This window comes from Dicentrarchus labrax, unplaced genomic scaffold (genome assembly GCF_905237075.1).
Source record: "Dicentrarchus labrax unplaced genomic scaffold, dlabrax2021, whole genome shotgun sequence".
Classification (NCBI taxonomy): domain Eukaryota; kingdom Metazoa; phylum Chordata; class Actinopteri; family Moronidae; genus Dicentrarchus; species Dicentrarchus labrax.
This window is the reverse complement of record NW_026136706.1, coordinates 27,832,492-27,976,670: the sequence shown is the minus strand read 5'-3', so window position 1 is coordinate 27,976,670 and position 144,179 is coordinate 27,832,492. Positions and strand designations below refer to the sequence as shown.

At 40.6% G+C, this 144,179-nt stretch overlaps 1 protein-coding gene, 1 long non-coding RNA gene and 1 pseudogene across 2 annotated transcripts; 2 read left to right on the top strand and 1 right to left on the bottom strand.

Annotated features, from left to right (window-relative positions):
- The first annotated feature begins 48,577 nt into the window (after positions 1-48,577).
- On the top strand, positions 48,578-134,663 carry LOC127365393 (uncharacterized). The gene is made up of 2 exons (XR_007885195.1): positions 48,578-49,021; positions 134,523-134,663. It is a non-coding gene; the product is annotated as an uncharacterized LOC127365393 (long non-coding RNA).
- LOC127365332 (putative nuclease HARBI1) lies at positions 49,669-56,301 on the bottom strand (annotated as a pseudogene).
- On the top strand, positions 57,263-120,757 carry LOC127365284 (SH3 domain-binding protein 4). The gene is made up of 5 exons (XM_051403206.1): positions 57,263-57,428; positions 81,065-81,282; positions 82,539-84,901; positions 113,898-114,086; positions 115,400-120,757. The coding sequence occupies exons 2-5, from the start codon at positions 81,159-81,161 to the stop codon at positions 115,622-115,624; spliced, it is 2,901 nt and encodes a 966-aa protein (XP_051259166.1). The 5' UTR covers positions 57,263-57,428; positions 81,065-81,158; the 3' UTR covers positions 115,625-120,757.
- Positions 134,664-144,179: the final 9,516 nt, after the last annotated feature.

Here is a 144,179-nt window from a genome sequence, read left to right as displayed (position 1 = left end):
TAACTTCACTTCTTCCCCGGAGTTCTTGTGCTTTTTCGTCTCGCAGGTTCTCATAGATCCTGGTGGAGCCTCCTGCTATGGACCTGCTAGATTGCCAAATACACAAGTAAACAACATCAGTCAGGCAACATGGGCTAAAGATTCTTCGCTTCTGAAATGCTCTCTTGGTATTTGATGACATGCGGATCACGGAGCCAAAGTGCCTGTGCCTGGTGGAATTTCGGGGTTGAGCCGTTTTTATCAGCAGAGGGAGCAGGTCCTCTTCTACAGAGTCCTCCACATTGAATCACCATGTTTGTTTGGGACAAACTGGAGCCAGACCGTATCACCCAACATCAGAATTGGACCTCACTGAGGCTCATGGACTGAATGGGAGTAAATCTCTGCAGCCAGGCTGAACAGGCAGTAAATCTTATCTTTTTGAAGTTTGTAATGTTCAGTCTTTGATAAGACCGTGTCAGCGAGGAGTTCATTAATTTGGAGGAGGTGTTGTATTGGACTGAGTTGTGTCTGCTGTCTCTACTCTCTCTCTCCCCGCAAACAATAATCTAAACCCTCAGTCATAAACCAAATGTTCTACCATTGACATCAAGCCACAGATGCATTTGTTAACCTCCTTCATTACTGTGCTGCTGCAGCCTGGAGAAAAGAGAGAGTGAACTCATTTGGTGCTGGAAGAAATTTAAATACCTCCTGGTACGATACCATAGAGTAGAGTTTTATTGAAAAACAAACGCTAAAGAACCATCAATGGCCCTCAGAGAGCTGGCCACTTGCTGGTCATTTGTCTGTCTCCTCAGATGTGAATGAAGGGTCTGTCTCATTGTTGACACTCCGTGTGCCTGTTCTTTATTGGGGTTGATGGCGTGACAAATGCCATCAAACTGAGAGGGAGGAAGAGGCCTCACCACACTGAGGATCATAATAATTGGATTGTGAATACAGTCATTTAGTTTGCTGCTGAATGGGAATGTTATTAACTGAGTTTGTTTCATCACCCAAACTTATTCCCCAATGGTGATGAACAAGTGCTGAAGCTGCATAGAAATTACACCCATCAGGGTGAAATAGGATGCAGACAATGCGAGTGTTCAACCTGATCTCATGTTTTTGTCACCATTGGTAGGAAACCTTATCTAAATCAAAATACCTTAATCTTTCATTCAATACTACTAAAGTCTCAATTAGATTAAATTCTGTTTTTGAAGAAAGTCAAGAAGGCAACTTAAAAATATTGTCCAACTGTCCAACACGGCACAAAAGAGCATCCAGAATCTGTCAACAACCCCAAAAGGACACCATCTTTAGTGTCATTGATTGATGGCACACGTTTCTCATGGGTGTCATTCAGAGACATTTGTGTGGATTTCAATTCCAAGTCTGCAATAGACATGCCGCTCCACTAGAGGATACCATCTAAGTGTCAAATTTTTTCTCATCTAGATGTGAAAAATACACGTGTATCATTGGCAGTATATGGTAAATGGTAAATGAACCTGTACTTGTATAGCGCCTTTCTAGTCTTTTGACCGCGCAAAGCACTTTTACACTACGTGCCACATTCACACACATTCACACACATTCACAGTGATAGCAAAGCCAGACAGGAACAGACAGAAACTAACTCATTATTCATTCACATTCACATTCACACACCGATGACGCAGCATCCGGAGCAATTGGGGGTTCAGTATCTTGCCCAAAGATACTTTGACATGCAGTGGGACCAGGGGTGGACTGGGACAATAATTCAGACCGGGAATTTGATACCATCCCAGGCCACCACCACCCGAAATTTGTTGCTGGAGTTAATACGTAGATTGCATTAACTAGTACTTTCACCAGAATAGAAATAGTGTCTGTCTCTCTGGCTGCAACACATACACACTTATTAATATATTACAGATTGCCAAGTTTGACAAGATAGCTGTCCTGAGTTAAATACATTTTTGTGGGAAACGGTTTGGGGGGGAGTTTACAAATGGTTTTACCTCTTCTGTGCTTTCTGTTTCATCAGCTGTCTTCCTTGCAGCTCTGGGGAAAAAGGAAATCATCTGTAAATGTGATTGATGTAAAACATCACCTGCTTATTCACTATATGCCACAACAAGCATAATGCATTCAGTGATGTTTCATATCGACATGCACACCAACATTGGAAAGAACGTCCTGTAGCCTACCCTTTCTTTTCCTTTGAAGGTGTGGTGGTTAGAAGCATAGATTCCGCTTGGTAACAACACATGTTGCTGTTGTCTTGCAACCACTGAATCAACACCCAGAAGAAATACAATTATTTTTAATAATAAGCATGTCAGAAATGATCAGCTTCAGTCCCATTAAAGTATTTAGTCTTGTATACTGTACATTTATGTTCTCACTAAAATTGATAGTCATACCTAAGTACTTCAGTTTCGATTTTAACAACTAGTAGTAGAAAGTCATGATTCTATTTTGCTAGTTGTGGTATGTATTCTGCAAATTACATTCTCCAAATTTTCCAAAGTCCAGTGACACTTGTCCTATGGCATTACTTACTCAGTAATTAGTTTTCCTGTAAATGTAGTTATATTATTTGTTAACATTACATATCCTCATTAGTTTACCTCTGGCAAAATTACCTCTGTTATGAATAGCTGCTTCTCAGCTACAGTTCCAGGTACTGTCAGGATTTTTTCCAGTCTCTGGATAATCTCATCTGTCTGTGGTAATAAGTAAGTAAGAAGCATGGAAACACTTTGACAGGGGATATTAAGAAGGGTTAACAAAGAAAATTGTTAAATTGTGCACAGTAAAGGCAACATTTTAATTATACATTACTCCGTTTCCCCCTCCTCTGCCTAAAAGTACTGTAATGAATTTTATAAGTAATGTCAATCCTTCCCTGTCAACCAGCATTCATCTGTCTAAAAAGGTTTCCTCCCAAAAAATGACAGGATATTAGTTTCAAAATCAAAATAGTTCATGTGCTCTGTTACTATAGCTTTCTTTGTCATGATTCAATTTCAATTCAATTTTATTTGTATAGCGCCAATTCATAACAGAAGTTATCTCAGGACACTTTTCAAATAGAGCAGGTCTAGACCGAACTCTTTAACATTAATTACAGAGACCCAACAGTACCACCATGAGCAAGCACTTGGCGACAAGGGCAAGGAAAAACTGCCTGTTAAAAGGCAGAAACCTAGGACAGATCCTCCGGCTCTAGGTGGGTGGTCGTCCGTCTCGACAAGTTGGGGTGAGAGAGAGAGAGAGAGAGAGAGAGAGAGAGGAGAGAGAGAGAGAGAGAGAGAGAGGCAGAGAGAGAGAGAGAGACAGACAGACAGACAGGTGCACAGCAACAACAGTATTGGCAATGGCAGTCAAGCAGGACCATGGCAGGAGGCTCCACCAGGATCCATGAGAACCTGCGAGACGAGAAAGCACAAGAACTCCGGGGAAGAAGTGGAGTTAGTAACATGCATTAATGGGACATGAATGAGTGCAGAAAGAGAGAGGAAGGGAGGAGCTCAGTGCACCATGGGAAATCCCCCGATAGTCTAGGCCTATAGCAGCATAACTAAGGGATGGTTCAGGACTCACCTGATCCAGCCCTAACTATAAGCAGTATCAAAGAGGAATGTCTTAAGCCTACTCTTGAATGCGGTGAGGGTGTCTGCCTCCCGAACCACAACTGGAAGCTGGTTCCACAGGAGAGGAGCTTGGTAACTGAAGGCTCTGGCTCCTGTTCTACTTTTAGAGACTATAGGAACCACAAGTAGCCCAGCATTCAGAGAACGTAGTGTTCTAGTGGGGTAATAGGGTACTATGAGCTCTTTAAGATATGAAGGGGCCTGACCATGAAGAGCTTTATAGGTGAGGAGGAGGATTTTAAATTCAATTCTACATTTTACAGGGAGCCAATGCAGAGAAGCTAGTACAGGAGAGATGTGATCTCTTTTTCTAGTTCCTGTCAGTACTCGTGCTGCAGCGTTTTGAATTAATTGGAGCGTTTTAATGGACTTATTGGGGCAACCTGATAATAAAGAGTTGCAGTAATCCAGCCTTGAAGTATCAAATGCATGGATTAGTTTTTCTGCATCTGTCTGTGGTAGGATGTGTCTAATTTTTCTAATATTACGTAAATGAAAGAAGGCGGTCCTAGAGGTCTGCTTTATGTGGGAGTTAAATGACAAATCCTGATCAAAGACAACTCCAAGATTCCTGACAGTGGTGCTAGAGGCCAAGTTAATGCCATCTAGAGTGACTATATCTTTAGACAATGAGTCTCTAAGGTTTTTGGGGCCAAGAACAAGAATTTCGTTTTTTTCTGAGTTTAACATCAGAAAATTGCAGGTCATCCAGGATTTTATGTCCGTAAGACATGTTTGTAATTTAGATAATTGATTAATTTCATTGGGTTTGATTGATAGATATAACTGCGTATCATCTGCATAACAGTGAAAGTTAATGGAGTGATTCCTAATAATGTTGCCTAAAGGGAGCATATATAAAGTAAATAGTATTGGTCCAAGTACAGAACCTTGTGGAACTCCATGACTAACTGTAGTATTTATTGAAGATTCATCGTTAACATGTACAAACTGCGAGCGATCTGATAAATATGACTTAAACCAGCTTAGTGCGGTTCCTTTAATGCCAATTTGATGCTCAAGTCTCCCCAAAAGAATATTATGGTCAATGGTGTCAAATGCAGCACTAAGATCTAATAATACAAGTACAGAGACAAGTCCATTGTCAGAAGCAGTCAGAAGGTCATTATTAACTTTAACCAGAGCTGTCTCTGTGCTATGATGAACTCTAAATCCTGACTGAAAATCCTCAAATAAACTATTGTTATGTAGAAAGTCACACAACTCTTTGGCGACTACTTTCTCCAGAATCTTAGAGAGGAAGGGGAGGTTATAGTTGGCTAAAACCCCTGGGTCAAGAGTGGACTTTTTAAGAAGGGGTTTAATTACAGCTACTTTAAAGGACTGTGGTACATATCCTGATAATAAAGAAAGATTTTGATGATTAATTTTTTCTCTAATAGTAATAATTTTATTATAGAAGAAGCTCATGAAGTCATTGCTACTTAAGTTTATGGGGATATGTGGCTCAATAGAGCTGTGACTCTCTGTCAGCCTGGCTACAGTGCTGAAGAGGAACCTAGGGTTATTCTTATTTTCTTCTATTAGTGCTGAGTAATAGGCTCCTCTGGCATTACGGAGGGCCTTTCTATAAATTTTAAGATTATCTTGCCAATGTGAGCGATATTCTGATAATTTGGAAGAGCGCCATTTCCTTTCAGATTTCCTAGCTATTTGCTTTAACTGGCGGGTTTGGTGGTTATACCAAGGTGCTAGTCTCCTATGTTTTAATAATTTCCTTTTTATAGGAGCGATAGAGTCTAATGTTGATCGTAGTGAGCCTGTAGCACTATCGACAAGATTATCAATTTCAGAGGGACTAAAGTCGTTATAAGACTCTGTTAAATTCAGACATGGCATTGAATTAAACACTGAAGGAATCTCCTCCTTAAATTTAGCTACAGCACTGTCAGATAGACATCTGCTGTAGGAGGTTTTGCCTAATGGCTTGTAATCTAATAGTATGAATTCAAAAGTTATTAAATAATGGTCAGATAGGAAAGGATTATGTGGGAAGACTATTAAATGTTCAATATCAATGCCATATGATAAAACAAGGTCAAGAGTGTGATTAAAACAATGAGTTGGTTTATTTACACTCTGACAGAAGCCAATTGAGTCTATTAATGATATAAATGCATTACTAAGGCTGTCATTGTCAACATGAATATTAAAATCACCTACAATAATTACTTTATCTGATTTAAGGACTAAACTTGATAGAAACTCTGAAAATTCTGATATAAAATCAGAGTACGGTCCAGGAGCGCGGTACACTATAACAAATAGAACTGGCTGCAGTGTTTTCCAGTTTGGGTGAGAAAGACTAAGAACAAGGCTTTCAAATGAATTATAATTTAGTTTAGGTTTAGGGTCCATTAAAACGCTTGAATCATATATGGCTGCCACTCCACCTCCTCAGCCTGTGCCTCGAGGAATGTGAGTATTAATATGACTGGGGGGGGTGGATTCATTTAGGCTAACATACTCCTCGTGGGACAACCAGGTCTCAGTAAGACAAAGTAAATCAATATCATAATCTGATATAAATTCATTCACTAAAACAGCTTTAGAGGACAGAGACCTGATATTTAACAGCCCACATTTCATTCTCTTATTTTGTGCTTCTGAGGAGTTAGTTTTAATTTTTATTAGATTTTTATGTTGAACTCCTCTTGTTTTTATTTCTTTAAATAATTTAGGTGGTCGGGGGACAGACACAGTCTCTATGGGGTTTTGGGTGGGTGACTGTTCTAAAGAAAGAGCAGAGAAGTGTGTAAGACAGCAGCTCTGCTTCCTGGTCCTAACTCTGGACTGTCAGGTTTTAGAAATAAACTTCGCCATATTTCTAGATAAGAGAGCCGCTCCATCCAAAGTGGGATGGATGCCGTCTCTCCTAATCAGACCAGGTTTTCCCCAAAAAGGCTTCCAGTTATCAATGAAGCCCACATCGTTTTCTGGACACCACCTCGACAGCCAGCGGTGGAATGACGACATGCGGCTATACATGTCATCACTGGTCACATTGGGCAGGGGTCCAGAGAAAACTACGGAGTCCGACATTGTATTAGCATAATTACACACTGACTCCACATTAATCTTAGTGACCTCCGATTGGCGTAAACGGGTGTCATTACCGCCGACGTGGATAACAATCTTACTGTATTTACGTTTATCTTTAGCCAGCAGTTTTAAATTTGATTCAATGTCGCCCGCTCTGGCCCCAGGGATGCATTTAACTATGGCCGCTGGCTTCACTAACTTCACGTTTCTGACTATGGAGCTGCCAATAACCAGAGTTGGTTCCTCAGCGGGTGTGTCACTGAGTGGGGAAAATGTATTAGAAACGTGAAGGGGTTGGTGGTGACCTGTGGGCTTCGCCGTTCTAGTCTTCCTTCGCTCAGTCACCCAGCCTCCCTGTCTTCCCGGCTGCTCGGGAACTACCGGGGGATCTACAGAGCTAACAGAAGCTACCTTCGGTCGGACCGCACCGGCTACTGGGGGCTGGCTAACTATAGCGGCTAAAGATATCTCTGTGGTGCGGTGCCGTTCCTCTAACTCACTAAGCCTCGCCTCCAGCGCAGTAAATAAACTACATTTAATACAGGTACCATTATCATTAAAGGAGGCAGAGGAATAACTGAACATCTGACACACTGAGCAGGACAGAGGAGAGGGAGAGGGAGAAGCCATAGCTAACTGCTAATGCTAATGAAACTAACGTGTATGAAAAAAAACTTTGAAAGTAGTGAAAAAGTCGCTAAAAGAAGGAGAAACTCCGAGTGTTTAAGTAGAACTAGTCTACGTTTAAATGTTAAGCGGGTAAATAACCGCTGTAACGAGTAAAACAAATTTAGATTTAGCGTTCACTGACAGAGCTACAGCACCAAACAGTGTACACAGAGCAGGAAGTAAACCGGAAATGAGTCAGTACGCTTACCGTAGCACATGGTAACATAGCATGATGTCCTTATATAAGTTTATTATAGGCTGTCTAAATTTGGGCTTTCAAATACATTTTTTTAATATGCTAAACATGTGCATTGGGATATGGAATATATGTCTAAACATCCGTGACTTCAATATATTTTTCAGTCACATCCTATTGTGATTGCGATTGAAGACCAGGAGCTGTGTCCACAAATAAGACCAAAAGAGAACAGTCTACATAACTTCATGTCATTAAATAAAGTGACATCTTCGCTGTAATGTTTTCTAAGGGCAGGATCAAATTCTCTGAGTTTCAACAGATACATTCTGTTGGACAGAACATGCCCACTGTGCAGGTTTTTCTCCAGATCCTATAATAGTATAATATAATAAAGTATTTTTAGATGTTGATTCAGTTTTTACCAGCCTTGTCAAAGTTGTGAATGCCACTTCATAGTAAAAACTTTGTACATGTCACTTGAGAGCAATGTATGTTTTTACTGTAATCTCTTCATCTGTCAGAAAGTCTTCTGCTTTAACAGCCTCCAGGATGTCGTCTCTGTTTAAGACAAAAGCATTGCAGAAATTGGCTCAGTGTTTTTACATCTTTTCATTTCGAAACATTGACCTTAGGTTAGCAAATAGATAAAAATGTTACACTGGATTTAATGGACATGTAACTAGCAAACTGGCTGCTTTTCTTCCATTTTTAATCTGTCTTCTGCAGTAAGTTGGAAGTCCTGTGTAACAAAAAACTTTGCTCTAACCAGAGCCCTTTTCTTTTTAACAGTATACTGTATATTGTCACATAATAAAATATCAATTACTCCTACCTCAGCATTGACATTTTTGATCATTTGGGTAGCATGATGCAGCCCCAGAGTCCTGCACTGGTTGAGAGTCAGAGCCTCTGTACTGACGGCAACATGTTGCACTTCATTTTCAGCTGCCTAGTTGGGAACAAAACAATTTACTTTGATGAACCCACAGATGTCACTTGCAGTGGACAGGAAGACAAGCAGCACACAGAACAGGCAACTCACAGAACACGTGGAAACTCCACAATTAACCGAGTCCTGCTGCTTCCACTGTGGGAGATATGTCACACTCCATCCTTGAAGACCGCCAGAAAATCTGAAGACATTTCTACCAAAAAAGCAGCAATATTTTTTTAGCATATTGTCACATTACCTTTCCTATACCTGAAAAAAAATGTATTTTATGTTACTCTCCCTTTACCTGAGGAGGTCCATGTCATTGTCACTTACTTACTTAACCCAAGTGAATCGTAGACCCGAATGTCTTTGGCTCTGGAGTCAAACACCTACAAGGACACATAAGTTTATACAACCTTCCAACATATATGACAAAGTTATAACACAAATGTTTAAATAAATATAGGTCATGATCTACGTATGTTTCAGCATCTCTTAATGTAGGCTGCTGCACAAGATCACTTCTGTACAGAAAGTCTTACAGACATATCCAGTTCTATAAAAGCCAAATCATAGAATAAAACCTTGCATTTATGGTGGCTCACCCAAAGAATAAAATGGTTCCCTGTCTCTGGAGAGGAATGACCCACAATCCTGGGCAGGAAGATTTTGTCAGAGACCTGTAGCACAAAAAAATGCCTCAGGTAGTACAACAAAGTCCATATGAAAAACAGATGTGTTTTGTTAATATATACATTGTATTAGGAAAAAAGTCACAAAAAGGACCTACTTAGATCAGGGATGTGTTTCACAAAGCTGTCTCCGACAGCTCCAGTGTTGGTCCATTCCCGGTGCCACAAAATAAAATCAAAGTGACCCAAAGAACCACACTACAACAAAAAATGTAGCATTAGTTTTTAGTTTAGGCATTAGAAAATCAGAAAGTCAGAAAGTCAAAACATATTACCATGTTTTCTTGAGCCAGCTGTGCTATGTGATAGTTGACAGCCTGGAATTGATTAAATAAGTTGAAATACAAGTCCTTTTGGTTTTTTTAAGTACATGATAAACACTGCACTTCATTTCAGATGTTACTTCCAAACTAAATTATCTATCTACACTTACATCATCTGTCAGCCATGGCATAGCCAGTGAAGACTCTGCCAACAACTCGAGTGGGCAAACACTGCGCATGTCCTTAATTGACACAGGATATCTTCTTGTGGAATGAGTCAGGGCTTGATTTTCATCATGAAATCCACATAATAACTGCTTGAGTTTTTCCTAAATACAAACATAATGACAAAGTAATAACTGTTACTACCATTGATTCATAAACAGATGTAAGAGTAAAGGAAAATGGCACAGACATTTATTACTTACCTTGTCCTTATCGTCGACATCATACGATTGTGCCAAGAAGGAAGACTTCACAACGCTGTCAGGTTGTATGTTGACATTTCCAACCTTCCCCTCTATAAAACAACAGACAAGAACGAATTAGGAATTTCAGAAAAAATGGGCAACTTTGTTACACCATTTATGTTTCACCAGTTTGTGCCACAGCAAAAAGAACATGTTACAAGTCGTAGTTTACAGCACTATCTGTGTTATTTTAACATTTCTACAACTTCAAACTTCTTGTCAATTTTAATATCTTAAATATCTTAGCATGTACTAACAAAACTTACCAGCAGACTGCAGTACCAGCATCCCATGCAGGCCAATGGACAACTCCATGTTGCACAAGGCCTCCATTTCTGCCTTAGAACTAATTTTTTCATTGTGAAGATCAATTAACACCCTTATTGTCTGCTTAAAATGTGGCTCATTCATTTGGCACAATGAATACCTCACAGAAGCAAGTTCACGATTGAACTGCTCTGCATCAGACAAGTTCCCTTCTGTTCTTAGGGTGGGGCAGATGTTGAGGCTTCGCAACTTCTCTTCTGGGCGTTTTTTATTTTTTTGGTGGAATCTGTCATACAAGGAGTACCTTTCACATGTCCCAGTGATTGGATGTCTTGCTTCCAGTCTGTCGTTATCAGGGTTTTCTTGTGATGGGAATGGGTACCTTAGGTTCTTTACCTACTGCATGTCTATTTGCCAGTTTCAGGTTATCAGAGGTCGGGGCACAGAGTCTTCCATCATGTGGTTGGAAAAAAAGTTGTTTCGTGTGATTGTTTGTATGGCGGGCAACCTGTCCAGCTACATCAGAGATGAAACAGGTGGGAAAGTGCTTATAATTCAGTAGACCGTCAGTGTGGTCTCTTGCTGACTCAGTCCAGAACAGAAAGTTCAGGTAGTATACCACCCCATGTACGCAAGAAAAATGAAGGACTCCACCTAAGAATAGACTTAAAAATTATACAGCACAATGATGTTATTGGTAGATAAAAATAAATAAATCACATACCAAGGTATTTTCTGTAACTTTAGGAAAAGCTTGGGGTAGATATCCTTGAAGTTTAGCAGTTCCTCAAGCCTGTTCATCATGTCTGCAATGGACCCCTCTGAAGACACACCAAGGGCATTACAAGCATCCTGGAGTTCCTTTTTTTTCAGCTCGAAATTGAAAGGACCCATTCAAATTACATGATACACACACTATATCATGTAACATCTTGTATCAAACCAACACTCATAAATATAGGACGAACAACAAGATTATGTGGACTGCCATGCATGTGTAGTCACAGTTTACTGACAAACCAGCAACATATAAGCACAACGTATATCTTCTTTGACTCAATGATTTCGAGTATTATGTCTTCATTTATCTTTTTTGCCGAATGCTTGATGTCGTCTGGTTTTCTTTTGAGTGCCTTTTTCACCTCAGTTTTTGGGAGGATATTTCCAACCCTGGTGTTCTCTCCCATCCATGGTGCCAAAGTGGTGTGGCCAGGAGTGGTGGAGTATGGGTTTGCCACAGATGTTCCTTTTAGTAAACCAAGTAACATCGTAAATGCCTTTGGTCAAGGATGTTGTTAGTGTAGCATATGTTTTCCTCTGAGTGTAAGGTTTATACCATTGTGGTTGAATTTTTAACAATTTTAAAAAGTTTTGGTAATATATAGCAGTGTCACTATGTTTTACAAACCTGATATGAGGCCTTCTGCTATTAATGACTGATCCAGATCTGCCCAGGCCTTTACAATATCCACTTCTAAGTGTTTGTCAGAAATAGTATCTGGAACAGGGCTTTTAAATGTCTCAACTGCAAATGGAGTTTTTCAACACAATCAGCTATCAGAATCTTTATCATTCATTTAATGTTACAATGTATGAATTACAGGCATCAAAACAATTCTTACGTGGGACATCAAAGGCCAGTTTCCAGTTAGCATCTGCTACTACCACAGCTGGATGGTGTCCACACTGGTAGCAGGAGAAGTCAAACTGAAAATCAGTCAATGACATGAAGTGGTGGAAAGCTCGCCGCACTATTTGGTGGTGGTACCGATTGTCATTAAAGAACGATATAGTGTCCAGCATGCAACCAGTAGTTGTCTTGTTTTTTAATCAAACAACATAGTAAAGTGAAGTTCTTGGTAAAGTTATTGATTTACAAAGGTGGATATGCTAAAAGGTTTCATGATACATAATTGCTTGTGTATCATGCCAAGCATTTATTGCTGCCTTACCACCAGACCAGATAGCGGAAGCTCACATAATGGCAGTGTTAAAAGGACACGGTTGTTGAAGTTATGGAACCCAGAATGATATTCCTGAAACCTCACAACGTTGCCACATGTTGGGCAGTCTTTTACAGCAACAGGGACACCTGATAATGAAAACATTGGTTCAAAATTTGTTCAATCTGAATTAGGACTATGTGAACACAAATCCAATTTTTCACTCTTAAAGCTGTCATAGAAAACACATATGAATGTGATATCATGATGTACAGCATAGTTTGAGTCGTAACAACTTTGGCGACATTAAGTGCTGGAGGGGTGGGCCCTGGACGGGTGGGCCCTGGACAGTAGGGGCAGTTTTTTTCAGAGGTGACAAAACATGGTGGTGGTTGTTTCTCCTGAATCCTGAGCTCCACAGGTAACCCTTGGAGGCATGGGATGCGCTTTTGCCTAAAAAGAAATTCCGCCATTGCCCAAATTCTTTGATTGTTCACATTGTGTGGTTCACAAGCGATGCTGCTTTCAACAATGTGACTTTCCAAGTCATCTATGTCATGTACGTTGATATCTGAAGTGGCCAGCAATGTACCTGGGGACTCCTGGTAAATCCACAAATCCATTGATACATTTTCACTTTTTTGGCTTGTATTTGAACGAAGTCCTCCTAGGGAATTTATCGGATCTGCTTCAAAATTGGTCAGTACAGTCAAAAAATTTTGCTGAATGAACGCCATGCTTTTTGTGACTGTACGTTGAAGGGCGTGTCCGTGGCGTGCCGTCAAATTTGGCCATTTTGAATTCCGTGCTCATTTTCGGTAAATTTTTCGCCTTGTATTTGAACGAACTCCTCCTAAGGAGTTTATCGGATCTACTTCAAAATCGGTCAGTACAGTCAAAAAATGGTGCTGATTAAAAGTTGTGCTATTTGTGCACGTACATTAAAGGACTTGTCCATGGTGTGCCGTCAAAGTTGGCCAGGTTGAAATTCGCAGAAAATTTTTTGCGTTGTATTTGAACAAACTCCTCCTAGGGAGTTCATCGGATCTACTTCAAAATTGGTCAGTACAGATAGGAAATGTTGCTGATTAAAAGTTGTGCTATTTGTGCATGTTTGTCAAAGGGCGTGTCCGTGGCGTGGCATTAAAATCAGCCATTTTGTCATTTTCTGTGATTTTTCGTGTTGTATTTAAACTCCTCCTCCTAGGGAATTTATCTGATCTGCTTCAAAATTGGTCATTACAGTCAAAGTATGTTGCTGATTAAAAGTTGTGCCATTTGTGCACGTACATTAAAGGGCGTGTCTGTGGCGTGCTGTCAAATTTGTCCAGGTTGAATCATATGTCAAGCAATGATGTAATTTCGCAGTGATTTTCAAAGTTTTTTTGCGTTGTAGTTCAACAAACTCCTACTAGGGAATTTATCGGATTGACGTCAAAATTGGTCAGTACAGTTAAAAAACATTGCTGATCAAAAGTTGTGCTACTTGTGACTGTACGTTTCACCGCGTGCTCGTGACGACGTGTCGAATTCCACCGATTGGCCATCAAACAAATAGTACTCATATCTTCAGTGTACAGTCTCACCCTGAACACGTCCTCATAACTTCAGCGTACAAGGTCCAATCTCAATATACATATACGAAAACTAAATTTTATTTGACAAATTTGTCAGGCCTGGTGAAAATGAGGATATTCGATGCGTTGCTTTCGGGTTGGCCACTAGGTCACACTACTATCATAAAAAATGCGTTTAGGCTAATTACTTCGCATCGTTTGTCGCACATTCAAAAACCTTATATCTATGCATTGGGTGAATGGAGCTGAATCTCCCTATATAGGCCACGCCCACTTTCGCCTGTAATTTTTTTTTCGCTAGAGCGTGAAATGTCCATAAAGTACTTTTTCGTGTTCCTCCTATGCACTTTGTCTGATTTGCACAAAACTTTTCATGTAGCATCTGGGGACCGTTCTTATTAAAATGTAATGTCAAAAAATAAGCACGCTATTAAATTAACACTTCCTGTGGATTTTTCGTCAAAAAAGGAAGTGGAGCATTTCTCCACATTGGTATGTCCGATTGACACCAAGCTTGGGTCCATAGTTCCCCATGTCTTCCTTAGGCATCATGCACAATTTCAGCCCATCGCCACAAGGTGGCGCTCTTTAAAATGAAGAAGTTTATATCTACGCATCAGCACATGTGATTTAAATGAAACTTTATGCTTGCCCATGGCTCCCTGAGGCTCACTAATAAATGTGTCAACAATCCGCTATTGGGTGGCGCTCTGGTGGCAGGGTACATCACTGTGCGGAGACGGTAATAGTTATGAATATGAAATTCACAGGGCACGTGTAGAGTGGTGCCTGTATCTTACATACCAAAAATCGTGTTTGTTGTGTTTGTACCGCCCCCTACAGGATTTTTAAAAAGCAGCCCCGGCGCCACGTTTCACCGAAATGTATGAAACTTGGTAGGCCTGTGTAACATGCCAAGACGTTCAAAAAAGCCTCTTGGACCCATACCCGAAACCCCACAGGAAGTCGCCCATTTTGATTTTCATTTTCACTTTCGGACAACTTTTCGCGTTGTATTTGAACGAACTCCTCCTAGGGCAGTGGTTCTCAACTGGTGGGGCCCGTTCCCCTGGGGGGGCGCGAGTAGGCAACAGGATGGGAGAAAAAAAAAAAATATGCAAAAAAAAAATATGGAAAATTCCCCCCAATGTCGAAATGCAAGTGGTTGGACTATTATAACACACAAACAAATCAACCACACAGTTTCAGTGCTACTATATACTTTATTGATGTTATTGGAGACTTTTGTGGTGTTTGGAGACTGACTTGAAAGCACATATCCCTCTGCAGTTACTGTGCTCAACGAGCAGCGGGTACTGCCGTGAGCCCCTCCCTGTCCAAAAGCACTCACAGGCGGTAGCCTCGCGCAGCAGTCCCAGCCTGCAGTCAGAGCAGAGAGGAGACACACACCACTCCGTGTCCAGGCTGCAAATGAATCGCGCAGACATTGCGCCAAGAATTGAGGATCTTTGCAAGGCAAAGCAGGCTCAGGTCTCACATTAACATCGCCTACCTGCAAGCTTCTGTAAAAAATGCAGATGATATGCCTAGTAATAATAACAATAATAAAGCATAAATTCATATCAGAGGTCTGGTGCCAATTCCCAATTATAGCAATAGCCTAGTAATGATAATAGACCTACTGATGATAATAATAATAATAATAATAATAATAATAATAATTAATAATAAATAATTAAAGCTGCAAGCAGCATTGAGCGGGAACTCGCACTCCATGCAACTCGGGGCGTTCTGCGGCCGCGTCACATGCTGTTGTTACACGTGAGGACCAAAACATGAAATTTCACGTAAATCAGCTAAAAATTGCCATGTAGCGCTTACTTCCTGTTGCCAGTAGGAGGCCCTAGACTATTAGTGTATAATAGACTGTTACAGAATATATGAAGTTTATTGGAGATTGGACATTGCACACTGAAGTTATGAGTGCTGTTTTATGGCGAATCGGCTGAATTTGACAAGTCATCACCGGCACGGTCATTTCACATAACTCAGCTCAAAATCGCCACGCAGCGCTTACTTCCTGTTGCTAGTAGGTGGCACTATCACTATGTCTGAATGTTGTCATGTAGACATGTTCAAGGCGAGAGTGTTATCAAACACGTGAAGTTTCATTGAGATTGGACCACGTACGCTAAAGTTATGAGTACTATTTTATGGCGAATCTGCTGAAATCGACAAGTTGTCACTGGCACGTGGTTTGATGTACAGTCACAAATAGCTCAACTTTTCAATCAGTTTGTATGACCACAGAATTCAAAGTGGCCAACTTTGACGGCACGCCACGGACACGCCCTTCAACGTACAAGCACAAAGTTAATCAGGACCATTTTTTGACTGGACTGACCAATTTTGAAGCAGATCCAATAAATTTCCTAGGAGGAGTTCGTTCAAATATAACACGAAAAATTCACTGAAAATACGCACGGAATTCACTATGGTCAACTTTGAGGGCACGCCATGAACACGCCCTTCAACTTTTAATCAGATCCATTTTTTGACTGTACTCACAAATTTTGAAGCAGATCCGATCAATTCCCTAGGAGGAGTTCATTAGAATACAACGCGAAAAGTTCGCTGAAAGTGAAAATGAAAATCAAGATGGCCGATTTCCTGTGGGGTTTCGGGTATGGGTCCAAGAGGCTTTTTTGTACGTCCCAGCATGTTACACGTGCCTTCCGAGTTTCGTACATATCGGTGAAACGTGGCGCCGGGGCTGCTGTTTGTTTATCCTGTAGGGGGCGCTACAAACACGACAAACATGATTTTTGGTATGTGAGGTTCAGGCACCACTCTACACGTGCCCTGTGAATTTCATATTCATAACTATTACGGTCTCCGCACAGTGGTTTACCATGCCACCAGAGCGCCACCTAGTGGCAGATTGTTAACACATTTTTCAGCAAGCCTTAGGGAGCCATGGGCAAGCATCGTACCAAGTTTCATTTCAATCACACATGCCGTTATGGAGATATAAACTTCTTCATTTTAAAGAGTGCCACCTAGAGGCGATGGCCTGAAATTGTGCATGATGCCTAAGGAAGACATGGGGAACTAAGGACCCAAGTTTGATATCAATCGGACATACCAATGTGGAGAAATGGTCCACTTCCTTTTTTGACGAAGAATCTACAGTAAGTTAGAATTTTATAGCGTTCTTATTTTTTGAAATTTCAAAAATGTTTAAATTACTCTTTTTGCCAGAGCGGTCCCCAGGTGCTAGGTGAAAACTTTCGTGCAAATCGGACAAAGTGTGTAGGAGTAACACGAAAAAGTAGTTTAAGGACATTTCGCGCTCTAACGGAAAAAAATTATCGGCAGAAGTTATTAGCCTAAACGCATTTTTGTATGAAAGTAGCGCCACCTAGTGGCCAACCTGAAAGCGACGCATAGAATATCCCCATTTTCACCAGGCCTGACAACTTTGCCAAATAAAATTGAGTTTTATGTATATGTTCAGTGGGGCAAAAATGCAGTCAAAGGGGGCTAAAAATAATTAAAGCTGCAAGCAGCGATGGACGGGACCTCGCACTCCACGCAATTTACTTACTTCCTGTTGCCACTAGGTGGCGCGATCACTGTGTGTTCAGGGCGGGACTCTTATCAGACATGTGAAGTTTGGAGCCGATTGGACAATGTACACTCAAGTTATAGCAAATTCGTGTTTTGTGGCGGTACATCAAAATTTCCCGCCACGCTACAGACATGCCCCCTCACCGCAGTCATCACACATAATCAACAATGTGTTTTGCATTTTATAAGTAAATTTCAGCTGGATCTGATCATCCTACGAGGAGTAGAACATGGAAGTATAAAAAAATGACATTTCCTTTCACCACTAGGTAGCGCTCTCACTTTTACTGAATATTATCACATAGCCGTGTTCAGGGTGGGACTCTTATCAAACGTGAAGTTTCACAGAGATCGGATCATGTACTCAGAAGTTATAACGAATCCCTCTTTCATGACGAAGGTTTGAAATTGGATGCCATGGGACGCCAAGCCACGGGATGCCATGTTCCACGAAAAAAACTAACTGCACTGACCAATTTTGAAGCAGATCCGATAAATTCCCTAGGAGGAGTTCGTTCAAATACAAGGCGAAAATTCACCGAAAATGACCAGAGAATTCAAAATGGCCAACTTTGAAGGCACGCCACGGACACGCCCTTCAACGTACAATCAGAAAATGAAAAGCGTTCATTCAGCAAAATTTTTTGACTGTACTGACCAATTCTGAAGCAGATCCCAGAAATTCCCTAGGAGGAGTTCGTTCAAATACAAGACGAAAATTCACCGAAAATGACCACGGACTTCAAAATGGCCAACTTTGACAGCACGCCACGGACACGCCCTTCAATGTAGAGTCACAAATTGAATAGCGTTCATTCAGTACCATTTTATGACTGTACCATCCAATTTTGAAGCAGATCCCAGAAATTCCCTAGGAGGAGTTTGTTCAAATACAAGCCCACAAAGTCAAAATGACCACAAAATGGTGAAAATTAAAATCGAAATTGCAGACTTCCTGTGGGTTTTGGGGCATGGGTCCAAGAGGCTTTTCTGCTTATTTTATCATGATACACATGCGTAGCAATTTTCGCACATGTGGGCCTTACGTGTCTTGGGGGCTGATTCTGGGGGGTGTGGCTTAGCCGTTTCCATGACTTTTTGAGCATGTTGTGGGGGCCAAATATGCAGCCGTAGGGGAAGAAAAATAATAATAATTCCTAGAAGAACAAAAGGGTCCTTGCACTTGTTAGTGCTCGGTCCCTAATAATTAAAGCTGCAAGCAGCGTTGGGCGGGACCTCGCACTCCGCGCAACTCGGGGTGTGATGCGGTCGCATTGCGTGCTGTTGTAACACGTGTTGTGTTAACATGTGCGGACCACAACATTAAAATTTCATGTAAATCAGAACAAAGTTGCCACGCAGCTCTTACTTCCTGTTGCCTGTAGGTGATGCTATTACTGTATTTGAATATTGTCATGTAGATTTGTTTGGGGTGGAAGTCTTATGAAACATGTGAAGTTTTAATTTTGCAGTAGGACCAGAATCGTAAGGGGAGCAGGTTGGGTTGAACCTGAAGGATCGACATGTGCAGCAAGTGTATTTTCAGGAAGATCAGAGCCATCAAGTAAATGCCAGGGTCTAATTATATTTTCTGTATTTAACTAATTTTATATCGTTTTTTTTACAATAAATGTTGTGAGATTGAGGTTGATCCACAGGAAATATTAGTTAATGTGTTTATGTATTTCAGTTAGATTAGTCTATAATATGTGAAGTGTGTAGGAGGAAATAGATGAAAGAGCTTTACAGTAACAGTATGTTTTGGGGATATGTATAAAGTGCTACTGCACAGGTTGATGAGATAAAGTGAACAACAGTATGTTGAGCAGCTGCAATGGGTGTTTCAGTCAATTACTGTCTTTTGTCTGCAATGATGAATGTCAGACAACCATTTACATAGCTAAAGTCCCTTGTTTCAATAATCACATGTGAATAAATTGTAATCTGTGTATGTCTGAGTGCCACACCCTATCACACCTTTTATGAGTCAAGCATACACAGTCTTACAACTGGTCACTCTGGTGCTGCTCTCTTTGTCCCAAGCTCAAATACCAGCAGCTATTGTGTGCATTTCTGTGAAAATAATGTGGTGTTTAGTTGTCATCATAAACATCATAAACAAATTCAACATGTGGGAGTAAGCATTGATCATCTGTTGGTGACCACCAGTTTCACCTATGTTGTTTGTATAATTTGTAAGGCAGGTTAATTTATCTCATGGTCAGTATCATTTATTTCTTAAGTACACCAATGAAGAATAGCATCAATTATATTTTATAACAGTTACATATATTTAGAGATATATAGGAGTACTTCTGATGTGCTGAACAATGCATTATTTTCACTCACTAATGTGCTGCATGTAGGTGAGTTTAAGGAAAGAGAATGTCATGGACTTGAATTGTGTACGCTTGTATATTTATATTATGGAAAATCGTCTTAAGTACAGACTTTAATGAAGTAGCAAAGTAACCTACAGATTTCCATATTATGTTTATGGATAATAGCTTAAGCATCAATGGAGATTATTTAATTTTTTATCTTTTTGGCCTTATTAATAGACAGCTGTAGAGAGACAGGAAAGGTGGGTGGGGAGAGAGGGGATGACACGTAACGAAAGGTCACAGGTGGGATTCGAACCTACACCACTGAAGGAACTGTACATATGGGTCGGGAGTGCTACCGACTGAGCTAACCAGACCAACATATGAACCCAAGAGAGTAGATCACTCAGGACTTGATTGGCAGCGGTTAACGGGTTATGTTTCATATGTCATATCAGCGTTATTTACACATACAAACCCCCGTGACGCACATTTCATTTAAAAAAAATAATTAATTATGGTCTTACCCTTACTTATAAGAAAACGTCCATGCTTCGATCCTACAGGAGAAAAATGTTGGTTAGTTTTTTGTAGAAGTCTTTGTTGTCTTCTTTTAGTTTTAAAAGGCTCAGTGTCACTTACTCTGCAGTTGTGTGCAGAATAGCATTAGAATCTCTGGGCTTGTGAGTGCCCTCCACCATGAGGCAAGAGAACTGCCGTTGCAAGATCGCTGAGCACACGAAACAGGTTACACACACACATATATTATATACATCAGTTAAGCTATGGAAAGTCAGGGGGGTATATTTTAAAACTGTTTGAAACATTTGATTGGCAAAATACGGAGAGACAGTAACACATTCTCATTGCATGGCAGAGCACAGTTTGTGAGGGATTGTGCAATTCAAGGTGAGGCACAGCTTGCTGCTGCCTTACTGTGCGTCTCTTCCCCGCATCTGAACCGGAAATGCGAAAATTCAGCGATTTTTAATTAAAGACAATGAAAATTGTTTGAGGTAAATGGAAAATTTGTGTACAGTTCAAACCATTTGATAAATATAATTATTTAATTTATTTGCTTATTATATATTTTATTTTTTGCATGATGACGTCTGATCGCACGTCACTGATTTTACAGTAGGTTATAGTATTTATGAAGTTGTAAATATTTATTTGGCAATCACGCAGTGATATGTTGCTGTTATACATGATGGTTAATTACAGTGTTTAAATAGGATGTAGTTAAATATGTTTCTATGCCAGTTTTATTTTGACAGTTTTTATGGTAAAGTTGTTGTTTCAAATGTTTTTTAGCAGTCAGTCAGAGAACTGTGCGATGTGATTGTTTGATTCATTGATTTTACTAATTATTGTGCTGACGTTGTTTGTAGATAGTGTGGTTGTGATAGTTTAATAAACACATTTCGACTGTTTGTAATTAATTGGTAACATGTGATTCGTATTTATCATTGTGAGTGGCAATGTTGATTTGCCAGCTATCGCAAGATTTGCGTGCCCACTTTTATTATTTGAACCCCGAAGACACAGGTAAAAGTTAGTTCTTTGTTGTTCTTTCACAGGTAAGACGCATTTCGTGTTTTCTGTGAATTGTATTTCATGTTCGTGTGAGAAAGTGTTTTTTCCACTGTATTCACGTTAATAGTATGCATTGGTAGATTGACCTGTTTACGGTTTTATGTTGTTTTACAGAAAATGGCAAATTATAGTTCACCAACAAAGTTTCCGACAATGAACGCTGATGAGGTCGAGAGCGTCCGAGAGAAGCTCCAGTTGGCTTCTGTAAATATTAAATGTGTTCCTGTTTTATAGGGGTTTTATCAGTATTAAACAATTATTTTGTTCATTTGTAGTTGTTGTTCTCAACTGTAATGTGTGCAGTGATGTTGTTATATTGTGTGTCCGTTATATGGACCTTAAATAGCTGCCCTGATGTAACCATTAGTATAAAAAGGCCTAAATGTAACTCTGTTTATCTTGCTTGTTGCCGTGAACTGTTTTTGATAAATACTGTTTTGTTTCACTTTAACACGCTTTATGTAGAAACAATATGAATGTGTTTGGTAGCATTTAGTTGTTTTTGTTAATAGAAAAGTGTACGAGATGAAGTCAGAGAGAGAGAGAGTGAGAGAGAGAGAGAGAAATCGAATGTGAGTGGGGATGGGGACAGCGAACAGCTGATGGGTGAGCTATGTTTAGCTGTATTATGAGAGAGAGAGGAGAGAGAGAGAGAGAGAGAGAGAGCGCGGCGCTGTCCAGTGCTTATTATAGTCATTTAATATTTACAGTTTTATAGGCAACAATGAGACGATAAAGTCAGACAGGAATATTCAGCTATACCTACCGCACCGTCTGGTTAGGATGTCTTATTTGTGAGTCACTTTGTGTTACATTTTGCATGTATGTTTAGTAATGTTTTGTTTTGTTTGTTTTTTTTTAGTATGTTGTCATAGATAATACTGTGACAAGGGAGGCACTGTATCAAACAGTGCTCAATGCCCATGGATTTGCGATACAAAGCATCATACGTCAAGTGATGCGGAGGAGAGCTGCAAGTCAAAAGAACGCTTCATTGAAATCGCAGATATCTGCACTAAAGTTGCAGGTATCTGCTTTAAATAATAAAGTCGATGGCCTTGTAAAGAAAACAGAGGAGCTTGAAGTGCAGCTGCTGTTTGCTAGGGATGGTATGTTTGTTATGTTTTAATAATGTGTGGTGGGGATTTTTTGAGAGCAAGAAGTTAGAGGGAATAAATTCATTACTGTAATAATTGAGAATTTTATATTTTGTTTGTATGTGTGCAGGTGAATGGGATCCTCAGGGTGAGGTAGGGGATGGCATTAATCAGGAGGTGGAGGACAGTGTGGAGGTGTAGGATGGCGAGGTGGAGGTGGAGGTGTAGGATGCCGTGGAGGTGGAGGACACTGTGAAGATGGAGGATGTTGTTGACGTGGTTGTAGATGTGTAACTTGTAGGTGTAGGTTTCATATGTGTGATAAGTTGTATATAGTTTTATATAATAAAGGTTTTTGACGTGGCTTATGTGTGTTGATGGTGTGGAGGTGGAGGTGTAGGAGGCAGGGAGGTGGAGGACACTGTGAAGATGGAGGATGTTATTAACGTGGTTGTAGATGTGTAACTTGTAGGTGTAGATTTTAATGTGTGATAAGTTGTATATAGTTTTATATAATAAAGGTTTTTGACGTGGCTTATGTGTGTTGTGGTCATTTGCTGTAAATTTGGTGGTCATGTTAAGGTGTATGTGTAGTAATGAAATATGAATTGAAGAGATGAAACATTCATTTGTTATTATTTTATCAGTAATAAAGTAATTTTTTATAATTTGGAAGTTAATTTTAAATCTTCAGAGACATTAGTGTGAGTGCTTTTGTTGTAAGATTGAGGTTGATCAACAGGAAATAGTTTATTTGCTATTGTAACTCAGATTAGTCTATAATATGTGAAGTGTGTAGGAGGAAATAGATGAAAGAGCTTTACAGTAACAGTAAGTTTTGTGGACATTTATAATACAGAAAATTGTCTTAAGCTCAGACTTTCATGAAGATGCAAAGTAACCTACAGATTTCCATAATATATTTATATATAATAGCTTCAGCATCAATGGAGATTATTTTAACTTTTTTCTTTTTGTCCTCTTGTTGGCATTATTGGTCGAGGCAGACAACCACCCACCTAGAGCCAAAGGATCTGTCCTAGGTTTCTGCCTTTTAACAGGCAGTTTTTCCTTGCCCTTGTCGCCTGGTGCTTGCTCATGGTGGTACTGTTTGGTCTCTGTAATTAATGTTATAAAGAGTTCGGTCTAGACCTGCTCTATTTGAAAAGTGTCCTGAGATAACTTCTGTTATGAATTGGCGCTATACAAATAAAATTGAATTGAATTGAATTGAATTGAATATTAATAGACAGCTGTAGAGAGACAGGAAGGGTGGGTGGGGAGAGAGGGAAAGACACGCAACAAAAGGTCACATGTGGGATTCGAACGTGCACCGCTGCAGCCACTGCATATATGGGTTGGGAGCACTACCAACTGAGCGAACCAGATCAATAGAAGATGCCAACAGAGTAGATTATTTACTATTTGATCTGAAGATACAGCTCATGACGACATATTTGTCAGGTTGTGGTTGTGTGTACTTTTTTATTACTGTTCAACACTTTTGTGTTCATGGTAGTAAATAACTTAAAAATCCATTGCATCTCTCTATAACTCTCTATAAAGCAAGAAATCTCTGTCTGTCTCTCTCTCTGTGTGTGTGTGTGTGTGTGTGTGTGTGTGTGCGTCAAATATCTCTGCGGATCAGACTGACCTGAGAGTTTCAAAATGGCTGCTGTGTAGTTTAAGGGTGTGCAAAGTCGGCTTTGTTTGGACTACAAAGATACCGTTAATAAATTATTTCATAAATGATTTCATAAATTATTTACCAATTCTGCTAGCATTGTCAACCATAACCACCATAGCCACGTGCGCACCAGAGCCAATCACTGCAGACCCCGTGTTTAAGGTGTTTCCCAGTTGTCTCCCCCTGTCAATCTAAACCCGCGGACACTTTATAATCATATGGATGCTGTTGTAATGTGTAGTGATTGAGATCCTGACTGTTTTTCGTGCAGAAATGTGACGAAGAGTCGGTAGGACAGGCGGGAGGACAGACAGGAGGGCAGACGCTTCTCCACGTACAGCTGTGGTATTTTTTTCCTCATGTAAGTTGCCAAAGACAGTTACAGTTACTACGTTAATGTTGTTTGAATAATTAAAGCACTTAATACGACATTTATTTTGACATTCTATTTCCGGTTGTTTTTTTTTTATGAGAAATTCCGGTTTTTACAGATTGGTAGGACCGAACCATTTAATGTTTGGGTTGAGGGTTTAGGCTATATCGTTTATTTTAGCTAAAATAAATTAACAGACACATATACATTACTTTTGAAAATTATAAAACATTGTATCAGTAGTCCTTAACATTTTTATCAGATAATTAATTTCCAGTTTTCACGTTATTGTCAACACGGTTCATTGTAATGATCCACCACCCCCCGCCCTTTCTTCTACTGCGTTCTGATTGGTTGAATGTAGTTTTTCAAATTCCGCCAGTATAAAGGCTGTTTGGATGCTAACTTTTGGTCTTGCTAACACGACAACAGAGAGAGAGAGACGGTGCTGTTTTTGTGTACGCAAACCCTGAGAGATACTGAGAGATACTGAGAGATTTGGAGAGAGATTTATATATATACACACACACACACACATTCACCACTTTCATTGACTTTGGAAGCAGAGGATTTGCCTTCTACGGTGAGTTTATTTTTAAATTACAATCTGTATTATTGATACGAATTTATGATTATGTTAATGAATATGAAGCATTACTGAACAAAGCACTAACAGTAAATAAAATACCGTAAAATTCATAATAATTGTCCGGTGTGTGTTTGCTTAAGACACTGAATTGGGGATTTGCGTTTATTTCCTTTAGCACAAACTGTTGCTCAGCATATATGGAAATATTCTGTAACTGTAACGTTACTTCTCTTGAGTTTTCGTTCAGCAAATTTCACAGCTAATAGGTAACTTAGAGCCTGTCCACACAATACGCGTGTAAACATGGCGTTGTTTCCGTCCACACGGATTCACTGAAAGTACCCAAAATGCTGTAGTCCATATGCCAGGCCTGTATGTGGCGCTGTGACGCCGCCACACCAAAACACTAATACACTAAAACCGGAAGAGAAGCCATGGAGCATGCGTATAAAGGTCACACAGTTTACAAACAGTAGTAGACCGCCATTGTTGTTATGGCTGAGGTTAAAGGCTAGAGAGGCGGGGCTAATATGTCATTGTTTCGGAAAGTAGACAGTGAACATTGTACTGCACAATTACCACTTTTACTATTCATATTTAAAGTACATTTAGGTGATTATTTAAAATTTAATTATGTGATCATTGTAGCCTTACAGCAGAGGTGTCAAACTTACGGTTTGGGTTCATTCTGGCCCGCGGGACGTGTGAAAGTTACAGAGTATTGAACATAACACAATGTTTTGTTAAACTTCATTCACCAACAAGTGTAACTCACACTGTACATTTACAGTTAGACCTGATAACTTTCTGCTCTGCTGTGCTGCCGTTCACCGCCGCGATCACGCGCTCGCTTACTCTCTCTGTCTCTCTCTCTTTCTGTCTTTTTCTCTGGGTCTCTCTCTCTCTCTCTCTCTCTCTCTCTCTACCACACACATGTTAGGGCTCTATTCCTCATATAACATTCATTAGTTAAAATGACTCTGTCATGTCAAAATGTATGTAAATTTAAAATAATTTCTAGATGTTGACAAGTTGTTTTTATTATTATTAACTGTAAGAGAAAATTACCCTGACATTATGCATTATTAATTATTATTAATAATTATGCCTTAATTTTACTGGTCTGGCCCACTTAAGGTCAAATTGGGTTGTATGTGGCCCCTGAACCAAAATGAGTTTGACACCCCTGCCTTAAAGTGTCTTGTGAGTGTGATTAAATGTCATTACAGGGCTCCAGACTAACTTTCTGCATTGGTTGCACTGGTGCACCTAACTTTTTTTTTTTAGGTGCACCAGCACAAAATGTAGGTGCACCCATATTTTTCATTGTCTCCATAACTTTCATATAATGTGAATGATTTTTAAAGAAGAATAAGGTGTAGAGAAATGCTTGTCTTTATTTGAAGCACAATTATATATAAAAAGAAAAATAAAGTGTTTAAAGTGCTTCACTGAGCTGAAGTTGAACATTTCAAATTAAAACACCAAGCAAAATAAAACATTTCCAATTAAAAGAAGACCTGATTACTACTACCTGCCGCTGAAATGCAGCTGGGAGAGGGTTTCTTATGTGTATATTAAATATTTTTTTAAAAAAGAAAAGAAAAAAAAAAGCCCCCCCCACCAAAAAAAACCTCACCTCCACACCACCCACAAAAAAAAAAAAATTTATGCTGTCAAGCCTGAAGGAATTTTTTGGGCCGGGGCTCGGCAATTTTTAAACACACATAATTTAGCGCGGTGAACAGGCCCACAGCCAATCAGAGGCAAAGACCCGCCCGAGCTCTGTCTCTTATTGGTTTAGAACACAATGTGATCCTACCCTGAGTGTGTGAGTTCGCTCACAGGAGAACACAGAGAGATGATGCGCTTGCGAAATAAATTAATGTTTTCACCCGGCGGCAGCGTCGGTGCGACCTAGAAAAATTATTAGTCGCACTCTTAAATATTTTGGTCGCATGTGCGACCAAATTGGTCGCACTCTGGAGCCCTGCATTATAATTTATTCTTGCATGCTTTTAGATGCCACATAGCGTCCCATCTGCGCTCCATTGCAGACGGGATCGTGCCGATGCCAGAGGGAATGCTTTCCTTTGGTGTCATGTCCACACTGGGGGCCTGTGCGTCCCAGCTGAGGACCGAGTTACTCAACGCTGACGTACCTCGGACCCCGGATGCAGTCTGCATCATGGACCCCAGCAACAACCTGACAGCCAGCCAGACCCCCCTTGAGGCAGGAGCTGACTTCAAGAAGCTCCTGAGGAGTGCCGACGATCGGTGGCCCAGAAAGGTTATTGGTTATATTGTATTTACTATTACACCTTTTGGTTCTCGGATTAATTTGGTTCCATGAATTATTGTCTTTTATTATATAGTATAATGTACATTTATTTTTACAGTTATGATATTTTGAGAAGTACTTTATTAATAAACAACTATTGTTTGTGCAGGTCTTTGTCTTGGACTTTGTGCCACGTTTGACTGTTGATCCTAAGCTACTGTCACGGCTGGTGTTAGGACCGGACCCAGGAGCAGACACCCAGACAGTATGGAAGGTTAAAAGGGGTTTTATTCCATGCGCGCGCGCACACACACACACAGGGGGTATGAGGGGCGGCCACAGCAGGAACAGGCGGATGAAATGGCGAAAGAGACCGGAGACACAGAGGCACAGGTGAGCAGACACAGGAAGCCAAACTGCACAAAGGGACCCTGGGACACGGGAGAGAAATGGTTAGCTGGGGGACAGGCACAGGGAAAATCACAAGAGAGCTTGAAGTTGCTTAACAAAATACTGAAAGGAGCCACGAGAGTTAGCACCACATAGGCTGAAACAATCTGGCGATGAATGGGAGGAAGACCGGGGTTCTTGAAGACTGAGGCATGATGAATGATTGAGAGCAGGTGAGACAGCAGACAGCAGGTGAGGAGAATGGAGGCCGCACCCTCAGACACACAGGGAAGGAGGAGGAGCAAAGGGAGCAGGAGGGGAGCAGAGCCATGACAGCTACAAGACTTCATGCGTCAAGAGTTCCATCGTGTGGCAGCAAGTATGAGTAAGTTTCCAAAAACTATATATTTTTTAAAACTGTTTGAATTAAAATTATTATTATTTTGTCCATAATAGTCATTATTTTGTCATTAAAGTTAATATATTTAAGTATTTAAATAATTAATCAGGTTCTTGTTGTTTTTTAAGGTATCAAGTACTACTTGTCTTCTGGCCACTTCCCTTTGAACAACTTGGACCTGTGGAGCCCAGATGGTGTAAGTAGAGTATATTGTGACGAAATGGAAATGTTTGATGTACACATGGCAGTACTTCAGTTCATAGCAAATGAAAATTGAGAGTACATTTTATGATCACTAAATATATTACTCTAACTTTTTTTCAGGTTTACTTGAGTGACGGCGAAGGCATGGTGGTCCTTGCTCATTTGCTGTGGGCTGCAGCTCATGAGCATCTGGAGGCGTCTGTACCGAAACCGCAGGTTGCTCCCAGGACATCATTGCCGGTTCGTCATGTCACTCCAAGGGTCGTTGTGAGGGGAGAGGCCATTGTATGGGCTGATAGCTGTGTCAGTAGAACCTGAAGCTGAACTGCCCAACTTGAATAATTGCATTAAAAACCTGAATTTGAATTGCATAATTTGAATTTGTATTGTTAAACTTGAATAACTGTATTGCAAAGCTGAATCTGAATAGCATAATTTGAATTTGAATTTATTAGTTTGAAACTGAATTTGAGCCTCACTAAAAATTCAACTTTTTATGTACTTTCAAATTCAGATCTCTAAATTCAAATTCAGATCTCTAAATTCAGATTCAGCTCTCGAAATTCAAATGTCGTAATCTCAACTCAATTTCAAACCACTAGATTACAGTTTTAAGGTCACAGACGGGTCAAGGTGTTCAGTAAGAGCAATCGAGTGCAGATGCACAGAGCTCCTTTTTGGCTAAGCAGCACATTTGTTTTGAACATTTCCTGGACCTGTAGACATTGGCTAGAGAAAAACATGCTTAAAGGAGACATATAATTCCACTTTGTGTCGGACTGTTTTCACAACCTCGGTCAGTACAACACTGGACCGGCTGAAAGACTGTTCCTGAAAGAGGGATTGTACCAACTGTCTGTGGAGAGACGGCAGAGGAAGGAACTGGAAGTATTTTTAAGAGTTTATGCTGTTTTTCATTGTTCGTGTAATGCTAGCACATGCTAACCACTGTTAGCTGCAGGAGCCTCAGTGATGCTAACGTAGTTATTGTTTGTTAAATGTTAAAAGATGAACATGAAACTTATAAGGTGAGGTTAATTTATTAACCAGCTGGTGCAGATGTCTCCATATCCTTGAAAGATAATGGTGGTATTTTAAGATCTATCTATCTAGTATTCTTCAATGGAGCAATATCTCACAATCTCAGAAATGGCCTATGTCGGTAGTTGGGCCACAGAAGTAGAGATTCAAGCAGCAGCAGATTTTTTGGAGTAAGTATATTCACTTACTGTGACGGTCGCTGGCTTGAATATACTTGTAAGTACAGGCCGTTGTCAAATCAGGGAATTTATTTAGAAAATTGCAATGCTAACCATTATGAGACTGTTGTTTGTGTTCAGCAGCCGAACATGCAGAGTTGCTGATAATGTTTTGAATCTGGCTCCAGCTGAAGGGAATAATCCCGTGAGACTGTTGTCGCATAACACAAATGAAGCCAAATGTTTCCCTGTGTTGTTTCCGCAGGGCACCAATACTTATCATCAACTTAGGGAGCATCGTTTGACATTATCGCGTTACTTTAACAAAATGATTTTACACACTGATGGTAGGTTTGCACAAAATGTTGAATATATCTTTTTTGCTCAGTACATGTCTGAGATTCAACAGGTTGTGTCAAATGTATCGATAGCCTTAAGGAAAGGGAAAGTGGGTTGTACTTCCCAAAAAGTAAATGATTTGTTAACCAATGAGGATTCTTTGAGGAAGTTATTGGAATTTGATTGTGGGTATCGTTTCCTTGGACCCATTAGAGGTACCCCATCATTTTGGCAGGGAGCACAGCGCGACCTGTTGGCCTGTGTCCGTCAACTTGGCATCCCTACGTGGTTTTGTTCATTTTCTTCTGCTGATATGCGTTGGAAAAATCTTCTTTCTACTATTTTGAAACAGGAGGGTAGAACAGAAACCACTGAAGATTTAGAGTGGGCAGATAGGTGTGATTTGTTGCACAATCCTGTAACTGTGGCAAGAATGTTTGATTTTCGCTGGCATTGTTTTCTGAAAGAGGTCCCGATGTCTCCGTCTCATCCAATTGGCAAAATTAAGGACTTCTTCGTGGAATTCCAGCAACGTGGTTCACCACATGTCCATTGCCTCTTTTTGGATTGAAGATGCCCCAATAATAGATAAAAACACTGATGAAGAAGTAGTTCAGTTCATTGATAAGTATGTAACTTGTGAATTACCTTCGGAAGACCAAACGCTATTGGACATTGTGTAACATCTGTGCAACATCATTCAAAGCGACATCAGCTAGGACATTTATATCTCATATTGATGATGAAGAAAAGGAGGAAGTGTGTAAGTGTAAGATAGATAAATCAGATAACATTAAACATTGTACACGTAAAAATCAGGGTGGGGAAAAATCTGACAAAATGAAAATAGAGCATGCAATGAAAATTCTTGTAGACATCAAGATGGCTCTAGCAGATGACAATGTTAGCTTTGACACTGTGGAAGAATTGTTTAGACATGTGCGTGTAAATCAAACACTTTTTGAAATGGCGTATAATCGCGTTGGTAGGAAGACTGAGGTTGTGTTAAAAAGGCAGCCTAATGAAGTTTAAATCAGTATAGCAAACCACTATTAAAGTGCTGGAATGCTAATATTGATATCCAGTACGTTGTTGATGCCTATGCATGTGTAGTTTATATTATTTCCTATATTTATAAAGCAGAAAGAGAGATTGGATTGTTGTTAGGAAATGCACAGAGGGAGGCAGCAAAGGAAGGTAATGTTAGTGCTAAAGATGCACTGAAAAATGTAGGTAGTGTGTATTTACACAATAGAGATGTGTGTGCTCAGGAGGCAGTGTATAGATTAACAGGTATGAGTCTGAAAGAGTTTTCCAGAAAGGTCCAATTTGTGCCTGTAGGGGAAAATGTTGTTAAAATGAGTCTGTGTGTTAAAACAAAAGGCTTTATCATGTGATCTTACAACTGAAGATATGTGGATGACTAGTTATGTTGATAGGTACAAGAATAGGCCAAGAGATGGTACTTTTAATGAAATGTGTTTGGCAACATTTGCTTCAGAGTATCGAATTCTGTATAAAAATCAAAGGTCTGTTAATAGAATTCAATTAAGCAAAAATTGTGGTTTCATTTTGAAAAGAACACGTACCCAACCTGCAGTGGTTCGTCATGTTCGCTTTTCAGAAACAAAAAACCCGGAACTGTTCTGTCAGAGTATTTTGCAGTTGTTTATGCCGAACCGTGAAGATGCTCAGCTCAAACCTGAAGGTTTTGAGACTTATGAGCAGTTTTACAGTCACGGTCATGTCAGCTTAGGTGATGGAACACTACAATTAGTGAAGATGGTAGTTGATTTTAGAGGCAAATTTGAGATTGATGCTAAACTGTTGGATAATATCCAAAAAGAAATTGATAGTGATGGTGTTGTTGAAGATGCCTGGTGCCAGCTTTGCCCTGAGCAAGAATTAGAACGATTAGAGTGCATAGACTTGCTTAGAAATGAAAAACAAACAGTGGATGAGCACATAGAAAATATACCAGATTTAGCTGTTTGTAGGGAGCAAGTTGCACATTTAGAGAAGATAAATAACATTCTGTGCAGAAGTGATGGTCTGGCGTTACTTAGATCTCTAAATGAGACACAGATGTGTATTTTTTATCAGGTTAGAGAGTGGTGTTTAGATAAGGTAATGGGGAAAAAGCCAGACCCATTACATGTGTTTGTTACAGGTGGGGCAGGGACAGGTAAGAGCCATTTGATAAAGGCTGTTCAGTATGAGGCTATGAGGTTGTTGTCGACTGTGTCTCATCATCCTGATGATGTTACTGTTTTGCTAACAGCTCCAACGGGGATAGCTGCACACAATTTACATGCAGCTACTATTCACAGTGCATTTAGCATTGGTAAAGATGTACATCTACCTTACACACCTTTGGGTGAGGAAAAGGTTAATTCTTTACGTGCTAAATACAGTAGTTTGCAGATTGTGATAATTGATGGAATCTCCATGGTGGATCATAAGCTCTTGGCTTACATCCATGGAAGATTACGGCAGATAAAACAATGTGGTGACTATTCTCTGTTTGGAAATGTTAGTGTGATTGCAGTAGGAGATTTTTATCAGTTGTCTCCCGTTAAAGGGAAACCACTGTATGTAGACAAATATAGGTTGTGATTTGTGGACTAACTTACTTAGAATAGTAGAATTAAAAACTATAGTTCGCCAAAAAGATGCTGTGTTTGCGGAGTTGCTGAATAGCGTTAGAACACATTCAAAGGGTGAGCCAATGTTTGAGGGTGATATAAATATATTAAAACATTGCGTAACTGTTGAAATCTGCTCAGATTTACACATTTTTGCTACAAACAAACAGATAAATGAGCACAATATGCAGCATCTAATTAACACATGTCCTGAGTATGTTACAATAGTTGCTCAAGATTTTAATAGCAAGAAAACAGGCAAGCTTGAGCTGATGAAGGGACAGCATAGTAGGACATATAATACATGTTTAGATGAGATACTGCTTTTGGGGAAAGATGCACGCGTCATGTTACTGAAAAATATAGATGTTGATGATGGTTTGGTTAACGGTGTGTGTGGCATTGTAACAGATATAGTTTATCCAGACACTGGTAAGTTTCCTTGCATGGTCTATGTTTAATTTGATGACCCTGAAGTTGGCGCACAGAGGAGGAAACGCTGTGCAAATACTGTTGTGGGTGACATGGGTTCCACAGGCATTGAACCTGAGGAGGAAAGGGTCACAATGGAATGCGTCGGCAGTTTCCTGTTAAACTTGCGTGGGCTTGTACAATACATAAGGTACAAGGTCTTACTGTGGACAAAGCTGTTAGCAATATTTGCACCTGGACAGGCTTACGTGGCTTTAAGTCGGGTAAGGACTTTGTCAGGTTTGATCAAGATTTTGAGGAGAAAGCTATATATTGTAAAGATAGTATTAAGGATGCAATTAAAAACATGCCTCCCTTCTTGGTCAAAAATATGACAAGGCACAAATTCAGTACACAAACATTTAATGTGTTTATCATGAATGTCCAAAATTGAAGTCATCATGTATCAGATTTGGCATTGTGTACACAGCATTTGCAGCTTAATTGTATTGCTGTTACAGAAACATGGCTGTCTGCAGATTCCTCTGTTGAAACTATAAAGATAGATGGTTATACTTTCCATAATCATCCCAGAAGTTTATCTTATCATCAACAACATGGTGGTGTTGGCATGTACAGTGCAGACAACTTCACATATAATGTTCTCCAAACACCAAATGTAAATTTAGAATGTTTGGTTTACAACTGCACTACACATACAATTTTAATAGCAGTTATTTACCAACCACCATCCTATCCCATGACTTGGATCAGCAAAGTAACACAATTGCTGTCATGGGAGATTTTAATGATAATATTTTAAATTCTTCAACAATTTGCAAGTTTATGACAGACAGACGGTTTGTCCAAACTGTAACCCAACCAACAACTGAAAAAGGCACATTAATTGATGATGTGTATGTGAAAACATGACATTATGATGTACAATCACTTGTACTGCCAACATATTTTAGTGATCACGAGGGAATTGTTTGTTCTTTTACATCTAGAACTATGGACACTTTAGGCTTTGAACAGGATTAGGGTTGGGATTTTAGGGTTAGCATTGTATTTAAAAAAAAAGAAGATATTTTCCTCTGTATGTATGTGTTTTAATGTAATATAAAAACAAATAATATATTTCTTCCAATGTACAAACATAATATAGATATGTCCTTTATTTATATAATGTATTTTATGTAACATAAAAACTGATAATATACATTTTCCTATGTGTGTGTGTGTGTGTGTGTGTGTGTGTGGGTGTGTGTCCCTAAAAAAAAAAAAAAAAAAGGTTTCTTTTCTTGCATTACAATAGTATTTATAAGACAAACATATTCTCAAACATTTTATAAAAAATATTGTATAGCGCCAATTCATAACAGAAGTTACCTTAGGAAACTTTTCAGATAGAGCTGGTCTAGGCCAAACTCCTTATAACATTATTTACAGAGACCCAAAAATGCTATTGTAATGCAGGTTTTGCTTCACCTTCCATGTAGTGTCAAAAAGCAAAAGGCTCCAGTAATGGTACTCGTGGTTTACTGGGATAGGGTTCAATTCCCTGCGGTTCCCTGCTAATTGTTTTGACATCTTCATGAAAGCAAATCTGATTTTAACAAAGTTAATTGTTTTCTAAGAATTGTCATGAATAACTTGTTTCAAATCAATAGTTTTCTGCTGTTTACATCCACTGTCTCCACAATCAATGTCTTTGAAATAAATCAACTGTGAAACTTTCCATTTGCTTTCTCTGTGTTCTGTTCTTTGGTTCAGATAATGTTAAACAACTAAATATAAAGTTAACAGCTATGACTAATTTTGATAGCACTGGTTTCTTTACCTGTATTCCAGCAGTAATTACCTAAAGCAAACTGACAAATTGAAACTAGATTATTTAGCACTTATTGAAAACAATCATTAATATGTATACCTGTTACACGGATAAAATCATGACTTGAGAATAAACACACAGACACGCTCCCTCACCACAGTTATCACATATTATTATCAACAATGTGTTTTGCATTTTACAAGTTAATTTCAGGTAGAACTGATCATCCTGCTAGGAGTAGAACATGAAAGTATAAAACGTGATACTTCCTGTTGCCACTAGGTGGCGCTCTCACTATTTCTGAATATTATCACATAGACGTGTTCAGGGCGGGACTCTTATCAAACGTGAAGTTTCGTTGCAGTCGGATCATGTACGCAGAAGTTATGACGAATTATTATTCGCTATAACTTGAGTGTACATTGTCCAATCGGCTCCAAACTTCACTTGTCTGATAAGAGTCCCGCCCTGAACATGCCTAGGTGATAATATTCATTAAAAGTGAGAACGCCACCTAGTGGTGAAAGAAAATGTCATTTTTTTATACTTCCATGTTCTACTCCTAGTAGGATGATCAGATCAAGCTGAAATCTAGTCAGAAAATGGAAAACATGTTATTGATGATATTTCTTGATTGTGGTGAGTTCTTATTAAAGGGCGTGTCCGTGGCGTGGCGTCAAACTTTGATGTACCGCCAGAACACACAAAGTTGCTATAACTTGAGTGTACATAGTCCAATCGGCTCCAAACTTCACTTGCCTGATAAGAGTACTGCCTTGAACACTTCTATGTGATAATATTCAGTAATAGTGAGAGCGCCACCTAGTGGTGAAAGGAAATGTATTTTTCGTACTTTTATTTATATCTTCAAGCATATTGACCAGATCCAGCTGAAATTATGTGAGAAGTTCCTTGGGAGGATGAGGATCACATATTATGAATCTTAAGAATTTGCATGGAACCATGTTGCCATGGCGACGCAGCAAAAAAAAAAAAAAATCACACTTTTGGGGGGACTAAACATGCCTGAAAACTCATGAAACTTTGCACAGCCCTCGGTGGTTCCGAACGCCGAGGTATTGTCTTGGTTCCGTGGATGGGCATCGCAAAATGGCTTAGCCACGCCCCCCATAGTCAGCCCCCAAGACACGTATGACTGACATGTATGAAAATTGAAACGCATGTGTATCATGATAAAAGAAGCAAAAAAGTCTCTTGGACCCATACCTCAAACCCAACAGGAAGTCGGCCATTTTGGATTTTGTGGCCATTTGCACACGTTGTATTTGAACAACTCCTCCTAGGGAATTTATTGGACCGACTTCAGATTTGGACACAGCCATCTAAACACATTCACCATTAAAAGTTGTGCTCTTCAGTTTTTTTTGTCAAACCTCCTGCCCGTGGCGTGGTGTCCCGTGGCATCCAATTTCGATCCTTCGCCATAAAAAGAGGGATTTGTCATAACTTCTGCATACATGATCCGACTGCAACGAAACCTCACATGTCTGATAAGAGTCCCGCCCTGAACACATAGTGATAGCGCCACCTAGTGGCAACAGGAAGTAAGTGCTGCGTGGCGATTTTTAGCTGATTTACGTGACATTTTCATGTTGTGGTCCGCGCTTGTTACGACGGCACATGACATGGCCGCAGCACACCCCGACGGCATGTGACGCGGTCGCAGCATGCCCCGACGCGCGCCGGGTGCGAGATCCCGTTCAACGCTGCTTGCAGCTTTAATTATTATTTTTAGCACTTTTGATTGCGTTTTTGCCCCCCTGAACATATACGAAAAGTCAATTTTATTTGGCAAAGTGGTCAGGCCTGGTGAAAAATTTTATATTCTACTAGGTGGCGCTACTATCATAAAAAATGTCGCACATTAAAAAAACTTGTGGCGCTCTGGTGACATGGTAAATCACTGTGTGGAGACCGTAACAGTTATGAATATGAAATTCACAGGGAACGTGTAGAGTGGTGCCTGAAGCTCACATACCAAAAATCATGTTTGTCGTGTTTGTAGCGCCCCCTACAGGATAAAAAAACAGCAGCCCCAGCGCCATGTTTCACCGATATATACGAAACTCGGTAGGCACGTGTAACATGCCGGGACGTACAAAAAAGCCTCTTGGACCCATACCCGAAACCCCACAGGAAGCCATTTTGATTTTCATTTTCACTTTCGGACAACTTTTCGCGTTGTACTTGAACGAACTCCTCCTAGGGAATTGATCGGATCTGCTTCAAAATTTGTGAGTACAGTCAAACAATGGTTCTCATTAAAAGTTGTGCTATTTGTGACTGTACGTTGAAGGACGTGTCCGTTGCTTTCCCTCAAAGTTGGGCAGGTTGAATCGAATGTCACTGTGATGCTATTTCCGGCATTTAAGGGCTTCTGTTTTAACTAACTCCTCCTACAGATTTTATCAGATTGACTTCAAATTCTATCACTTCAATCTACACACATATCATATCAAAAGTTGTGCTATTTGTGACTGTATGTTTAACCGTGTGCCCATGACGACGTGTCGAATTCCACCGATTGGCCATCAAACAGATAGTACTCATCTTCAGTGTACAGTCCCACCCTGAACACGTCCTCATAACTTCAGCGTACATAATCCAATCTTAATAAAACTTCACGTGTTTGATAACAATCCCACCCTGAACACGTCTATGTGACAATATTCAGACATAGTGATAGCGCCACATACTGGTAACAGGAAGCATCACGTTTTATACTTTTATGTTGTACTCCTCACAGGATGATCAGATCCAGCTGAAATTTACTTATAAAATGCAAAACACATTGTTGATGATATGTGTTGACTGTGGTGAGGGGGCATGTCTTTGGGGTGGCGGGAAATTTTGATGGACCGCCACAAAACACGATTTCGCTATAACTTGAGTGTACATAGTCCAATCGGCTCCACATTTCAAATGCTTGATAACAGTCCTGCCCCCCGAACACGTGTACATGACAATATTCAGACATAGTGATAGCGCCACCTACTGGCAATAGGAAGTAAGCGCTGCGTGGCGATTTTGAGCTGAGTTACGTGAAATGACCGTGCCAGTGACGACTTGTCGAATTCAGCGGATTCGCTATAAAGCAGCACTCATAACTTCAGTGTGCAATGTCCAATCTCCAATAAACTTCATATATTCTGTAACAGTCTCGCCCTGAACACGTCCTCATAACTTCAGTGTACGTGGTCCAATCTCAATGAAACTTCACATGTGTTATAACAGTCCCGCCCTGAACTTGTCTACATGACAGTATTAAGACAGTGATAGCGCCACCTACTGGCAACAGGAAGTAAGCGCTGTGTGGCGATTTTGAACTGATTAACGGGAGATTTTCATGTTGTGGTCCGCACGTGTTACGACGGCATGCAACGCGGCCGCAGCATGCCCTGAGTTGCGCGGAGTGCGAGGTCCCGCCAAACGCTGCTTGCAGCTTTAATTATTATTATTATTATGATGACATCAACAGTTTGCAGCTCCATATGCCTAGTGGTTGGCTTGGAATTTCAGTTTCAATATTTGCGGCTTTTGATTTCTCAGCACAGACTGCCCGTGAAACTGTTAAACACTAACAATGGCGCCTGAGATTATTGGCCATCCCTGGGGCCCTGCTGTTTAGCATTCTCACGCTAAAATCCTACCTGCACCTGAAATTGCATTACTTTTGAAAATATCAGAGTACATATTTTTACATGTAGGCCTACTTTTGTACATTAATATGCAATAGGAAATAAACACACTTAAAAAAGGGGGGTTCCACTAGCTTGTAATATGGGTGGGGTAGGGGTTACCGTTATCGATGTTATTACTATTGATCGATTGATTGTGGTAACAAACCACAATCAATCAAACCTTCAGACACCTTGTTAGTGACAACATACCAGTATTTGGGTACCAGAGCAAAGAAGCTCTTGTGGCCTCTTTTTCAGAAATAATTTACAAAACATGCATATGTTTCCAATACATCGGCATGTGTTATACTGTTCCTAAGCTACATATCATAAGGATTAAAGGATTACTTACAGTCCATAGACTATATTTTCAAATTTGACAACCATCTCATGCCACTTGTGACAATATAGTGTCCTTATCATAACTGTTACCTCAGCACACTTTAAATGGGTAACATGTTAATGGATACATTAAGAGAAAACAAGCCTGCCTACAAACAATATAAAACATTGCAAGTAATTAACCATCAGGGCTGAGTTTTCAATTCTTACAGGATGAACACAAATCTGGCAACCATTTTCCACAACCACACACAAAGATGTCTTGTGTACTATAATGTAATTGTAATATTTTTTTCAATTTAATTTAATTTAACAAAACTGTATTCAGATGATTAATATTATAAGGCAAAGTGAAGTTTATGTAGGCTATGTGGAACCTTTCATACAAATTTTGTGCTCTAGGCCACATAATAAAAACTAACGATTGCATAAAACATTATGCATTTGATGTTGGTGCTCATGTGCTGTGTTTATGTGATTTAGTGCTTATGTGTTCTATGCCTATCTGCTTCAATCTATGCTCCTGTGTTTTTTATGTTTTGCCTTCAAAATGCTGGGGACTGCAGGTGAAAACAATGACAGCATAAACAGTACAGTATATAGGCACATTTTAATATGAATGCTAACAGCAAAGAGCAGGTGAAAGAAAAGGTTATTTTACTTTAGATGTAGCCTATTGGATATAGCAACTTGTAAGAACGCGAAAGACGAAGCCAGAGCTTTCTCAGAGACTCATGCTGTTGCTTCCATTCCCATTTGCTGTTAAATAAGTCACTGGCTGCTAATTGATGAATTTCTTCACTGGTGTTGTACTCTCTGTGAGGATATTTATGTAGAAGTTTAAAACACTTCACAAACTCAGTAGTATTATCCACTAGTACAGCAGATGCATATTGACATCAGCAAACCTCACCAAATGTTTACTCGTTGAAATGCCAAAGCAGTAGCCTCCCGCTGGTAAGTTAGTAATTTACAGTAAAATAAAGTTTATATAACAAAAAGTTTGTGATTATTAATAATGTGACTATCTTTTGTAAAATGTGTACAAAGTTCTCTTACTACAGAAGAATCAGAATCAGCCTTAATGCAAAGTAGGTTCGCACAAAGGCTACAAGAGATTTGCTTTGGTATTTTTGTGCATAATAATAAACAGAGTGAGTAGACTAGAATATAACCTTTAAGAAAAATAAAACAAACTGATTTATCTTTTTATAAATCATGCCCAACTTTACAGAAGAAATAAGATGTTTACAGCCTTATACAAAAAAAGTTTTTGTCTTTATAGTTGATTCCCCCACTAGCCGCAGCAACCAGGCTTCATTCGGCCTCAGCTCCACCGACGGTCCACGTCTTTTATTTGGGAGATAGGCTACTGCCAACATGGCGACAGTCGGAGCTTCATAATCGCTCTTCAGAAAGCTATGGTTGACGTCCTGCTGATCTCTGCTGATCAGGGTCTGAAAAAAAAATAATGTCAAGATTTAAAAAATAAAGGGCACACCTTAGCCTAAATATTGTTCCTCTAATGTAATCATGCTTTAAACTGCAGCCTTTTAATTGAGTGAGTTAAGTATTTTGTCATTTTACATTGCATTTGAAATTTAAAAAAAACATAGGCTACCACCAATTTCTTTCCTCAACACTGCAACATAACAGACTGTAATATAAATCAAATATTGTAATAATCAAAGAAACCTTGAAAAAAATTCACAAATAGGGTCATGAAAATGCTACCAAGTCTAATATTGCCAAGTGTTATCATTTATAAACTATAAATGTCGGTATCTCCGTAGCAGATGGTACAAACACCTGCAGTTGCAGTCGGATATCCTCTTCTCTCTACAGTACGACAGGCTACTGGTTTGGTTGTATATGTGACCAGCCACGAGAAAACCAGCAACAAGTCTCCCGAGAGGCATTTTGAGTTATTTACAGATTCTAAAAGTGTAGTTTCTAAGCTTTTCAATGATGTCTAACACATGGAAATCTGATAACATTTGAAGAAGTTGTGGCCATTTGAATGTATGCACATCTCAAAACCCTTTAGGGAGAAAACAGCCCTAGAACATTTGCAATTCTCACCTCAGGAAATTCTTACCCCCTCCCTAGTCAACACAATGGTGCTCATTTGCATCTCATTAAGATAAGCCCTACCCTCTGCACTCAGTGACATCTGGTATCTGTTAGCCTGCAGGGCAGAAAGTATTGTAGTGGTTTGAACAATGGTTATCAAAAGCAGTTATCATGTAGTTAATGTTGACGTAGTGTTATTTTCCTTAAGCACTTTAGTGGACTGATCAGAATTAGAAGGTACTTTATTGAAATGGAAATGCTTTTATTACAAAAAGCCCCTGAATATCATTCATTAATACACAGGATAAGATGTTACACCAAGAAAGCACATAAGCATACTTCCCAAAATGTCTTAGTCGTCAGTACACAAAAACTGAAAATCATAGCATTGTCATATGAAATACATGCCCGTGAGAACATGTTGGGGAGTTTGCATGTGACTGAATATGTTTATGAGCATGCCAGCATGCATGTGTCAATGTGCACAGCATGTAAGCAGAAATGCATATGTGTGTGCATGCCAATGAGTGTGTGTGTGTTTGTGTGTGTGTGTGTGTGTGTGTGTGTGTGTGTGTGTGTGATCTCTGAGCGTGTCCGTTCTGTTTGGAGGAGCGAAGAGAAGCTCTCTCTGTCTCCAGTGAGAACACTTGAACTACAGTTTCCTCTGGGACGTTCTGCGTTCTTCAGCTCCACCTGTGAGCTGAATTTAAATGCCTGGAACCCCAGACTCCCAGACGTGTTTCATATAACCATTCACCAAGCCTTATAAGAAGAGATTGAAGTGCTTCTGTGGGAATAGTGGGCGGTAATGGGGATGTGATGGATACAGAAGATATGTTGAGGCATTTCATTCTAAAGCACATGATGAGATTATTATATTGTAGCCCTGCTGAAATGTATTTCTGATGGTAACAGATGACAGCATGTCTTTGTGACAGTCTACATACACTGGATTTTCTCATTAATCTCTTTTTGCATCACATATTTATTACCTTTCTTTATATTTTGAAGAGATGGAAAGAAACAGAGTCATAGGCAACGCTGATTGAATTTGTCATTTAGTATCTTGAGTAAATTCAGTAAGCCTGTGCAGTAAGTTGGGGTGCGTAAATGTAATGAAAATGGGAATCAGACCCCCAGAGCGTGTACTCCATCCTTCAAATAGATGATCTGTTTGTTTCCTTTGTACAGGGGAGGAAATCATGACACAGATATGTTGTTTCATACTAAGATGAGATATGCAGTCTTAGTCCACTGCGTTCATACCTATAAAACAAAGAATGCGATACATTTTAGGATTTTATAATTTAAGAAAATTAAAGTATAGTATTTTTCCAGTATTTATATTGCAAAATGAAGAAATATCAGTGGATTGATCCAAAAGAATAAACAGTTACATACATAAGAGCACTGCATAACGGGGAGTGCTGTAGGAAGTCCTAAAACCTGGACGTGAGGTATTTTAGCCCCTCCAGTTTCTCTCTCCTTGAAGTTTTTGGTGAGATGCCTGAAATAAGGTCTGTGGTTAACACAAGAGAATTTCACATTTGTTCTTCAACATAAAATACATCAGTAAATACCCCCCTTAAATTTGGTAAAAGGAATAAAAAAAAAATAAAAAAAAATTTTTAAAAAAAATTTTGAAAAGCCAATGTTTTTGAAGCTCTGTTTTAAACAAACATTGAAAACTCACCCTCCACCCCAAGGGGTTTTCCCCCCCTTATAAAAAACCCAAGTTAATAAAAAAATTTTTTGTCCCCACCCCTCCTTTTTTTTTTAAAACAAAAAAAAAAAAAAAAAAAAAAAATTTTAAAATTATTTTTTATAAAAAATATTAAAAAAAATTATTAAATAAAATTAAATTGATTTTTTATTATATACTTCCCCCCCTTCCTTTATTTTTTATTAAATAATACACTCCCCCCCCAAAGTCTGAACCTTAGTATTTTTCCTAAGGAGTATAAAGTAAAAGTCATGAAATAATTGCCAAACAATAACTACTTTGATAGTTTTATGCATGTCCATAAACCTCTCTAGCAAGTTCAGTTTTTGGCAGTATTTCTAAAAACCCTGCCTACAGTAATGCTGGTAAGGTACTCTTAAAGCCTGTCTAACTGCATGTCAGTGTAAACACAGCTAGCTTAATGCTAAGAAAACAGTACTAAAAATGTCCTTGTTAAAGAAGATAAACACCTAAAGAATAAGGGTTTTGGTTAGGGTAAGGATTATGTTGTGCTGAGTTTAAGTACTGGCACCTTTTTTGGTCCAATTCAGGCACTCTACTGGACAACAGGTGGTGGTGAGTTAGCACTGGCACTAACTCACTCAGGTGCCCTTCTTCAGGTGACCTTTATCCTCATGGTAACAATGATAAACAGTTGGTTAACCTTGTGAAGTGGCTGCAGTTAAAACTACTTGGTTAGTTTAGGAATTGATCATGGCTCGCTTTGTTTGTTCCACGAGCTGAAAATAACGGTCATTACCGACTGTCTGCCTGCCTAAGTGTGCTGCATTTCGGTCCTAAACCGACCCGTTACACACATTGATGGCAATATAAATGTATTATTAATAAGTCAAAATGTCTGATCATACCTTCAGTGAGCTTAAGCCAACAATGACGATTAGTGTTTGTTTGATGAAACCGGATATTCATGATACATGAATGCCTGCTGTTTGGTGAGCTGTGTGAACGATCAGGATTCTCAAAGTGTGTTTACACTTTCTTTTTCCAAAAACAGTGTGACTGATTGCTGAGGGATTGCTTGTTAAATATTTAAAGTTGTTTTCAGCAGATTTCCTTTCATGCAGACACTCCAGCTGCACTCGCTGCCCTGACGAGAAGTTTGCCAGCAGAGTCCTGTGTCAATTAAAGTTTTTTCACTGCCTCCCAACACTGGGTTATTACAGTGGAAGTTTTTCCACACAGGAATCATCACTTTGATCCAGGATATTTACGTGCATTCTTTCTGTCCTGTAGCTGTGGTAGTTTGCCTTTTGCCAAGCTTAGAAACAGACACAGTGTGTGATGTTGAACCTGTGTTCATACCTTATGGACGGAGGCTGTTATTTATTACAAAGTCAAGAAAATAATTTAAAATTGCCATCTATACCATCAGTTCACAGACAGCAGAAATCTGTTGTGTTTATCAGGAGCTGGGACATTGTTAGTATTATCTGTTCACACAGTTGTTTCCTGATTAGCTGCTTGCTTCAGGAGTTTGCTGCTGTTAACAGGTGACTAAGGCACAAATTATATTATATGGTAATTTTCTTATCTTTCTAGGAGTAAATTCAAAATAATTATTGTCTCCTTCATGTTGTACTTTATTTACATTCTTAAGGCCTGCATGGTAACTCACCTATTTTATTAGTATTTTTATTATTATCGGTGTATATGGTATGGTATAGTATGGTATGGTATGGTGTAGCACATCGTATCGTATTAAATTGGATCAGATCAATCATACCATATCATTGTTACGCCCCTGTCTAGCAGGAGTGCAACATAAACATAAGAAAAGGACTTTCCCTCCCTAGTCCCCAAACCAGAGCCAAACACAGATTTACCAAGAAAGTGAGGTGATTTATTCTACAATCGTAAATGAAAAGTGTAACAAAGACTAGAAACAAACTTCAGAATGAACTGTGGCTGTGGTTCAGAGGTAGAGTGGGTTATCCACTATTCGGAAGGTTGTTTGTTCTATGTCGAAGTATCCTTGAGCAAGATACTGAACCCCAAATTACTCCCGATGCCGTGCATCGGTGTGTGAATGTGTATGAATGAGTTAGTTTCTGTTCGATGGGCTTTGCCATCACTGTGTGAATGTGTGTGTACGTAGTGTAAAAGTGTTTTGAGTGGTCGGAAGACTAGAAAGGCGCTATACAAGTACAGGGCCAGTTACCATATATTTACAAGCAAATTCACAACTAACGATTTAACAAAACTAACAGAATATCACAAAAGTTTGTGGACTGAGGACAGGACCAATGGTGCTGCTGATTTAAAGGCGGTTGATATTGTGGATGCTGCAAAGGAGTCAATCAGCTGTGGACACTCATCCAGTCAAGCCCATATAGCCAGCCAGGAGACCGACGGAATTGATGTGGAAAAAAGACTGTGGAAAATGGTAAATGGAGTGTACTTATATAGCACCTTTCTAGTCTTTCAACCACAATGCACTGTACATTACATGGCACACTCAAGCCATTCGGACACATTCATACACTGATTGCAGCCAAGCAAGGTGCCACCAGAACTGAAACTAAGCATTCACACACAGTCATACACTGATGTACATCAGGAGCAATTTGGGGTTCAGTATCTTGCTCAAGGACACTTCGACCTGCAGCCGACATGCTGCCAACCTTCTGATTAGTGGACGACCCGCTCTACCTCTGAGCCACAGCCGCCCAGGTCTGAGATGCTCAGTGCGACATCTAGTGAATTTCATATATATAAACTTTAATGTATAGGCAGCTAAACCCACTTACTTAAATATAAGGGGGTAGAATTATAATACACTGAGACAGGATATGTATGTGGGTTGCCAGGTTTCAAGACAAACATTTACATATATCCATCACCACAATCTTTAGTTCCTGGCTATACGTATGAACCTCACAGTAATTAAATTGATGATACACATTAGCTTGTTATGAAATGTATCTGAAGAAAGCACGATGGAACACTACAGTAAGTACTGGTGACACATTCAAGATGGACACAGGTCAACCTCTTCTCAGAAAATATAGAACGATTGGATTCAGCTGTAGTGGGAAGTTGGGGGAAACAAAGTGTTAGAGGTTGGGGTTCCTTCCTTTGTTTGGCTACTTCCAGCATTTCTTTTAGAGGAACAGCTGGAACTGACATCTCCTGCAGACTGGGAGCTAAGTCATGTTTTATTATGCTTAACTGGGCTATACTGCTGGTTAATTCTTCCCACAGTAACAGTATGTTTGTTCCATCAGACACCGTGGATTACACAATGTTTGTTCTGACTACATTTTCCCCTCAGCTAATTTTATTTAGAAGATATCACTGCAATTAGGTTGTGTATCATGATTTATCTGAAATTACCCTGAAAATGCCAATAACAGCATTCGTCCTGTCAACAATGTCAGGATATTGAGTTCTAACTAACTGAGCTGGTACAGCGCTGGGCTCCGTATTAAACAAAAATGCATGAAGATCTGGGATTCCTTATTTACACATAATTGTACAAATCCTGTTTCAGGTACACTTCTGGCATTTGGCCTTCTGGAAATGCTTACATTAAACAATACAGAGGTATGTAACAAGTGCTGATATGGAATGGGAACCTTCAAACATTAGAGATTGGACTTCGGAACAGGACTGGGAACATCTGACATACTTAATAGGCTTCTTTTTTGAGAATTTGAGTAATTTCTTCTACCTGACACTTTTTGGCCAAACGAGGAGTGTGAGGGCTGAATTATACAGAGCCTGGTATCAGGTAGCAACATTATCATCTGATCTTTGTGAATGTAAACTAATGCAAATAGTTCAAAATAAACTTGCTGAGACATTTGTTTTTACATAGGAGGACTTTGCATGAAATAACAATGATACAGCTATTTGCGAATTGCTCTCTCTGTCTGTCTGTCTCACTGTCCCTTCACTTGCCAGGGAATTAGGGACAACATTTTTTATTTACGGCTGGGAAAAGCAGGCGGGATGTGAACCCACACTCTTTGATTTATTGCAGACAGGAGCCTGAGAGCCGATCAATTCCTACATCGCCACCTTGTCATTAATCACAGTGACTGAGAGGCTTGGTAATGACCATACATATAAGCAAATGTATCATTCAGATTTAATTTTTTTTTAGCTATGCTAGCAGCTATCTGGTGAACCACAGAGAGGTTTTATTAAATATCCTGGATGTTCAGAGAACCCAATGGTCCTAGGACGGTACAGTAAAGGAAACTACTGGGAGTAGTAGTAAAAGTGGAAATGCTGAGGACATACTTAGGTAGACCACAGAATGGTGAGCATTGCTAGGCGATTTTCACTGGGACATTTGGAAAAAAAAAAGCCTACACCTTGAGCCATCAACCACAGATGCATTATTGTATGTGTGCCAAAGTGTCCATCAGAATGGTGATGCGCATCACAGCACTGCAGTTGGGGAGAATATGCAGAATGTTAAACCCTGCATGCCATTCTCAGACACAGCAAAATACCTCAACCCTTGCATAATATCAATAATTGTCAGTGCCTTCCCTATTAGTACAAAGACTTAATTTTTTTTTACTTACTCGCATTGAGACAATAAACCATATGTAATAAGCTGTGATTCTTTTGTCTGTCCATGCAACCATTATTTGACCCGCAGCAGTAACATATCCGGGTTCATGTTTCTGGCAAGTAGACTAATAGTCCACCATCATGGAGTGATGAAGTATCTTATTTCTGGTGTTTCATCTCTGTAGAGGTTGAATAAAAGTTTGATATTCTGTTTCTAAACTTTCCACTGGAGATCATAAATTATTCTGTAAGACATTTTAAAGTGTGATTGAACCTCATACAGTCATTCACATGTCTGCGCTTGTTTTTAAGACCAAATTTCCTTTAAATTCTGTTCAATTTAATTTTACAATATTTTACATTTAAAATAGCATGAGAGGACACATCATGTCTGCTCCTGCTCATTCCGTCCTTATAACAACCATAAATGGTGACATTCCCATGATCTCTCATCACTGTAGAATAAGGGGCAGTACAAGTAGTTGATAAAACATTGTAAACACTGGCTTTGCATAAAACATTAAAGAGCAGCTGTGTGTGTCAAACAAATGCATTCTCTGGTGAAGACCTGTTGTTTGAGATGTCTTTAAGCTTATGACTTTTTATCTGAACGTGTAGTTCATCGTAACACTAAGAAATAGCGAGTGAGGTGTCTAACACAAGTGTGTCCTGTGTCACATTCAGGAGGATGTATTGGCAGATCATTTTATTACCTAAGTGTAAGCAGTTACACAACTAGTTACTGGAGAAAGTATTTATTATTAATATTACTAGTAATGCCTTACTGACCAACACTTCCCGTGGACGCCCTGAAATAACATAAAATAGAAATACAAAAGTATTGCATGCTCATGGTGGTACTGTTGGGTCTCTGTAAATAATGCTATAAGGAGTTCGGTCTAGACCTGCTCTATTTGAGGAGGGGCTTGAGATAACTTCTGTTATGAATTGGCGCTATACAAATAAAACTGAATTGAATTGAATTGAAAGTATCTGTGCAGTAGGTAACTTTTATAAAAAATTACTTTTTGTCATGTTTGCTGAAACTTTCACTTTATCCTGACAGTAGAACATGAGACAGATAATCTGTGAATATATCAGGTTCCTCTGGCTCCTCCTAGTGCTCCTAATGGTATTTGTAAGAATCCACCGGGCCTGAACGAAAACAACCAATCAGAGCCGAGAAAGATGGTTTATTGTTGAGTTTCATCCCAGGGGCCCGTTGCACAAAAGTAGGATAAGGGATTAAGCCGGGATATCTTGGTTATCCTAGCTCAATTTATCCGTGATCCAGTTGCACAAAAGCGGGACAGGGGGGTAGGATATGTTATGGTATAAATTACCATGGAGATTTATTCTGTGGAGCTAGCCAGTCAGCAGTCACCACAAACGGAAACCAATAGTTATTCCACTGCCCACTACACATTGTTATCACATATAACTAGACCCACTGTCATTATTTAAACGTTTGTGATCATTAATTTCAATCATCTTGGATAAATAAGATTTAAGAGTAGGCTTAAGACATTCCTCTTTGATAAAGCTTATAGTTAGGGCTGGATCAGGTGAGTCCTGAACCATCCCTTAGTTATGCTGGTGCACTGAGCTCCTCCCTTCCTCTCTCTTTCTGCACTCATTCATGTTCCATTAATGCATGTTACTAACTTCACTTCTTCCCCGGAGTTCTTGTGCTTTCTCGTCTTGCAGGTTCTTATCGATCCTGGTGGAGCCTCCTGCCATGGTCCTGCTAGATTGCCATTGCCAATACTGTTGTTGCTGTGCAACTGTCTGTCTGTCTGTCTCTCTCTCTCTCTCTCTCTCTCGCTGTCTCTCTCTGTCTCTGTCTCTCTCTGTCTCTCTCTCTCTCTCACCCCAACTGGTCGAGACAGACAACCACCCACCTAGAGCCGAAGGATCTGTCCTAGGTTTCTGCCTTTTAACAGGCAGTTTTTCCTTGCCCTTGTCGCCAAGGTCTTGCTCATGGTGGTACTGTTGGGTCTCTGTAATTAATGTTTTAAAGAGTTCGGTCTAGACCTACTCTATTTGAAAAGTGTCCTGAGATAACTTCTGTTATGAATTGGTGCTATACAAATAAAATTTAATTGAATTGCATTGAATTGAATAAATTATGATTTTAGATGATGTTGCTATCATTAGATAATTTACAGTTTCCCATAGACTATAAGGCTATATATAAAATGACGGAATATTAGGGCCACAGAGAAAAAAAAAAAAAAATTCACAGACTTCGAGAATAAAGTCATAAATTTACGGGAATAAAGTCATAATATTGTAACCCGTTGTTTTAGAGGAGGAGAGTTGTTAAAATGAGGGCTGTGGAGCATTTCATGGAATTGTACTTCAGTATAGGTTTCACAAACAAGGAGATACTTAATCTTTTGGCACATCAGTATCACACTGTCATAAGTATCAGGACTTTAAAAAGAATATGCAAGAAAATGCATCTTTTCCACAGAGAGAACCAGTCTCATAAATTTTTGACTTTTTCTTTCTTCCTCAGTGTGGCCCTAATACTCCGTCGTATAAAATACACATCCCATATAAATATAAATACACATCAAAGCGTAAAATTATGTTCCTTTAATGAATAGGGATGAAGCAAAACAGGTAAACCATCAGCTCCTTTCCAAACTAAAGTCACACAGTGACTCTACAAGATGGAAAGCACAGAATCAAAGTATATTATACAACCTAAGGATAAATACACATTCAAAGGTCTGTATATAATACACCCCGTATGTCTGCACACTGAAATAAATGCAGGACAAATCCATAGACATCAAATGAACAGACAAATGAATGGATGCAGTAGCCTCCCTGCAAGCTTGTATACACACAGTATACAGCACAAACATCATAAGAGGCCAAATCAATTTAAATTAAATTACAAAAAAACACAAAAAAACACAAATTACTCTTCCACTGCAGGACATATTTTACTTCAATTAACAGCATGTGTCTCTACCACTGCAGGACATATTTAACTTAAATTTAAAGCATGCATATTAACTAAAATAATTTAACACATATTGGTCCCTCACCAGCCGACCACTGTCGTCATCAGGGAAGATTGCAGGATTGTCCCAGTCCATGGGTGGTGGCACTCTGGGGGCCCTCTCCTTCCTCAGGCAGGCCACATTGTGGAGGACAGCACAAGCCACAGTAATGTCACTTGCCTTCAGAGGGCTGACCCTTAATTTGTGGAGACACTGAAAACGTGCCTTCAGGAGGCCAAAGGTCATTTCAACTTTGGCCCTGGTCCTGGCATGGGCATGGTTGTAGGCCTGCTGTGCTTCCTGGGGGTCTGTGAATGGTGTCAGGAGAAAAGGCTGGCAGGCACACCCCCTGTCTCCCAGCAACACACCAGAGAATTCACCTGTCAACACAAAATCTCATTATTACAACCTCATAAACAGTGACATTCTTGACACAGCCATGATGTAAAAAGTGGTTATTAATAGAGGTTGTGTGGCTCACCTTGTGATAGGCGCTGATAGATTTCAGATGTCCGAAAGACTCTGGAGTCATGGACTGAGCCAGACCATTTTGCCACAACATTGCTGATCAGACAGTCAGCATTGCAGACCATCTGAAATTATAAGATGAGGACTATTAAACCAATCAATGCACATCACAAGCAATGTACAGTGTTCATCAATTGACAAAATCAAAAAGTTATGTTCACCTGAACATTAATGCTGTGAAAGGATTTCCTATTCACAAAATCTGCCTCATGGGCACCTGAGGGGGATTTTATCCTGATGTGTGTGCAGTCCAGTGCATGACCATTCCCCATGACATTGGGGAAACCTGTAACACAAAGTAATGAGTATCCTACTATGACTGTTAACAGTTGTTCTGTAATTTGTAGATTCTCTTACCTGCAATCCTATAGAACTCCTCTTTGATGTCACAGAGTCTTCTGTGGCCAGGGAAGGAGATGAAGACATCTGACAATGCTTTGATAGCCAGACACACACTCCTTATTGTGCGTCAAATTGTGTCCTTGTTCAGCTGTTCTGCATCCCCCACTGAGTACAGGAAGCTTCCACTTGCAAAAAAGCGCGAGGCCACACAAAAAATTTGCTCCACACTGGGAGCCAGCAGTCTGCACAGATACCTGATGCCATCTGCAGAAAACCTGTACCTTTCATATAGATGGTCATCAGGGAAGGCCAGTGGGTCCAACTGGTCCCTGAAGACCCTCTCTCGCCTGAAGGCTCTCCTGAGCACAAGTGCTTCCTCATCCACCACATCTCGCAACAATGGGCATGCCATTGTCAGAGCAGAAAGGAACACACCATTTTGGGCCTTCATATAGGCTATTGGCTCACTTGACTTTACGAGGATTGACCTTTTATTTTTTTATTTAAGATGTGTCATCTTCTTGGAGCTGGGGGAGGAAAGTGGAATAATGATTAATACATTTGTGTTAAAGTCAGCATACAGTGTGCATTGAAGGCATAACTCACCTTCCGCTCAAGTTTTTTATTTCAAGGTCCAATTTTCTAATTGTCCTCTTTTTTTATTTCGGACTCAAGTGCAAGGTTTTCCATCTTTTTCTTCTTGTACTGCATGTCTATATCTGCCAGTTGTATTTTGTCTGATAGCTTGTGAGTTCTGTAAACACATGACAATTAGCACAGCGGGAATTTTGCACGATGGAGTGTCCTTCCATTAATACTCACTATGTTGCCAGGCTGGCTTTCCCCCTGTTCAGCATCTGGGTCCAATTACAGAAATGAGATTTTGTGATTTTGTGTGGGCTCCAAATGATGACTCCTCACCATTGTAGACTGAATAGTACTTTCACAGGCTTGACATGATACCTCATGCCCTCTGGAATCCAGAGAGATGGTCTCCTCATCATCATCGCCGTCATCTGCTGTTGCTGCTGCACTGGTGCCTTCACCCTATCACATTCAATCGGATTCATATTGAAGCTAGTAGAAAAGACATGCCAGGCCTACAGTATGCCTTTGATGGAGTACTCACTGGATCAGCATCGTCTGGTGCTTGTGCTGGTGGCTCTAACAGTGAGACAGTGCTGCCAGAAACTGCAAGGCAATAGGCAAACCAAAGTCAGACAGTCCAAATGGATTCAATTCAATATGAATGTGGTTGTGTGCCATGTAGAGATGGAAGAATATACCTTGTATGAAGCGGGTGGCATCTTGGGAGGGACGTATGCTTGTCTCTGTCCCCCCAGGGATCCCCTCATACACGGGCCTGCCTTTATTTAGTTCCAAGGCTATGTCCTCTGCTGGGGTGAAGTCAGTTTTTGGTGACCCACCACCTGTGCCTTGTCTGTGGGTTTTCTTTTTCACTGCTAAAACAGTACAGACAATGTGTGAGCAGGCACCTTCTGGGTACAATATATGCTTGTGCATTGTTAAGTATTAGTCAGGGTCCTTACCATTCTGCAGAATGTTCTTGTATATGATTTTGACTTGTCATGTCCGTTTTGGCCCGGTCATGTTTAATCTACATCACACACACACCACACGCCACACACACACACACACACACACACACACACACACATGAAGAGCAAACATAAAAAAAGAGAAACTTTATTTATCCCAAAAGGAAATTCAATGCTGTGTGCTTATTATTGTGCCTTGAAAAGCACAATACTATGCCCCCCATACTTATTATTATTGTGCCTTGAGAGCATAATACTACTCTTCCCCATACTTATTAGTGTGCCTGGGACAGCACACTACTATTATTCCTCTTGCTTATTATTATTCTTCCGTACGTTTTTCGGCGCCCTTCTCCTCCCGCAGTTTTGGTTGCACGTACACAAAAAAGGCATCAAAACGTGCGGCTCGGCCGGGAATGGTGTGCTATGACTTTTCTAAGCGTTTCGCCAAACAGTTTGCCGATAAATCGCCAAAAAATGAGAATCTTTAACTGCCAGAGTGCGTGACATCATCGCTAGAGTGTAGGGAGAGAGAAAAATTTGTCGAAAAATAAATTTGTAAACTGCTCTCAAGGCCACAAATGTCACTCTACAGAAATAATTTATACATAGAAATGTAGGTATTTGTTGGGGTCTCAGTGATACCACTGCTGAAGCTGTCAGACAAATAGTTTTGGCGGGAGACGCACTGATGCGCCAGCAACACCCTCTCACGGCCCCATCTACTCCCATGTTAAATGTAGAGGAGAAATGTTTAAAGGAGCTTGTTGAACCTCTCCTTTCTCAATCTCCCCAGGTCACATTTTTTAACATTAACCACTGAAACTCGGCAGTCCTATAGTCAACAAGATGACGACGCTCACGGTCTTTTCGGTTTTCATTTCGGTCGTTCCTGGCCAATGGCTCAAGGGGATTCATTTTAAAGGTTTCTGTCTCTCTCAAGAGTCTCAAGTGCTGTGGTCTCCCCTGGTTGCCACGACAACCAAATCACATACACGCACACACATAGCTAGCGAGAGATGCAAAATGACGAATCCAATTCAAACTCCAATTTATTTTCGGGACATGGAAAAAAGTTTCAAGTACAGCCCTGTTTATCAGAGAGGGAAAATCTTCAGACTGTACAAAACACTGCGTCTCTTGGGTGTCGCGACGCAACAGGTCCCAGTCCGTGCAACACAGGCACTTCTCTTCGGTGGCCATAACTTCACAATGTCCGCAGGTACACCACCAGTTTCCCGAAGTACGAGGCTGTGTTGCGGCATTGACTACCGGTAGCTCTCTCTCTCTCGTGGCCCTTTCACGGAGCTCCCGCAGCTATTTATCAGATCTGCTTCAAAATTAGTCAGTACAGTCAAAAAATGGTGCTGATTAAAAGTTGTGCTATTTGTGACTGTACGTTAAAGGGCGTGTCCGTGGCGTTCCCTCAAAGTTGGCCAGGTTGAATCGAATGGCAAACTGTGATGCTATTTACGGCATTTAAGGGCTTCTGTTTTAACTAACTCCTCCTACAGATTTTATCAGATTGACTTCAAATTCGATCACTTCAATCTACACACATTGGTTATCAAAAGTTGTGCTATTTGTGACTGTATGTTTAACCGTGTGCCCATGACGACGTGTCGAATTCCACCGATTGGCCATCAAACAGATAGTACTCATATCTTCAGTGTACAGTCCCACCCTGAACACGTCCTCATAACTTCAGCGTACATGATCCAATCTCAATGAAACTTCACGTGTTTGATAACAGTCCCACCCTGAACACGTCTACATAACAATATTCAGACATAGTGATAGCGCCACATACTGGTAACAGGAAGTATCACGTTTTATACTTTCATGTTCTACTCCTCGCAGGATGATCAGATCCACCTGAAATTTACTTATAAAATGCATAACACATTGTTGATGATATGTGTTGACTGTGGTGAGGGGGCGTGTCTTTGGGGTGGCGGGAAATTTTGATGGACCGCCACAAAACACGAATTCGCTATAACTTGAGTGTACATTGTCCAATCGGCTCCACACATGCTTGATAACAGTCCTGCCCTGAACACGTGTACATGACAATATTCAGACATAGTGATAGCGCCACCTACTGGCAACAGGAAGTAAGCGCTGCGTGGCGATTTCGCTTTCAGGTTGGCCACTAGGTGGTGCTACTATCATAAAAAATGCGTTTAGGCTAATAACTTCTGCATAGTTTGTCTCACATTCAAAAACCTTGTATCCACGCGTTCGGTGAATAGAGCTGAATCTCCCCATGTAAGCCCCGCCCACTTCCACCTAGAATCTTTTTTTTCTACAGCACGAAATGTCCATAAACTATCCGACTAGTCCAATTCGCACAATTTTTTTCACGTAGCATGATGGAACCGTCCTAATAATAAAGTATTTCGAAGAATTTTGATATTAAAAAAAATACTTTAAACTTCACGTGTTTGATAACACTCTCGCCTTGAACATGTCTACATGACAACATTCAGACATAGTGATAGCGCCACCTACTGGCAACAGGAAGTAAGCGCTGCCTGGCGATTTTGAGCTGAGTTACGTGAAATGACTGTGCCAGTGACGACTTGTCGAATTCTGCCCATTCGCCATAAAACAGCACTCATAACTTCAGTGTGCAAAGTTCAATCTCCAATAAACTTCATATATTCTGTAACAGTCTCGCCCTGAACACGTCCTCATAACTTCAGTGTACGTGGTCCAATCTCAATGAAACTTCACGTGTGTTACAACAGTCCCGCCCTGAACTTGTCTACATAGTGATAGCGCCACCTACTGGCAACAGGAAGTAAGCGCTGCGTGGCAATTTTGAGCTGATTTACGTGAAATTTCATGTTTTGGTCCGCTCGTCTAACGATGGCACGTGATGCGTCCCGAGTTGCGTGGAGTGCGAGGTCCCGCCCAACGCTGCTTGCAGCTTTAATTATTATTATTATTAGGTCATCAATTTATCAAAGAGTTATACAGTCTGATAGAGTTACATTTACACAGTTTCACTCATATCTGCAGTCCATTTCAATTAAAAATCTAACTGATTCATAATCAGACTACAACTGCGTTTTTGGAGATGTGAATTAACTATTTGGATTGTAATTGTGATGTTTCAGCGGAGCGGTGAGTGTGTAATTGTGCACTACTTACGCATTCAGGCGGTCAGCAATACTTTGCCACGCTTTTTCTCTTTGCTTTATCACTGTGGTGGTGTTGCCTTTCTTTTTAATTATGTCTTTTACCTCCTCGTATGCCTCCATGAGGATTTCTGCCTCCGGCGGGGAAAAGTAAGCCGCTCTACTTGCCATGGTGAATCAGTGAATCTGTGATCGGCGGCGGGGTCTATTTGAGGGAACCGTGAGGGCGCACTTATCCAGGATTGGTTTCACCTGGCTTTATGAATCCGTGTCTGCTCATCCTGGCTTGGTCTTTGTGCAACCAATTAAGCCTGGACGCTCTTGTTTTGGATTCATTAAACTCAGCTCAGTCACTTATCCTGGATGTCTTAATCCTACTTTTGTGCAGCGGGCCCCAGGACATCAAATATCGACACAAGGAATAAGACTGAAAAATCAACGATCTTCAAGCCTCTGTAACCCACTGGACGTGCTGAAGCCTCCCTACACACCCAGAGACTCTGCGTTGTGTTTATGGTTGTGATAGGGTGTATGCGCGGGGAGGGAAGAGAAGCACTGGAGACAGGAGTTCTGGATTGTGGCTGAGACCTGGAGACACTTTGTTGGCACACATTGACAGCTTTCACCTCTGGTCCTCTACACTGGCTGCTGGCTCCGTCGCCCTTACAGGACAATGAATGAAAACATTTTTTATAGTTTTTCTTAAAAACTATATTCTAGTGCAAATAAACAAATATATGGTGTCAAAATAATACTCTACAACTGAAAATGATAAATTACAGGAAGTGTAAATTAAATAAGGCACTCTATAAACATATGACTTCATAAAAATAAATTAAATGACTTAAAACAGCAAACTGAAAGAATAATGCTTCATCCTGCACTATTTCCACTGAACAGGTGCTCCACTCACGCACAGCAAGCTAGCCAACATTACGGCCAAGGTTTTCATACAAAATACAAGTGTTCGCTTCTCAAACCCACACCGAAATGTAAACGAACATAAATTAATGCATCAGATGAACATAATGACCAGATGGGTGATTTTAGTTAAGATATTTTAGAAGGATGCAGGCCGCCACTAACACTGCCTACCTTACAGGACAATGAATGACAACATTTAACCAAGATGGCGTCCCGCACAGCATGAATAACCCAACTACGGTGTCACTAAGGGACAAACTTCAACATTTGCTGTATTCACAGAAGACTAGAGGGCGCAACAGTGTCACCCTGTGGAGTATTTAGGATACTACCTCTTTATATCTTTCTTAGCTCTGATTGGTTGTTTTTGTAACTAGTTGTGTAGCTGCTTACATTTCAGTAATAATATGATCTGCCAATACATACTCATTTTTATTTTTTATTGAAGTTACCTACTGCAGCTTTAAGTGCAGTACTTTGCAATTTGTTACTTAAACGGTTTTTTGGATCTAGTGTGTCATTGTGTATTTGTTGTAGTTTTGTGGCGAAGCTGTTGTCTTGTTTGACAGTCTGTCCCCACAGTTCCCTGGTGATAAACAACATTTCCATATACTATAAATGTGAGTGTAGAGTCTGAGTCGTCTGAACCAGCGGAGTGACATCATGTCCTTATGGAGATGTGTCCCGGTGAGGCCCCTCCCTGTCCCGGTGACATCAGCCAGAGCCGTGCTGCTTTCCTCCAGGAGAACGCGGTAGCTGTGCACACACACAACCAGCAGCGCCGGGAGAACTCGACGGAAACTGCGCCTGCTCGGCTCTTATCGCTTTTTCTTCATGGGACAAAACAAGACTTGTTCTTCACCAGGTAAGCTGCCATTTGCTGTCGTATCCACCCCCTCTGTGTGTGCTAAAACCATGTTTCCCCTCAGCGTGGAAAAGTGTTGTAAATGTTTGAGAGCGACGGTTTTCATCCTGAAGCCAGAGAACGAGCTGCAACTTTTCACTGTGGGGAATGTCGCTCAAGAGCTCCATATTTAGCGCTGTGTGTGAGAAAATGACGGTTACACGAGAACAAATTGATTTGTTTTGGTCTTTCCCAGCCTTGAATGTATTCAGACTTTAACGGTAAAGCTACATTTGTCTTCTTTTTTTATGTCTCCGTTTGTTGGACCGTTGAAGCCCCAGAGAGGCTCTCTGTGGGCGGAACCGTACCTGCTGGAAAACTACAGTAACGGTTTAAAAGCTGCGGCTCTCCGCTCCGTTCATGGAATTCTTCATTCTTAGTCTGTTTAAACCTGCCGTTTCAAGTTTCAACCTCGTTTGGAGAAAACTAAACCTGTTAAAGCTGTAATAAATGTGAGACATTGAGCTGTAGCAGTGTTATAACCTCGGTCCGTTGGGTCTCACTGTAATGCTAATGAAGCCAGTGTCTCGGTGGTCTGACTGTAGCTGGAGTGGGACTGTGGGTGACACTGGTTGCCATGGCAGTAAATAACACAACTCCACTGAAATCGTCATCTTTATCGTCCTCACACGAAGCACGGATCACACAGGGTTCAGTACGGAAGCCCATATCCGCCAATGTGACGGGGAAAAGATTTTGTAATTGTCATTATAATGAGACATTTTCTTAACATTCTGACAAACGTTTCCAATATTTTGACTTAGTATTTCAAAATAATGACATTATGATACTGAGTCATTATTCACATAGTCAAAATATAAAGATACCACGGAGCCTATATTTATTTGAAATATATTGAGAAAGCTTTTCATTATGTTGAGATGCTAAGTCAATATTTTGAGAAAGCTTCTCATTCTCATTATGTCACATTGGCTGAAACGGGCTTCCGTAGTTTAGACTGCCAGTCCAAATATAAGCTGTGGAAGGCAGCAGCCAGAAATACATAAAGAGGGAGGTGGAAATGATTAAATTATGTTTATCAAAGTGGGGGCCAGGGCCAATCTTGGGGACTGCAAGGAGGTGCCAGGGGGGGCCACAGTGGATTTTCTTTAGGGAAAATGTAAGGGGATGCAAAATATAAATAAATATATAAAATAATAATGTATGTATGTATATATGTTATATACATATAATGTATGTTATAAAATATAATTCACAATACTATATTGAACTCTTGTTTGATATGCCTGTCTTTCTAAGTGCCTGCCTCTCAAAACATTACTCATCATATAGAATGTCATTGTGTGACCAGTGCTGTAGTGGAGGTTTTTCCTTAAGGGACCCCTTTTCATTGACTAAACTGACGACTAAATGACATTTTGTGGATATTTCATATTATATTCCATACATAACAATAACAGTAGAGAACAACTGATAAACTGTACAATGAACCCAAACAGTGAACACAGAGATGAGTTTTCCTGATATTTTTAGTAACTTCATACAATTCTCTGTCTGTATTATGTATTTATTTAGTTTTTAACAATCATACATACTTAATAGGCTTCTTTATTGACAAATTGAGTGTTTTCTTTTACCTGATGCTTGTTCTATTAGCGCTTTGCTTGTTATAACTGCATACGTATTTACTGCAGGACAATGAGATACAGGCCTACTGTGTACATTTTTAAAGTTTTCCTACACGCCTTAAAATCCAGAAGGTCTTGCGACCCCCTGTGAAGCTTTGGCAGTCTTAGTGGTTGTCCCGACCCCCAGGTTGGGACAACCACTGGTGTAGTGTTGCCTGAAGACTTGGGTATACTCAAAAGTTATGCCCCCAAATTATATTATTTTTTGAAGCTGCCCATCCAGCAAAGTATGAACACCCTAAACACCACCCAATGCCTGCTACAAAGCAGCTCTGCTCCTGAAATTTAGCTAGCTAGCTTGTATCTAAACCAAAAAGGTGAATGTTAAAATTCTTATCTTAATAATCTACCTTCTGTATTTTCTGGAGTTTTCCTGTGCAGTGCAAACAAACTGTTGTGGCTAATGGGTGACATTGCAATAAGTTCATTGGTCAAAATCATCTGTGGGCTAAACATTTTTGGTCATAAGTCAAGAATTAATGCAGTATGTTTGATAAGATACAACAATGAAGTGATGACATTTTTTTTATTCAGGTCACAGGTCAACTTCACTGTGACATCATAATGTGCTGGCCATTATTCAACACCATAACCCAGGAACATAAGGGAAGACTGTAACAATATTTCACAGTTAGTCGGATACTGAACTGGTGACACTCAAAGGTCAAAGGTCACTGGGACAAAATAGGTTTCTAGCTATAATTTAAGAAAAAAGGATGAGATTCAAAAATGTTTCACACACGTTGATAATCCTTCATTAATCAAACATGTACATTCCATTTAGCCAAAAAACACGTTATACCTTTCATTACATTCCTTCAAAGTCTTCACTACATATACATTATATGAGTCTGGACAGACATGGACGTAAACTGCTACTTGATGGGTTGGCAGAAGGATACAACCACAGGACAGTAATTGTAGTTTCTTTCTGAGTTCACTCTGAAAGTTTGATATGAAAAGAGGATGTGATATTTTTAACATGAAACATAAACTGGGTGATTTCCCCACAGCAGTCAGTTTCTCTTAGATTTGACTTGACTGTTATTTACTCTTGATATCATTTTCATATTAGAAGTGTCTCATATGGCTCCAGCAGTCAGTGCAATATATGTGCACATTTCCAGTGAGCGGGACCAGACAGTGTGACCATGACTCACTCAGTTTACATGTTCACACACAAGGAGTCAACATGCTGTTGTAGAAGAATGTAATGTGCTGTTAGGAAAGGAGGAAAAAGAGATAAATCTTAATTTAGGCTCGTACTTACTGTACTCTTTATTTGACAGTGACAGTAGAAAGATACAGGACAGCAACCATTGTGTATGTTATGTATGCAACGCTCTGCTGTTTTTCATATATAAATTATATAACATAGCTTGAAATAATTAATGGCACCAAAGAGTAAATAAGCGTAGTGGTGGCCTACATTGATTAAAGGATGGTGTCTCCTCTAATTGTTTCAGACTTCCAGCTGTTGTATACAGCATGTGTCATTGGTGAGTACCATAGTATCACTTTGATACCATTACAAAAATGTTATTTTATACACATTTAATATTTTAATTGACTTTGAATAAGATGTTTTCCCAGAATGACATGTATTCACATTACTGCAGACCAAAAGCTAACACAGTATTTTATAGTATTATATATATGATTGGGTCTGGTTTCCATTTAATTTGTTAACAATATGAATTAGGGCTGTCCCTGACTAAAGATTTCCATTGCATTACATTTTAAAGTTAAATGCATCAATCTGGTGCACTTTGAAAGCAAAATTAAGAGGCTAGATCCCCGAAGAACTGTGTGCTCTTGTAAACAATTTAATCATAAACACATTATAGATGCGAATGGTGAAAACACAAAATCAAGTACAGCATACATCTGAGCCATCAAAGAAATTAATCAAAAGTGGTTACCTGTGTTGAACTAGTTTATTTTTTAGCAAATAAAATAATAAATAATTAAACTGTAAGCTAAATTGTAATAAAAAAATAAATTGGATTCCGAGGGTACATCATCAATTCATCGTTAGTTGCAGCCTTAAGGGGAGACATGGTAGGCAAAAACATTTTGGGTTATTTTGCTTCCATAACAAGTCTTCTTTCAGACTAGTGGAAAGAAAACCTCCAAAATACACATTTCTACAACTCTCCCTACATCCCTATTTGCAAACTTTGCACCCCGAATTTGGACATTTAATTTTCCTGGGCTTTGACAAAAAACAGTTCTAATGCCCTTTGGTAGTTAAATTCCTCTGGACTCGGCCCATTGATGGAGACCCTCAGTGGACTCGGCCCATTGATGGAGACCCTCAGGCAGCCAGCCAGGTGCTCTCCTTGCAGCCTGTTACGAAGGTCTGATTTGACCTGAAAATGAAGGTAACTACAATTAGCCAAATGAATGAAAATATTTTGAGCACACTGCTCTTTTGGTTAAGAAGAGTATGCAGTTCATCATGTAAGTGCAATGGGTTAAATGTTTGGCACACATCTCAGCAACATATTTATATGAAACTACTCTGACCTACTGCCCCTTTCTCTGCTGTTAAACTCACCTGCTGTCCCTCCGTCAGGGGAGGCTGTCTCCCCTGCTGTCCCTACGTGAACTACCTGCCCTGCTCTCTCAAACTCTGTCCCTCTATGAGAGTCTTTTTTATGAGTTTTACTGAAAATACGTTAGTTACAAGGCTCGCAGGGCTCTCGTCCGCAACGCCTTGTAAACGATTGATTAATTATCAATAATAAACTTTTGCAGTAACGTTATCTGTTTGCTGTCGTACATTGATCAGGATAAAATTGTGTTTGAACTAGTGGATACTGTAAAGTTCGATGTCGTGTCCTAAAATGCCTTGACGTCTCGGATGCTGTCAGGTAACGTTAGATATTCCAGTGCGTGTGTGTGTATGAGTGTGCGCGCGCCGCGTACAGCAACGGGGGGAGGGGCAGAGCCGACTGACTGGGAGTGAGAGATGCTTTGCCGAAGCAGCGGCGTGAAACACAAGTTACAGATCTTTTATGTTATTATGAGAAGTGTACAAATTTTTTTCGGTTCATTCTGAGACTGTGAGGGGACAAATAAGACTGTGGCGGGCCGCCACAGTCTAAGTAATGGGAAACACTGGTACAAATTAACTCGTGACAAACTGGCTCCTCTTCCTCCATTTCATGCCTCTCCTGTTGCTGCCTGAACGTGTCTTCATCTCCAGAGTCAGAGTCCTGGTCGGAGCTGCTGTGGCAGGCATAACAGGTACAAGGAGTGGATGATGAGAACCCCCTTATAACCGAACCTTAAAGGAATAGTTTTGGAAAATATGGTGTTTCAAATATGAAGCTTAGTTAGCTAGAGACTATGCAAACATCATCCCCTATACCTACAACATGTTATATTTGTATAATTTGCCAAAAAGAACAGTAAAAGGGAGTTTGGTTTTGGTTTGTGTTTTTTTAGCTGGGCCACGTGCACTTCCGAGACATCACCAGGAGTTTTCCGGGCAACAAAAAAAAATAACTAAAAACTATTGATTCATCTTATTTTTTCTTAGTTTAGGGGTTAAGAAAAATTTTTAAAAAAAAAAAAAAGTTTTGTTTTTTAGGGGAGATGCACAAAATGTCAAGCCCTATTGTTAAATTATTATTTTATTATTATTATTATTTTCTGCTCCTACAAACCATATTTTTTTTTTTGTTCCTCCTATGTGCTTTGTCTGATTCGCACAAAAGTTTGCACATAGCATCTGTGGACCGTCCTTACGAAAAAGTAATTCAAAGAATTTTGAGATTTAAAAAAATGAGCGTGTTATAAAATTAGCACTTCATGTTGATTTTTCATCAAAAAAGGAAGTGGACCATTTCTCCACATTAGTATCTCCGATTGACACTAAACTTGGGTCCATAGCTCCCAATGTCTTCCTTAGACATCCTGCACAATTTCAGGCCATCACCTCTAGGTGGCGCTCTTTAAAATGGAGAAGTTCATATCTCCATAACGGCACGTGTGATTGAAATGAAACTTAATATGATGCTTCCCCATGGCTCCCTGAGGCTCGCTAATGTGTCAACAATCCGCCACTAGGTGGCGCTCACCTAAAAAGGAAAAAAAATCAGGCCACTGGGTGGCGCTCTGGTGGCAGGATAAATGACTGTGCGGAGATCGTGATAGTTATGAGTATGAAATTCACAGGGTGCATTTAGAGTGGTGCCTGTAGCTCACATACCAAAAATCCTGTTTGTTGTGTTTGTAGCGCCCCCTACAGAATAAAAAAACAGCAGCCCCGGCACCACGTTTCACCGTTATGTAAGAAACTCGGTAGGCACGTGTAACATGCCGGGACGTACAATAAAGCCTCTTGGACCCATACCCAAAATCCCACAGGAAGTCAGCCATTTTGATTTAAAATTTCAATTTCAGTGACTTTTCGCCTTGTATTTGACCAAACTCCTCCTAGGAAATTTATCGGATATGCTTCAAAATTTGTGAGTACCGTCAAAAAATGGTTCTGATTAAAGGTTGTGCTATTTGTGCATGTACGTTGAAGGGCGTGTCCGTGGCGTGCCATCAAAGTTGGCCATTTTAGATTTTTTTGGTCATTTTCTGTAATTTTTCGTGTTGTATTTGAATCAACTCCTCCTAGGGAATTTATCCGATCTACTTCAAAATTGATCAGTACAGTCAAAAAATGGTGCTGATTAAAAGTTGTGCTATTTCAGACTCTACGTTAAAGGGCGTGTCCGTGGCGTACCCTCAAAGTTTGCCAGGTTGAATCGAATGTCAAACTGTTATGCCATTTCCAGCATTTAAGGGCATCTGTTTTAACTAACTCCTCCTACAGATTTTATCAGATTGACTCCAAATTTAATCATTGCAATCTACACACATTGGCGATCAAAACTTGTGCTATTTGTAACTGTAAGTTTAACCGTGTGTCCGTGACGATGTGTCAAATTCCACCCATTGGCCATCAAACAGATAGTACTCATATCTTCAGTGTACAGTCCCACCCTGAACACGTCCTCACAACTTCAGTGTATATGATCCAATCTCAATGAATCTCTACATGACAATATTCAGACATAGTGATCGCACCACCTACTTGCAGCAGTAAGTAAGCGCAGCGTGGCGTTTTTCAGCTGATTTACGTGAAATTTTCATGTTGGGGGTTGCAACGAATCTTCACATGTCTGATAAGAGTCCCGCCCTGAAAACATAGTGATAGCGCCACCTAGTGGCAACAGGAAGTAAGTGCTGCGTGGCGATTTTGAGCTGATTTACGTGACATTTTCATGTTGTGGTCCGCATTTGTTACTACGGCACATGACGTGGCCACAGCACACCCCAGCAGCATGTGATGCGTCCGCAGCACACCCCGACGCGTGCCGGTTGCGAGATCCCGTTCAACGCTGCTTGCAGCTTTAATTCTATATTTGTTATTATCAGCAAATCCCATGATCCATCCAACAATGTGGTAATCCATCTCTCAATACTTTCTCACTTCCCTACTCTGCCCGTGGCTCTCAGCTCCAACTCACAAATATATTGTTTTATTTTTAAAACACGCTCAGTAATTTCCTGGCTGGTAACTACAGCTGGTCATTGTAGTCTTTAGGAAGTAGTGCATTTGTTGGGCACTATTTTCAGCGGCAGATTAATCCACATTTGGTGCTCTAGTGAGTATTTTGAGCAGCAGGATGGTGTATGTGAGTCAAAATAAACTACAGTGTGTGTGTTCATGGTAATGAAGGACCAGTGTAGCTCTCTGATGTGTCTTTATTGTTTTAGACAACAGTGGAGCTCTATGGCACAGAGGAATAAGATATTTGGTTTGGATACAAAGAAAAGAAAATGCTTGTTAGTAAGATACATTCACTGTTGATTTGGGGGGGAGGGGGTTAATGGGATTTGTTGACAGTTAATCATGACAAATTGTGTCTTGAAGAAATACCCTCAAATAAACAAAGTTGTGTCCTTAAAATCATTTTAAGCATAGATATAGAAGCATAGAAAACTCATTGGCTGCACCGTCACCATATTGCGTAAGTGAAGATTTGCTAGTTGACAAGACTGAGAGATGCAGACTTCACTGAAACTCGCTTCAGTCTGAACGGATTGCCATGAAATTTGGTTTGTGAGACAGTGAACCTGATTGGCTACTGGTTACTGGTTGGAATTCAGTCACTAGGGGCGCAGCTAATCAGATCTAAACCAAAAAATTAACCTTTCATTGGGACACGCAGGCTACGGCATGATTATGAGCAGGCTACGTCAAGTGTAAATTATTTTGATTTTTGTCTTTTGACAGTTTCTCTAAAAATGTAAATTTTGTGTATTTATTATAGAATATGTATATTGTTATAAAACCACCTGGTTGCTTGTTTTAGTGAAATTCGTCTACAGGATAAATTAATTATTTTCCCCATGAAATTGTTCTATGCACCCCCTCTCACACATTAGTACCATGTATTCATTGTTTTCATTCTGTATTTTGGCTAAAGTGTTGGTCTGACTAGCACTGGCTGTGTTTTTGTATTGTATATTTTGTCTGTTTGTAGATAGAAACCGCATACTTGCCTGCAGCATTTTCTGAGTATTGCCTCTTGTTTGTTGGAATAAAGCTGATTAGCTCTGCTCCCAGTGACTGAATTAATTCCAACCAGTAACCAGTATCAGCTACAATTTTTCACGTTTATAACAAGCTATTTTTCATGAAAATTGGTTCAGAACTAAGCAAGTTAAAGTCAATTTTGTAGTGTTTTGTAAGTCAATATTTTGAGTAAGATTATTGTAGCTATTTCTTGCAACATTTGTAGCTTCAAACTGGATCATATTTCATTTTCTTTTGGCAGATTGGATCCTTTTCAGTCCAGTTTGCACTCCCTTCTCAGACATTTCTAATGACCACACTCTAAATACATGGTCAACAGTAACTTCAGTAATGTCTTTAACCTGAGCATGAATGTGTTACCATTGCAAAGGTAACTACAGGTGTGTGAGAAATTACCCAGAATTTGACCCCAGCTCATGGATATGTTTGTGGAAAACAGCCTCAGGACTTTTTTTTTTATCACTTTCCAAGCAACACGTACTTCATCCCTTTATTATCCAGGACTGGATGTTGGGTTATAGCTGGACTTGAATAGACTTCATTGTCTGAATGAATGCACGTGATTCCAGATAAGCATGCTCCATCTCCTCCCCTCCAGGGCTGAACGTGCGTCTTCTGGTGTCGCTGAAGCTTGGTTCTAGCTGATTAGAGCATGAGTTATGACAGGGAGGGCACGGCTGTAGTTGGCATCAGACAGGCAGTTGGTACCCCCCTCCCCCATCGTCCAACCATGGCCCAGGGTCAGCTTTCCTTGTCAGGGACTTAGGCCAGCCATTATGCCAGGCGTGAGTCATCCTTGGGCTCAGTCTTTCCCCAACAACAGCCCCCTCCCTTCATGCTCTGCATCAGCCGAGAGTGAACGTTCACTGTAGCCTCCGAGTCATCTCTACCTGTTATCAGAGAGGAAGCACACCTTTTATCCATTTATTTTGCATCCAGTGTCTGAACCAATCGCTCCATGACAGCATGTGAATGTTAATCTCCCTGCCTTTGTGTTTGGCACTGACTGCAACATCATTTTTAGCATTCTAGCTGTGTGGCTCAAAAGGTGGCAAAGTCTGTCAGTCAGTCTGTCAGTTTGGTCCATAGTAGAGTGTGAAGTTTCAGGCACAACTTCAAATATTTGCAAGGTGCACAACTGTAGAAACTTACAGTCTTACTCACAACAACTATGGAAAGGATTTCCTTTTGTTTTTTAAATAACACTGCTGGTCTCCAGAGGATAGACGCTACTGACTTTGGTGATCTAATGCCTCTTCCAGCAGGTCAAAATTTCCACTTCAGTTTATACTCCATCACAGTTTCTTAAAACAACCTGTGACTATCTCATCTACAGTTGCAATTCTGTGGCTGATTTATATGGATGTAGCTGTATAGCCAGCTAGCTATGTAGAAAGATGACATAGATGAGAACAGTGTGATGGAGTCATACTGAAGGGACACTTATTAACCCCTATGTACACAAGGCCAAAGTACCCGGATGGGCTGCTCTCATCTATCCTTGTTCTTAATCCTGCCTACAAAGCTCTAAGTGGTCAACTGTTTCTCCAACCGGTACAAACAGCTTTCAGTGAGTCCCAGCTTTATTTTAATCACTGAACACAGTGGAGGTGTGGGTGGTGATTCAGAGGTGTAGAACCAGTCTACTCTGGCCCCTCCCTCAGGACAAATTTCCCATCCCTGACCCACTAGTGGTAAAGAACATCAAAGTTTCACTCATCCATCAGTTTTGTTGTCTGGTGTGACTGTTGACTGTAGAATAGTCTTGTTGAAGAAAGCAAAGTGTATGTGTATCTAGGATGGGTGAGGGGGTAGGGGGATAGGGGTGTGAGTGTAATGCCATTGTTTTCAGGTTCGTGACAAGACTGACAACACGAAAGTGGCCCAATGAATTTCCTGATAAAAGCCCAGAATGACAGTTTAACATGATCTATAACCTCTTCCTTGTCATCAAAAGGATGATAAGTTGTCCTTCTTTTCCTCCTCCTTCACTTGAATAATGCATGATTTCATTTGGAGCTCCGCATTCCTCACATTTCTCCTCACTTTATCCCTGCAGCCATTCTACCTTGGTATGTTTATATTGTCATGGAAGGGAATGAATGATGGTTGCTGCTGTTGCAGAACTGATTGAATCACACAGAATATACATTTCTGGTTGCAGAAGAAGAAAACAAACAACTGAACTGGTGTCTGCAACTGTAGAGTGTCTAAAATAAACATCTGTATATGTACTTTATAAAGCAAAGGTACCCTCTAACTGAGGGCTTTACAGCCCAAATGTTTTACTGCAGCCAGTTTATTGCCCCTAGTCAGCAGCAGAGTACTCTGAGGAGAGTTTGTAATTCAAAAAACACAAACCATGCATGTTACAAACAGAATAACTGCACTGGAAAGTCTTGGTCTACGTGTTTGTGGGTTTGTCTCATATCAGACAGTTGGTTGTAGAGGTGGGCGATATGTATCGTTTGCGATAATATCGTCATTGTTGTTTTGACGATGTGCAAATTTCCATCATCGAGTATTTAAATTACTTCGACAAAAACATTGAAACACACGTGGAAACTCCTCACATCCATTAATACACGGTGCAGCAACGCTCTCTACAGCATGGCAGGATTCAGTCACACGACTAGTGGGCCTACTTGATCACATGACGTGATCACATGACCTCTCGCTAGCATCCTCCTTGCAACAATTTAGCAGCGCGTTGCGATGGTAGAGAGAAAATGCAAGCACCTCCAGTCCCTGAAGCTACCGGTACTTCAGATGATTTAGTGCCAACACGTGGGTCCTATGGGCTTCAGCGTTCAGAGCGCTAAGCGCCTTCAGCGGTAAAAAGATCTCAGCGGAGACGTTTTTCTTTTTTAGCGCAGCGCTCAGAGCACTTCAAGTTGAAATCTGTTCAACTTTTAACACCGCTGGGCGCTTGGAAAATGAGTTTTTGAGCGCTCTCAGCGCTGTAAACGCGTTTGGTGGACACAAGTCCAGCTCAGACAATTTCAATCACATTTTAAAGGATATCGACTGATTATCGTTATCGCCAAAATCCCCAAAAATATTGAGATATTATTTTTTGCCCATATCGCCCACCCCTAGTTGGTTGCATGGACCTCAGGCGATCAGGAATTCTGGCTGCAGACTCCTGACAGTTCTCACACTCATGTTTAGCCCATTTATTTGTTGGAATACAACACCAGTAACAGGTTATTTTCTATTCTGTATTGCAACCTCTTTGCACACTGTACAGTCAATGTATTGCCAAAAATACATATGAACTGCCAATGTGACATGATTCACCACTATTGCAATGCAGTGCGATTCAATGGGATACACAACAAAAGAATTTGATGCTGTGCAATTCAGTGTGGTACAGATGACTGGTACAGTCTGATTTTATTACTTTGGTTTTTCTTAAGCAGCTTGAGAAACTGTTTATAGAGGAGAAATTGATGCATTGACGCATTCTGAGTTGTTTGTATCCAATGCAGCTTTTTTAATCGGGCCAATTACATCTTGAACTTTTGCAAATTGGGGAATATTACCATCCCTAGAGCACTACAAAATCACACCTATTGTGATAAATGTTTTTTATGAGTAATTTATCAGACAAACATTTGCTAGGCCCAGCTTCTTCGATTGGCTGCTTTTTTGTGCTTAAATGTCCAGTGTAACATTTAGGAGGATCTATTATCAGAAATGGAATATAATATTTATAGGTATGTTTTCATTAGTGTGTAATCACCTGAAAATAAGAATCGTTGTGTGTTTTTGCTACCTTAGAATGAGTCCTTTTCTGGCGGTAAATGGTAAATGGACTGTACTTGTATAGCGCCTTTCTAGTCTTCCAACCACTCAAAGCGCTTTTTACATTACATGCTTTCACTCACTTTCACCCACATTCACACAGTGAGAAACTAATTAATTCATACACATTCACATTGTACAGATCCAGCAACCTTCCGATTAGTGGATGACCCGCTCTGCCTCTGAGCCACAGCCGCCTGCCACACTACCACTAGTGGTTCTTCACCACTGTAGTTTCTCCTTTGGCCTTGGACACTGGCCCTTTCATATGATTTGCTTCTTTTTAACCAAAAAGTTCTAGGAACTATGGAGCTCCAGAATCTAAATAGAACCAAAAGTCACATTCACAGTGTCTGAATAACTATAAAGATTAAGCACATTAGACGGATGTCACATTACAACATTACATTGGTGACAATGCAATGGGGACAGAGTCATCGGGCCAAGTTGGTGTTTGCATTTACTGTTGTGTGACTGATGTTTGAATGAATGTAATGAATAAATGAAAACCTCCAGAGCACACTGCAGGGTGATTTGTTTACTCTTCAGAAAGTAACCCCAGTGAAAAAAAATAGCAAATGTTTCCCTTGTTCAATCGCTTTTTTGTTTAGCTCTTTGCTTGTGCTCTCTCTTTATCTCGCTCTTTTTACACTTGCCAAGAAGCCCACAGCACAAGTTTGTTTTTTACTTTGATAAAATAAATATCCATCCCTCGTTCTATTTGGGGTTCTAGTGTGTAAATGAAGTCCTACACAAGTTGTAGCAGCTGCAAAGGTTGTGCTTATGACTTGTCTCAACAGAAAAGCACTCACGTACTCTGTAATGTGGCTCTCCCTAGCTCCAGGACAGGAGATACTGGAGCTTTATTTCCACACACTTGAGGCCTTAGCAGTGTTGACTCAGTATGAGACTGTGTTCTTGCATCTCTCACGGAGCGGCTGCCTGAGAACACGACATCTGGGTTTCTCTCATTATCTGATGAATTCACAGGCTAATTCAAGGCCTGTGAGCTCGTTCAGCTGACGCTCGTCAGCCACTAAGTCCTCCCTCTCTGGAAACAAAACCAAACAGCTCTGCATGTTTGTGGCTCTGAATGTGAAGCAGAGCTGGGATCAGATATACTTGCAGATATGTTGCAGCAGTTCACCTTAGGCACATGTTTTGTATCAGCTCCTTTTATTTAAAAAACGAATCACGTGCAGAGAAAATAACACTGTAGTCAGCCGAGCAGTGGTTGTGGGAACTATAGTCGTCCCTTGCTCTCTGTCCATTGTCATAATCTACAGTATGTTATATTAGACGTGTGTGTAGAAATATTCTGCTGCTGTGGTTGGTGCTGTTATCACAGCATTATGTAAAGAGCTGCTTCAAGGTACCCTGTGGAGTCTTGGAAACAAACACACGTACGTGTTTATACTCAGTGTTTCTCACCAGAATACATTGACTTAATAAACATATTCAATGCATTTCATTCCTCATTGTGATTTGTGTATTTCTTTGCACATTAAACACACTACAACAAGTTTTTAAATGGTAACAGTGTTTCTTCTATGTTGATTTTGGCGCGGCGGCCCGCCGCTGTTTAATTTCTGCCGCCACGGTATCAGAAATGGGGCAGACGCACAATGTAGCCCCGGTTGCCTTTTAAATGATCCTGCCGACATAATGCACCCCCGTTGGCTGCCGCTCACATTTCAATTTAACAACAAGTAGAACTATTCAGAGGTTATTGGGGCTGTCCAGTTTAACTCCACATACTGTTGTGTTGATGGAGCTTATTGTCAAAACGTTCGCTTTCTTCCAAGTCGACTATTAAACTAACAGCTCCACCAAAAACGTCACCGCGGTGGGTCCGTTTTAATTGGACAACGTTCAACTTGTCAGTTCTCAGCTCAACGTCCTGATATCAAACATCTGGAAACATTAAAACGGTAAATATATTTGTTTGTGTCTCAGCGAAGTGTCACTTCTGTTTCATACGTAAAACGTTTGCCTGCGTGATGTGACGGGGGGGGGCATGACCGGGGGGGGACAGGCCTGCCCCCCACTGCTAAAACAAACCCTAGAGGAAACACTGGGTAATAAAAACAGTCTCTGTTTAATACGGATGCCTGATTAAATCTGCAGTTGGTCTTTCTTTTATAATAAAAATATATTTTTGTCACATTTGCGAAACAGATAAAATGTGAAAAAATCAGGCTCCTGTGGCTCCTCCATGTGCTTTTAATGAGATTTGCAAGAATCCACCAGGCCTGAACAAAAACAACCAATCAGAGCCAAGAAAGATTCATTCCTAGGAAGTCAAATACAGACACTTTGGGACCCTGGGGATGAGGCTAAACAATCAACTATCTTTATCCCTCCAACCCAAGCATCATTATATCTTCCTTGGCTAAAAGTTAAGACCATCAGCAAGAAGATTGACTATTTCTATAGTTATTCTTAAGGCCTGCCACTGGGGCAGATTCCCCATGAATCAGACAAAACAAGGCTTGCTTTTTGCAATCAACACAAAATGTTGAATTTAAGGGCTTTAATTTCAATTTATACTTAACCACTGAGACAGAGGTGTGTTCCTGTGTGCGTACAGTATAAGCATAAGGCTTTAAATAGACCCAGTAGTCAGTGATCGGTGTCAGCAGATACTGCTTGTAGTGATCGGTGATCGGCCTTTAAAAACCCGATCAGAGCACCCTTACTCTTGGCTAATAGACATCAATCATTAGCGTTGTACCGATACATAACTTATTGCAAGCTAAAATCAACACCATTGATCATAATACCTAAGTTAGTATCATAGATCACGTTACCCACCATATACACACATAGTATTTAGCTTTTGCTGAAATTTTCAACCGAAGTCCACAGGTTGTGGAAAGAAAGAAAGAAAGTTGGGGAAGGTTGGAAAAAATGGAAAGTTATGAGCAATATGGACAGACAAAGTGGTAGTGCTGAGGTGAAGTAGCTGGGATGTTCCCATCTGGGGAACGTACGTGCTAAAACTATGGCTTTTCTGGGCGGCTGATGCTGGGAAAAAGGCAAGGCACATCAACCCGTGCTGTACTGTATTTAGGTAGAATTCCTGTATTGTTGATACAAAAACGTATGGATGAGTTTTAAACAGCATTCAGCCTCGGAGAGGTTTACTAAATAGTGTTAACTGACTAAAGTGCAGTTTTCATTTTATTCTTTACATTTCATCACTTCCTGTGTGGCGATGATGTCCCACAGTGTTCATACAAGATATAATCTGTTATCTTTGTTTGTTGGTAAGTCTTAAGCATCCTTCTGAACTGTGAGTGAACAGATGAGAACCATGTGTTGAAGGTGGTGCTTTGAAGGAAATGCGGCAGGCAGGGAGAGTCAGCAGAGATCTGGCTGCCTCTCATCACAAAGGCATTTCCTCCTCAGCCACTTCCTGCTCAAGAGCAGTCGTCCTTAAAAACTCACAGCAGAGACTGGGCCTGCACTGAGGGGTAATATGGAGCCAGTCGTTTGGTGATGAGGATGCTTTTATTGCTGCGGGGTGTGTCTTTGACCTTGTACTGTGACCAGTTTTATAGCACGGGGCTCATTAATGTTCTATCTCTGCAGTCTTTTCCTCTATACAGTACGCACAGAATATATTGTCCTATTAATGTGAGCAACCGCATAAACTGAACATGATGAGTAAGCAGGAGGGCAGGTTCTGTTTCGCTATCCGTGATCCAAATAAAAACAAATCAAAACACACTGCACAACACAATACAACAAGACCACAGCTAAATCAGACTTATTTATGTTGTCTGATGCTACTAAATATTAAGTATTTAATTAGAATTATACACACAGTAAAAACTCAAACTTTCCAATAATGCATGTAAACATACTTTAATATAAGGTCCAGTGTGTAACATTATGAGGATCTATCAGAAATGGAATATAATATTCATAAGTATCAAAGGAGCAGTGTGTAGGATTTAGGAATTAGTGTCCAATACTTTGGTATATGGTCCTAAACCTGCTAAACTAATGACATTCCCATCAGCCTCAGCTGTCTGGTGCTAACTAAATGTTAGCATACTTACATGCTAATATGTGATGGTGACCGTGGTAAACATACCTGGTAAACATTAGTGTGCTAGCATTGTCATTGTGAGTGTGTGCACATGCCAACATCAGCGTTTAGCTGAAAGTACCACTGTGCTTAATAGAGCTGCTAGCATGGCTGACTGTTGTTGTCCCCATTTTCAATTTAGTTCCAATGACCTTATTAGTTGATTATGCTACTTGTCACTGTCTTCTAACTGTTATGTGATGGGCTGAATGCAGGGACAACCATTCCACTCAGGTCTTCTTAATTTTGGACTGATGGGAGTATTACATGAAACCCCAGCTGATGCTTTTTGGGGCGATGAACACAGGATTTTTGGGCTGATTATGTTTTGTTTCAGACCAAACTGGATTGTTCCATTCGTACAGTTGGGAGATAGAGACATACAGCGTGTGGATTTTTACCGCTGGAATCAGGAGCATCACTAATGTGAGTTTGAGCCAGAATAATAGTACTAATAGAAATCAGCATTTTTTCTATAACTGATGGAAATCCGTCTCTTTTTCAGTACAGGATCGTGCTCATGTTCTTGCAGGGTTTGAAGGGTGTCAGGTGTTTTGATAATCTTCAGGACAGTTTAAAGCATTAGTGAGCATAAAAACTAAACCGAGGCCCATGGTGTTTTCTCAGACGAATGTTAGCACCTGCTATGCCCGATCAGCTGATCAAAGGTGCTTTGTATTTTCCCTGTGAATCTGTAATAAAAAACCGTTTGGCAACAGCATTTTCCTGGGGGACATCCACCCCACAGGAAGTGAACTGCTGAATAAAAGGAGTGGTAAAGGCCGACAGCTTCATAGAGAGGAACTCTGAAGGAAAGGTAATTTTTTTTTAAAAGACGGGCTGTTCTTCTACAACCGCTGCAGCGAATCGCAGTGTGGAAATCGGCTTATGGTGACTCGGAAGGGTCAATGCGCCTGCCCATTGACAATGACCACCTCACCGCCCACACAGGAAATGAGAGCAGAGGTTGGGGAAGGGCAGACGTGATTGTAATTTTATATTCATGGCTTTGGTTTGCATTGGGAGAGCCCTATCAGTGTCAGGGAGCAGTTAACACAACAGAGCCTCCCTCTTCCTCCTGCTGCAGACAGTTTGAAGGACAGACCAGCAGGCAGCCTGAGGCCGACTGAGCTTTAACAGGGCTGACAGTGGATCTGTACCGTTAAACTGCTCTGTGGAGAAGGGCAGCAAACAAAAGATATGACCAAATTATCTTCTCACAGCCTGCAGAGCAGTCCACTGGGTTTATTGGACAATCTGGAGCCTGTTAAATGTTGTGTGTAAATAATTTAGTTTTATTTCTTCTCTCTCAAACTGTACAGATGTATGTAACCTGTATCTTGGGTTTAAAGTCAGATTGTAAACAGTAGTTAATGGAACAAGTATTCATCTTTGCACCATGTACATCACAGGTATCGTTATGGAAATATGAAGAAGCAGGATTAAGAATAAGGACATCATCTTCCTGTGTCAGAGGCAGAAAAATAGCAACAAATAAAATGCCATGAATGTGGCATCAAGTGAGGATGAGATGGATGTAGCTGTACATGTTCTTAAAAAATGTATTAGAATATTGTAAAAATTACAAAGTTAGTTAATGTTAGCAAAAAGTAGCTAACAGGCAAATAACATGTAGCATTAGCTAGAGAGTTAGCTAGTGTTTTCTTCTGTAGCAAAACACTAGTCCAGTACAAAGCTAGCTAGAGGAGCCTAGCATATAACACATCTAAGGACAGGAAAGTAGGAAGTTGCCCGAGGTTCTGACCAAGACTTGCTCAACTACTATTGGAGAACAGACTGACAGAGGAATGGTCAATTTGCTGCACTGGAAGTTTTTTTCTCATTTTTCATATAGTACTTACATTGATACAGATTTATCATGAGTTGATAGCAGCCAAAAATGTTGTTGTTGTTTTGTCTATAGGGCTCAGGCATTATACTTGTGTAGGTTGATACAGCAGGCTGTGATGCAACTGTAAGGTGTATGTGGCGTCATATACTGTGCATTGGCTGACCCTGCAGGTTTTTATCATAATAATAACTCAGCATCAGTAGATGGTTTTAAAAGCATGACAGAATTGTTCCTCTGAAGTCCTAAATGTCAACACTAGATAGTGGGAAGTTGTGGCACTTGTTTTGCTGCTGAACACAAAGATTTAAAAGCAGAACACCAACGGAGCAGCTGTTTGATCACTCGTTTCAAGCTCTGTGCTCTGTATCTCACACAGCTGTGTGTGAATGTTTAATATGGAGCAACAGCAACAACACAACTAACTGTAGAGCGATTGCAGCATAAAGTTGTTATCTTTTAGATGTTGGAACATCTGTTACGCTCACTGAACCAGTAACAGTAAAATCTGAGCATGAATGTTTCTTTTTAAACTAGAGCTGGCTGAATCATTATCATGATAATATAAAGAATGTTTTTCCATCATGTATCAAATATATGCTGCAGCTGCCCTGTAGCTGATTCAAATCATCAGTTGAGAACCCCCAAATCGAACCTCAATGTTAAGTTGGACTAAAATCAATTAACTACAAAACTAACTTTGATAGAAGAAGGGGGAATATTTGGACTAAACTGGAGACTCTGAATCCCTAAATTGCAATGTAACTGTTCTCTTCACATGTGCAACAAGAAGACTTTGACAAGAAGACAAAGATGCCTAGGCAAAACGCGTTGGGGAAATCATCTGGTGACCCTGTGGAGTGGGGCAATGAAAGCAATCAAATATGATTAACAGAAAACAAAAACAAATTAAAGCTGCAAGCAGCGTTGGGCGGGACCTCGCACTCCACGCAACCCGTGGAGTGCTGCGGGCGCGTTGCATGCAGTCGTAATCTCACGTTAATCAGCTCAAAATCGCCACGCAGTGCTTACTTCCTGTTGCCAGTAGGAGGTACTATCGCTATGTCTGAATGTTGTCATCTAGACATGTTCAAGGCGAGAGTGTTATCAAACACTTGAAGTTTCATTGAGATTGGACCACGTAAGCTGAAGTTATGAGGACGTGTTCAGGGCAAAACTGTTTCAGAATATATGAAGTTTATTGGAGATTGGATATTGCACACTGAATTTATGAGTACCATTTTATAAGTTGTCACTGGCACGTGGTTTAATGTACAGTCACAAATAGCTAAACTTTTCAGTTTGTATGACCACAGAATTCAAAGTGGCCAACTTTGACCTCACGCCACAGACACACTGTTCAACGTACAGTCTCAAATAGCACAACTTTTAATCAGCACCATTTTTTGACTGTACTGACAAATTTTGAAGCAGATCCGATAAATTCCCTAGGAGGAGTTCGCTCAAATACAACACGAAAAATCACAGAAAATGACAAAAAAAATCAGAATGTCTGACTTTGATGCCACGCCACGGACCCGTCCTTTAATGTACATGCACAAATAGCACAACTTTTAATCAGCACCATTCTTTGACTGTATTGACCAATTTTGAAGTAGATCCGATAAATTCCATAGGAGGAGTTCGTTCAAATACAAGGCGAAAAATTCACGGAAAATGCACATGGAATTCAAAATGGCCAACTTCCTGTGTGGTTTCGGGTATGGGTCCCAGAGGCTTTCTGTACGTCCCGGCATGTTACACTTAGGGAGCCATGGGGAAGCATCGTACCAAGTTTCATCTTAATCACACATACCGTTGTAGAGATATAAACGTCTTCATTTTAAAAATCGCCACCTTGTGGCGATGGCCTGAAATTGTACACGATGCCTAAGGAAGACATGTGGAACTATGGACCCAAGTTTGGTGTCAATCGGACATACCAATGTGGAGAAATGGTCCACTTCCTTTTTTGACGAAAAATCCACAGGAAGTGCTAATTTTATAACGTGCTGGTTTTTTGAAATATCAAAATTCTTTGATTTCACTTTTGTATTATGAGGGTCCTCAGATGCTACGTGAAAATGTGCGAATTGGACAAAGCGCATAGGGGGAACACGGAAAAGTAGTTTATGGACATTTCGGGCTACAGCGGAGAAAAATTGTGGAAGTGGGCGTGGCCTAGATGGGCAGATTCAGCTCTATTCACGGAAAGCGTGGATACAAGGTTTTTGAATGTGCGACAAACTATGCAGAAGTTATTAGCTTAAACACATTTTTTATGATAGTAGCGCCACCTAGTGGCCAACCCGAAAGCGACGCATAGAATATCCCCATTTTCACCAGGCCTGACAACTTTGCCAAATAAAATTTAGTTTTCTTATATTCAATTCAATTCAGTTTTATTTGTAGAGCGCCAATTCACAACAGAAGTTATCTCAGGACTCTTTTCAAATAGAGCAGGTCTAGACCGAACTATTTATAACATTATTTACAGAGACCCAACAGTACCACCATGAGCAAGCACTTGGTGACAAGGGCAAGGAAAAACTGCCTGTTAAAAGGCAGAAACCTAGGACAGATCCTCCGGCTCTAGGTGGGTGGTCGTCTGTCTCGACCAGTTGGGGTGAGAGAGAGAGAGAGAGAGAGAGAGACAGACAGACAGGTGCACAGTAACAACAGTATTGGCAATGGCAATCTAGCAGGACCATTGCAGGAGGCTCCACCAGGATCGATAAGAACCTGCAAGACGAGAAAGCACAAGAACTCCGGGGAAGTGTGAGTGCCGAAAGAGAGAGGAAGAGAGGAGCTCAGTGCACCATGGGAAATCCCCCGATAGTCTAGGCCTATAGCAGCATAACTAAGGGATGGTTCAGGACTCATCTGATCCAGCCCTAACTATAAGCTTTATCAAAGAGGAATGTCTTAAGCCTACTCTTGAATGTGGAGAGGGTGTCTGCCTCCCGAACCACCTCTCCAATAAGAAAACATATCTGTTTGGTACAGACCCCAACAAATGTCACCTCATCACGATTTTAATGTTTTGAAAGTTATGTAATGAAAATTAAATCAGTGTTGTCTGAAGTGTCCCAGCTGAATGTCTCCTGCTGTAGAAGTGTGTCAGTAATAAGCCATCACCAGCCTCATCCTCTCTGTGCAGCGTGTCTTCCCGAGCTGACACTGGTATGAATTATGGATTGAAGTAAAACGCATGGGGTGTCTCAGACCGTGGCGTTCCACTGACCCACATCTGCTGTTTGCAGTTTTTCTGCATTTTATACATTTTTTATCAGTGATTTAAATGTTGGTTAGTAATACCATTAAAAGTAGCTAAAACTAGGAGTTGACGCAATGAAGAGAGTTAGCTGTGGATTATTAATTGTTGTGTGATTAAGTAATATCTTTTAGTTAGAAGGGTACACAGTTAAAGGGGTGCCCTTCTCAATTCATTCTACACTGCTTACCTTGATCATTGCGCTTTTATTGGCAAAAATAATATTGTCTGTTGAAGAGTAATAGCTGTTGTTTCATCTGGTGTATCGGCCAGCACTACTATAACGGTGCTCTGATCAGGGTTTTTGAGGCCAGTCACCGATCGCTAGACGCAGCATTGGCCCATACCAATCACTGGGTCTAATTGAAGACCGATGTTTATAGTGTAGCCTTATTTATTTATAATTATTTACTATTTCTAACAACATTGCATATTAAGTATTAAAATAATTAAAATTAAAATAATTAATTAATTATTAAGTCATGAACTGACAACTGTGTAGTTATTGGCAGCCAACATGTGCAGCATGACGCAACTAAAACCACAGCCTGTTCTTGGTTATTGGGAGCAATTTAGAACTGAACAGTTGTCAATAGAAAGACAGTGAAAGTGTGGAGGGTATATTTCTTTTTCTGTAGGTCATTTCTCATTTAACCTTTGTAATTCTACTGAATTATCCACTTTGATGTTTTATTGTTTACTCAAAAAATACTCTTATTATTGTCTGATAACGATGACGAATCAAACAGAGCACTGCTATCTGTTTGCCATTTTAAAATATTTATGTCTTCAGTAGGAACCAATGGGCTTGGAGTTGAGAGCCACAGACAGGTTAGGGAAGTCAGAAGGTACTGAGAGACAGACTAACACAGTGTTGGTTTTGATATTTTCATGGGATTTGTTGACAGTAAGAAAAATATAGAACCTTGCCAGCCTTATCCTTTAAAAGGTTAACACAATCCCTTTGGAGGAGGCACTAATCATATATTATGTTTATGTTTCTGGTTGCATTCATTTGAAAAAACAGATAAGAGTCAGCAGCTGTGTAATTTCTGCTATACAGTCAAAACAGTGAGTTTACAGAGAAAAAACATTTGGATCATAGCACAATACAATACCCTGACAGCAGCAATGCAATTACATCTGTTTAAGCACATTTTAAAAATAAATGATTGGTCAATAATGTGAAATGTATATTGTATAATATATGATTTGGATAATATTAGTAATATATTTTGAACTGTTTGGTATAGTTGTTTGGTAGACTTAATGGTCTATGCCAGTCTCAAAATGAGTTTGTTGCATTTTTTTGATGAACTAAAACAAATAAAAGAACATTTGAAGTCAGATCTGTTGTTTGTTGTTGTGTTAAAAGTAGTGGAGTCAGATTTGGTTAGAACAGAGCTGAATGACTTTTAAATCATCCATCTTTTCTCACTAAATATTAGCCTTTCTTACCTTTAGTTTTGCATAAATTACTGGTTATGAACTTGTATATAAAATGTGAAGTTTTCTTATTGGTATCGGTAAAAATGTCCATATCTTGCATCCCTATAATTTACCAATAAAGTCAATATATGATATGATTTACCTTATCATACACTAAATCAGGTTATTATCTTTTAAATTATATATATATATATATATATATATAGAGAGAGAGAGAGAGAGAGAGAGAGAGAGAGAAAATGAACTGAAGATTTTGAAATGTTAATTTTCCTCTCAGTTAACCAATTTGTTAATGATCACAGAAATGGTGTACAAGGCCTCTGAATAAATAATCTGATATCTAGGAATGCTAATCAGACATCTGCATTTATGAGTCAGACAGCCCAAACTCAGCATGAAATAATTTGTTATTCTGTTTACATTTATTTTCTAAGTCTCCTGTTGGTCTGATTTTGTACATGAAGGTCAAAAGAGGAGGCTCCTGAGAGGAAGCTGGAGGATCAAAGCTATTCAGAAGACTTTAATCACACACATATTTATGCACATCCACTTTATACTGCAGTTTATTGCTTAGTTTATGTTGATTTGCAGCACGCTGAAAGCTTGTAAGCAGGGAAACGAAAAATATTGCAAATTAAAAGGAGGTTGAAAATCTCAGTTCCAGAATGATTAACGTCAACAAAACACATTTCAAAAGAAGAGGATGGGGAGTCTGCATTTGATCTTTCACATAGAACACTGCGCTATGTACCTCTTTTGTTTCCTTAATAGAGTCATTATTAACACTGTATATCATAAGTACCAGATAACAAGCAAAGAAACACAGGTCTAGTTTTATGTTATATAATCCTATTCTTTTTGTCTTTCAGAGATCATGGGAGGCTGTTGACATCTGACTTCACCACTAACAAAAGGAAACCCATTAGAGTAGCCTAAAGACACTGGTCGGTGCACAGTGACAACATGGCCGCCCATCGAATCAGAGCCACCGCCACCAACAACACTTCTCTACCGCGGTGCAAGTCTGAGGGGACCCTCATTGATCTCAGCGAAGGAGTGTCCGAAGCCAGTCTGACTGATGTCAAAGGTCAGCTGCTCAAAGTGACAAACGCATTTAACAGGAAGACAGAATCACCTTTGTAGTTTTAATGACATTCAAACTAGGTTTGGAAGATTGGGTGAATATATTGGCTGGTCAACAAGGTTTTTTGGGGGATTTTTGTCATTTTATTTGTTAATTTAATCATCTGCCTCCGGAAATGAGAGCTGCTGCTCAGTGGTGCCATATTCACACCAAGTCAAAGAATGAGTGAGAGGAAAAACAGCTTTAGAGCCAGTATATTTTTACATCTAACTGCCTTGAATTAAGGGTTTATTTTGACTAATTTGACGACTGGAAATTCAGGTGATTCGCAGAGGTTCCAACCAGGACTGTTACTCCGGAAAGGATGAGGATAAGGCAGAGACAGGCTAAAACAGGAGAGGGACAGGCCAGGAGAGGAGAGGCGTGGAGTGGTAGAGGAGCATCAGCACACATGCATGTGCAAATATATTTGCTGTCGTCAGTTGGACGGATGGTGACATTTTAACGTATTACCCAACCCTAAGTCAGATTGGTTGGATTAATCAAATTAATTTGATTCATTTGAATTGCTTGTCTTGATCTTTAAAACATCTAAAACATGTGAATAGAGTAACTATGATTTGCACAAAAATATCAAAACATCACATTGTTGACAACTTTGATTGAAGTGAATCTTGCAGTCACATGATGGAGAGGGACAGAGTGAGAAAAGACTAAAATACATCTGTACTCTTTGTTTGTTGATGAGATATTGAGCCATCTCTGGTTAGAGAGGTGAAACTGAACAGTAAGCAGTTTCTACTTTGTTCGGGCTGTCCATTCAAGAAACAGCAGGAGCAGATGAATTAATGAGGAGACTTCCAGTTTTCCCCCAGTCTGTGCTGAAACAGATCAAGTCTGTGTTCTACTTAGTTGAAGCATCTGGTAGTGACAGTCCATGAGATAGCCTGTATTTTTAATGATGACATCCTTGCAAGTGGTACAGTTATTTTGTTATTATTATTAACTGTTGTAGGCCTTAGTTGTGTTTGTTGTCATGTTTTTGGTCTTTCGATATTTGTGCTTTCTATTAAAGCGTTCTGACTAGGTGATTCAGTGGCAGTATACACCCCTCCACCCCACGGATCAGAAATTAATTGGCCAAAAGAATATCATAGACACATTGCTACTCACAAAAACCTACCTACATCAAACCATATTTGATGTCTAGGACATTATCCACCTATACTGTATTACGATATTGTTATTTTTCTTTCCAGTGCCTTCTCCCAGTGCCTTGCGACTGGACGCGACTGCCTCCTTCGGGACTGCCAGGGAAGTCGTTGCTATTAAGGACTACTGCCCATCCAGCTTCACCACCCTGAAGTTCTCTAAAGGGGATCGCCTCTACGTTCTAGACTCATCAGGAGGTGAGTGGTGGTATGCCCACAACAACACAGAGATGGGTTACATACCTGCTGCTTATGTGCAGCCCCTCAACTACAGAGACTCGTCCTTCAGTGACAGTGGGATGATTGACACCGTAGGAGACTGCAACGAGGAGGCAGCCAAAGAAATGGACCTTCTAGGAGAGTGGGCAGGGGTGATTTTGAAACCAACAACCTTCCAAAACAGAAATCCTTTTGCAACAACCCATACCTCTACAAACCCTTTCCTAAACGGGGGGCCTCAGAGCTCACTTGATCAGAACAGTAATGAGAAATCAGTTGACCTCCTTCTGTTCGATACACTCACTCCATCAGTGCCCAATTCCACCAGCAGCACCGCTGACATCAATGGCTTTGGCAGTGGCGTTTTTAACTTGAACCCTCTTAGTCCCACTGTAGGGGTCGGGCAAACCTTGCGCAGGGACAACCCATTTTTTAGAAGCAAACGTTCCTACAGTCTGTCTGAGCTGTCTATCCTGCAGGCTCAGTCCGATGCCCCTCAGACCTCCAACAGTTTTTTCGGAGGTCTTAAAGCACCGGCACCAGAGCAGTTCCAAAGCAGGGAGGATTTCCGGACAGCGTGGCTCACCCACCGCAAGCTAGCCAGGTCCTGCCATGACTTGGACTCGCTCGGTCAGAACCCAGGCTGGGGCCAAACACAACCAGTGGAGACCAACATTGTCTGTCGGCTGGACAGCTCAGGAGGTGCTGTCCAGCTTCCGGACACGAACATCAGCATCCATTTACCCGAGGGCCACGTGGCCCCAGGGGACACCCAGCAGATTTCAATCAAAGCTCTGCTCGACCCGCCCTTAGAGCTGAACAACGACCGCTGCACCACCGTCAGCCCTGTGGTGGAGATCAAACTCAGCAACATGGAGACCAAAACCACTGTTACCCTGGAGATGAAAGTGTCTGTTGTGGTGAAAATGGAGAGCAGGCAGATGACAGAAGTCTTGTGTGTCAGGAGTGATTGTAAAGAGGGACCTTACAGCCCCATTCCTCAGGCGTACATGTATGGGGACACCATCCGGGTGTGCCTGGATAACCTGGAACCGTGCATGTATGTGTGTGTTGTGGCTCAGTCCCAGTCCATATCTCCAGACTCCACAGTTTGGGAGCATGTTGTTAAAAAGATCACCTTAGGGGTATATGGTCCCAAACATATTCACCCGTCCTTCAAAACAGTCGTGGCCATGTTTGGCCACGATTGTGCTCCAAAGACATTATTGGTGAGTGAGGTAGGCAAACAGGTGCAGTCTGCACCATCAGTTGTTCTGCAGCTCTGGGGTAAACACCAGTTTGTCTTGTCCAAACCCCAGGACCTCCGCGTTGGAGTTTACTCCAACATGGCCAAATATGAGGTAAAGGCTAGTGACCAGGCCAGAGTGGTCCGGGGATTCCAGGTTAAATTAGGCAAAGTCAGCAGGCTCATCTATGTCATTGCCACGCGCAGCACTGAAGATGTTTCTGATTTCACCTTAAGAATCCAGGTCAAAGACGACCAAGATTGTATACTGGCTCAGTTTTGTGTCCAGACACCAACACCGCCACCCAAAGCAGGCCCAAAGACATCAGTGCAAAGGCGCTTCCTGAAGAAGAAGGAAGTAGGCAAGATTGTCTTGTCACCTCTCGCCATCGCCACCAAGTATCCTGTTTTCCAGGACAGGAGAATAAATAACCTGAAGTTTGGCAAATTAATCAAAACTGTCATCCGACAAACAAAAAATCAGTACTTGCTCGAGTATAAAAAAGGAGACTTTGTAGCTCTGTTGAGTGAGGAGAAGATCAAGCTGAAAGGCCAGCTGTGGACAAAAGAATGGTACATTGGATATTATCAGGGCAAAATGGGATTTGTTCATGCAAAGAATGTGCTAGTGGTTGGCAAAGTGAAGCCCATTTACTTCAGTGGGCCCGACCTTACAACCTCATTGTTACTGGAGCAGATACTGAAGCCCTGCAAATTCCTCACGTACATCTACGCTTCTGTCAGAACTATACTGATGGAGAACATCGGCAACTGGAGAGCGTTTGCGGATGCGCTCGGATACGTCAACCTGCCCTTGACCCATTTCTGTCGCGCAGAGCTTGACAGCGAACCTGAAAGGGTCGCATCAGTGCTGGAGAAGCTGAAGGAGGACTGCAACAATGCCGAGAGCAAAGAGCGGAAGTCCTTCCAGAAAGAACTCCTGACTGTAAGTTACAACCTTAGCATCCTCCTCTGTTGCAGTGACTTAGCATTTTTTCCAAGTCGATTTGAAAAAATGCAGATGAACTTTCTCTGTTTTAAATTTTGAGCCTCAGTTGCATCCCTTGTCCTTCATGTGCCCAATTAAATGGTCATGTGTTTCTGTCTGTATTCTCCTGGTAAGAGATTACTCTCTCAGAGGACAATTCTTTACTATCTGCCCACAGCTCCTTCAGGCTGTTGGCTTCAGGCTGTGGTCCAGTGTGTTAATTCTGCTGGGATTGCAGTCGATAACTGCTGTGTAGGCATCAAGGTCTAATCAGGACTTGAGGAGCTGTGGAGAGCAGCGCAATACTTTCTTACAAGCCTCTGTTGCTTGAGTTACAGAGTTAGTGTGCAGTGTGTATACACTATGATCATCTTATATATTCATTTGTCGCTCATGCCGCTCTGATAATTTTCCATCTTTATGTACATATGAATCAAAGCCCTCAGGGAGGTCAGGGTGTATAGGCAGGGAAGCCGCCTACTGAAACAGACCGCAGACAAATTTAGCGTACAAACATTATGTACTGTTACTGAGTATCTTAAGAAGATGAAGATTACTTCATGGTCAGTGTACACAAGGTAATTGAAATTTGTCTTTTCACCCTTGTCCTAGTTACACATACAGTCCCCCACATATATGCCTTAGATCAGAGAGGTCAGAGCACAGAGAGGTTTTAGGGTTCAGGGCTGGGCTCTTTTACCTCTAGTCCAGTGGTGACCAATCTTTTTCCTTAAGGGAGCCATTTTCTATCACTGAGTAAACTGACTAAGTGACATATTGTATGGATATTTAATTTTATATTCAATGCATAACAATAACAGCAGAGAACAACTGATAAAATGTACAATGAACCCAAACAGTGAAAGCAATAACTGCAGGAAGTTTGTGTAAAACCAGAGATTTGGATGAAGTTAGCAGATTATTTCCTGGTACCTTTTATACAATTCTATATAATGTATTGTTATAGTTTCAGTTTTTAACAAACATACTTAACAGGTGTCTTTTTGACAAATTGGACACTTGGTCAGTGTTTTATTAGCCCTTTGTTTTAACTGCGTACTTTTCTAATGCAGGACAAGTCTGTTTATCAGAGAGTGAAGGCTCTGTGAATATAGTTTGTGTTCAGGTCTTAAATATTAATCTAAACTTTAAAAATAACAATGCCCTTTAGCTTTCTTCACAGAAATGAAAAAAATGCTGAGATATAGTGTAAATTGTGTCTATTTATTATAGTTTTCTTATACCCCTTAAAATATAGAAGGCCTCGCAACACCCTGTGAAGCTTTGGCTCTAGGTAATCCTGTCTTTAAAAAAGAGCCACAGGAGCCATGTATAAAGCAAAACAAACAGCAGTGATATAATAGTGTATTTTCCAGAAAGTGTTAGAATATCAAATGGGTATTTTTTAGCCAAGTCAGACATTAGTTGGGATTTTACTTGCGCTGGCTGTTCTTATAAAAAACAGATGTGTCCAGAGCAAATGAACAGGCTTGATGTTTTTCAGTAAATTCAGCTTTTCTTCAGAGAGGACAAAATGCTGAGCTGTGTTTACCATGTTTCAGCACTTGGTTGTGCATCTTCTGTCATGGATTTTCAACATTGCCTCAGGCAGTCTGGGTTGATTCTCATTCTTAGATGCCTAAACACGCCCATCTGACTATGATTATGGTCTAATGCTCCATAAAACGTTACGTTTTTATTTTTACAGTTTTAATTTATGTCTACATCTGTTAGTAATATTACATTTCAAAGAGTGGCTTCCCTACTGCATGTACTGTTCCTAGACTGTGTTTTTGTCAGCATATTATCCTACTGAGTCTCTATCAGAGGTCACTGACGTACTACAGCTGAAGTAACACGGCACAGAAACACTGTAATTTACATGAGGTTGTAAACACTAGTTAGAACCATTTATAGACAGACAAACTGCACTATGGAAAAGAACATAATAAAAGGTGGTGACTGAAAATATGCTTTTTAAGGGAACCGGCACTACAATTCATTTCTGAATATAGGTCTGTTTTTCAGTTTCTTCTGTCAGGGTTACACCTAAACTACTGGTTACTGTGGGGACAATCAAAGCACGTAGTAATCCAGCAAATTTGAAATCACGCACACTCTTTGTATCCCTGACACAAATACGCTGTTTGTGCCATGTGCAAGCATCTCATGTTTGGTTTTTGTCCTCTGAAAAGTGGTATTTTGTTGCGTGTGTGGGCCTCAGAGTAATAATAGTATAATAATAGTATCTGAGTGAGTCTAAAGACTGTCACATGAAATCCTCCTCTCCTCAAGACAATCTCTTATGATTTGCTGTTGTGTCAGTTGACATGGACGGAAGTCTATTTTTAGAAGAAAGAGAAACCAAATCAAAAGCACTGTGGTCGCACTGAAGAGCTTCCTTTGTGCTCAAATGTCTGAATCCATTCTGCTCTGCTTTGATTGTTGGTGGAGAAAGGGGTTGTCAGCACTGTCCACACAGTAATATAGATTTGTCATTTCTGTATTTAACAGCTTCTCAGGCAGCGTAGTGTCGCCTGTGTATTCATGTCAGACTGCATTTTGAATGAATGAGTGAATATAGTTAATTGACATGCACATAATAAAGAGGAGAAATGTGAAAAGTCTTTGGCGATTAGACCCAATTGTGACGTTTATTATTATTAATTAATTTTATTTGTATAGGCAATAAATAAAAGAAGTTATCTCAGGACACTTTTAAAAAAGAAGAGGGAAAAACAAAACCTTAAAAAAAAAAATAAAAAAAAAAAAAAAAAAAAAAAAAAAAAGAAAAAGGGAAAAGGGAGAAGGAAAAAAAAAAATTAAAAAAAAAAAAAAAAAAAAAAAAAAACCGCCCCTTCGGGGGGGGGGGGGGGGGGTCGGAAAAGGGGGGGGGGGGAGAGAAAAAAAAAAAAAAAAAAAAAAAAAAGTATTTTAAGGGGTTTGCGAGTCTGTCATTAGTATAGGAAACCCCCCCTGATGGAGTCCAGACTCTGATTGTGGTGGTGAAGGATGAAGAAAATGCTAAAGATCTGGATGTGATGAGGAGTGGACTCTAATGAGCTCAACCTGGGCGCTGGATATGATGAACTGGAGGTGAATGGGGTGGAGGAGGGTCACGACGATTTCGCGCTGAAATGACAGCTGACAGTAGTAGAGAGGAGAACAGATTAAACATTGGCAGCATGACATGATTGGCTAAAGGAGATAGTGGCAAAGTCTGATTGGTTTAACTGAAAGAGTAAACACCCATAGTCAGCTGATTAAGAAGACATTGAGAGAGAGAATTGTGAATGACGCATAGAGATTTCTGATTGACCCTGTGACCAGTATCCCAATGCCCATTCCAAGATATTATCCTGCTGAATGTGGTAAAAATGGCCACAGAGAGATATAAATGGGAGGTTTTGCAGCATGTTACATTTTAACATTTTAAGTCCAGGTTTGTGGTATTAGCTGTATGTGATTATTAATTATGATTATAAAAGATGACTTGTTCACAGGAATAACATACACCAACAGGTTACCATAGCACAGCAAGCGGTACCAACCCTGATGTCTCAGCCTCAGCAGTACCAATTCACCATTATGTCAATGTGCCTACTGCATGACGGGTCAGTGCCTCTGTTAATTAATATATATAAGCACAAACAAACAAAATGTGCAAAAGCTGAGCAGAGCGGAACAGAGTGCACATTTTTATAAAACTCGAGGTCACATTTTTAGAATTATTAGGGACCGAGCCAGCGACCGCTGGAGGTCCCTATTGTATTTTCTGTTTCTTATTATTCTTACCTATTATTATTTTTAGCGCCTTTGACTGCGTTTTTGCCCCCCTGAACATATACGGAAAGTCAATTTTATTTGTCAAAGTTGTCAGGCCTGGTGAAAAATGTTATATACTATGCGTCTTTTTCGGGTTGGCCACTAGGTGGCGCTACTATTGAGAAAATAATTTTCACTTTTTGGTTACTTAATAACTTTTGCATTTTTTGTCGCACATTCAAAAAACTTATATCCACGCGTTCGGTGAATGGAGCTGAATCTCTCCATATAGGCCCCGCCTATAATTTTTGTTTGTTAGAGTGCGAAATGTCCTTAAAGTACTTTTCCATAGTCCTCCTACACGCTTTGTCCGATTCGCACAAAATCATTCACCTAGCACCTGGGGACCGCCCTGGCAAAAAAAGTAATTTGAACATTTTTGAAATTTCAAAAAATAAGCCCGCTATAAAATTAAGACTTCCTGTAGATTTTTTGTCAAAAAAGGAAGAGGACCATTTCTCAACACTGGTTTGTCCGATTGACACCAAACTTGGATCCATAGTTCCTCATGTCTTCCTTAGACACCGTGCACAATTTCAGACCATCGCCACTAGGTGGCGCTCTTTGAAATGAAGAAGTTTATATCTCTGCAACGGCACATGTGATTTAAATGAAACTTGGTACGATGCTTGTCCATGGGTCCCTGAGGCTCACCTAAAAAGAAAAAAAATTACCCCACTGCGTGGCGCTCTGGAGGCAGTGTAAATCACTCTGCGGAGATCGAAATAGTTATTAATATGAAATTCACAGGGTACATGTAGAGTGGTGCCTGTAGCTCACATACCAAAAATTGTGTTTGTCGTGTTTGTAGCAGGATAAAAAAAACAGCAGCCCCGGCGCCACGTTTCACCGATATGTATGAAACTCGGTAGGCACGTGTAACATGCCGTGACGTATAAAAATGCCTCTTGGACCCATACCCCAAATGCCACAGGAAGTTGGCCATTTTGATTTACAATTTCAATTTCAGCGAACTTTTTGCGTTGTATTTGAACGAACTCCTCCTAGAGAATTTATCATATCTGCTTCAAAACTAGTCAGTACAGTCAAAAAATGGTCTTGATTAAAAGTTGTGCTATTTGTGCATGTACATTAAAGGGCGTGTCCGTGGCGTGCCCTCAAAGTCGGCCAGGTTGAATCAAATGTCAAACTGTGATGCCATTTCAGGCATTTTGCAATGATTTTCAGCATTTTTTTGCGTTGTATTTGAACAAACTCCTCCTAGAGAATTTATCATATCTGCTTCAAAATTAGTCAGTACAGTCAAAAAAATGGTGCTGATTAAAAGTTGTGCTATTTGTGCATGTACGTTAAAGGGTGAGTCCGTGGCATGCCCTCAAAGTTGGCCAGGTTGAATGGAATGTCAAACTGTAATGCTATTTCCAGCATTTAAGGGCTTCTGTTTTAACTAACTCCTACAGATTTGATCAGATTGACTTCAAATTCGATCACTTCAATCTACACACATTGGTTATCAAAGTTGTGCTATTTGTGACTGTATGTTTAACTGTGTGCCCATGACGACGTGTCGAATTCCACCGATTGGCCATCAAACAGATAGTACCCATATCTTCAGTGTACAGTCCCACCCTGAACACGTCCTCATAACTTCAGCGTACATGATCCAATCTCAATGAAACTTCACATGTTTGATAACAGTCCCACCCTGAACACGTCTACATGACAATATTCAGACATAGTGATAGCGCCACATACTGGTAACATGAAGTATCACGTTTTATACTTTCATGTTCTACTCCTCGCAGGATGATCATATCCAGCTGAAATTTACTTATAAAATGCAAAACACATTGTTGATGATATGTGTTGACTGTGGTGAGGGGGCGTGTCTGTGGGGTGGCGGGAAATTTTGATGGACCGCCACAAAACACAAATTCGCTAAAACTTGAGTGTACATTGTCCAATCGGTCCACATTTCAAATGCTTGATAACACGTGTACATGACAATATTCAGACATAGTGATAGCGCCACCTACTGGCAATAGGCAACTGGCATCCTATATCCACTCACAATGTACTTAAAGGGAAACTTCGGCAGATTTTTACCCTAGTCTTGATCACTATAGGTCCCCGAGTACTGTCGATGGGAAAAAGGACGACCAGAATTGGTTCTAGCAAACTGGAGATCCTGCAGCTAATGGCCAGAGCTCCCAGTTAGTTATAATACACTTCTTGGGGGCATATCATAAAGAGTGCCTTTTGCTCCTCTTAACAGACACAAAATGTAATTAAAATGTCTGTGCAACATGCTCAGGGCCCTTAGGTGACAACAACATGCCTTTTCAACTCATACGTTGTGCAGAAACCGTACAAAACATTACTGTCGCCTACCTGTTTTTCCACCGCTCGCTTCACCAAAAGCCCAGAATAATCGATCACGGAGATAATGCCTTCACGACGAAAAAAAGTTTATTTCCCCCTCAAAAATGTCCATGTCTTCACACACTACTCTCCGATTTGTACACTTCCTGCAACAATCTCTTCTTCTGCGTTTCCCTGCAACAATTGAAGGAGTTGTTTTGTTGTTTTGTGTGTTTTTGGTATTTGCAGCATTTTTCTTTGGCATTTGTTTTGTGGGTTTGTAAGTTTTTGCTTCTGCTTCCTTTCTGTGATTGCAGAATTTTTCTGTTGCTGGGTTTTTCTGTTGCATTTGTTTTTATGTGTTTGTGTGTTTTTGGTTTTGCATCATTCCCGTGTTTGCAGCGTTTTGCCGTTTGCGGCGCTTTTGCCAGTTTGCGGTGCGTTTGCCCTTGTCGGCCACCGTAGTGTCAGACTTCTCATACACAAACCATGTCCATGCAACAGAAGTAGCCCCTCTTTTAAGTACAAGCTCCAGATTTTGTGTTGGCTGGGATTACCCCGATCTGTTTCACGTTCACTCTCCATGTTTGTTTGTGTTGCCTTCATGACAGTGTCTTACCTGTGCCATGCGGAAGAATGCAAAGTGTCGTCCAAACGGCAAAAAATATTGCTGCAAAGAGTGTGATTTGCAACACAACGCAAGGAACAATAGAGCATACTATAAAACAATGGACGTTTTTCTATCGTAACACATATATATCGTCATATGGCACAGCCTAAGTGAAACATTTTGTGGATTCTGGAAGATTGGATATCAGGTGTCTTTGAGATATTTTTGTGGATCATTGGATAGTGACCATATTCACTGATTGTGGTCATTCCCTTAGCACAAATATCTTTGTGTTTTCCAGAGGAGCTTTTGCATGATTTGCTTTCAACCATGTTTGAGGCTGAACTGAGCTCTGGTAAGGCTGACATGTACAGAAGAATTCATAGCAGTGCAACATGGACTGAAACAGACTAATGAATACAATAGTTTGTTTAATTTATTCATTCTGGATGTTCCCAGGTAGTAATATCTGTGTGAATGAAGCTACCAAACCATCTGATGTGAGAGTTGTTTGTTTGTGAAGGGGCTGTGTTGTTGTTGTTGTCAGCGGATGATGGAAGGGATCCAGGTTGTGTCTGTTGAATCTCGTGCCTGCAGATGTTTCCTGCCTCATTGTTCATAAACTAAACAGAAGCTCCAGTCGTGGACCTGCAGGCGCCTGCAGTCCATACCACTTGCATGTCCTTCCCATAATCCTCCTTGACCCAGACCTGCACATATGAGCATTCACAGTTAACGGTCAGTGTTGTCTGTTACAGGTAAATTTTGTTACAAACTCTGTTTATTCAGACAAGCCCTGCATGGAACCTTCAGCAGTATCTAAAAATGCTACATTTGGTTTCCCATGTTTTTAAGCTGCTATTACGTTTCTCCAGGCTGCACGTAAGTGAACGTACACGGGTGTAGTTCAGCCATGTTCGCATGTGTTTTCTTTTGAAATTGTACGGATTCAATTAAATTCAATTTTATGTGTATAGCGCCAATTCATAACAGAAGTTATCTCAGAACACTTTTCAAATAGAGCAGGTCTAGACGGAACTCCTTATAACATTTACAGAGACCCAACAGTACCACCATGAGCAAGCACTTGGCGACGGGGGCAAGGAAAAACTGCCTGTTAAGAGGCAGAAACCTAGGACAGACCCTTCGGCTCTAGGTGGGTGGTCTTCTGCCTCGACCAGTTGGGGTGAGAGAGAGAGACAGAGACAGACAGACAGACAGACAGACAGACAGACAGACAGACAGGTGCACAGCAACAACAGTACCAACAACTACACCAATAGTAGTGACTGATGATGATGAACATGAAGATGACGATGACAACGACAACAGCAACGATGGGGGACAATGAGTAGTGACAATTCATACTTTGCAGTCACGTGATTACCATGGTTACCTGGCGGGCAAGAAACATACATAGTTACATATATCCGTCACCTTACACCGCACAAAAAATTAAAGCCTACAAAAGTACGGATAGCTATCTTTTTTTCAAGAGTGGATGGGTTAACAACGCTGTCGTATGGGAGGTGAAAAACAGGAATATCTTCATAATCAAAGCAAACATGAGTGTTACTAGTTAGCTAGCTAACGTTACCCGCTAACGTTTGGTAATGTTTGCATGTTTGTAGCTATACACAAAGTGACATCTGTTCCGTCGTGTGATGAAGTCTTCATCTGAATATGTACACCCTGCCTGCCGGCGAATGACAGCTTGATAAGTAACTTTAGTTTAAGTGAGTTAGTTTTAGGCTGCATCATATATGGCTAGCAGGATGTCAAACATAGTAGCCTACCTGCTTATCCACTCCACATAGCATCAGACAACAGACAAGAGCAGCTGGGGCAGCGAAATGCCTATAATCCTGTTAGCAATCTGTTAGGTTGTAACGTTAATGTAGTAGTAATAACAGTACGATAGTATGTATGCAAAGTAACTGTAAGTAAGTAAGTAAGTAGACGCAGTACAACAGTAACGTGTGTACTGTAACATTAATTCTTCTTCTCATCATATCATATCAAATCACGTACATATGATATATATATATATATATATATATACTTTTGTATAGTAAAACTGGCGATGTCCTGGCAAGATCCTTGATTAGTTTACCGGGTTTCATTGCTGGAGGAAGATGTTCTTGCCCGCCAGCTAGTAGTTGTGACATCACGTGCAAAGTATAAATAGTAATAATAGTAACTGTAGTAATAATAATATTAATAATAATAATAATAATAACAATTAAAGCTGCAAGCAGCATTGGGCGGGACCTTGCCTTCAACTTACGTCAGGGCCTGCACGGTGGTCGCCCACCGCAGCCGTGCAACGCCACATCACCCCACTCCCAAGCCCTCATCGCCAGAGGCTGAGGGAGACCACTCTATGTTGTCACGTGTTTCAGACACTGTGCAAAAGACTTACGCTTTCATAGCGAGATTCTTCACTGCAAAACGTGGAAATTCAGCGCTACGCCACAGACACGCCATTTGATGCACAGTAAATATTTCATTAACTTTTGATCATCAATGTGTCTAGATTGCAGTGATCGAATTTGAAGTCAATCCGATAAAATCTGTAGGAGGAGTTGGTTTAAATTGAAGCCCTGAAATGCCGGAAATGGCATCACAGCTTGACATTCCATTCAACCTGGCCAACTTTGACGGCACATCCCAGACACGCCCATCAACTACAGTCACAAATACCACAACTTTTAATCAGCAAAATTTTTTGATTGTACTGACCAATTTTGAAGTAGATTTGATAAGTCCCCTATTTATCTTGCAATTTAATACTTGACTTCCAGCGGTTTCCTGCAATACTCCAGGAACAATACTCGTAGGAAATATGGTTTGTAGATGTGGCTAGTGGGAGTGGAAGGTGTTTGTGTTTTATCACTTTGAAAAAAAAAAATTACATTGTAAGAACATTTCTGTATTCGTGATTCAAATTCAATAAAAATGTTTTTAAACCCTTTAACGTACATGCACAAATAGCACAACTTTTAATCAGCACCATTTTTTGACTGTACTGACCAATTTTGAAGCAGATCCGATAAATTCCCTAGGAGGAGATTGTTCAAATACAAGGCAAAATTTGCCAAAAGTGAAAAAGCCAAACAAAATGGCCGCCGCGATTGAAAAAGAAAAAGAAAATAGCCGACTTACTGTGGGTTTTGGGGCATGGGTCCAAGAGGCTTTTCTGTAGGTCTCGGCACGTTACACGTGTCTACCGAGTTTCATACATATATACATATATATTATCATACATATGTTTTTTTTCTCCTTTTGAAGTGAGCCTCAGGGAGCCATGGGCAATCATCGTACCAAGTTTTGTTTTAATCACACTTGACGATGTGGAGATATAAACTTCTTCATTTTAAAGAGCGCCACCTGCCTAAGGTGCACGATGCCTAAGTAAGACATGGGGAACTATGGACCCAAGGTTGGTGTCAAAGGGACAATGTGGAGAAATGCCCCACTTCCTTTTTTGACAAAAAATCAACAGGAAGTGCTAATTTTATAACGTGCTTATTTTTTTGAAATATCAAAATACTGATGCTACGTGCAAAGTTTTGTGCGAATCGGACAAAAGCGCATGGGTGGAACATGAAAACGCAGTTTTTGGGCATGTCGCGCTCTAGCGGAAAAAAAATCTAGGCAGAAGTGGGCGTGGCATATATAGGGAGATGCAGCTCCATTCACTGAACGTTTGGATATAAGGTTTTTGAATGTGGGACAAAGGATGCTGGAGTTATTAGCCTAAAACTACTTTTCTTAATAATAGCGCCACCTAGTGGCCAACCCTAAAGCGACCATAGAATTTCAATGCTTTCACCAGGCCTGACAACTTTGCCAAATAAAATTCACGCTAAGTATATGTTCAGGGGGTCAAAAACGCAGTCAACCTTCTGAAAGGCTAATAATAATAAACATAGCAAAAACAATAGGGACCTTCCAGTTGATACTGGCTCTGTCCCTAATTAACATTCGAAAAACAATAGGGACCTTCCAGTTGATACTGGCTGGGTCCCTAATAATATCAGTGATATTAGCAATGGCAGTCAAGCAAGACCATGGCAGGAGGCTCCACCAGGATCCATGAGAACCTGCGAGACGAGAAAGCACAAGAACTCTGGGGAAGAAGTAAAGTTAGTAACATGCATTAATGGAACATGAATGAGTGCAGAAAGAGGGAGAGAGAGGAAGACAGGAGCTCAGTGCACCATGGGAAATCCCCCGATAGTCTAGGCCTATAGCAGCATAACTAAGGGATGGTTCAGGACTCACCTGATCCAGCCCTAACTATAAGCTTTATCAAAGAGGAACGTCTTAAGCCTACTCTTAAATGTGGAGATGGTGTCTGCCTCCCGAACCACAACTGGAAGCTGGTTCCACAGGAGAGGAGCTTGGTAACTGAATGCTCTGGCTCCTGTTCTACTTTTAGAGACTATAGGAACCACAAGTAGCTCTGCATTCAGAGAACGCAGCGTTCTAGTGGGGTAATAGGGTACTATGAGCTCTTTAAGATATGAAAGGGCCTGACCATGAAGAGCTTTGTAGGTGAGGAAGAGGATTTTAAATTCTATTCTAAATTTTACAGGGAGCCAGTGCAGAGAAGCTAATACAGGAGAGATGTGATCTCTTTTCCTAGTTCCTGTAAGTACTTGTGCTGCAGCGTTTTGAATTAATTGGAGTGTCTTAATGGACTTATTGGGGCAGCCTGATAATAAAGAGTTGCAGTAATCCAGCCTAGAAGTAACAAATGCATGGATTCGTTTTTCTGCATCAGTCTGTGATAGGATGTGTCTAATTTTTGTAATATTACGTAAATGAAAGAAGGCAGTCCAGGAGGTTTGCTTTATGTGGGAATTAAATGACATGTCCTGATCAAAGATAACTCCTAGATTCCTGACAGTGGTACTAGAGGCCAAGGTAATGCCATCTAAAGTAGCTATATCTTTAGACAGTGAGTCTCTAAGGTTTTTGGGGCCAAGTACAAGAATTTCGTTTTTTTCTGAGTTTAACATCAGAAAATTGCAGTTCATCCAGGATTTGATGTCCTTAAGACATGTTTGTAATTTAGATAATTGATTAATTTCATCGGGCTTGATCGATAGATATAACTGCATATCATCTGCATAGCAATGAAAGTTAATGGAGTGATTCCTAATAATGTTGCCTAAAGGGAGCATATATAAAGTAAATAGTATTGGTCCAAGTACAGAACCTTGTGGAACTCCATGACTAACTGTAGCATTTAGTGAAGATTCATTGTTAACATGTACAAATTGCGAACGATCTGATAAGTATGACTTAAACCAGCACTGTGAGGTTCCTTTAATGCCAATTTTATGCTCAAGTCTCTGTAAAAGAATATCATGGTCAATGGTGTCAAATGCAGCACTAAGATCTAATAATACAAGTACAGAGACAAGTCCATTGTCGGAAGCAATCAAAAGGTCATTGTTAACTTTAACCAGAGCTGTCTCTGTGCTGTGATGAACTCTAAATCCTGACTGCAAATCCTCAAATAAACTATTGTTATGTAAAAAGTCACACAACTCTTTGGCGACTACTTTCTCCAGAATCTTAGAGAGGAAGGGGAGGTTAGAAATCGGTCTATAGTTGGCTAAAACCCCTGGGTCAAGAGTGGGCTTTTTAAGAAGGGGTTTAATTATAGCTACTTTAAAGGACTGTGGTACATATCCTGACAATAAAGAAAGATTAATCATATCTAGTAAAGAAGTGCCAATTAAGGGTACGACTTCTTTAAGCAGCCTAGTTGGGATCGGGTCTAATAGACAGGTTGATGGCTTCGATGAAGAAATTATTGAAGTTAATTGATGAAGATTGATAGCAGAAAAACATTCTAAATATATATCTGAGTTTACATTAGCTAAATTTCCTAAACTTGGAGAGCCAGTGATACCTGTTAAGAGCATTTGGTGACTGAAGAACCATGATGTAAAAAATGTAGACTAGCTGTTGGGGCTGACACCTTCTGTTTTGTTGGTCGATCGGTTGCTCCATATGCTCTTGTCCCACCAAATTCACATTGGTCTGACAATCGCTGGAGATAAGTTCTTCTTAAAGCTGCAGAAGGTAATAAAGGTTATAAAAACAATTCTTTGTACAATTGCTGAAACATCCACTATATTCTGACAATAGTATGAGGCAGAGACAGATAATCTGAAAAAATATGCTTCCTCTTGCTCCTCCTAGTGCAGGATATGTTTTACTCAACAAATTATGGTTCTGTTTTAATAATGATATGGTCTAATAGACAATAAAACTTGAGTCCATTGGTCAGAACACCTGTTTTAACAACTTCAGCTGGTAGCCTGGAGACTGCAAGGATTAACCTACTGAACATTTCCCTTAGCTCTAAACTAACCGATACAATGTCAAATAACCAGCAACAATCTGTACATTGGCCCCCAGCCTAAGAGGACAGAAGAGCTGAGTGGATTTAATGGTGACATGTGTATGCATTTTACTACAGACTGCTACAGAGTAATGAGGGCTGATAACAGGCTACTAACAAACATTCAAGCTCAATGATGGATTGATCACATTAACGGCTATCTGTGACCTGACTTCTAACTTGGAAGCTTGTCTGTTGTTTCATGTGGTTGTTTAACCTCCTGAACTTTTCTTAAGCATGTTGCTTAGGCGGGGGGATATAATATTGAGGACAGATATTGCAATTGCGATTCACAATTATTTGGGAATGATGATTTTTGCATCACAAATTGATTTTTCTCAACAACAACAAAAAGAAGATTGTAGTCCAGGGCATCGATAATGTTTCGATTAATTGTGCAGCCCTAATTTGGGGACAGTTGAGAGAAACTGTGAATGTTAAGCCTCATTTGAAGCAAACTAATATTTTCATGTTGTTTTTTCTGGAGCTGCATTGCTTTATACTGCCTTAGCTTTGCTGTGTCCGATTTGCTCTGTTATCCTCACTGGCGTGTGTTTTTGCTGGATGTAAATTGACTTGATATACATGCCATAAAGGTAACAATATAGATACGTGTGAAAAATAAATGGTCAAACTGCAGGAAACTCAAACTCATTTTCTTGGCAACATTGTGTAACTTTGATTAGCAGCTAGCAGGTAGAGAGCACACAGTGCACTGTGTGGGATCTACCAGTGTGTAACTTTTGGGAGGATCTATTGTCAGAAATGGAATGTAGTATTCATAAGTATGTTTTCATTAGTGTGTAATCATCTGAAAATAAGAATCATTGTGTTTTTGTTACCTTAGCTGTTTTTATCCACTGGGGGAGCTGGTCCTCTTCTACAGAGTCCACCATGTTTCTACAGTAGCCCAGAACGGAGTTTCACAGCCTCTGTAGTTTCTTCTACACCCTTAATAGCCGGTTCTTATTTCTAGGTCAACAAATACAATCTGCAACTTTCCCGCTAGATGCTACTAAATCCTACACACTGGTCCTTTAACCTAGAAATAACATGCACATTTTTTGGAGCATTTTGCAGCTAAAGAGCCAGAAGAATATTGGTAGAGACCAAAACCAGAGACAAAAGAGGGTGAATATTGGACTTACATTCATCAGGTGGACACAAACACAGTGCACCCAACAAATGAATGATACGGTTTAAGTAAAGGTTAAATAGTTTAGTAATAAATAAAAGACGGCTGTTATATTGAGACAAAATGTGACTTAATTAACATGACAGTTAAACACCTCTTGGGAATTCACTGAGTGCTACTTTAAAGACTCTGTAGCATAAAAAATGTATATTAGACTTAAGGGTGTGTGATTCCAGAGCCCACTGAATGAGATGACAGTGGTACTCCACTGTTTCTCATTTATGAATGTGAGGAAATTAGCAATTTCAACAAAGCATTGTGAAATGACAGACTGTGCTGTGATTGGGTAATTTCTGGGCAAAAACGAGAGAGAGGACCTGTTCCCTCTCTCTCTCTCTCTCTCTCTCTCTCTCTCTCTCTCTCTCTCTCTCTCTCTCTGCTCATGTCCTGCTGTAACCTCTCCCTCTGCATGTTGTTAGGGCCCGTTCCGGTTTTACAGTAAAATGTAACTTGTAGTTGCTTGCTTAAACATTTACCGACAGAACTCATTCTCTTGTCAGCATAGATTTACCATTGCAGCAACAGATATAATTTAATTGGCAGTGAGATTAAAAAAAATTTAATGAAAGCTGTCAGCTACAGTTTCTCATTAAAAAGCTACCGAATAAAAACACCTGTAAATATATTTAATTTTCTTTTTTTGACAAACAACAGCTCTTGTTTTTTTCTCTTCTATACATTGATTAAATGACTGATTGGAACATACATTCATTATTTACAGACATTTTTAAGAAAAATATGAATGAGCATACATTTTAATTTTAGAAAATGACAGCAAATTTTTAAAACTAATATTTAGTTGGGCGCCCGGTTAGATCAGTCGGTAGAGCTGGCAACCCATATACGGAGTTGCTGCAGCGGCCCGGGTTCGAATCTGACCTGCAGCCCTTTGCTGCGTGTCATCCCCTCTCTCTCCACCCACCTTTCCTGTCTCTCTACAGCTGTCTCTATCAATAAAGCCAACAAAAGGCCAAAAAAAATAACTTAAAAAAAACAAATCTTTTATTCAGTGTTTCACTGTCTGTCTGGCCATTAATACAGACTGAAATATCTCAACTATTTAATATCCATCTAATGGATGGATTTCCATGCCATTTTTGCAGGTATTCATGGTGTCCAGAGGATGTATCCTACTGACTTTAATGATCTTCTGACTTTTCCTCTATTCCTGGTTTTGACTGAAGTATCTTAATAGCTATTGTATGGAATGCCATGGATTCAGATATTCATGTTCCCCACAGGATGGATTGCAATAACTTTGGAGACCCTATGACCTTTCTTAGCACCACCAACAGGTCAACATTTTTATTTTATACCGTCTATCTATGGTGATCAACAGTAATGTTACATTCACTTGGAATCAGGCTAACGGAAGACAGATGTACGAAAATACTGACAGTGGTAACAGTAGGCTGCATTGTTGTCCAAAGTTTGAATATTTTAACTTTTTGCTATTCTCCGTGATGGTATTTAATGCCAGATGTTATGTAGCTCCCTCACACAAGGAGAAAACATGGACAATCTGGACAATGAGGCACTACTATTCAATAAATTACATAAAATAAACAATACGAATGCTTGACTCCTACAGACTGATCTACTACCACATCTAAAGGTTATTATCCAAAGTGGGTTTTAGAGCCCCGCCTCCAGGGGCGACTGCGACCTGAAAGCAGTGCCACATGATGAGAATAAAACTGGATCTCGCTGTGAGCTCCTCTCCTGCAACTTCTGCTTGACTCCTTCCAGTGCTCCTGTTAGTGAAGTAGAGAGGGAACAGCCTCCTTCATCCTCCTCTTACTCCTTGTGTTGCAGACAGACAATGAACAGACTGCAGATTCCATAACATCTTGAAGCATGAGACCACAGAGGGAGAACCTTTTGTTGTATCTCGATGCTAAAAGGGGATTATCTTTTCAAAGCTCCCACTCAGCACTGCAGCAGAGCATCTGACCCTGCTGAATTATTTGCAGTGAGATCAGTGTGGCCGGTAGAGACTGGGAATAACAATAACATCCTATTTCTGGAGGAGGAGTCTGAAAACTGGACAGGCAAACGGGTCCATTATGTTCGATTAGCTCCAGGCCCTTTTTGTACACAAATGTAGATTTTATTTTTTTTCTCCAGCCTCCTTCACTTCCTCTCCTCTCCTCCTTCACTGACTGGGTGTGGCAGGCTGCTGCTTTTGGAATAATTGACTGAACAACAGATCTCTCTCGAGATTTGGCCCTGTTTGGGGAATGTGCAAGTTATTTCGGAGCTTGTGAAAAGGGGGTTCACGTGTAGGGTAACATGTTAAATCCCGCACCAACAATCTTTAATCTTTCCCAGACTCCCCAGGTCTTAGTTCTGAGGTTTGCGAACAGAGAAAGCAGGTTTGAAACGAAACTGGAAAAGGAATAAAATTGCAAAGCCACGGTGCGGTTAAGAGTGTAGAGGCTGCAAATAAGAAAAGGTGGAGGAAGTCAGATGGAAAATGAAGATGGGATAGAAAAAAAATAAAGAGGAGACTGAAGTGGAGATATTGAGTGTCAGTTTTGTAGCTGAGAGGAAAAACAGCAACAGGATGACGGAAGAAACAAGTCATTTATCAAAAACCTCACCACTGGTTATACCAAGGGTTTAGTTTAGCTGTTTTCTTCTGAAAGCAAGAGGGACTGTGTGTTTTGGTGTGCACCGACAGACATGATGGAACCTCCCGCTTCGTTTCCACATCAACCTTATCTCTGAAAATATGTCTGCAGGAATTGTCTTCTCATTTTGACAGGCAGATAATTTATGCAGCGAGGGGAGCTGCAAGGCTTCAGAGTGCTGATTGCTGAGCTGGTGAAACAAACTGTGGCATTTAACTAAAGCGCACACACACGCTCGGAGAGTCCCATAACCCGTCTACATAGAACAGCTGACATTTTGGAAAAACACAGCACAGCATTTAATTCCTCCACTGTCTCTGCATGTCTTCGAGGTGCAAAGAAGTAATTTGAATTGCGGCAAAGAGAGTCCACCCGGCTCCGTCTACTGCAGTGCAATTATTAGTTTAAAATCAGGCTAGAGACTCACAGGGTTCAGTAATAAATACTTTACAACTCGCCATCAAAGATTTACAGCAGTGGGAATGTTTCTGACCAATAAGACGTGCCAGGAAGACCAAAGTGCAGCTTCACAAGATTATTTTTAAAGATCTGACCAGCAAGAAAAAACAGAAATTGTTATACTTTTATTAACTATTATAATAATTTTCTGATTTCAGGCCTTCGTTGTACAGTGTTTTGGCAAGAATCTGGCAATATGATCTGTATCACAATACAGAGGTTACGATTCAGTGTATTGCGATACTGTAAGCAATTTAAGTAAGTATTTTTCAAAAAATTTAATTTTAGAAAAACTATCAAAGTATAACATTATTACAGTCCCTGTAACATCCAACATCAGATCAATCTAGCAATCGGGGCTTTTAAGTATAACTAAACCTTTAAATTCTGTGAGAGTGAGTTATATAGGGGGCATGGTCTTGTGGCTATGGAGTGTGTGGTGCAAAAGGTAACACTGATCAGAGTGACAAACTAACTACTGCTCATTATAGCAGGAATATAGCTGTCAGTAGCCAGAGCTAACCAGCCATGAGCAGCTACTGTCAGACTCTCTGTGTCCACGCTGGAAAAACAGAGTCTCTGCTGGAGCTTTGGCTGTCACTAGAAGCACATTTGTGGCTGTTTCTGTGTGACACCTGTGTTGTAAAGTTAGCTAAGCTAGCAGCTCAGAAAGGCTAATTCTCCAATGTAGTGCAGTATGAGGCTATGGCTATGTAGCAGGCCACAGTCTGCAGGGAAGAGAAATATGAGTGGGCAGGGAGGAGGAGTTGGTTGGTGTTTCACCACCTGCCTCCAGATCAGCCAGTAGTGAAATTCAGTTGCAATAGCTGGGTTTCAACCAGTAGAGGGCGGTCACTATGCATATTTATGATATAATATGTAGAATGGCAAACATGTGCAACCATTCCCTAGAAGACAGTCAATCAACAACACTGCTAAATATCCATATACACAGGTTTTCTGCTTGATTGTTTTGTTACTCGATACAATATCACAAAACAAATTAAAGCTGCAAGCAGCGCTGGGCGGGACCTCGCAGTCAACGCAACTTGGGGCATGCTGCGGCCACGTCAGGTGCCGTCGTAACACGTGCGGACCACAACATGAACATTTCACGTAAATCAGCTCAAAATCGCCACGCAGCGCTTACTTCCTGTTGCCAGTAGGTGCCGCTATCACTATGTCTGAATATTGTCATGTAGACGTGTTCAGGGCGGGTCCCTTGTAAAACACGTGAAGTTTCATTGAGATTGGACCACGTACGCTGAAGTTATGAGGACGTGTTCAGGGCGAGACTGTAACAGAATATATTAAGTTTATTGGAGATTGGATATTGCACACTGAAGTTACGAGTACTGTTTTATGGCGAATTGGCTGAATTCGACAAGTCGTCACTGGCACGCGGTTTGACATACAGTCAGGAATAGCACAACTTTTAACAACATGTTTTGACTGTACTGACCAAATTTAAAACCGATCCGATAAATTCCCTAGGAGTTCGTTCAAATACAAGGCAAAAATTCACAGAAAATGACCAAAGAATTCAAAATGGCCAGCTTTGACGGCACGCCACAGACACGCCCTTCAACGTACAGTCGCAAATTGCACGGCGTTCAGTCAGCAATATTTTTTGATTGTACTGTCCAATTTTGAAGTAGATCCGATAAGTCCCTTATGAGGAGTTCATTCAAATAGAAGGCAAGAATTCACCAAAAATGACCACAGAATTCAAAATGGCCAACTTTGACGGCACGCCACAGACACGCCCTTCAACGTACAGTCACAAATTGCACGGCATTCATTCAGCACCATTTTTTGACTGTACTGACCAATTTTGAAGCAGATCCGATAAATTCCCTAGGAGGAGTTTGTTCAAATACAAGCCAAAAAAGTGAAAATTACCACAAAATGGCCGCCGAGAGTGAAAATAAAAATAGCCAACTTCCTGTGGGTTTTGGGTCATTGGTCCAAGAGGCTTTTCTGTAGGTCTCGGCACGTTACACGTGCCTACCGTGTTTCATACATATTGGTGAAACGTGGCGCTGGGACTGCTTTGTTGAAATACTGTAGGGGGCGCTACAAACACGATTTTTGGTATGTAAGCTACAGGGACCAGTCTACACGTGTCCTGTGAATTTCATATTCATAAATATTATGGTCTCCGCAGAGTGATTTACCCTGCCACCAGAGCGCCACCCAGTGGCGTGATTTTTTTTCCTTTATAGGTAAGCCTCAGGGAGCCATGGGCAATCATCGTACCAAGTTTCATTTTAATCACATGTGCCGATGTGGAGATATAAACTTCTTCATTTTAAAGAGCGCCACCTTGTGGCGATGGCCTGAAATTGTGCACGATGCCTAATGAAGACATGAGGAACTATTGACCCAAGGTTAGTGTCAATCGGACATACCAATGTGGAGAAATGCCCCACTTCCTTTTTTGACAAAAAATCAACAGGAAGTGCAAATTTTATAACGTGCTTATTTTTTGAAATGTCAAAATACTGTAAATTACTTTTTCCAGATGCTACGTGCAAAGTTTCGTGCAAATCGGACAAAAGGATGGAACATGAAAACGTAGTTTTTGGACAGCGGTCTAGCGGGGAAAAAATCTAGGCAGAAGTGGGCGTGGCCTATATAGGGAGATGCAGCTCCATTCACCGAACGTGTGGATATGAGGTTTTTGAATGTGCGACAAATGATGCGGGTGTTATTAGCCTATCGAACTTTGCCTAAAAGTAGCGCCACCTAGTTGCCTTCCTAGTGGCTGACCTGAATGTGACGCATAGAATATCCAAGATTACACCAGGCCCGACAACTTTGCCAAATAAAATGAGTTTGAGTTATATGTTCTGGGGGTCAAAAATGCAATGAAAGAGGCTTAAACATAACAATAAACGGACCAAAAACAATAGGGACCTTCCAGTTGATACTGGCTCGGTCCCTAAATATAACTCTTGTAAAACTTCCCTGATTACCCTGTGTTCAGGACCATGTTTTTGGGAAGGGGAGGGATCAGCTTTATGGTGGACTAACAATTAAATTGGATTCTTAGGAATTAATAAGCTGTTACAAACAAAAAAAGGCACCGGGGAGTGATGTTGGAGGAGTTATTGATCGAGTCACTTCTTAATTTAATGTTGAGAACTAGAGAAATCCCCTAAGGTGACACTCCCCAACAGTTTTTGGCCAGCAGGCTTCGACAGGACACACCTGGCTGTTTAGGCTCATTTAATTTTCACAATTAAGCCTTTCAGACAATTGAAAAGGGACATGGAAACTAGTTAGGCTGATGGAGAAAGTTTCAGATTCACCAGATTCAACTCTGTGCTCAGCAAATGTCAGGTTTGCATATGAGGAATACAAACCACACAACTCCTTAAAATCTGGAAACATAATTAAAATCACAAATCTGTTCCTGCATGTTCTTAAATTGTAAATTGCCAAAACCATAAACACAAACGAGGACAACATTTCTCTACAATGTGATGCTGCACATTAAATGAATATTTCAACATTTGGTGAAATGTAAGTATTCACGTTCATGTCCAGATTTAAATGAAAACACTTTCAACATCTACAAGGTGAACATGAAGATACCTGCAGAAGCCGGTTAGGAGTGACTTCCTATTCACTCCAAGAATTCACTGCACCCCACCAAGAAGTCAACCTTGGTTCTAGTGACTGTTACTTAAGTCCAACCAGTGTTAAGACCAATCAGCGTTCTGTGAGGCACTACTGACAGCTACGGCATGAGCTATGGTTGTGGTTTAACACTAAGTTTGTAGCGTTAAACCATAAATCATGCTGCTAGCATCTGTTCTCCTTGAACAGGAGAGTACTTTTCTCCATGGAAAAGATGTTTTCGCTCTTCCCCTGACTGGCTTCAGTAAAAGTTTGACTATGTTAAATGGTTTATTGATCTGATTGGTAGGTGATAGACAGATGCAGCAATCACCTGCCCTTTTCCAAACGGCTTCCCAGTTGGTTCTGTGTAACAAAATCTGTTTTTCCACTTTGGTTTTCGGAAAGATTAAACGGATTAGTTACAGTACAGTTAGTACTACAGTTAGTCATGGAGTTCCACAAGGTTCTGTACTTGGACCAATACTATTTACTCTATATATCCTCCCTTTAGGCAACATCATTAGGAATCACCCCATTAACTTTCACTGTTATGCAGATGATACGCAGTTATATCTATCGATCAAGCCCGATGAAATTAATCAATTATCTAAATTACAAACATGTCTTAAGGACATAAAATCCTGGATGAGCTGCAATCTTCTGATGTTAAACTCAGAAAAAACTGAAATTCTTGTTCTTGGCCCCAAAAACCTTAGAAACTCACTGTCTAAAGATATAGTTACTCTAGATGGCATTAACTTGGCCTCTAGCACCACTGTCAGGAATCTTGGAGTTATCTTTGATCAGGATTTGTCTTTTAACTCCCACATGAAGCAGACCTCTAGGACTGCCTTCTTTCATTTACGTAATATTACAAAAATTAGACACATCCTATCACAGACAGATGCAGAAAAACTAATTCATGCATTTGTTAAATTAAGGCTGGATTACTGCAACTCTTTATTATCAGGTTGCCCCAATATGTCCATTAAAATGCTCCAATTAATTCAGAACGCTGCAGCACGAGTACTGACAGGAACTAGAAAAAGAGATCACATCTCTCCTGTACTAGCTTCTCTGCATTGGCTCCCTGTAAAATGTAGAATTGAATTTAAAATCCTCCTCCTCACCTATAAAGCTCTTCATGGTCAGACCCCTTCATATCTTAAAGAGCTCATAGTACCCTATTACCCCACTAGAACACTACGTTCTCTGAATGCTGGGCTACTTGTGGTTCCTATAGTCTCTAAAAGTAGAACAGGAGCCAGGGCCTTCAGTTACCAAGCTCCTCTCCTGTGGAACCAGCTTCCAGTTGTGGTTCGGGAGGCAGACACCCTCTCCACATTCAAGAGTAGGCTTAAGACATTCCTCTTTGATAAAGCTTATAGTTAGGGCTGGATCAGATGAGTCCTGAACCATCCCTTAGTTATGCTGCTATAGGCCTAGACTATCGGGGGATTTCCCATGGTGCACTGAGCTCCTCTCTTCCTCTTTCTTTCTGCACTCATTCATGGTCCATTATTGCATGTTACTAATTTCACTTCTTCCCCGGAGTTCTTGTGCTTTCTCGTCTCGCAGGTTCTTATCGATCCTGGTGGAGCCTCCTGCCATGGTCCTGCTAGATTGCCATTGCCAATACTGTTGTTGCTGTGCACCTGTCTGTCTGTCTGTCTCTCTCTCTCTCTCTCTCTCTCTCTCTCTCTCTCTCTCTCTCTCTCTCTCTCACCCCAACTGGTCGAGGCAGACAACCACCCACCTAGAGCCGGAGGATCTGTCCTAGGTTTCTGCCTTTTAACAGGCAGTTTTTCCTTGCCCTTGTCGCCAAGTGCTTGCTCATGGTGGTACTGTTGGGTCTCTGTAATTAATGTTTTAAAGAGTTCGGTCTAGACCTGCTCTATTTGAAAAGTGACCTGAGATAACTTCTGTTATGAATTGGCGCTATACAAATAAAATTGAATTGAATTGAATTGAATTGAATTGAATTGAATTGAATTGAATTGAATTAGACTAGACCCGGGACACTGTCTTCCTGAGCAGTGTGTGTGCGTCCCAAAAAGTTTATATGTAGGTCCTGCTCTCAGAATATAACAACTATGGAAGACTACAGACACAATCTAGAAGTTTATTCAATATCAAGATTTATACTTGACATTATCAATCCAACTGTGTACCCGCACTGAATAGACAATTGATAAAAAATGTGTTTCTAAGCAGCACTCAGACTGACCAGTGACAGACTTGAACCTGTGAGATAGGAAGTGATGCCCTTTTTTTTGGCAGGGATTTCCTGTCGTTGTTATCCAGCGAGGAAACAGGTGTTTGTCAAAGAGTTTATCTCTCTGACAGACTCTTCCCCTTAACATTCACAGTCCCAGAAACAAACAAATGTTGTGTGACGCCAGCACAGTCAGTCACTGAGAGTCAAAATAAAACAGGTAGAATTTGTCCAAAAGAGGTCACTGAACTGCTCTCTGTGTGTTTTTCTTTGATTATGATTGATGTAATTTGGTGGCAGCTCAGCGTTCCTGGAGAACAGCCGGCGGCATCTGATTGGCCCACAGCCGCCGCTATCTCATCCTCAGACTGAGTGAGGCTGCTGGAGCATGGCATCTGCATTCCTCGCCCCCCTCCCCCTCCATCCTCCTCCCCCAACCCCCCTTCATATCCTGTCGTTCCACACATTCCAGCACATAGAGCCGAAGCCCAAACTGGAGCTTTAAATTCACCTTCGCTCTGTTGAGTCTGCAAGTCAAAGGCTACATCCCAGTGTGTCAGACCATCTTTGTGTGCGTCTCTTTCTGCCTGTGTGCACTGTGAGGACTGTATCTGTGTGAGGACCAGTTTAACCTGGAGAATGAGCATGTGTGGGAAGTGGGCACATTTTGAAAAGTTGAGAACATTTTTAGAAAGTGAGGACATCTTTTATTTTTTATCAATTGAGGACATTTAAAAAAATAAGGATATTTTTTAGAAAATGTATTTTGTAGTGAGGACATTTTGGAAGGTGGGACCATTTTTGAAAGAGAAGCAATTTTTTATAAATTGACATTTTTTCAATTTTATTTTCTAAAATTTGGAAATTTGTGGGAAATATGTGAAGAAGATTTTAAAAAGGAGACATTTTAGAAAGTGAGTTTTCGCTATTTTCAAAAGTTTTTCATACACTCTAGCTTCCTTAACATTAGCAGTTAGCTATGGCTTCTCCCTCTTCCTCTCCTCTGTACTGCTCAGTGTGCCAGATGTTCAGTCATTCTTCTGCCTCCTTTAAAGATAACGGTACATGTATTAAGTGTAGTTTATTTACTGCGCTGGAGGCAAGGCTTTGTAAGTTAGAGGAACGGCACTGCACCACAGAGATATCTTTAGCCGCTATAGTTAGCCAGCCCCCAGTAGCCGGTGCGGTCCGACCAAAGGTAGCTTCTGCTAGCCGTTCTACGGTAGATCCCCCGGTGGATCCCTTGGTAGTTCCCGAGCAGCCGGGAAAACAGGGAAGCTGGGTGACTGAGCGAAGGAAGACTAAAACGTTGAAGCCCACAGTTCACCACCAACCAATTCAGGTTTCTAATACAGTTTCCCCACTCAACGACACACCCGCTAAGGAACCAACTCTGATTATTGGCAGCTCCATAGTCAGAAACGTGAAGTTAGCGAAGCCAGCGGCCATAGTTAAATGTATCCCTGGGGCCAGAGCGGGCGACATTGAATCCTATTTAAAACTGCTGGCTAAAGATAAACGTAAATATACTCTCCACATTCAAGAGTAGGCTTAAGACATTCCTCTTTGATAAAGCTTATAGTTAGGGCTGGATCAGGTGAGTCCTGAACCATCCCTTAGTTATGCTGCTATAGGCCTGGACTATCGGGGGATTTCCCATGGTGCACTGAGCTCCTCTCTTCCTCTTTCTTTCTGCACTCATTCATGTCCCATTAATGCATATTACTAACTTCACTTCTTCCCCAGAGTTCTTGTGCTTTCTCGTCTTGCAGGTTCTTATGGATCCTGGTGGAGCCTCCATAAATAATGTTATAAAGAGTTCGGTCTAGACCTGCTCTATTTGAAAAGTGTCCTGAGATAACTTCTGTTATGAATTGACGCTATACAAATAATTAAATTGAATTGAATTGAATTGTTGCTAGTGGCTAGGGAATGCATTATTTGAATGCGGATCCTCACAAGTATAGAAGTACAAATGTGTGTGGTGTGTGTGCCTGAGTGTGTAAATATAAATGTGAATGTCTATCTATTCTTTTCCCACAAACACCAGTCATCTGGGTAGAACTGATGGAGACAGAGAGGTTACAGAGGCTGATGGGAGGAGCCGATCTCCTGTCCAGACTGGTTAGACCCAAACAAACAGGAGCTGCACTGGCACATTGCATTTCTCTTCTTCACTCACTACCTCGCCAGCAGCGGAGCCTGATGATGGAGATGTTGTTGAGCTGTTTAAAGCTGGGTTTAGATAAAGCTTGATGATTGTTCTTTATTACTGACATTTCTCTACCCTCAGTCATCAATATGTTGCCTAAGGCTAGGCATACACTTCACAGCTGAGCCTGTTTCTCACCTGATTTTTTAGCTGCATGACTCACTATAGAGTTGCACGAAATTTCAGCTTCACTGGGTGTATTTTGCCGTGCAGAATACGGGGTGGAGCTAGGACCAACAGACTTTGCCTGAACAGCTGCAGGACATACGGATGCATTTCTGTGTACGTCAGGCTCCTGCACATTTGAATCATAGCCACAAATTGATTCTCCAAAGTCTGTGCCTTTTGTCTTTGCGCCTGCCCAAATTGGCAAACAGAGCGTCTGAAAGTGCCATGGTGAAAAGGCTTGTCAGGGTGGAAAATAAGGAGGCTGGTCACTGTGGCAACAGCATGGGAGCCTCTTTGATGTTTCCCCCTCCTCCTTGAATGGCAGGCGATAAAAACAGCATGATTCTGTCTCGCAATTGACCCTTCCTAGGTCACGCCTCTTTTTTCTCTGTGCTCCAATAACAGTTTTTAGCAAGCCTCTGACAGAGGTTCCAAAAGGGGTGGGACTGAGAAAGGGTCAGATGCAAACATTTCTGTGACTTCCTGTTTATTCTTTGAAGGCTGCAGGAAACTGTCCGACTTGACTGCAACTTTTTGTCACCGCCTCCTGCTGCTGCCGCCTGATCTGATTCACTTTCCAGGCGAGGTGCAGTTCATCCGGAACGAGCCTAATTTTCTACCTGCCTCAGAGCTTTCAAACAAAACTTTATTCACAATTGTCAATTGTGGCTTTATATCACAGACAATGTACTCGTACTGTAGGAGTTGGAATTCAACATCATTTAATTCAATTTCAATTCAATTCAATTCAGTTTTATTTGTATAGCGCCAATTCATAACAGAAGTTATCTCAGGACACTTTTCAAATAGAGCAGGTCTAGACCGAACTCTTTAAAACATTAATTACAGAGACCCAACAGTACCACCATGAGCAAGCACTTGGCGACAAGGGCAAGGAAAAACTGCCTGTTAAAAGGCAGAAACCTAGGACAGATCCTTCGGCTCTAGGTGGGTGGTCGTCTGTCTCGACCAGTTGGGTTGAGAGAGAGAGAGAGAGAGAGACAGACAGACAGGTGCACAGTAACAACAGTATTGGCAATGGCAGTCTAGCAGGACCATGGCAGGAGGCTCCACCAGGATCGATAAGAACCTGCGAGACGAGAAAGCACAAGAACTCCGGGGAAGAAGGGAAGTTAGTAACATGCATTAATGGAACATGAATGAGTACAGAAAGAGAGAGGAAGGGAGGAGCTCAGTGCACCATGGGAAATCCCCCGATAGTCTAGGCCTATAGCAGCATAACTAAGGGATGGTTCAGGACTCACCTGATCCAGCCCTAACTATAAGCTTTATCAAAAAGGAATGTCTTAAGCCTACTCTTGAATGTGGTGAGGGTGTCTGCCTCCCGAACCACAACTGGAAGCTGGTTCCACAGGAGAGGAGCTTGGTAACTGAAGGCTCTGGCTCCTGTTCTACTTTTAGAGACTATAGGCACCACAAGTAGCCCAGCATTCAGAGAACGTAGTGTTCTAGTGGGGTAATAGGGTACTATGAGCTCTTTAAGATATGAAGGGGCCTCACCATGAAGAGCTTTATAGGTGAGGAGGAGGATTTTAAGTTCTATTCTACATTTTACAGGGAGCCAGTGCAGAGAAGCTAGTACAGGAGAGATGTGATCTCTTTTTCTAGTTCCTGTCAGTACTCGTGCTGCAGCGTTCTGAATTAATTGGAGCATTTTAATGGACTTATTGGGGCAACCTGATAATAAAGAGTTGCAGTAATCCAGCCTAGAAGTAACAAATGCATGGATTAGTTTTTCTGCATGTCTATGATAGTATGTGTCTAATTTTTGTAATATTACGTAAATGAAAGAAGGCAGTCCTAGAGGTCTGCTTTATGTGGGAGTTAAATGACAAATCCTGATCAAAGATAACTCGAAGATTCCTGAGTTTAACATCAGAAAATTGCAGCTCATCCAGGATTTTTTGTCCTTAAGACATGTTTGTAATTTAGATAATTGATTAATTTCATCGGGCTTGATTGATAGATATAGCTGCGTATCATCTGCATAACAGTGAAAGTTAATGGAGTGATTCCTAATAATGTTGCCTAAAGGGAGCATATATAAAGTAAATAGTATTGGTCCAAGTACAGAACCTTGTGGAACTCCATGACTAACTGTAGTATTTATTGAAGATTCATCGTTAACATGTGCAAACTGCAAGCGATCTGATAAATATGACTTAAACCAGCTTAGTGCGGTTCCTTTAATGCCAATTTGATGCTCAAGTCTCTGTAAAAAAATATTATGGTCAATGGTGTCAAATGCAGCACTAAGATCTAATAATACAAGTACAGAGACAAGTCCATTGTCAGAAGCAATCAGAAGGTCATTATTAACTTTAACCAGAGCTGTCTCTGTGCTGTGATGAACTCTAAATCCTGACTGAAAATCCTCAAATAAACTATTGTTATGTAGAAAGTCACACAACTCTTTGGCGACTACTTTCTCCAGAATCTTAGAGAGGAAGGGGAGGTTAGAAATCGGTCTATCGTTGGCTAAAACCCCTGGGTCAAGAGTGGGCTTTTTAAGAAGGGGTTTAATTACAGCTACTTTAAAGGACTGTGGTACATATCCTGATAATAAAGAAACATTAATCATATCCAGTAAAGAAGTGCCAATTAAGGGAACAACTTCTTTAAGCAGCCTAGTTGGGATCAGGTCTAATAGACAGGTTATAAAATGGTACAGTGTCTGCCTAGTTTTAGGGGCCTTTAGACCTAAGTCTTGTTGAATACAGCACTTGTTGTGTCCTGTTGTATATCATTGTCTGTGTTGCCCTGTCTATCAGTGTTGGTTACCAGATGTTTTCCTGCCCTTAGTTCAGATGTGGCATAAATCCTGAGTGTTGCTGTTCTATTTCCACCAGAAAGCATCTGAAAAATGCACAAAGCTGACATTTGCAGGGGGATTGGGGAGGCAGACTGTGGAAAATAACAGAGGATCAGGCCAGTGGAATGAAACCTGCAGATGTAGATTTATTAGTCCCTTTGTAGTGTGTGGTTTTAGTCAAACTTCACTGTCTTTTGCTCCATTTCCATCTTCACTAGACTCCTTGTTATCAATTCACTACCGTCCTCTCTCTTACCCTGTCCACTGATTCCCAGCCCAAGCTCATATTTGACTTTTCTTAATACAGGCCCCATGTGTGTCCAGAATCCAAGATCTTAATCTCTACCTACCTCCATAATTTCAGTCTGAACTTTTCACTCCTCTTATTTATTTATCTCAGTCTAAAGTCCTCTTGTGTCCTCTCTCTGCAGGCCCTGTTGAAGATGGACTGTCAGGGTCTCGTGGCCAGACTGGTGATGGACTTTGTCCTCTTGACCACAGCGGTGGAGGTGGCGGGACGCTGGAGGGAGCTGGCTGAGAGGCTCGCCAAGGTTTCACGCCAGCAGATGGATGCTTACGAGGCACCACATCGCGACAAGAACGGGGTAGTGGACAGTGAGGTACATCTGTCTTACACAAGATTACTTTTCACAATCAAAGCCTATGTTTTTAGATAATTCTCTTGAAATGCCAAAGCAACAGTGAGGGGTGAACCCCTCTTTTATTGTCCGGTATGTACCGGTCAGCCTGACAAATGAGTGATTACTGCTCATGAAAGAAATCAACAGTACTAAAATGTAACGCATAAAGAGGAGGTTTGGGTGGGAAGCATGAGCGTGACAGCAGAGTGACAGTAAGAAGTGACAGGTTAAAATGGCTATGCTGTGTACCTGTGTGAATATAATCAGACATTACCAGTTGGTTGCTAGGTGTACAGTGATTGTGGAGCATGAATCAAACAGCTGCCAGTCAGCTAACACAAGCACAATCTCAGGGCTAAACTAACACTGTGTTCCAGACGTTTTCACAGTATTTTAATGGAAAATGATCTCCTTAATATTTAAACTTTCTACAACAGGACAGTAGTGTATCCTGATGCTTTGGTGTGTGTCAGCATGCTGCAGATATGTGGTATTACATAGAAAACACTGGGTTGTTCTGATCATATGATGTTGGTGTGTGTTGCCTTCAAGACATCATTCTGCATGAGCACATACATCTAGAGAGGAGAACAACACTAAAGACACAGTTTACTATTGATGCCACCCCCGCGCTGGCGATAGCCATTGCCGGAGACATTATGTCCCCTCTTATTCTTGTGAACGCCATATCTCAGGAACACCTTGAGGGAATTTTCTTTAAACATGGCACAAACATCCACTTTGACTCAAGGATGGACTGATTAGATTTTGGTGGTCAAAGGTCACTATGACGGCATAAAAAATAATTAATGACCATATTTCACAGTTGGTTGGTCAGACAATGAATTTGTAACATTTTTGACTCACTTTGAGTCACTGTGACCTCAAAATGACCTTGACAGAGATGTTTTTTGATATGGTATAACAAACTTTCACACAGATGCTTGATAGGATACAACAATGAAGTGATTAAATTTTTTAACCAAAGGTCAAAGATCAACTTCAATGTGACATCATAAACTCCAAAAACTATAAATACATAAACTTATAAGCACTTTTTAGTTGTTATTCAACACCATACCTCAGGAACAGGAGGGGAGATTGTGACCATAACTCACAGTTGGTCAGACACGGAATTGGTGACTCAAAGGTCAAAGGTCGCTGTGACCTCAAAATAGGTTTTTAGCCATAATACAAGAATGAATTGGCACATGTACAAGGAGTACAGTGAGTTTTCAGACCTGTGAATGTATCAGCAGATCATGGGATGTTTGTTCTCTCACTGTCTGCAGGCCATGTGGAAACCCGCATATGACTTCCTGGTCACATGGGCCGCTCAGATCGGCGACAGCTACAGGGACGTGATCCAGGAGCTGCACATGGGGTTGGACAAGATGAAGAACCCGATCACCAAACGCTGGAAGCACCTGACCGGCACACTCATCCTGGTCAATTGCCTGGACGCCCTGCGGAGCTCTGCCTTCAGCCCCGCTGCTCAGGACGACTATGCCATCTGAACTGGATGTTAATCCTGCTGGTGTTTCCCCACACCAGCTCACCTCGCTCTGCTGGAGCAAACACTTACACAGTTTGAAATGCTGCATTATCAGCTGTCCGCTTACTCTGAATGCCACTACTGCTGTCCTATGTTGTTGTTCTGTTCCTGCGGCGCCGCCTTCAGCTCCTCGTGCCCAGAGGAACATGGCCGAACTGCTCCCACGTCTCCGTGGCTGTTGGCCAAAAAACACAGTGCTGTAGTATTAAGAAAGACTCTTTTAATAGTTCCTGTCTTGCATAGTTATGTATTTTTGTACTCTTATTATGGCACAGCATTTTTTAAAGCAAATCTTTGAACCCTTTGGTCAAGAACAGTGAATGAAATGAAAAACACTTTTTCAAGAAGAGACACTTTTTGATATTGTATCCTTGTTACCATAGCCTTGTCACACGTGTCAAATTTATTTGTACATGAAAGAGAAAAGATACTACTTCTTCTTAAAGTTGATTCTCATTGTGGTCCTCAGTTCAGAGATCCAAATATTCTGCTGTCAGTCTGTACTTTAGACCTGGCACTGAAGAAAACAGAATTTATTAATCAGATTTTAATCAAGCTGTCCACTAGTGCCAGACATTGAATCAATTAATTGAATAGTCTTTTTACTGAACATTAATCAATAACAGATTAAATAGACTTAATGGATTGTTGCAGCAAGAATTTTTCATTTGTCAACTCAAGGTCCTTGTTCTGGTGCTTTTGACCTTATCACCTGGTCTTCATCAGCATGTCAGTTTGCTCAGCTGTGGTAGAGCTACTGTAGATGTCTATCTTTCCACAACTCTCAGAGCCGCCAGGGCTTCTCACCCATGTTGACTTAAACTCAACAGACCCTTTCCACAGCAGACACTTTGACTTGTCAAAGCAGAAAAGGTACAGATGGAATTAATAATGATGATGATTGATGGCTGCATTCCATGTAGGTGAACCAGTTTCACAGTTTTGTATTGTGCATTGTCACTCGCTGACAACAATTAACGCAAATTCCATCAATCCCTGGGAATTCTGCAGAACCTTGCAATTATTTTTTATATATATATATTATCTTTATTTATTGGTTTTCACAATTGAAGATGTGACAGCATATATACAGAAATGCAAGAACAAACTTTTTTCAACCCCCACCCCCCACCCCTAGGGACAAGCAGAAAAAAAAGAAGAAATGAATGGACCTTGTATCAATGACAAGAGCAATCAAAACAGACAAACGAAAAAACAAAAAAAAACAAAGACAAGACGTACGGTGTGTGAGAGATAACAAACATGTGGCTTTCAGTAATAGTAAAAGACAGTATATATAGCTGACCTATAGGACAAAACCTCATGTTTGTTCGAGCAGATATGTAATGAAAGGTTTCCATATCCTGCCAAAATAATCATTAGGACGCTGAAAGCCAGTCTAATCTTTTCTAGCTTCAGGAGTTGTAGTGTATCTCTAACCCACTGTTTGTAGGAGGGCGGGGTAGCCTGCTTCCAATTAAGTAAAATTATTCTTCTCGCCAAGAGGGTGACAAAAGCAGTGCGATCGGATTGTGCCCTAGGAAGATGATCACCCTCACATTGAATACCAAATATGGCCATGAGAGGGTTCGGGTTTATTGGTCTTTTAAATATCTTGGATAGGGCATCGAATATAGAAGACCAGTAACCTGAGAGTCTCGGACAAGACCAAAATGTATGAGCTGAAAAATTGCATCTATTACACAAATTATCCATTGCTGGGTACATCTTTGCGAGTCTGGCTTTAGACAAGTGCAGTCTGTGTGCAACTTTGTATTGAAGAAGGCCATGTCTGGCACAAATTGATGAGGAGTGTATTCCTGAAAATATGTCTGACCATTCAGTATCTGTAATTTGTAAATTCAGATCAGCCTGCCATGCTTCTCTCAATGCATCAAGAGATGCCAACTGTAGGGATGAGAGTTTCATATATAGCGGATATTATGCCTTTGTTAGATGGAGCTGTTGGAAACAAGGTATCCATGGGCTGTTGTTCAGGGATTGCAGGATATGATCGTGTTTGGTTCCGAATCTAATCCCGGACCTGTAGAAATCATAAAAAATGTGATTTTGGTAAATCAAATTTAGGTCTGAGCTGGTCAAATGAGGCAAAAGTATCTGCTATGTACAGATCTTTAAATGAGACAATACCTTTCTCGCACCAGACTAAGAAAGAGTCATGTTCAAGTGAGAGGGGAAATTGATGGTTTTTCACGATTGGGGCACAATCGAGCCAGCCTGCCAGCCGAAGTGTTTTCGCACCTGAGCCCATATACGCAGAGACTGATAGACTAGGGGGGCAGTAGATGCACGGCGTGGTGTGATAGGCATTGCCGAATACAACAAGGCTGGGAGGGATAATGGGAGGCTTGCATCAGCCTCCATTTGGACCCAGGCGGGGGCTTCATTGTTAGCATGGGTTTGAAGCCAATAAGCCAAGGCTCTTAGGTTACTCACCCAATTACCCAATAGTATAGTTGGAAATGGGGTAAAGCCATCCCACCCACAGATTTGGGTCTTTGCAAAAATTCCTCACGGATATGAGGTGGTTTCTTATTCCAAATAATATTCCAGGTGTAAAGGGAAGAATAAAATACTTTAAACTCATTATTTATCTCCTGCTCATCATTAGAGATCTGACCATCATATTTACGAATACTTGTGATCAGGGTAGAGGGTGTGAACTGCCTAATCTGTTGGGCAAGAACCTTGCCTGCCTTGTCTGAGTGTTCATACAGATTAGAGCGAGACTGAAGCAGTAGCTGCTCTGTATAATGAGTGGTCAACAAGTCGAACTCTGTTTGCAGAGCTGACCTCTCCTTTAAAAGTTCAGGGGTGGGAGCAGTCGAATATTTACAGTCCAGCTGATGAATTTGGTCTGTGAGATCCTTAAAGCGCTGTTTTCTACTCCTGCCCTCCCAGGTGGTGTATGAAATAATCACTCCTCTTAGAAAAGCTTTAAGCAATTCCCAGAGAATAGATTTGCTAACATCTGGTGTGTCATTCGTGGACAAGAAAAAATCTATTTGTGTGTTTATGTGGTTAACAAACCCTTCATCACTGAATGAAGCATTGTTAAAACTGTTACGTTTGATAATGTGATTAACTCTCTTGGTGTTCCAACTGATTCACTGTAATATCGCCATTACTCCTGGTCAGCACTGAATTAACCATAATCAGAGTTAAGCAGGGAATTGACTGCTGTTAAAGCATCCACAGGATATCGCTTACGCCACCACACACACCCATTAATACAAAATAATAAGTTTAACATACAGACAAAAAAAACATCATGCCCCCTTCCCGGAATTACCTCTCCCCAAACGAGAGGTAAGAAGCCCCATACACACTTGGTATTCTTCGTTGCGCTTTAATATGCAGAGAAAAAAAACACTACAAAAAAAACACACTGCTCCTTAGAGTGTTATATGTTTCAGTAGTCACAATTAAAGAAAAACTAAAATCCCTGCCTTCAGTATCCAGATATAAACATGGAGAACCACTCGTGATAATAAAGGAAACTAAATATACACACACAAATAAAATATTGTGGTCTGCTAGAAACGAGGATATGAGCTTGTGAGCTGCATATCAAGATGAAAACATGAACATACCAATTCTGTACCTCAGCTGAGCCTAGGATCAAAAAGACTCAGGAAAAATATATGCAGCCAGTTTCTTGATATGTGTAAATGTTCATCCAAATACGTCCCATACCAGAAAATAAGAAATAAATAAGAAATAAGTGTCTCTCTTCCTTCCTCATTATTAATAGGTCTATAAAGAATAAATGATAAATGAATAAATTCCCGATCTCCCGTTTGAGCTCAAAAAAAAAAAAATGCTGGAATTATTCTCCTGAAGAGAGGCGATGTCAGCCTTTTTGTCTCGTTGGAGAGCCTCGAGGTTTTGTTTGATTTCAGCACGAAAAGTCACCATCTCTTGTTTGATTATATCGGCCTGTTGTTGATGAGAAGACTCCATCTCAGCTTTAAGTAGCTGGACAAGAGCGTTTTCCTCGGGTAGCTGTGGCGAAGATGGGAGGCCCGGGTGGTGGTAGCGCTAGCATTAGCCATGAGCGTTTGCTTGAGTGATGGGCTAGCTAAACTTTGCGCACTTGGTCGACTTCTTCTGAGTTTTACTCGCCATAACACACACAAGTGGTTCTACAATATATGTGCAGTAGAGTTACGCCACCAAAAAGTTAAAATGTTGTGTCCTACTCAATGTAAGTTAAGCTCTACGGAGCGTGTTGGACCTGCGGCTACTCCATGTCAGGTGCTAACCGGAAGACACAACCTTGCAATTTTGACCAATTTTTGTAGTTTCCTGCGTAAATGTTGAGCCACACATCACTAAACTTGCTTCCTTGTTTCTAGTTGTAACGATGCAGACCATATGCAATGCGAACGTCTCACTTTCACCCTCCAAACAATTGTTTTTCTTTTACTGGAACAACTTATACACAAATAATCAAAACTTTTTTTTTTTTAAAGCTGCAGTGACATCAGGCATTTTATGCTGCAACAATCTAAAAAAAAGTCTGCGAAATCCTGGAGGGACTGACTGGGACACTGGGATCCATTATTAGTTTTATAAGTTACAGCTGTGCTTTACCTGCTTTGACATGTCAAAATGTCTGCCATGAAAAGGGTCTATCAGCAGATGAGGACCACATGATATGAATGAAAGCTTTAGAACAACTGAGTGAGCAGACTGAGTTGAGATGTTCTGTCAATAAAGGGTCTATTGATTCAATCGATTTAAATAATTATTCCCCTTACCCTCCAATAACAACCAAACCTTATCCACTCATTTCTCTTCTCTTTATCTCCTGCCTGTATTTCTGATGGATGTATTTTTTTACCAAAGCTTGCCAAAAATGAATACAGCCCTCCACAGATGACCTTGTACAATGTTGAGACCACTGTTGTAAAGACACTGTCTGTCAAAGCTTCTGGTTAGGTTTTGTCTCAGTGCGGCATACTGTATAATGTGGTAGTAACACATCCAGTGATGAGTTTGAAAACCTTTTTGTGACTGCATACTTTTGTGGAAAATACCCTAAATAAAATGTAAATATTTGTACACGTTATTTCTCAGATTCTACCTGCTTCTGGCTGCTGTCTGTTGTGATCATGTCCCTGTAAAAGTACACACCGACCAGAACATCACAGTCAGGAGCTTTCCTTATCTGAAACAGCAGCAGCAGGCTGACATGTTTCATGTGTTATCAGCGTTCTGTTTGAGAAAAACAGTCCAAAAATACACCATGTGAGAAAATGTGCAGTGTAAGGTAAACAGGATTGTACAGGAGGGACAGACAGAGCTCAGGCCAGCCTCTGGATACATGCAGAATAAGGAAGACTAGTGAAAAGCAGGATGCTGCAGCTTACAACTCTTGATGACCTCTAACAGCAGGTCGGCTTATTTTCACCATGCCCTCTGCATTTCACGTCTTATGTTTAAGAGGTCAAACTGCTACAGCCTCAGAAATGGTCTTACTCAAGTTCCCTATCTTTATTTAAAATAACTTGTAATGAATTTCAGTAGTTTGGTAAAGGATGCCACAGTTATCTGCTTCTCTAATCTTGTCGGCACAATCCCAAAATTTTATTTGATGCTATCAGTAGTCCTGTTACTCCTACATCAACTGCTGTTCTGATTTTTTTCTAAAATGACATGAGATCAAAAATCTTCCCCTCACTTTCCCCTATCTCCTGCTCCACTCGCTAACAATCCTGGAGAATTTCCCTCAGTGCCTGAACTGGACCAAGAAAAGTGCCAGTACCCCAATTCACCCCAACCCTAACCCTAACACAACATAACTCTAACCAGTAGGAGTACCTAACCAGCATTTCAGTACGCAGGGTTTTAGAAATACCAAGGCTGAAAAACTGAACGTCAAAGCAAGTCAAATTATTTCACAATTTTTATTGTGTACCCCTGGAAAAAATACTGACCTCCAGACCTTGGCGACCTCAATGGTGGGTACGGCCATGCTTACCAGAGGTGGTGGTACTAAATAAGAATAAAGGGTACTCGTGTGGACAAAAATCAGAAGTGCCGGTGAGTACTGGCTCATTTAAGGCATTGGTTTACTTGCTATAATACTCCATGATCTTACAAAAGGTTAACCGTAAAAAAAAACATCCCTTTTGCCACCTTGGCATCATACCAGCATCTCTGTTTAAAAATGTCATTGGCTCTGTTGGTCCTTGTGTGCGCTCTATAATCAAAAAGCTGACTTATCAAAAAATCTAATCTTGACCATTCTCTAGCCTATAATTATTAAGCCTATCTCAAGGTTGACTTTTATAGCCTTCGTCTTAGAAAATGTGGTTGTTACGAAGCTCACAACTGCTTTAGATGAGCACAATATCTTAAAGTTTCAGTCTGGTTTCTGCCAGTCCCACGCAACAGAAACCACTTTTCTAAGAGTCTCAAATGATTTCTTGATGCATAGTGATGGCAACACATTCTCACTCCCAAATCTTCAAATACTACAGCTTGGTCAGTGCCTACACGCATATTCAAAATATGACGCCGCAGGTACACCTCTAGCATCATTTTTGGATGTGCAGGGCTCCGCAATCAAATTACCAAGCATAAATATGAAACGTCCGGTTAAATAAAATTAAAATAAATCTTGCATGGTTAAGGTTAGGTTTAGCCACAAAATGAATGAAAATGATTATCTGTACAAAATTGCATGGTAATCCACCCAACATTCTTCAAGATATTTTATTCTGGACCAAAGAACATCACCATCCCCAGAGCCTCACAGCAAGCTCTATTTTGCAAAACTGCATTTAACCACACCTGTCTGAAGAGCAGCTCGAGCATTTGGTTATTTTGGTAGCACCACATGGAAGTTTTAAATGTGAAGTCATGTAGCCTGATGGTAGTGAACTTTTTTGAGCTGGATGTCTTATTAGTGTCTTGCTGGGATGAAGAAGATGAAGAGATTGGTCATTGGTCATTGACTACAGTGATGCCAGATCTTAATTTGAGTAAAAATGACAGTGTCTTGGTTAAAGGGGACAGGGGAAGACCAGCTTCTTTACTCTGATAATTGGGAGGATTTCTACATAACATCGGCTGTAACTTTTAAGGCTAATTTTCTATCCACACTCTCTCTTCCCATTCCTCTCTGTCCTTTTTCTGCCTCTTGCTCTATGTGCCATTAAAGCAAGCAGACTTTAATTAAATACACAGATTAATGGAGGAGAAAAAAGAGCCAAAAGGAGTGGAATTAATTACAGCAGAGTATGGGCTGACATGCTTCAAATCCCAGCCTGGAGTGCTGGTAATGAGCTCCCCCAGGGTGACAGGGCTCACAGCACACAGCTCTGTACTCAGCTTTAAAATCCAGGGATAATCTGTACAAAGAGCGGACTCGGGACGCTCATTCAACACGTTGACTTTGCATTGTCAGGTCCAACATGTTCACGCTGTTTTTATTCGTATGCTCACTTGGCTTAAGGCTTTAGATTCCAAAGAACTGCCTTAAATATTCTATTTGCTGTATTATAAATTAGTGGTTTATTGTTTAAGCCTCATACATACCTGCAGGTCTCACTTTATACACAGGTATAAATCAAAGTGAAAAATTGGATTTTAATATTCTCCCTGTTTCTTTGTCCTAATTCAACATGGTTGCACATGCTGTACAGATTTAGAAAGGGTAAATTCTCTGTGTTTCTGGTTCCCTATCTGCTCCAACTCACCGAATGATATATTTCCATTTCCATAATGCTATTTCTAAATTCTATCCTTAGTGGTGACCAGGCATGAATCAGGAAATCAAAGTTCCCTGGAAATGCAGAGAGGCCGTTCAGAAGCACACCAGTTGCTTTTCTTCTCGCTCAAACCAAAACCCATATTTTATTCTTCCTTTTTTCTTTTATAGTCTTCACCAGTTATATTATGAGGCAAAAAAGGAGACCTGTGGAATTAAATAGAATGGAATGTGGGGATTTAGTTATGAATCAATTCTGTTTTTCAACTCGCCAAATACTGCAGCTTGGTCAGCCAACCCAGAAATGTCTTAAAACCTGCATTCTATGTAAATTCCTGCAAGGGGAGCTCAATTGGCTGCAATAACACAGTGAGCCCATTCACTCTAATGGAGAATGAGCCGACTTGATACTTGACACAGTTTCCTGATAAGTTTATGGTATCATTCTCTAGTTTCAGTCTTCTTCCATACAGCATAATGTTCATTTAGTAAATGATGGTCGAAGTATGCTTTTGGGCGTGGCTACCATATGATTGATAAGTCATTCTCAGTTAATCTGTCCAGCGCAATGCACGAAACTGTCAAACTAGGCAGTGCCGATCAAATACGAAGCTCGATTCTGTTACTGCGTTGCCTACTTCTCGCTTAAAATCGTTTCACAAACATATTTCAGTGTACTGTTTAGCTGTCAAAACTGCCCAGCCAATGAGAGCAGATTAACTCTCAGTACGTCACATCCACTGGCTCGCGCTGGCCCCGTTTTACTGTCATGGCGTCCAAAACGCTGAACTCGATGCTTCAAAACGGTTCTCCACAAACCAATGGGTGACGTCACGATAGGTTTTACACTTTGTGCGTCCAGAAATTACGCTAGAGGGATACCTACAGTGTTATTTTGAGTTGGAAGTGACAGGAGATACCAAAATGCCAACATTTTGCAATATTTGCTACAATTGTGATTATAACCCTGAGAAATAATACTTTAGAGCGACAATATTTTATTGCGCACAATGTTACAGGCTAACTAGGAATGTACAATATTGCACATATTTATACATACAACACTGCACTACAAAAAATGAAGTTTAAGTTTACATTAAGTTAAAAATAATTTATTTGTTGGCCACTTGGGGGCAGCTGAAACAAGCTGTAAACACAATAATGACATATCATTATGTTGATATGAGGAATGTGTTAGATGACCCTCACCTGCAAATGTAAGATCAATATTCACTCCTGTTTAGCTCTGTTTTTGGTCTCCACCAACTCCAGAGGGAAATATAGCTCTTCAGCTGTTAAATGCTCCACTATGTTCTCCAGCTGGTCTCCATATTTGTCACTCTGCTTCTTTGGTGTACAGTGGGTTTTAGACCTGAAGCTCCATACAGCTGAGAGGAACTAAAGAGTCAGGTGATATTTCAATGTTGGCTCGTCACTCCAACCTTGCTGGGCAGGAAAGGCAAAAAATACAAAACACACAAAAACATAATTGGATGCGGTCGAGTTTCAGCAAAACTAAACGCACAGATTTATTTTGTCTTTTAACTTCCTGTCTACACAAGAAGAGGGAATGTATCACATTGTGACCATTCACATCTGCTGCTTGAGATCACCTTTACCTGTTTTTTATTAAATATCAGAGCAGTTTAAAACTCTAATGTACTGACTGAGCGGGATGAGACCCACAGTCCTGTCTGGGTTGGGAGGGGTTGGCTACAATCTTTCCTGCTTGCCTCAGGGACCTGGAGGTGTAAAGGTCCTGGGGGGATGGAAGATTGCAGCCAATCTCCTTCTCAGCAGAGCGAATGATAGGCTGCAGCCTGCCCTTGTCCTTGGCAGTGGCAGTGGTGTAGCAGATGGTGATGAAGGATCTGATGTTCAGCTCCTACTCAAGGTTCTTGGTGAGGAGGGTGCACAGGAAGCAGAAGGACTCAACAGTGTAGAGTCTAAGGACACAGGTGAGGCTGGGCACTTTCTGAAATCCACAACCATTTCCACTGTCTTTAAGAGAGTAGATCTCTAGGTTGTTCTGACTGCACCACCTGTAGGCAGGCTCATTCCCAAATAACATGAGGCCACTGATATGAAATGCCAACAAAGCCATTTTCTAATATGGCCGCTTAGTCAAAACAAAAAGCCGTTTCTCTGGTGGGTTTGTCTTCCAGTGTTTAAAAAATCTTCAACATATTTGCATTTTATCTCAACTTTTCTAGTTTTCTTCCTTATTGAATGTAAACAAAGAAGAATGAACCCAAGCTGTCTCTGACACAGTGACTGCTGCTTTTTTTTTCCATGAAGAGCAATGACTCCTTCTGTCAGCAACCATGGCCAAATGTCAGTTTAACTACAGCTGAGACTGTGTCATCCCTGCCAGCTGAAGAGGAGCTCAGTGTAATTTGAGTCATTTTTATCATTTCACTGTGGCCGCTATCAGCAGTGCTAAGAAAAGGTCAAAGTCTGCATGAACCACTCAGGAGCCTCAGAGACGCGTAATGGAACCATTTTCTTCTGTCACTACAAATTTAGTCCTCAATAATAGGATTTTTTTTCTTTTTCTTTCCACTGAGGGCCACTGCTCTGTCGTCTTCATTTGAAGTTTAATACATTTTGACAATATCCTTTCTCATCTGTTTAAACATTAAAGCTGCAGTAGGTAACATTTATAACAAAAAACAGCTCTTTGGGTTGGAGGCTTTCCCAGGGTCCCAAAGCATCGATATTTGATGACCTGTGAATGACACTCAGCAATCAACTATCTTTCTTTGCTCTGATTGGTTGTTATTGTCCAGGCCCGGTGGATTCTTGCAAATACCATTAGGAGCACTAGAAAAAGGCAGAGGAACCTGATTTTTTTCACACATTATCTGTTGCGTACTACTGTCAGGACATAGTGAAAGTTTCAGCAAATATGACAAAAAACTTTTTGGGAAAAATTACCTACTGCGACTTAAATAGAGCTTGGACTGAAGAACCTGTATGGAAGCAAAATCAGAACAAACACATGATATAAAAGATAACTGGCTGTTTCATGAAGCAAAATTATAAATGTATTGTCCATAGCTGATAACATTAACATTAAACAGGAGATCATATCTCTCCTGTACTAGCTTCTCTGCATTGGCTCCCTGTAAAATTCAGAATAGAATTTAAAATCCTCCTCTTCACCTATAAAGCTCTTCATGGTCAGGCCCCTTCATATCTTAAACAGCTCATAGTACCCTATTACCCCTCTAGAACACTACGTTCTCTGAATGCTGGGCTACTTGTGGTTCCTATAGTCTCTAAAAGTAGAACAGGAGCCAGAGCCTTCAGTTACCAAGCTCCTCTCCTGTGGAACCAGCTTCCAGTTGTGGTTCGGGAGGCAGACACCCTCTCCACATTCAAGAGTAGGCTTAAGACATTCCTCTTTGATAAAGCTTATAGTTAGGGCTGGATCAGGTGAGTCCTGAACCATCCCTTAGTTATGCTGTTATAGGCCTAGACTACCGGGGGATTTCCCATGATGCACTGAGCTCCTCTCATCCTCTCCCTCTCTTTCTGCACTCATTCATGTTCCATTAATGCATGTTACTAACTTTCCTTCTTCCCCGGAGTTCTTGTGCTTTCTCATCTCGCAGACCATGGTCCTGCTTGACTCCCATTGCTAATATTACTTATATTATTGTTATTATTATTATTACTATTATTATTACTACAGTTACTATTATTACTATAATCACTGCTTTTTGTCCCCCATCATGTTGTCGTCGTCTTCATCATCTTCTTCATGTTCATCATCATCAGTCACTTCTATTAGTGTAGTTGTTGCTACTGTTGTTGCTGTGCACCTGCCTTTGTCTGTCTCTCTCTCTCTCTCTCTCTCTCTCTCTCTCACCCCAACTGGTCGAGGCAGACGGCCACCCAACTAGAGCCGGGGTCTGTCTGAGGTTTCTGCCTCTTAAAAGAAAGTTTTTCCTTGCCGCTGTTGCCAAGGTCTTGCTCATGGTGGGTACTGTTGGGTCTCTGTAATTAATGTTTTAAAGAGTTCGGTCTAGACCTGCTCTATTTGAAAAGTGTCCTGAGATAACTTCTGTTATGATTTGGCGCTAAACAAATAAAATTGAATTGGGCTGTAACACAGATAATACCTCCCGTCACTTCATCTGAGAGCTGACTCGTGCATTTTCATCCATCTGGCTCAAATGGGTTATTAATGAAAATGACAGTGAGACAGAGATGCTCCCATTAAGGCTGTGATGTGACATTTCCCAGTGATTTATTGGTGATGTATTTAAAGCTGCACTAATCAATTTTGCACACAGTAACGATGTGTAATACCACCAGCTCTGCAGATCTACAGAGTTTTTACACTCTTTCAGCTCATATTTTTGGATTTGCAGCACATTTAATGCAAATAAGCTCTGCTAAAGCCACTGTACACTACCTACTCAGCACCTATAACAGCAGACAGACACAGTTAGAGACTGTGAGCATTTGTTACTTGCCTTGTGCTGCCTCATTCTCTCAGGGTTTTTGATATGTTTTGTATACTGTCTATCACAGTGCCAGTAGTCTCGCAGAGCCAGACTTATCTCCATCCCACCACCTCCATATGCGATTTCCTCTTCCTCAGGAGAATCTTTCTCACCTCTAGCTGTCTTGCCAGTATTGCATCTTGCACAATATGAAGACCAAAATCAACATTGCATGTTGTTCCCATAGACTGTAAAAAACAAGAAAATAATGTAGAATTTCTACATGCATTAGCATTACACTAGAAAAGTAGCACAACTGCAGTCAATTGACCCGGGACCAAGTGGGGACCTAGCCTTAGTGTCACCCTTTTGGTACCATTTTAAAGCCTTGAGTTTGGCATTGTGGCAATCACCATGTTTTGTTTTTTTTTTGCAGCCAGCAGTGGTGATGTACTCCAAGTTGAGCTGCTTTTATTGGCTGCTTAGTTTCGACTCGTCTGTAGCAGGAAACAATGGCGACTCACTTGATCTCACACGTTCTCGTATTCCAGGTAGTAAAATAGGCAACGCAATAACAAAATCTTCTTTCAGATTTTATCAAAACTGCCTAGTCTGACAGTTTGATCTGAGTTTGATGCGTTGAGCTGGACGGAGGGTCACGAAGGTCACGCTCTAAAGCATACCCTGCTTTATGGTATATTTTACTCTAAATGGGACCATCATTTACTAAATGAACTTCATGCTGTATGGAGGAAGACATGAGATTGTGACCATAAACTTATCAGGAAACTGTTTACTGAGCTAATAAATCAAGTGAGAAGTAAGCTAATTTCTCTATAAGACTCAATACTATCAGACTTCTTTTTTTGAAACCAATGATTGTTTTGTATATTGCCAACAGGGTGAAGATTCTAGAAATATGATTCCCAGTCCAGACCAATGTTTTTTCTTTACTTTTGACCAATAACTTAGAGATACTCAGCAGCTCTTTGCAGTTTTTATTTTTGCCATGTTTCTCTTCACTTTTTATCAGTCAAAGAAGATTTGATCCATCTTCACCACCAGAGGAGTCTATTTACTTTAATCTGTGAGTTTACTCAGTCCTCAGGCAGCAGCAAACAAACTAAAACGTTCTGATGTTTCAAATCCAACTGAAATTCACTTTAAAACAATCTACTCCCTTAAAAAATCTGTGAATTTTTAAATATTGTTTCTATTTTATCTATTTGTACTTACTTTGTACTACACTGTATTTATATTTTAGTATATATCCGATTTTAAAAAGTGAGACTTGCATGTAACCTAATATATGATAATCACAAACTGCCTTTGCCTGCAGTAGTTTCCTTGTGGGGATATATGCATGAATAAAAACAGGTGAACAGGTGAACAGGTGAACATGTTAGTCCTGCAGCAGGATTTTGTGTTTCTGCTGTCATGAGCTGAACAAATGTCTGTTTGTTCTCAGAGCAGCTCTCTGATGAGAAAGGTGAGTAAGATCGAAACCTGGCAGGGAGGCAGACTCTCTCTGTGTACTTAGCGTTGTAGGCCCCCTCCCCAAATCAAACCTTCCTGTGTGTTTGTGTGTGTGTGAGACCGCAGTGCACTCGCTTAACCCTTTGTGTGTCGGTGCACACTAAAATACGCTGAGGATTGACGATTGGTGCGGAGATAAGGAGTGCTAACAAACAGGAGCCAGTCCAAAAGAAAAGATTTTTACATATTCACAGATGTGTGGTCACTTTTGTGAACCGATGAATGATGAATGGAAACAGGAGGCAGAGGACACTACAGCTTCATGTTTACATGGCACACAGGCGCAATGATTAAATGATTTCAGATTTGGGTAAATATGTTTACATTCGGTTTAAATTAGATAAAAAGCCTATAAACACTCGGACACACATATGTATACATACACTAATAGAAAGACTAAAAGACTAAGAGTCTACTTAAAGGCAGACACAGTGATGGGTTTGAGCTAAATGCTAATGTCAGCATGCTAACCACTGACATATATAAAAATGGACGACATTAAAAAAGCGAAGCTAAAACATCTCTCTCGCCCCCTGGTGGAGACGTGACGTTCATCTTATATATGTCGAAGATGCTAACATGCTCCCAACAACAATGCTAAAATGTAAATAAAAAGGTATAATGTTTACCATGTTCACCATCATAGTACGTTGGCATGCAAACTTTTGCTACTTGGGGGTTGACTCTGACGTGCTACCGTAAGCAGTGAACATAGCTGCCAACTTTTCAAAAAACCTCGGAGTGAGATTTTGTCGGGAGTGACCAAAATGATGCCGCGCACACAGCCACACAAGTTGGTGGCTCAGATATCAGAGAATTGGAATTCATTTGATGTTGTACCCATGTTGTACCCTGCATTCAGGTATTTGTGGGGAGGCCCAAAGCTGCTGATAGGGGCAGCCTACTGGAGATGGACAATATTGGTTACATTCTGAGAAGCAGACATAGCTGAAGGTCCACCCCCTGGAAATATTGGATTAAGTAGATGTGATTTCCTGCATTCTAGTGGATTTTTGGGTAGTCTGCTAAAGATGTGCAATACCTGAACTTCATTCATGTGATCTGATTCATGTTCGGCATCATGACTTGTAGGGCCTTCTAGACTTGAGCTGAACATTCAACCAGAAAACTATTGTTGTGCCTAAATGACTGCCTGTATCACAATAAACCCTTTTTCATAGACCAGTGTTTAAGATTGGACCTAGGTACCTGTAGGTTGATTGATATTTTGATTAGAATGGTATTAAACTGTGAGTAAATAAACAATGCAATGAGCTGATATTTTGAGCATGCAGTATACCACGAGGTTAACAAGGTGCTCTCCTGCTGCTTATTATGACAGCTTTCACCACACTAAATCATGTTCACGCGCACAAATAATTTATTTCAAGATTTGAAGTTTAAGAGAGTGAGTACTCAATTGGACAACATTTCATTGTTACATACCTAGTCTCAGCTCAGATCAAGGACCAACTTTTGATTTCAGAGGTGGGGGGGGACACAAGTATTTTCTTTTAAGTTATTTTTTTGGCCTTCTGATGGCTTTATTTATAGAGACAGCTGTAGGGAGACAGTGACGGTGGGTGGAGAGAGAGGGGATGACACGCAGCAAAGGGCAGCAGGTTGGATTCGAACCTGCACCGCTGCAGCAACTCTGTATATGGGTTGCCAGCTCTACCGACTGAGCTAACCAGCGGGCGCCCCCAATACACAATAGTAGTTCTTCTAGTTTTCTATTGCTACTTTTACGTTTACTGTTCCCTTTTTTGGTTTGACTGGTTGTAAAGAATGTAGCAATAAAGCATGTTAAATGTAAATATAGAAAAAACTTTAGGGACACACGCACGCACACACGCACACACGCACATGGACACCGATTCAAACGTTAATGTAAATGAAACCTCTGATGTTACCTGGGCAACTCCAGCAGACCGGTGCACAGGCAAGATGGAGTGACAGCGGGGACGGCCAATCACACAACAAACGGCAGAGCCAATCGAGGAGCTTGTGGGCGGGTCTAAACTAATGGCAACAGGCTTCAGCTTGAGCGGCCGTTTTCTTCTTGGTCCTAGTGCTTGACGAGTCTCTGTTTACTATAGCGTAACATTATTTTTGGACGGTACAAACTGCAGGGGACCGAAACGGACCAAAATCGGACTTTTTTTGCATGAGAAATTGGATGTGTGGTGTGAGTGCGTGTGAAAACAGGCAAAACCGTGTGTCACACGGCGAAAGCGTGAGAGTTGGCAGCTCTGAGTGAACGCTAAATCTAAATTTGTTTTACTCGTTACAGCGGTTTTTTTTTTTGGGGGGAAACCTGGTCTGATTAGGAGAGACGGCATCCATCCCACTTTGGATGGAGCGGCTCTCTTATCTAGAAATATGGCGAAGTTTATCTCTAAAACCTGACAGTCCAGAGTTGGGACCAGGAAGCAGAGCTGCTGTCTTACACACTTCTCTGCTCTTTCTTTAGAACAGTCACCCACCCAAAACCCCATAGAGACTGTGTCTGTCCCCCGACCACCTAAATTATTTAAAGAAATAAAAACAAGAGGAGTTCAACATAAAAATCTAATAAAAATTAAAACCAACTCCTCAGTAGCACAAAATAAGAGAATGAAATGTGGACTGTTAAATATCAGGTCTCTGTCCTCTAAAGCTGTTTTAGTGAATGAATTAATATCAGATTATGATATTGATTTACTTTGTGTTACTGAGACCTGGTTGTCCCACGAGGAGTATGTTAGCCTAAATGAATCCACCCCCCCCAGTCATATTAATACTCACATTCCTCGAGGCACAGGCCGAGGAGGTGGAGTAGCAGCTATATATGATTCGAGCGTTTTAATGGACCCTAAACCTAAACTAAATTATAATTCATTTGAAAGCCTTGTTCTTAGTCTTTCTCACCCAAACTGGAAAACACTGCAGCCACTTCTATTTGTTATAGTGTGAATTTTCAGAGTTTTTATCAAGTTTAGTCCTTAAATCAGATAAAGTAATTATTGTAGGTGATTTTAATATTCATGTGGATGTTAACAATGACAGCCTTAGTAACGCATTTATATCATTAATAGACTCAATTGGCTTCTGTCAGAGTGTAAATAAACCAACTCATTGTTTTAATCACACTCTTGACCTTGTTCTATGATATGGCATTGATTTAATTCAATGCCATGTCTGAATTTAACAAATGGCGCTCTTTCAAATTATCAGAATATCGCTTAATTTGGCATGATAATCTTAAAACCTATAGAAAGGCCCTCCGTAATGCCAGAGGAGCCTATTACTCAGCACTAATAGAAGAAAATAAGAATAACCCTAGGTTCCTCTTCAGCACTGTAGCCAGGCTGACAGAGAGTCACAGCTCTATTGAGCCACATATCCCCATAAACTTAAGTAGCAATGACTTTATGAGCTTCTTCTATAATAAAATTATTACTATTAGAGAAAAGATTAATCACCAACTGCCATCAACAGTTATCAGTGGCTCTCCAAGTTCAGGAACTTTAACTAATGTAAACTCAGATATATATTTAGACTGATTTCTTCAATAAGTTCTACATCAAAGCCATCAATCTGTCTGTTAGACCCGATCCCAACTAGGCTGCTTAAAGAAGTTGTTCCCTTAATTGGCACTTCTTTACTGGATATGATTAATCTTTCTTTATTATCAGGATATGTACCACAGTCCTTTAAAGTAGCTGTAATTAAACCCCTTCCTAAAAAGTCCACTCTTGACCCAGGGGTTTTAGCCAACGATAGACCGATTTCTAACCTCCCCTTCCTCTCTAAGATTCTGGAGAAAGTAGTCGCCAAAGAGTTGTGTGATTTTTCACATAACAATAGTTTGAGGATTTGCAGTCAGGATTTAGAGTTCATCATAGCACAGAGACAGCTCTGGTTAAAGTTAATAATGACCTTTTGATTGCTTCTGACAATGGACTTGTCTCTGTACTTGTATTATTAGATCTTAGTGCTGCATTTGACACCATTGACCATGATATTCTTTTACAGAGACTTGAGCATCAAATTGGCATTAAAGGAACCACACTAAGCTGGTTTAAGTCATATTTATTAGATCGTTCGCAGTTTGTACATGTTAACCATGAATCTTCAATAAATACTACAGTTAGTCATGGAGTTCCACAAGGTTCTGTACTTGGACCAATACTATTTACTTTATAAATGCTCCCTTTAGTAACTTTCACTGTTATGCAGATGACAAGCAGTTATATCTATCGATCAAGCCCTATGAAATGAATCAATTATCCAAATTACAAACTTAAGGACATAAAATCCTGAATGAGCTGCAATTTTCTGATGTTAAACTCAGAACGTAATTCTTGTACTTGGCCCCAAAAACCGTAGAGACTCACTGTCTAAAGATATAGTTACTCTAGATGGCATTACCTTGGCCTCTGGCACCACTGTCAGGAATCTTGGAGTTATCTTTGATCAGGATTTGTCATTTAATTCCCACATAAAGCAGACCTCCAGGACTGCCTTTTTTCATTTACGTATTACAAAAATTAGACACATCCTATCACAGGCAGATGCAGAAAAACGAATCAGAGCCTTTAGTTACCAAGCTCCTCTCCTGTGGAACCAGCTTCCAGTTGTGGTTCAGGAGGCAGACACCCTCACCACATTCAAGAGTAGGCTTAAGACATTCCTCTTTGATAAAGCTTATAGTGAGGGCTGGATCAGGTGAGTCCTGAACCATCCCTTAGTTATGCTGCTATAGGCCTAGACTATCGGGTGATTTCCCATGGTGCACTGAGCTCCTCTCTTCCGCTCTCTTTCTGCACTCATTCATGTTCCATTAATACATGTTACTAACTTCACTTCTTCCCTGGAGTTCTTGTGCTTTCTCGTCTCGCAGGTTCTCATCGATCCTGGTGGAGCCTCCTGCCATGGTCCTGCTAGATTGCCATTGCCAATACTGTTGTTGCTGTGCACCTGTCTGTCTGTTTCTCTCTCTCTCTCTCTCTCTCTCTCTCTCTCTCTCTCTCTCTCTCTCTCTCACTCCAACTGGTCGAGACAGACGACCACCCACCTAGAGCCGAAGGATCTGTCCTAGGTTTCTGCCTTTTAACAGGCAGTTTTTCCTTGCCCCCATCGCCAAGTGCTTGCTCATGGTGGTACTGTTGGGTCTCTGTAATTAATGTTTTAAAGAGTTCGGTCTAGACCTGCTCTATTTGGAAAGTGTCCTGAGATAACTTCTGTTATGAATTGGCGCTATACAAATAAAATTGAATTGAATTGAATTGGTTATTTATTAGTCATAAACTGTAGAATAATAATAACTAATAAGAATAAAGTATTGGACAAAATTCGCCTTTTTTTTCTTGATGTCAAAAGTCAAAGGATCACCAAAGTTATTGCAATTCTTCCTGAGGGAGACACAGATGTCTGAACCAATTTCTTGGCAATTTATCAAATATTTGTTATTAGATATTCATGTCTGGTGGCAGAAGATGTGCCATCCCTAGAACTGTGCTAACAAGCTTTTTCAAGTCAACTCAAAGTTACTTGTAACTAACTTCAGAACCAACAGAGCTTATGATTCCAAGTCTTGGGATTTTATCAAATTATATTTGTCAAGAAAAAGTGACACTGTAAAGGCCTGTGAAAACAGAAATATTGAAATGTATTATTTTCTTGATATGAACCTTGTTTAAAGGACCAATGTGTAGGATTTAGTGGTATTTAGCGTTTCAGGTTGTAACTCACTTGCTTCCCCCTCCCGTTGTGCGAGGGAGAAATTGCAGTGGTTGCAAAACGCACAAAAAATGCAAACCGCCCTGTCTATTCGTCAGTGTTTGGTTTCTCCTTCTGGGCTATTGTAGAAACATGGCGGTTCAAAATGACGGCCTCCATGGAAGACAACCTGCAGCATCTGTAGCTAAAAACGTCTCATTGTAAGGTAACGAAAACACAACAATTCTGAATGAAAATATACCTATGAATATTATATTCCATTTCGTCTGAAGTTTGAACACCTGGATGATCCGGAGGAGGCTTGGGAGAAGGTGATGTGGTCAGATGAGACCAAAATAGAGCTATTTGGCATCAATTTGACTCGCCGTGTTTGGAGGAAGAGAAATGCTGAGTACAACCCCAAGAACACCATCCCCACTGTGAAGCATGGAGGTGGAAACCTTATGCTTTGGGGGTGTTTCTCAGCTAAGGGGACAGGATGACTTCACCGTATCGAGGGGAGGATGGATGGGGCCATGTCCCGAGAAATTTTGGGCGACAACCTCCTTTCCTCAGTGAGAACACTGATAATAGGTCGTGGATGGGTCTTCCAACATGACAAGGACCCAAAACATACAGCCAAGGCAACAAAGGAGTGGCTCAAAAAGAAGCATATTAGGGTCCTGGAGTGGCCTAGCCACTCTCCAGACCTAAATCTCATCAAAAATCTGTGGAGGGAGCTGAAGCTTCAAGTTGCCAAGCGACAGCTTCAGAACCTTAAGGATTCAGAGAGGATCTGCAAAGAGGAGTGGACCAAACTCCCTCCTGAAAAACTGGTGAAAAACTACAACAAACGTCTGACCTCTGTGCTTGCCAACAAAGGTTTCTCCACCAGGTATTAAGTCCTATTGTTCTATGGATCAAATACTTATTTCATGAGAAAATATGATAATAAATATATGAAATTTATACGATGTTGTTATTCTGGATTTGTTTGTGATATTCTGTCTCTCAATGTTAAAATGTACCTATGATTAAAATTATACACAGTTCCATTCTTTGTAAGTGGGCAAACCTACAAAATCAGCAAGGGATCAAATAATTATTGCTCCCACTATATATATATAGGTCCCATTTAAATGGCAGTATTTCTTAAAACTAAGTCACTCAATAAGAAGGCTGTACAGAGAAGTGCTTCCCAGTACTTGAGGGAATGGAGTGCAATGATTCTTAGCATGTTCTGCAGTCCCCAGACTCAGAGAAAGGTTTGGACCTTTCTTGGATTTTTTTGAATTTTCTGTTGAAAACAGGTTGTAAAGGTAAAACTGGAAAAGGCTCTCACAGCTTTCAGACTGCCAAGAGGATGGATGGAAGATCACTTTTTACCAGTGACACCTCTGCGTCCGAGGGTGAGTGTCTAACAGATACCAGCTCACTGAAGATGGCCTTATTTTCTCCCCTCCCTTTATTTTTCTCTTTTCAACAACAGAAAAACTGCACTGTGGGTGACGTTAGCTGTTTGTATCCTAGGAAACCTAGTTGGTTTGAAATCTACTTGGTTTCAAGGAGTGTAGGTTTGCCAGAGATAAGGACATTTCATCAGCCTTACACTGGAGACCTCTGCCTTTTATCAGGAGAGAGCAACAGAAGTGAACATTTCATCATCAATCATGATTGCTTATATCAAACTTATTTTCCTCCACAATCTTAGAGTGACATTAGAATTTAAATCAAACACTGTTTGCTCTAAAGGAATTGATTTCAATACATTCTTGAGTGTAATTGTAGTATCAGATTCATTTTTGCCTTCAGGATGAACAGCAGTGAGGCTTACTCTGGGCTAAACTAAGTAACAAACAGAATAAAATATTACAAAATCAAAAAGTTACAGCAAGCAGAGAGGAAGTATTTTCATGCCATTATCTAAAAATATAAGTAATATAGTATATAGTATAAGTAATGTCCCACTAAATGCTAAATTTCCCTGGATTCAGACGATTAATCTGTTGATGTCTCTTCTGCAGGCTCACCTGATTCTCTTTTAATGTACACCAAAATACAGAGGAAGGATTTTAACTTTTTAATGCATGGGCAGCTCTAAGAGGGAGACTAATGGGAAAAGTTTATGGTACAAACAGCATGACAGTAATAAGAAGTTGTATTTCTCTCTGTTTGCAGCACATCATTGCTTTTCTTCCTTTGATTCATCCCAAGCATTCTGCTAAGCACTCAAAGTTTTTCCTTTCAATAATCAGATCATGGGCCCTATCTTGCCGATCTGAAACGCAAGTATCAAACGCAAAACGCAAGTAGCTTTGTGGGCGGATCTCGGGCGCTGTTGCTATTATGTCGGCGGGATAAATGTCTCTTGTGCCCGGCGCAAATCTAAAATGGGTTGGTCTGAAGTAGCTACATTAGTCATAGGTGTGGTTTGGGCGTAACGTGCAATAAACCAATCAGAGCGTCATCTCACATTCCCTTTAAAAGCAGGTGCGCTTGTTCCATGGCGGATTGCTATTATAACGGCGGTTTTGCCAGGCGCACGCCAGGAGCGGTTCACAGCCGAGGAGACCGACGTTCTCGTCATGGCCGTAAAATACAGAGAAGTGGCATTATTGACATGAAATAAATGTAACACAGCCAGCACCAGGGAACGCCTCCTCTTTTCGCTGAACCGCCCCCGGAGCGCAAGTTCATTCCCTAATTTAAGGACGTGTGTCTGTGGAGGGAAAATTCCAATGTGCGTTGAGTGCAAAATAGGAATTATACAAGCGCCAGTGTACAAAGTCAATTGCGCTGAGTGCAAGATAGAGCCCCATAGATCATCTCTGGAACACACCCCTTTGTTACTTTCTACCTTGCCCACATCCTCTTCTCCCTCAATCGCAGTCATTATGGTCCATTTTAGGAGTTGGTAAACATCCAGCCCCGTATTCAACAGGCACAAACAAAACTGTTTTATTAATTTGAGCTGCTGGAGGAGGCAGAGCGACCACTGACTGAGCCAACAAAACACTCCTAGTAAAAACTGCCATTGCTATGGCAACCTCCCGAGCACAGCATGCAAATCTCCATAGCAACCTTTGTGTGTTTGTGTGTGTATGAGAGACAGTAAGAGAGAGGTAATGATTGAAAGATCAGTCAGTTCCCATTTCATCTCTGACTGCAGCATCCATGAGATGAATAACGTGAGAATGTGAGTGCTGAAGGGCAACAAAGGGAAACAACAACAACACAATTTCCTGAGCAAAAACATCTCTCAAACGCCTTGAGTCACCATTTATTTAGCCTACATCTCCAGTTTTACTAGATACTAAAGGATCACTACACCCAAATTATAACTTTATATTATACGTTTCCAACAAAAACTGAGGGTAATGTGATTTATGTTTAAGTCCCACCTCCTTCTGCTCTGTGCTCCAATAATAGTTGAGCAAGAAACTCAGAAACTGTCAACTTTCCTGTATTTATATGCTATGTGCTAGCCTAATCCTCACCCACATTTTGAAGATAGTTGGAAGATAAGAGACATATTAGTTAGTATTAGTTATAAGTTATACTGGGCGGCTGTGCCTCAGAGGCAGAGCGGGTCGTTCCCTGATCCGAAGGTTGTCGGTTCAATCCCTGGCTCCTCCTGCCACATGTCAAAGTATCCTTGAGCAAGATACTGAACCCTAATTGCTCCCGATGCTGTGTGGTGTGTGTGAATGAGTTAGTTTCTGTTCGATGGACTTCCATCACTGAGTGAATGTGTGTGAAAGGGTGAATGTGGCACATAGTGTAAAAGCTCTTTGAGTGGTTGGAAGACTAGAAAGGCGCTGGTGGTACATTTACCATTTATGTTAGCAACACTAAGTAGCTAGCTAATCTACATCAATGTTAGCTAGCTAGTTTCATCTGAGAACTAATGTCAGCAAAACATTAGCTAACTAGAATGCTAATATACTAGATTGTTATAATACTCAACAGTTAAAAAACAAAATTTAAACTGCTGCCATAGAGATACGGACTGGCTAACATGTACAGATGCTTTCATTAATTTAGACTCAATCCCACATGCACTGTGTTGCTGATCCAAATACTCACCAGAGCACCAAATATGGATCCACTGCTGAAAATAGTCCCCAACAAATGCAGTATTCCCTCATGTTTGAGCTTCATTTGCTAAAAACTTCAGTGACCAGATGTTTTAGGTAATTACTGAGTCTTTTTAAAAAATTAAAGAAAGAAGGACAGAGACAGAGACAAAGGTGCACAGCAACAACAGTAGCAATGACTATCTAGCAGGACCATGGCAGGAGGCTCCACCAGGATCCATGAGAACCTGCGAGACGGGAAAGCACAAGAACTCCGGGGAAGAAGTGAAGTTAGTAACATGCATTAATGGGACATGAATACAGAAATTTGTACAGAAATGGCTGGTTTGCCTCCAAACCATCCATTTTTCCTAAATGAATTCCTGGTCAGCAGTGCAGCAGTGTACAGGTATTTGACAGATTTTGCGGATTCACAAACAGCTCAAGTTTAATATCTAAGAATCTTGAAAGCATTAAAAAATTAACTATGTGTGATAACGAAACAGTAGATGGTTACCAATCCAAAAGCGTGAAAGTAATCCACAAGAATTTTCAATGTATCAGTCTAAAGTAAAGCATTGTATGAAACAAAAGTAAAGTATATATGTTATGCCTGGTAGCTTGTTTGTTTTGCCACACAGACAAACATACACAAAAACAACACTCCACTAGCATCAAAAGCACTTGAGATGAGATGTGAAGCATAAAAATAGAATTCAGGCCATATTTCTATCTCTTTCATGCTGCCCCACCACTCTCTCTTTTTATCTGAGGGGCTTCTAGAGTCCAGGTGCTTTCTTCAGGGAGACGAGCTAGTCTTGTCAGCTTCCATTATACCTACTACACGTGATAGTAAGAGCGATGCTTTTATCTCCCAAAAGCAGGTTGAAGGAGCCATTAAGACGGAGCTCAGTGGTCTATCAGGTGAGATAACACAAGACCTGCAGAACACCTCCAGCAGCAGCAATCAACGTGTTTCATCAACATCCTCCTGCAGGCTGTTCCGTTCAGCAGAGAACAGAAAACAATGTAGGTCTGCACCACGTTTCTGCTTTCAGCCAAAGCCTTTCTTTCAGGCTTCAGAACTGCAATAATAAACTGCACAATAATATATGAAAGCATACTTATTTTATTAATTAATTCCGGGACAGGTTTTGCACGTTCAACACCAGCAATTTGTAATACAGACACACCAGTGTGTAGGATTTAGTGGCATCTAGCGATGAAATTGCAGATTGCAATCAACTTAATACCCCTTGCCTTCCAAGTGTGTAGGAGCACGTACGGTGACAGCAAAACTCGCAATAAACATTAAAGGCCCTATCCAGAGCCAGTGTTTGGTTTGTCTGTTCTGGGCTACTGTATAAATGGTAAATGTACCTGTACTTGTATAGCGCCTTTTAGTCTTCCAACGACTCAAAGCACTTTTACCCACCACCCCACCCCCCCCTCCCCCCCCTTCCCTCCTTAATGAAAAAACCCCCCACAAAAAAAAAAAAAAATTTTTACACATACACAAACAAAAACACAAAAAGGGGGGGAGAAAAAAAAAAAAATAACTCAAAATAATTATTTTTTTATTTTTTTTTTTTTTTTTTTTTTAATAAAAAAAAAAAAAAAAAAAAAAAAAAAAAAAAAAAAAAAAAAAAACTTCACTAAGGCGACTGTGCATGAAGCACTTATGACAACGACGACAACAACAATGGGGACAATAAACAGTGATTATAGTAATAATAATAATAATAATAATAATAACAATTAAAGCTGCAAGCAGCGTTGAGCGGGACCTCGCACTCCACACAACTCGGGGCGTGCTGCGGCCGCGTCGCGTGCCGTCGTAACACATACGGACCACAACATGAAAATCTCAAAATCAGCTCAAAATCGTCACGCAGCGCTTACTGCCTGTTGCCGGTAGGTGGCGCTATCACTATGTCTTAATATTGTCATGTAGACAAGTTCAGGGCGGGACTGTTGTAACACACGTGAAGTTTCATTGAGATTGGACCACGTACACTGAAGTTATGAGGACGTGTTCAGGGCGAGACTATTACAGAATATATGAAGTTTACTGGAGATTGGACATTGCACACTTAAGTTATGAGTGCTGTTTTATGGCGAATCCGCTGAATTCGACAAGTCGTCACTGGCACGGTCATTTCACGTAACTCAGCTCAAAATCGCCACGCAGCGCTTACTTCCTATTGCCAATTGGTGGCGCTATCACTATGTCTGAATATTGTCATGTACACATGTTCAGGGCGGGAATGTTATCAAACACGTGAAGTTTCATTGAGATTGGATCATGTACGCTGAAGTTATGAGGACGTGTTCAGGGTGGGACTGTACACTGAAGATATGAGTACTATCTGTTTGATGGTCAATCGGTGGAATTCGACACGTCGTCACTGGCACACGGTTAAACATACAGTCACAAATAGCACAACTTTTGATAACCAATGTGTGTAGATTGAAGTGATCGAATTTGAAGTCAATCTGATAAAATCTGTAGGAGGAGTCAGTTAAAACAGAAGCCCTTAAATGCCGGAAATAGCATCACAGTTTGACATTTGATTCAACCTGGCCAACTTTGAGGGCACGCCACGGACACGCCCTTTAATGTACATGCACAAATAGCACAACTTTTAATCAGCACCATTTTTTGACTGTACTGACCAATTTTGAAGCAGGTTCAATAAATTCCCTAGGAGGAGTTCGTTCAAATACAACGCAAAAAGTTCGCCGAAAGTGAAATTTTAAATCAAAATGGCCGACCGCCTGTGGGGTTTCGGGTATGGGTCCAAGAGGGTTTTTTGTACATCCCGGCATGTTACACGTGCCTACCGAGTTTCGTACATATCGGTGAAACGTGGCGCCGGGGCTGCTGTTTTTTTATCCTGTAGGGGGCGCTACACACACGACAAACACGATTTTTGGTATGTGAGCTTCAGGCCCCACTCTACACGTGCCCTGTGAATTTCATATTCATAACTATTACGGTCTTTGCACAGTGATTTACCATGCCACCAGAGCGCCACCTAGTGGCGGATTGTTGACACATTTTTTAGCGAGCTTCAGGGAGCCATGGGGAGGCAATGTACCAAGTTTCATCTTAATCACACATACCGTTGTAGAGATATAAACTTCTACATTTTAAAGAGCGCCACCTAGTGCCGATGGCCTGAAATTGTGCACGATGCTTAAGGAAGACATGTGGAACTATGGACCCAAGTTTGGTGTCAATCGGACATAGCAATGTGGAGAAATGGTCCACTTCTTTTTTTGACGAAAAATCTACAGGAAGTTGGAATTTTATAGCGTTCTTATTTTTTGAAATTTCAAAAATGTTCACACTGTTACTTTTTCTGCCAGGGCGGTCCCCAGGTGCTAGGTGAAAGATTTTGTGCGAATCGGACAAAGCGTGTAGGAGGAACATTAAAAAGGAGTTTAAAGATATTTTGTGCTCTAACGAAAAAAAATTATAGGCGGAAGTGGGCGGGGCCTATATAGGAAGATTATTAGCCTAAACGCATTTTTTATGATAGTAGCGCCACCTAGTGGCCAACCCGAAAGCAACACATAGAATACCCCCATTTTCACCAGGCCTGACAACTTTGCCAAATAAAATTGAGTTTTCGTATATGTTCAGGGGGGCAAAAACGCAGTCGAAGGGGGCTAAAAATAATAATAGGTAAGAAGAAGAAGAAATCAAGCAAAAACAATAGGGACCTCCAGCGGTCGCTTGCGAGGTCCCTAATAATTCCTAGAAGAACAATAGGGTCTTGCACTTGTTAGTGCTCGATCCCTAATAATAATAAACATAGCAAAAACAATAGGGACCTTCCAGTTCACACTGGCTCGGTCCCTAATTAAAGCTACAAGCAGCGTTGGGCGGGACCTCGCACTCCACACAACTCGGGCGTGCTGCGGCCACCTCGCGTGCCGTCGTAACACGTGCGGACCTCAACATGAAAATCTGCCGTTAATCAGCTCAAAATCGCCACGCAGCGCTTACTTCCTGTTGCCAGTAGGTGGCGCTATCACTATGTCTGAATATTGTCATGTACACGTGTTCGGGGGGGAGACTGTTATCAAGTGTGGAGCCAATTGGACAATGTACACTCAAGTTATAGCGAATTCGTGTTTTGTGGCGGTCCATCAAAATTTCCCGCCACCTCACAGACACGCCCCCTCACCACAGTCAACACATATCATCAACAATGTGTTTTGCATTTTATAAGTAAATTTCAGGTGGATCTGATCATCCTGTGAGGAGTACAACATGAAAGTATAAAACGTGATACTTCCTGTTACCAGTAGGTGGCGCTATCACTATGTCTGAATATTGTCATGTAGAGTTCAGGGTGGGACTGTACACTGAAGATATGAGTACTATCTGTTTGATGGTCAATCGGTGGAATTTCTGAATTTCCTAAAGTTACAGATTACAGAGGCCGTAAGGGCTGATCTACAGCCTGCCGCGGTAAGTGTGAAACATGGTCCTGACTTGGGTTAAACATGCTAACGTTCAGCATTAATGTTACTGATTTAAAGTAATGAAACGTTTAATCATAAAAGTATGTGCACCAAGTCAATTAAACCAATATCCTGCAGACTGCGGCTGCTTCCAGACACATTCAGCGAAAACTAAACGTATCCTATTACGTTCTGTAAACGAACACATCTATTTGAAACACTGCTGTTTAATTCAACTGAAGGAAATACTCTCTAGTTTGGATGCTCTGGTTCGATTATTATATTTTAAAGTTCGTTCAAGAGAGATATTGTAGAGCGAGGGAGACTGCTGGGCGAGCTACATAGACTTTGAACGAGAGAGAGAGCGGCGCACTGCGCTGTTAATTAAGGCAGCATTCCTGTCTGCTCCTGATGTACGATGCATTGATGCATATGTCAATCATGATGTGCTTGATATATTGGTTGTTTTGTATTTACAGTGTACGGTTATGGACGTCGAGGTCCAAAGACCCGTTGCGTATCGGCGGGTCC

What these genes read in the sequence shown, in the direction of transcription:
- LOC127365284 (XM_051403206.1), top strand. Translation starts at nt 81,159, where the DNA reads ATGGCCGCCCATCGAATCAGAGCCACCGCCACCAACAACACTTCTCTA. An exon ending in TCCAGAAAGAACTCCTGACT is followed by an intron (nt 84,902 to 113,897) that starts GTAAGTTACAAC and finishes CTCTCTCTGCAG; the next exon opens with GCCCTGTTGAAGATGGACTG. An exon ending in ACGGGGTAGTGGACAGTGAG is followed by an intron (nt 114,087 to 115,399) that starts GTACATCTGTCT and finishes CACTGTCTGCAG; the next exon opens with GCCATGTGGAAACCCGCATA.